Here is a 144179-nt window from a genome sequence, read left to right as displayed (position 1 = left end):
GGGAGAGCAGCAGTCCCTACAGGATGTGTTGTGGTGATCAGTAAATCGACGAGAGAGCCCCAGGTAGACAGAATACGAGAGGGGTCTGAGACATGTATTTCAGAAGGAACTGTGTCTGTGAAAGAGGGAGACACACCAGTTCCAGTGCGGATCTGGAGAGACACGGGAGCTGAACTGTCATTGATTTGCAGTAAGGTACTAGATTTTGGCCCTCAGACTGGAGAGGTAGCTTTGAGAGGCATAGGAAAAGGGATAGAAGCGGTGCCCTTGCATAGGATCGTTATAAATTGTGAGCTGGTATCTGGACCAGTTGAAATAGGGGTGCGATCAGAATTCCGGAGAACTGATGTAGACCTCCTTCTGGGTAACGATTTAGCTGGTGGTGACGTTTGGTCGGCCATGGAGCTGACGAGCCAGCCTGTAAGTGTTGAGGACCCGCCCCTAGATTCAAAGATCTATCCCGCATGCACGATCACTCGCAGCATGTCAAGAAAGGCAGCTGAGAACGAGATCAGTTTAAATCAGGCCAGTATCGATTTGGCCGAGACGTTTTTACCGACCCTGTAAAAACGGTTAGAGGGGTTAGAGGGTGGTAAAACGGAGAAAAGGAAAGTGAAAGAGAGTAAGGGAGAGGAGGTAGGTCTGCCCTTAGCCAGGAGGAAATTTACAGAGGCACGAAGTAAAGATGAGAAACAGATAAGGCTGTTAAAAGGTCCAGGGTTGGACATGGATGATCTGTCTGGTTTGGCAGAACTGTTTGAAGAAGTTGAAAATTTTAAAGGTGTTCCCGATAATGAAATGAGGGCAGTCCTAGATGAAAAGGATGCCATTACCTTGAAGACGTCTGCTGGGTTGGCAGATGAGGTTGTTTCAGCCCGCGGGGTTGAGTTTACTCCGGAAAGGAGTTGCCCAGAGAGTAACTGGGAGGATCAGGGGAATTTAGAATTTGAAAAGGGTATGGGGATTGAAAGCCTGGAAGAGGCAGATGTCCCGTTTGAGTGTGGTACTGAACCTAGTAATGGAGCTCAGAAAAAGTCTGAGGTATTTGATTCAGTTGAAAAGGAATGCAGTCCTTGTGGGTCAGATGGACTTGGTTCAGTGAAGAAAGGGTTAACCTTGGTAATAGTGGGAAGTGAGAATTCCCAGTTGTTTGTGCTCGAAGGTGTGTTAAAAGTTAGTGAGGAGATAAAAGGTGGTGAGGTGAATATTATTATTGAAGGAAAAGGGAAAAGTGTAGTTCCAAAATTGAATGAAGAAAATTTAAAGTCTGGATTGATGTCAGAAGCAGCAACCAGGTGACAGAGACAATGGCTTGGTAACGCGGTGCCTGCGAATCAATTACAGGTTGAGTTGGAATGTAAAGGTGCCCCACACGCTATTGTTATTCAAGAGTGTGCTGTGAAGAGGCAGAATTTGAAATGCTGTTTGGACCAAGAGTTTAAACTGAAAACTAATAGCATGAAGGGTCCTGAAGAGAAAACTAGCAACTTGCTTAAAATTAAAGAATTGTGTGGAAATTTGGAAAACGGTCTAAGTTTGGAACACATTGTTGATAAAATAACTCCTATGAAAGGAGCATGCAAAAGCTTATTCCACACTAGTAAACAAGTTAACCACGTGGGAGTTAACTGGAAACAGGGCGAGGGTTGACCGGATGCCATTTTAAATAACAGGATCCGGTTTTAAGGGATTTCGACAAAGCATGTGAATAATAATGACAACCCCCATGGAAGATTGACTGTTAAGTTTGAAAGTAACATAAAGATTAGTATTTGCATGAACTTTTGTAGTATACACATAAGCTAAGATCACAACTCTTTAGTTTTTGTTTGCTGAAGGAAAGGAATAAAAATAGGTGGTTATCAAATTGGAGCCTGATGCTACAAGAATTTATTAAGGAACAAGATGTTAAGTTATTAAAGGAAGTGACAATGTAATCGCTAACTGTTTAGATGCTGAATTGAATGCATAACTGTATTACTCTAGTGAAAAAAAAAACTCTTTTGTATTGTGTTAGATTCTAAAATCCTGTGAGACTCTGTATTAATTCATTTTTACCGATAGTAAAAATCTTTGAAGGAAGGGGATGTTACGAATGTGCCACAACTCTGAGGGGCCGAAGGTTACAAAGTCGCCCCCTCCTTTTTGAGAATCGCAAGATCGCTATTAATTCGGGTCTGGGACCCAGGAAATGAGAGAGAATCCACAAGGTTTGGAATGTGTCCTGGCCTCAGCGAAACAAAACCACTGATAACGGCTACTGTCTCTGGGAGACGGAATTGTGTATTGAGTACTGTACTATTCATTGAAGCCCCTCAGAGGACGACCAGAGTGGGCTGGTTGAGGGAATTGCATCATCCCAACCTGACTGACATCTGAGACCCCGTGAGTAAGGATAAAAGAGGGTCTGGGGAACAACCCCTTTAGACGCACCAGGAGAAACGCTAGAAATCCCGTGACAGCGTTTAATAGCGACAGCCGGTGGGGGCTCGTGTGCATCCTTCCCTTGCCTGGGATTGGCGGCCTCACCACGGAAGAACGGCTTTAGCTAAAGGAGAGGCCACAAGTGAACGGCCACACCAACGGAACTCCTGACGGATCGAAATCATAAAGGTTGGAAAACCCGCAGGGTAACTGTTCCCATTCTATTCCTATCTCTCTCTCTCTCCAACAAAGTGCAACACAGCGACAACCAAAAGATGGCAGCTTGTGGAACTGCAGTGAACTGTACGTTTCCATCAGACAATTCATTATCCTCTAGACAACGATAGAGCTTATTTCTTATTGATTATTATTATACCCGCACTTTTAGATTTAGTATTGATGACGTATATTATCTGTATGTTTGCATTGATATTATTTTTGTGTATTTTTACTAATAAATACTGTTAAAAATAGTACCATCAGACTTCAACGGACCTCTCTATCTTTGCTGGTAAGTGACCCAGTTACGGGGTTCGTAACATAAGAAAGCCACAAAAAGGTTTGCCTGCCGCAACTGTTGCTGTTACCTCTCGCTTGTTCTCTCTCTCTCTGTCCAACGATTTCAACACAACAACCATAACTACTTCAGCATTTATGAACTGAACTCTATACTTTTCTATGACAATTCATTTACCCCTAGACATCGACAGAGCTTGTTTATTATTGATTATTATTATTCCTACACTTTTAGGTTTATTACTGCTAACTTGTTTTTTATGTATATTTGCATTGTTGATATTGTATAGTGTAATTTACTCATAAACACCTTTAGTTTGGTACCACCAGACTCTAACGGATTCTTCTATCTCTGCTGGTCAGACACCCAGTTACGGGGTACGTAACAAATTGGGGGCTCATCCGGAATTTAATTACCAAATTGGGGGCCCAATGAATCAGGATAAAAGTCCCTTATCTGATCTGGTTGTGTGGATAACCAGATGGGAAACCAGTAGAGATGGAAATTGACAAATTTTTAAAAGACCCGACTTTGGGGGCATTAGAGGATGCCAAGAAGGAGGAATTGGTGAGCGTTGCAAAACTTCTGCCAGCATCTCCTTCCAATTTACTTTGGCCATCTCCTCTCTCATACCCCTGTAATTTCATATACTTTACTGACATGCTGCAACATTAGACTTTACTTTACTTTACTTTCTCCCTATCAAACTTAAGGTTGTGATCACTGCCTCCTAAGGGTTCCTTTACCTTAATCTCCCTAATCTCCTCTAGTTCATTATATAACACCCAATCCAGTATAGCTGATTCCCTAGTAGGCTCAACAACAAACTGCTCTAAAAAAACCATCTCAGAGTCACTCAGCAAATTTGCTCTTTTGCGATCCATTACCAACCTGATTTTCCCAATCTACCTACACGTTAAAATCCCCCATGACATCATAACTTTGCCCTTATGACATGTATAGATACAGTTAATGTAAGCAGGCTTTTTCCACTGAATTTTTCATTGAACTCCCGGGATTTACATGCACACTAGTCTCTAGAGTTTACAGAGAATGGTGTGAACAGCAAAAAAAAAAAATAAATCCAGTAAGTGGCAGTTCTGTTAGCAAAAACACCTTGTTAATGAGAGGTCAGCGGCAGACAGTTTTTGCACTACAGTTCTTGAGATGTTGGAGGAGGTAGAGTTTAAAAGAACAACACACACACAATGCTGGTAGAACACAGCAGGCTAGGCAGCATCTATAGGAAGAAGCAATGTTGACGTTTCGGGACGAAACCCTTCGTCAGGACTTTAAAAGAAGCAAGTTGGCTCATTTTGCTTCCTATTGTTCCAGAGGAGATGTTGGATTGTGTTGATACGGTTCCCTATGCAAGTCTTATTCATAAAGTAAGGAGGCATGGGCTCCAAGGAGACCTTGCTTTGTGGATCCAGAATTGGCTTGCCCACAGAAGGCAAAGAGTGATTGTAGATGGGTCATATTCTGCATGGAGGTCAGCGACCAGTGGTGTTCCATGGGGATCTGTTCTGGGATGAAGAAGTAGTAGGGTAGGTTAGTAAGTCTGCTGGTGACACAAAGGTTGGAGGTGTTGTGGATTGTTTGGAAGGTTGTCAGAGGTTACAGCGGATGTCAATAGGATGCAGAACTGGGCTGAGAAGTGGCAGATGGGCATCAACCCGGATAAGTGTGAAGTGGTTCAATTTGGTAGGTCAAGTTTGAAGACAAAATTAATGGAAGACTCTTAGCAGTGTGGGGGATCAGAGAGATCTTGGGATCCATGTCCATAGGACACTCAAAGCTGCTGCGCAGGTTGACAGTGTTGTAAAGAAGGCATATGGTGTGTTGGCCATATGGCTTTGTGAAGGGAAGATCGTGCCTCACGAGCCTGATTGAGTTTTTTGAAGAGGTAACAAAAGAAATTGATGAGGGTAGGGTAGTGGACATGGTCTACATGGACTTTAGCAAAGCATTTGACAAGGTCCCTCACGAGAGGCTCATCCAGAAAGTCATGAGGCATGGGATAAGTGGAACCTTGGCTGTTTGGATAAAAAATTGGCTTAAAGGAAGAAAGCAGAGGGTAGTTGTGGAAGGAAAGTATTCTGCCTGGAGGTCGGTGACTAGTGGAGTGCCGCAGGGATCTGTCCTGGGACCCCTGCTATTTATGATTTGTATAAATGACCTCGACGTAGAGGTGGAAGGATGGGTGAGTAAGTTTGTGGATGACACGAAGATTGGAAGAGTTGTGGATGGAGCTGTAGGTTGTCGAAGGTTACAAGAGGATATAGACAGGCTGCAGAATTGGGCAGAAGGATGGCAGATGGGGTTCAATCCGGACAAGTGTGAGGTGATGCATTTTGGAAGGACAAACCAGAAGACTGAGTACAGGATTAATGATCAGTTACTTAAGAGTGTGGATGAACAAAGGGACCTTGGGGTTCAAATCCATACATCCCTCTAGGTCGCTGCACAGGTTATAGGGTAGTTAAGAAGGCCTCTGGGATGGTAGGTTTCATTAACGGGGGATTGAGTTCAAGAGTAGAGAGATCATGTTGCAACTCTACAAATCTCTGGTGAGACCGCACTTAAGAGTATTGTGTTCAATTCTGGTCACCTCATTATAGACAGAACGTGGACGCTATGGAGAGGGTGCAGAGGAGATTTACCAGGATGTTGCCTGGATTGGAGAACAAGTCATATGAAGCAAGGTTAGCAGAGCTGGGACTTTTCTCTTTGGAGCATAGAAGAGTAGTCTATCATAGACTTGATAGAGGTCTACAAGATTATGAGAGGCATAGATAGGGTGGATAGTCAGTACCTGTTTCCCAGGGCACCAATAGCAAACACCAGAGGGCATATATACAAAATTAAGGGAGGGGAGTTTAGGAGAGACATCAGGGGTAAGTTTTTTTACACAGAGGGTTGTGAGTGCCTGAAATGACTTACCAGGGATGGTGGTGGAGGCTAAAACATTAGGAGTATTTAAGAGCCTCTTGGACAGGCACATGGATGAAATAAAAATGGAGGGTTATGGGGTAGTGTGGGTTTAATACATTTTTAAAGGATTATATGGGTCAGCACAACATGGAGGGCTGAAGGGCCTGTACTGGGCTGTAGTGTTCTATGGTCCTATGGTTCTATGGCCTTCATTAACCATGGGATTGAGTTCAAGAGCCGTTGAGGTAATGTTACAGCTATATAAAACCTTGGTCAGACCCCACTTGGAGTACTGTGCTCAGTTCTGGTCACTTCACTAAAGGAAGGATGTGGAAGGTATAGAGAGTGTACTGAGGAGATTTACAAGGATGTTGCCTGGATTGGGAAGCATGCCTTATGAGAATAGATAAAGTGTACTTGGAGTGACAGAGGATGAGAGGTGATTTGATAGAGGTGTACAAGATGATGAGAGGCATTGATCGTGTGGATAGTCAGAGGCTTTTTTCCAGGGCTGAAATGGCTAACGCGAGAGGGCATAGTTGTAAGGTGCTTGGAAGTACGTACAGAGGGGATGTCTGGGGTAAGTTTTTCAGACAGAGAGTGGTGTGTGCATGTAATGCACTGCCGGAGATGGTGGTGGAGCTGGATACAATAGGGTCTTTTAAGAGACTCTAAGAGAACATGGAGCTTAAAAAATAGAAGGCAAGGAATTTCTAGGCAGTGTCTGGAGTAGGTTATATGGTTGGCACAACATTGTGGGCTCTGTAATGTGCTACAGATTTCTATTCTATACATAGAGGGCATGAGAGTTTAAAAGAAGTGAGCAGGGGCATTCAGCACATTTTGTGTGCCACAGTTCCAGAGGACATATTGCATTGTGCATAATTATGCTCTTGGCAATGTCCAATAAAAAGAAATGAGGTTTAAGCAGTGCAGTCATTACCTGAGGTGGCCAGTGTAAGACCATAAGACTGGGGAGATGAAGAGGCAAGCTGTAGTGGTTCAGGGAAAAGAAAGGAGTTGCTTTGAAGAAGAATGAGATTCCCAGATGATGCATTGCCTCCAGGGTGTAAGACCAGGGACATTTCAGATCGAGTCGACAGGTTTCTTAAGTGGGATGGTGAACAGCCAGAGATCGTGGTCCACCTTGATGACATGGGTAGGAGGGGTCCTTCAAAGTGATTTCAGGTGCAAATTTAAAGGATAGGGCCTCCAGGGCTTGATCTCAGCATTGCTATCCATGCCAAGTGCCAGTGAGGCCAGAAACATGAAGATCAGACTATTTAACATGCGGAGATGGTGCAGGAGAGAGCGCTGTGGATAATTGGATTATCGGGCTCTCTTCCAAGGACAGTGGGACCTGCACAGAACAGTCAGTTTTGCATCTCAGCTAATGCTGCACGGTGAGGTGGGGGTTGGGGGTTAAACTAGAGTTGCAGGGCAGTGAGAACCAGACACCAGAGTAGATAATGGTGTCATTGTGGAGAACATCATTGAATTTTGATGGTAGCAGTTTGTATGAGGCAAGGTTGAGGGATCCTCGGTCTTTTGAGAGATACTGAGGTCCTGGGTAAGAAAAAGGAGGTACATCCAGGTATGAGCAGGCAGGAACAAACGACTATAAGAAATGCAAGAGAACTCTTAAGGAGGAAATAAGGAAGGCTGAAATAAGGCACGATTTTGCTCTAACAGGCAAAGTGAAGGAGCAAAAGGATAGCAAGGGACAAAATTGTGTACAGTTCTGGTCACCGAATTATAGGAAAGATATCAATAAATTAGAGAGAGTGCAGAGACGATTTACTAGGATGTTACCTGGGTTTCAGCACTTAAGTTACAGAGAAAGGTTGAACAAGTTAGGTCTCTATTCATTGGAGCGTAAAAGGTTGAGGGGGGATTTGATCGAGGTATTTAAAATGTTGAGAGGGATAGATAGAGTTGACGTGAATAGGCTGTTTCCATTGAGAGTAGGGGAGATTCAAACGAGAGGGCATGATTTGAGAGTTAGGGGGCAAAAGTTTAAGGGAATCACGAGGGGGTATTTCTTTACTCAGAGAGTGATAGCTGTGTGGAATGAGCTTCCTGTAGAAGTAGTAGAGGCCAGTTCAGTTGTGTCATTTAAGGTAAAATTGGATAGGTATATGGACAGGAAAGGAGTGGAGGGTTATGGGCTGAGTGCGGGTAGGTGGGACTAGGTGAGATTAAGAGTTCGGCACAGACTAGGAGGGCCGAGATGGCCTGCTTCCATGCTGTGATTGTTATATGCTTAAAATTGGTCCTCTGGAAGATCGGAGTGGGAATCTATATGTGGAGTTGAAAGAGACGGAGGAGATCATACATGGATATTTTTGTATCTGTATTTATTTGATAAACAGTCTACAGAGGTGAGTCAAAGTAGCGGTGAGGTCATGAACTCTGTACAGGTTACAGAGAAGGAGGTGTTTACTCTCTTGAAGCATTCGCTCAGACCCTATGGGAGGCTTTTGGGGAAATTGCCCCAGCAGAAATATTTGAATCATCCTTAGCCATGGGTAAGGTGCCGTAGGATCGGAGGATAGCTAATGTTGTTTTGTTGTTTAAGAAAAGCTCTAAAATTAAACCAGGAAGTTATAGGAGGGTGGCCTGACATCAATAGTTAGAAATAAGAAAATCTGCAGATGCTGGAAATCCAAGCAACACACACAAAATACTGGAGGAACTCAGCAGGCCAGGCAGAGTCTATGGACAGAGTAACACACACAAAATACTGGAGGAACTCAGCAGGCCAGGCAGAGTCTATGGACAGAGTAACACACACAAAATGCTGGAGGAACTCAGCAGGCCAGGCAGCATCTGCGGAAAAATACACAGTCGATGTTTCAGGTTGAAACCCTTCAGCAGGAAAGGAAGAAGAAAAAAAAGATGAGTAGATTTAAAAGGTGGGGGAGAGGAGAGAGAATTACCAGGAGTTCCATGCTCTATCTCTCTGTGATCTCTTGGTTCCCAGCTATAGATACTGTGATTCAGAAGCGAGATGAGGACTGCGGTAGTGATAGGGGATTCCATAGTTGAAGGAGTAGACACGAGATTCTGTGGACATGATCGAGGCATTCGGGTGGTATGTTGCCCTTCAGGTGTGTGGGTCAGGGATGTCTCATACTGGGCCCACGGCATTCTGAAGGGGGAAGGTGGGCAGCTAGAAATCTTGGTATATATTGACACCAATGACATAGGTAGGAAAAGGGAGAATTCCATGAAGAGAGAATTTAGGGAGCTAGGTAGAAAGCTGAAAAAAGAGGCCCTTCAATGTTTAAATCTCTGGATAGCTGCCTGTGCCCAGTGCCTGTGAGTGTAAGAATAGAATGATTTGAAGATGAATGTGTGGCTAAAGAACTGTTGCTGGAAGCAGGGCTTCTAGGTTATTGGGAATTTCTGGAACTTCTGGGGAAGTTATGACCTGTACAAAAAGGATGAGCTACACCTGAGCTCGAGGGGGACCAATATCCTTGCAGGTGGGTTTGCTAGAACTGTTGGGGTGGGTTTAACCGAATTTGGCAGGGAGGGTAGGAAACAGTGATAGGGTTGAGAATGGGTCGGTTGGTTTACAAACGAAGGCAGAGACTGAAAAAGGGACAAGTAGACAATAGGGCAAAACTTCAGTGAGTGGGATGAGTTGCAGTATGATAGGGACACAATTGAAAAGAGTGATGAATATTGGACTAAAGGTGTTATATTTGCCCTGTATTTATGGAGAGGGAAAGGGAGTTTGGAGACGCTAAGGGACTGTAAACAGCTGGAAAAGGAGAATATATTCGATGTCTTGGTGGGCTGAGCATTCAGTAAATCCCAGTGACTGATGAGATGCACACTCAGTTTATGAGGTACACCTCCTCGTAAGTATTTATTTATTGAGGTACAGAGGAGAATAGACCGCTTTGCTCCTTTGAGCCCAGTGTCATGGGAAAACCTAGTTTGAAACGGGGTCCAGAATTGACCCTATGAACTGTGTTGCTATTAAGAGAGAGAGGGGGAGGCATCCAGCGCAATGAGAGAGAGAGAGAGAGCGAGAGAGAGAGAGAGAGAGAGAGAGAGAGAGAGAGAGAGAGAGAGAGAGAGAGAGAGAGAGAGAGAGAGAGAGAGAGAGAGAGAGAGAGAGAGAGAGAGAGAAACTGCTAGAAAGATTGATGTTATGGTTTCTCTACCAGTTTGTTCACCTTTCCCCAAGGTCACTTGCCTGCTTGCAAAAGTTCCTGCAGAGAGAGCAGGGCGGAGCAGGTTGATGGACAGCTGGTGTCCAACATGTGGAGATAAAAACCAGATCCACCGTTACACAGATAGACACACCACGAGACACTGAACGAGCTTTGTTGCACCCACACGAAGGTGGGGTTTTTTGGAGGATCGATTCGGGGAAATCGATCCATGGCTCACAGTGTGAAAAGGTGCGACCGATGGGGAATTATTTGTGTGTCCATCCTTACCTGGGTGATAATTCCACCGCTGAAGAACGGTCGTACGTATCACGGTCATAGTCGGTGACCACAACAGGACTTCGGAAGACAACGGGAAGATCGACGGCATCACTTCTCACATCTCTCTCTCTCTCTCTCCAACGTTACTCAACTAACTACCTCGAACTCAACTGAACTCTCTGCATCATCGTACGACTGTACCCATTTACCCCTAGGTTTGAAAGAGCCTAGTTTCGTTCCTATTTCCACACACACACACACACACACACACACACACACACACACACACACACACACACACACACACACACACACACACACACACACACACACACATATATATATATAATTGCTAACCTGTACAATATATTTGCATTTATATTACTGTATTGCGGTTACTAATAAACACTATTAGTTCATAGAAATACCAGTCTCCAACGTGTTTTCCATTCCTGCTGGTTCTTTAACCTGGTCACGGGGTACGTGACACCAGCAATCCCCTGATTTAATTTTAGACTAATCACGGGACTATTTACAACGACCAATTAACCTACCAACTGGTACGTCTTTGGACTGGGAAGAAACCAGAGCACCCGGAGGAAACCAACACGGTCACCAGGACAAACTCCTAGCGTTCAGCAGTGGGAATTGAACCCGGGGTGCCTGCCTGTGCTAACCACTACGCTACCACGCCACCACAATATCTAATCAGCCAATCATGTGGCAGCAGCTCGATGCATAAACGTGGTTGAGAGTTTCAGTTGTTGTTCAGACCAATCATCAGTATGGGGGAAGAAATGTGATCTGTGTGACCTTAACCTTCGAATGATTTTTGTGCCACTCCGGGTGATGAGTCTCTCAGAAACTGCTGATCTCCTGGGATTTTCACACACAACAGTCTCTAGAGATTACAGAGCAAAAAAAAAACAAAGAAAAAGAAGTCCAACGCGAGGCAGTTCTGTGGGCAAACCGCCTTAGAACATAGACCAGTACAGCCCACAATGTTGTGCCGAACCAGTACATCAAAAGCCCTCGAACACTATTCCCTCCTACCTCAACATCCATTTCCTATGCCCATCCAATCGTTCCTTTCAAGTTTCTAATGTCTTCGTGTCTATCACCGTACCTGGCGGTGCGATCCAGACTCCCACCATTTCTGACTTACTCCTCACATCCCCTTTGAATATACCCCTCTCATCTTCAATGTATGCCCTCTGGTATTAGACATTCCTACCCTCGGAGAACGCTATCTATGCCTCTCATAAACCTCTATCAGATCTCCCCTCAGCCACCGCAGCTCCAGAGAAAACAACCCGAGTTTACCCGGCCTCTCATGACAGCACACGCCCTCGAAGCCAGCCAGTATCCTAGTAAACACGAGGAAATCTGCAGATGCTGGAAATTCAAGCTACACACACACACACACACACAAAATGCTGGTGGAACACAGCAGGCCAGGCAGTTTCGGGTCGAGACGTTGACGGCGCTTCTCCCTTATAGATGCTGCCTGGCCTGCTGTGTCCCACCAGCATTTTGTGAGCTCCCTAGTAAACCTCTTCTGCACCGTCTCCGAAGCTCTAAGGTCCTTCTGGGGCGACCAGAACTATATGCAATACTCCAGATGTGGCCCAACTAGAGTTCTATAAAGTTGCAATATCTCGACTTTTGAACTCAATGCTTCGACTAATAAAAGCAAGCATTCCATCTGCCTATCGACCTACGCAGCCACTTTCAGGAGCTGCGAACTTGGACCCCAAGATCTCTCTACCATTTGCCCTCAATAGCGTACTGTCCCCTTGCATTTGCCCGACCAAATCCTGCTCATTATGGTTAGCGTATGGCGAGGATCTGACGCCAGGTTCAGCACTTCCCAACCCAATACTTCTCCGACACTAATGATGTAGAATTTCGCAATACGGCAGTGTGTGGTATTCCAGCGAAATTTATTTTCCAAATCAGCAATTTTCCGCGTGTGAATCTGCGAAAAGATTATCGGTTCGAATATAACATGTATCGTTGGAGCCAATAGTTAAGCTCTCCTAACCCGAGCAATTACTAACTGACCAATCGAGATAACTGGATATTTTATTGCGTTCTTAAGCTGCTCGCGGAATTTTGATTGGGTCGCTGCATAAATGAAGTTGTTTGTGCAGCAGCTTAACGTCAGCATCATATATGCGACCTGCATATAACGTCATATAACGTCAGCATCATATATGCGACCTGCTGAAAGATGAACGTCGACTCGGTGTCGTTATCGGGGTCGACGCGCGTCACGTAGTAGTGGAAGAAGTTGATGACGTAGGGCAACCACAGAAGGACGAAGTTTCCGGTCACTGCAAAGAGCAAAATGACAGACTTCCTTCTGCTCTCCATCTCCGGGTCGCCCCGGTTTTTCTCTGCCCGCTGGCCCCTCAATCTCTTACGGATCCGACTGGCCACTAGGATGTGCCTGACGGTCAACGCATTGAGCAGGAGGACTAGCGCGAATGGGAACAGCGGCTTCGAAACCTTATCAAACCAGTCAAACGCCACCCATCCGGTCTCGGAGTAATACTCTTGCCTTCTTGGACATCCCCACGGGATATTGTCGATCAGCTCTTCGGGTTCAAGCGTAAAGTAGATAGGTATATTTTTAATGCTGCACACTGCGCCGACAGTGACTAGGACCGCAGTGGCCATGCTAACGGTACAATACTTTGCTCTCAATTTATCGCAACAAATCGCGATAAAACGATCGAACGAGAAAGCGACAGTGAACCAGACTGAAAGGTCTGTGATGGCTCCAAAGCCCCCAGCGATCGTGCTGCACACGGGGGTTACCTCTATGAATGATCCGGGGAAATGATGAAACACCAGCCGCCACAAGATCACCGCGACGATCAGAACGAGCTGGTCCACCGCTGCCATAGCCACCAGGTATCGAGAGGTGCAGGCGGAGAGGCCGCATTTCCCCCGGGACAGGATTACAATCCCCAGGAGGTTAACTGTAAACAAAAGGGCAAATAAATATGACAGTCGCGGTCTCTCTAGTTTGCCCATCGCTCACGGTGCCTATTCTCTTTACTAAACCACGGGAGGCCAGTAAAGTGATGGCAATTTTATTTGACTTTTCCATCATGTTTCTGGGCGCAGAGAGAGAAACAGAAAATCTCCCGATTTCCCACAGAATCCCGCGCTGACTGACGCCTGAGTTTCAGGGCAAAACGAGAATCCCCTCGTCCACGCCACGATTCTGAGGCCGTGCCGTCTGCTCCTGAAAGAGAGCGGTATTACCTCCCCTTCCGATTTACGCCCCATTAACATCTCATCTATCATTCTCAGGGCGTATCATCGGATCCTGGCCTTTCGTTGGTCCACTGTCCTCACTCTTCCTATGTTGCAGTTTGGATTATAGGAAATCTATAGGAATTTCTATAGATTCCTATAGAAATTATAGGAATTTCTATAATTTCTATATAGAAAATTATAGAAATTTTCTATAATTTCTAGAATTATAGAAATATAATTTCTATAAATTATATAGAAAATTAATTTATAGGAATTAATAAATTCCTATAAATTTATTAATAGGAATAAATTAATTCCTATTTAATTTATATAATTAAATATATAAATATTTAATATTATATAGGAATATTAAATTCCTATAATATTGAGAGAGAGAGAGAGAGAGAGAGAGAGAGAGAGAGAGAGACTGCTGGAAAGATTGATGTTGTGGTTTCTTTCCAAGTCCTTTTCCTTTCCGAAGACACTCGCCCGCTTGCAGAGAGAGGGGGGCGGAGTAGGTTGATGGAGATAAAAAGCAGGTCCGCTGTTACACGGGCAGACACACAGTTTCGGACACTGAATGAGCTTTGTTGCACCCACAGGAAGGTGGGGGTTTTTGGAGGATCGATTCGGGGAAATCGATCAGTGGCTTTAGCAGTGTGAAAAGGTGTGACCGGTGGGGAATTATTTGTGTGTCCACCCTCGCCTGGGTGATAATCCCATCACTGAAGAACGGTCACATGTTATTATAGTCACAGTCGGTGACTTCTACAGGACTTCGGAGAATAACGGGGATTTCGGAAGACAACGGGAAGATCGACGGCATCACCTCTCACCTCTCACCTCTCTCTCTCCAACGCTACTCAGATAACTACCTCGAACTGAACTGCACTCCCTTCATCATCGTAAGACTCTACCCATTCACCCCGAGGCTTGAAAGAGCCTGGTTTTGTTCCTATTTCCACACTTATATATGTATATCTATCACTGCTAATCTGTTCAAATAGATCTGTTTTATAGTACTGTACTGCGTAGTTACTAATAAACACTTAGTCTACAACAATACCAGACTCCAATGTGCTTTCCATTTCTGCTGGTTCTTTAACCCGTCACGGGGTGCGTGACACCTGAGATACACATGTTCCACAGGGCAATGAGGTATCCCACATCAGGAAAGTGACCATTTCTACTCCTGAGGGATATTGCAAATATTACGTTTATTTCGGAGTAATGATTTCGAGAAACGATTTCACGCCTTTATATCGAATGGACTAGACTTCTGCAATGCGTATTACAGAAAAACTTCACTCGACTACCCCGGAGTCTTTTACTGGCAAGCTTCCCACAATATTAAGACCTAAACCGACCGTAATTCTTGCAGTTCTGCGCAAATACTTGCTTTGTTGTGAAAGTGGGCCATGAAATGTCACCAGTTACACCGCCGGTGGTCGGTGTTTCTCCGTAGTGAACGGGGGCCCACTTACTGACCGAGCCCCTGCTAAGTCTCTTACCATCGCAGATAATCACAAATTAAAAGTATCACTTCAATGTTTGATACTCACTTACCAGGGATACCAAAGATTGCGAGGAAAATGTAATACGTGTTCTCAATCTCCGGAAATGTTCCCGCCATTTTCTTTGGAAAAGGATTCTGTCGGCTCTGTATTTAACCTCTCTCTGAATGATTATTTCAGGCGATGCCTCACTGCCTGTAATTTATGCAGTACAAATATCCCCGGGGGAAACTGGGATGGAATGTGCTCTGAACTGCTTCAAAGCGCAGAGATTACGACATCAGAGATAATGCGCTGTATATTTAGAAATGATTTAGGGGCGCATACTAACATGCGGCATCGCTGCCTGAAACGGTAGCGTTCAGGAAGGCTCGACAACACATCACCCACACCTGCTGAGCCGCCATGCAGAGCATACTGAAAGGTGCCGGAAAAGGGCCAGTGAAGGATCCCACCCTTCCCGGTCAAGGGCTGACTGTCGCACTCGGGGAGGAGGCTACACACAGTACTGTGCAAAAGTCTTAGTCACCCGTAGCTACAGAAGCAGTATATACCTCTTGCACAGTACGGTACGTTCATTTAAGAAATACTGTAGATGTTTTGAAAGTTCAAAGTAAATTTATTTTATCAAAGTACGTATATGCCATCATATACTGCCCACCATATACTGCCCATCATATACCACCCATCATATACCGCCCACCACATACCGCCCACCGTATACCGCCCATCGTATACCGCCCACCATATACAGCCCATCATATACCGCCCATCATATACTGCCCATCATATACCGCCCACCGTATACCGCCCATCGTATACCGCCCATCATATACTGCCCATCATATACCGCCCATCATATACTGCCCATCATATACCGCCCATCATATACCGCCCACCATATACCGCCCATCATATACCGCCCACCACATACCGCCCACCGTATACCGCCCATCGTATACCGCCCACCGTATACCGCCCATCATATACTGCCCATCATATACCGCCCACCATATATCGCCCACCATATACCGCCCACCGTATACCGCCCATCGTATACCGCCCACCGTATACTGCCCATCATATACCGCCTACCATATACCGCCCACCATATACCGCCCACCGTATACCGCCCATCGTATACCGCCCACCATATACCGCCCATCATATACCGCCCATCATATACCGCCCATCATATACCGCCCACCGTATACTGCCCATCGTATACTGCCCACCGTATACCACCCATCATATACTGCTCATCATATACCGCCCACCGTATACCGCTCATCATATACCGCCCATCATATACCACCTATCATATACTGCCCAACATATACCGCCCACCACATACCGCCCACCGTATACCGCCCATCGTATACCGCCCACCGTATACCGCCCATCATATACTGCCCATCATATACCGCCCACCATATATCGCCCACCATATATCGCCCACCGTATACCGCCCATCGTATACCGCCCACCGTATACTGCCCATCATATACCGCCTACCATATACCGCCCACCATATACCGCCCACCGTATACCGCCCATCATATACCGCCCATCATATACTGCCCATCATATACCGCCCACCGTATACCGCCCATCGTATACCGCCCATCATATACTGCCCATCATATACCGCCCATCATATACCGCCCATCATATACCGCCCACCATATACCGCCCACCATATACCGCCCATCATATACCGCCCACCACATACCGCCCACCGTATACCGCCCATCGTATACCGCCCATCGTATACCGCCCATCATATACCGCCCACCATATACCGCCCACCATATATCGCCCATCGTATACCGCCCACCGTATACTGCCCATCATATACCGCCTACCATATACCGCCCACCATATACCGCCCACCGTATACCGCCCATCGTATACCGCCCACCATATACCGCCCATCATATACCGCCCATCATATACCGCCCATCATATACCGCCCACCGTATACCGCCCATCGTATACCGCCCACCGTATACCGCCCATCATATACCACCCATCATATACCGCCCATCATATACTGCCCACCATATACCGCCCACCACATACCGCCCACCGTTTACTGCCCATCGTATACCGCCCACCGTATACCGCCCATCGTATACCGCCCACCGTATACCGCCCATCATATACCGCCCACCATATACCGCCCACCACATACCGTCCACCGTATACTGCCCATCGTATACCGCCCACCGTATACCGCCCATCATATACTGCCCATCATATACCGCTCATCATATACTGCCCATCATATACCGCCCATCATATACTGCCCACCGTATACCGCCAATCATATACCGCCCATCAAATACCATCCATCATATACTGCCCATCATATACCGCCCATCATATACTGCGCATTTACCTGTGGGCGTTCACAGTAGAACAAAGAAATACAAATGAATTGGTGAAAAACTGCACACAAACTGCCGAACAGCGTACAAAAGAAGACAAAATGTGCAAATACACGACTTCTATTAATAACACATAAACCAATAGATATATTAGGTAGATAGATGGAGCAAATTCGTAATCAAATGGCTAACTGAACTAATGTCTTCTTACTGCATCATGTCCATATCCTTCCATTTTCGTCACATTCTTGAACCTATCTAAACTATGGCTGGCAACGTCTACAGCTCTCTCTGTAATATTGATGCAAAGCACAGCTCTCAGTGTGAAACTCGGATACGTCTCTACCCTCACTGTGATACTCAGATACGTCTCGCCCCTCAGTGTGATACTCAGACACATCTCACCCCTCAGTGTGATACTCAGATACGTCTCGTCCCTCAGTGTGATACTCAGATACGTCTTGCCCCTCACTGTGATACTCGGATACGTCTCGCCCCTCAGTGTGATACTCAGATTCGTCTCCACCCTCACTGTGATACTCAGATAGGTCTCTACCCTCACTGTGATACTCAGTTACGTCTCTACCCTCAGTGTGATACACGGATACGTCTCGCCCATCAGTGTGATACTCAGATACATCTCGCCCCTGACTGATACTGAGAAACTTCTCGTCCCTCACTGTGATACTCAGATACGTCTCGCCCATCACTGTGATACTCAGATACGTCATGCCCCTCAGTGTGATACTCAGATACGTCTCTACCCTCAGTATGATACTCAGATACGACTCACAAATCACTGTGATACTCGAATAAGTCTCGCTCCTCAGTGTGATACTCAAATTCGTCTCGCCCCTCAATGTGATACACAGATACGTCTCACCACATAGTGTGTTACTCAGATACGTCCCGCCCCTCACTGTGATACTCAGATACGTCTCACCCCTCAGTGTGATTCTCAGATACATCTCTACCCTCAGTGTGATACTCAGAAACGTCTCTACCCTCAGTGTGATACTCAGATACGTCTCGCCCCTGACTGTGATACTCAGTTACGTCTCTATCCTAACTGTGATACTCAGATACGACTCTACCCTCACTGTGAAACTCAGATACGTCTCGCTCCTCAGTGTGATACTCAGTTACGTCTCGCCCCTCAGTGTGATACTCAGATACGTCTCTACCCTCAGTGTGATACACAGATACGTCTCGCCCCTCACTGTGTTACTCAGATACGTCTCGCCCCTTACTGTGATACTCAGATACATCTCTACCCTCAGTGTGATACTCAGAAACGTCTCTACCCTCAGTGTGATACTCAGATACGTCTCGCCCCTGACTGTGATACTCAGTTACGTCTCTATCCTAACTGTGATACTCAGATACGACTCTACCCTCACTGTGAAACTCGGATACGTCTCGCTCCTCAGTGTGATACTCAGTTACGTCTCGCCCCTCAGTGTGATACTCAGATACGTCTCTACCCTCAGTGTGATACTCAGATACGTCTCACCCCTCAGTGTGATACACAGATACGTCTCGCCCCTCACTGTGTTACTCAGATACGTCTCGCCCCTTACTGTGATACTCAGTTACATCTCTATCCTCACTGTGATACTCAGATACGTATCGCCCCTCACTGTGTTACTCAGATACGTCTCGCCCCTGACTGTGATACTCGGATACATCTCGCCCCTCAGTGTGATACTCAGATACATCTCGCCCCTGACTGTGATAAAGAGATACGTCACGCCCCTCAGTGTGATACTCAGATACGTCTCGCCCCTCAGTGTGATACTCAGTTACGTCTCTACCCTCACTGTGATACACGGATACGTCTCGCCCCTCAGTGTGATACTCAGATACGTCTCTCCCCTGACTGTGATACTGAGATACGTCTCGTCCCTCACTGTGATACTCAGATACGTCTCGCCCATCACTGTGATGCTCAGATACGTCTCGCCCCTCACTGTGATACTCAGATACGTCTCGCCCCTGACTGTGATACTCGGATACATCTCGCCCCTCAGTGTGATACTCAGATACATCTCGCCCCTGACTGTGATAAAGAGATACGTCACGCCCCTCAGTGTGATACTCAGATACGTCTCGCCCCTCAGTGTGATACTCAGATACGTCTCTACCCTCAGTGTGATACTCAGACAAGTCTCGCCCCTCAGTGTGATACTCAGATACGTCTCGCCCCTCAGTGTGATACTCAGAAGCGTCTCTACCCTCACTGTGATATCAGATAGGTCTCGCCCCTCACTGTGATACTCAGTTACATCTCTATCCTCACTGTGATACTCAGATACGTATCGCCCCTCACTGTGTTACTCAGATACGTCTCGCCCCTGACTGTGATACTCGGATACATCTCGCCCCTCAGTGTGATACTCAGATACATCTCGCCCCTGACTGTGATAAAGAGATACGTCACGCCCCTCAGTGTGATACTCAGATACGTCTCGCCCCTCAGTGTGATACTCAGTTACGTCTCTACCCTCACTGTGATACACGGATACGTCTCGCCCCTCAGTGTGATACTCAGATACGTCTCTCCCCTGACTGTGATACTGAGATACGTCTCGTCCCTCACTGTGATACTCAGATACGTCTCGCCCATCACTGTGATGCTCAGATACGTCTCGCCCCTCACTGTGATACTCAGATACGTCTCGCCCCTGACTGTGATACTCGGATACATCTCGCCCCTCAGTGTGATACTCAGATACATCTCGCCCCTGACTGTGATAAAGAGATACGTCACGCCCCTCAGTGTGATACTCAGATACGTCTCGCCCCTCAGTGTGATACTCAGATACGTCTCTACCCTCAGTGTGATACTCAGACAAGTCTCGCCCCTCAGTGTGATACTCAGATACGTCTCGCCCCTCAGTGTGATACTCAGAAGCGTCTCTACCCTCACTGTGATATCAGATAGGTCTCGCCCCTCACTGTGATACTCAGTTACGTCTCTACCCTCAGTGTGATACACGGATACGTCTCGCCCCTCAGTGTGATACTCAGATACGTCTCTCCCCTGACTGTGATACTGAGATACGTCTCGTCCCTCACTGTGATACTCAGATACGTCTCGCCCATCACTGTGATGCTCAGATACGTCTCGCCCCTCACTGTGATACTCAGATACGTCTCGCCCCTGACTGTGATACTCAGATACGACTCACAAATCACTGTGATACTCGAATAAGTCTCGCTCCTCAGTGTGATACTCAAATACGTCTCGCCCCTCAATGTGATACACAGATACATCTCACCACATAGTGTGATACTCAGCTACGTCTCGCCCCTCACTGTGTTACTCAGATACGTCCCGCTCCTCAGTGTGATACTCAGATTCGTCTCCACGCTCACTGTGATACTCAGATAGGTCTCTACCCTCAGTGTGATACACAGGTACGTCTCGCCCATCAGTGTGATACTCAGATACTTCTCGCCCCTGACTGTGATAAAGAGATACATCTCGCCCCTCAGTGTGATACTCAGATACGTCTCTACCCTCAGTGTGATACACAGATATGTCTCGCCCATCAGTGTGATACACAGATACGTCTCGCCCCTGACTGTGATACTGAGATACGTCTCGACTGCGATACTCAGATACGACTCACAAATCACTGTGATACTCGAATAAGTCTCGCTCCTCAGTGTGATACTCAAATACGTCTCGTCCCTCAATGTGATACACAGATACGTCTCACCACATAGTGTGATACTCAGATACGTCTCGCCCCTCACTGTGTTACTCAGTTACGTCTCTATCCTCACTGTGATACTCGGATATGTCTCGCCCCTGACTGTGATACTCGGATATGTCTCGCCCCTCAGTGTGATTCTCAGATATGTCTCGCCCCTCAGTGTGATACTCAAATACGTATCGCCCCTCAGTGTGATACTCAGATACATCTCTACCCTCAGTGTGATACTCAGATACGTCTCTACCCTCAGTGTGATACACAGGTACGTCTCGCCCATCAGTGTGATACTCAGATACTTCTCGCCCCTGACTGTGATACTCAGTTACGTCTCTATCTTAACTGTGATACTCAGATACGACTCTACCCTCACTGTGAAACTCGGATATGTCTCGCCCCTCAGTGTGATACACGGATACGTCTCGCCCCTGACTGTGATTCTCAGATATGTCTCGCCCCTCAGTGTGATACTCAGATACGACTCTACCCTCACTGTGAAACTCGGATACGTCTCGCCCCTCAGTGTGATACTCAGTTACGTCTCGCCCCTCAGTGTGATACTCAGATACGTCTCTACCCTCAGTGTGATACTCAGATACGTCTCGCCCCTTAGTGTGATACTGAGAAACTTCTCGCCCCTCACTGTGATACTCAGATACGTCTCGCCCATCACTGTGATACTCAGATACGTCTCGCCCCTCAGTGTGATACTCAAATACGTCTCGCCCTTCAGTGTGATACTCAGATACATCTCTACCCTCAGTGTGATACAGAGATACATTTCTACCCTCAGTGTGATACTCAGATACGTCTCGCCCCTTACTGTGCTACTCAGTTACGTCTCTATCCTCACTGTGATACTCAGATATGTCTCACCCCTCAGTGTGATACTCATGTACTGTGTTTGTTAATCAAAATGGCTTCCTTGTTTTGTTAAGAGTAGGAATGCTTCTTTGTATGATAAGTTCTTTCCCTCATAGTTGTTTAGCTTTATACTTGCTGATATGGGGATTGTATTGTTGGCCAGAAAGAATGACGATCTTCAAATCAGTGAATTCAAATGAATCAAGGACAGTGGAAGCAGTCTTTGTTCTTGCCGTGTGCTTGGGGGATGGAGGCTGCCATTTTGTGAAGACACTCGATTCTCCATTTTGTGAGCTTGACATGCTGGACTTGATTAGTGTTTTAAAGAAGATACAAAGACTTCAGGTAATCTGCTGGACTGGAGCTCATTTCCAAAGAAGGAGCTGTTTGTGAGGTGTCCTTTGGTTGGATATAACATGCAGGATTGTGAAAGCCTGAGGTGATTCGAGCTCATTGCTGACTGAGAACAAAGAGCCATGAGTCAGCAACTGTCCCTTGATGGGAAGAGGCCAATAGATGGATGCTGCTTTGGACCAGAGCCAATGACCAGGTGTTAAAGGCCAGACACATGACCTGCGGCCAATGACACGGGAATGCGATATTTGAATTGATAAGACATGGATATAAAAGTGGATGCTTTGTGGGTGCCGGTGGCGGTAACTTTGAAGAATAACCATCGCAGATACAAGCGAGAAGAGCCCTGCGTGAGGCACGTGGAGAGTGAGTCGGGACCACGAGGAACAAGGAGTGCCCGGCCAGCGTAAATTCCTTCGCCCGGGTAATACCTTTGCTATTCTTTGACTATCCAGGAGAGTCTAGGGTACTTAGCAGGTGTGCGCACAAGGTGTTTAGTGTATGAGTCCATGTATTAGTTAGTTTGAACAATAAAGGTAATTGTCAGTAAACACAGATCACTCTGTGCCTCAATCAGAATTGTTGGAAGAGGTAGAATCTTTTTCCAACAGTATTCATTTGTTGACCAATGGGGAATGTTATTTTGTCTTGTGGGTCTGGGAGCTGGGAGGTTTCGCCGTCTTTTCAGGGGAGGTGGGAAGGAGACGCCGAGGAAGGTGGACGTGTGCTGCACTGCTCGGTCGACCACCCGGGTGGTCCCAGGTGCGAGGACGTGGAGGTCGGAGGAAAGTGACGAGGGGTCGAATGGTTCGCTGGTTGAGCACCAATGATGTGCACTAAACTGACTGAACTTTGATAAGTTGGCGCCTTTTACTTTATTTTCTTTTCCTTCATATATACTGTATTGCATAGTACTCATTTAGTTTTAGTAAAATCTTTAAAGTGTATTCCATAACGGTATCTGGTGTGAGTTTGATATTGTGTGTGTACACGCGGCATAAACTTGATTCCCACAGCACCTGCGTGTACGGGAGGTGGGGTTGGTGAGTGGCTGGATCCCCTTTTCCATTAGAGATATACCAGCCTTGTGGGTAAGTGTTACATTTGTGGGGGCTCATCCGGGATTGGATTATCAGGGGCTGTGGAATCGCGCAGGCAGCAGAGCGGAGATGGACAGAGATAAGATTGTTAGCTGGAGCGGGTTGGAAGATTTACCAGTGCAGTATGCCTGTGCAGTGAGCGGAGTGGATTTTCGAGTTTCGGGAGACGCGTTAGTGCGGGGGTTAAGTTTGGTAAAAGGTTACACTCAGATACTCGGATACGTCTCGCCCATCAGGGTGATACTCAGATACGTCTCGCCCCTCAGTGGGATACTCAGATACGTCTCGCCCCTCACTGTGATACTCGGATACGTCTCACCCCTCTGTGATACTCAGATACATCTCGCCCCTCAGTGTGATACTCGGATCCGTCTCTACCCTCAGTGTGATACTCAGATATGTCTCGCCCCCCACTGTGATACTTGGATACGTCTCGCCCCTCAGTGTGAAACTCAGATACATCTCGCCCCTCAGTGTGACACTCAGATACGTCTCACCCCTCAGTGTGATACTCAGATACGTCTCGCCCCCCACTGTGATACTCGGATACGTCTCTACCCTCACTGTGATACTCAGATACATCTCTCCCCTCACTGTGATACTCAGATACGTCTCGCCCCTCAGTGTGATACTCGGATGCGTCTCGTCCTTCAGTGAACTATCACAGAGAACTATCGACCTGTCAGCCTGACATCGGTGGTGGGAAAGATGCTAGAGTCCATTATTAAGGATGAAATAGTAACATATCTAGATAGCAGTGATAGGATTGGGCTGAGCCAGCATGGATTTACCAAGGGTAAATCATGCTTGACTAATCTGTTGGAGTTTTTCGAGGATGTAACCAGGAAGTTAGACGGGGGAGATCCAGTGGATGTAGTGTACCTCGATTTTCAGAAGGCATTTGATAAGGTCCCACATAGGAGATTGGTGGGTAAAATCAAAGCTCAGGGCATCGGGGGGAAGGCATTGACATGGATAGAAAACTGGTTGGCAGAGAGAAAACAAAGGGTAGCGGTGAATGGGTGTTTCTCGGAATGGCAGGTGGTGACTAGTGGGGTGCCACAGGGCTCGGTATTGGGACCACAGCTGTTTACCATTTACGTTAACGATTTGGATGAAGGCATAGAAAATAACATCAGCAAATTTACTGATGATACTAAGCTGGGTGGCAGTGTGACATGTGATGAGGATGTTAGGAGAATTCAGGGTGACTTGGATAGGCTGGGTGAGTGGGCAGATACTTGGCAGATGGCGTTTAATGTGAATAAGTGTGAGGTTATCCACTTTGGGAGTAAGAACAGAAAGGCAGATTATTATCTGAACGGTATAGAGTTGGGTAAGGGAGTAATACAAAGAGATCTCGGAGTCCTTGTTCATCAATCACTGAAGGTGAATGAGCAAGTGCAGCAGGCAGTGAAGAAGGCTAATGGAATGTTGGCCTTTATTACAAAGGGGATTGAGTACAAGAGCAAGGAAATCCTCTTGCATTTGTACAGGGCCCTGGTGAGAACACACCTGGAGTATTGTGTACAGTTTTGGTCTCCAGGGTTAAGGAAGAGCATCCTGGCTGTAGAGGAAGTGCAGCGTAGATTCACGAGGTTAATTCCTCGGATGTCTGGACTGTCTTACGCAGAGAGGTTAGAGAGACTGGGCTTGTACACGCTGGAATTAAGGAGATTGAGAGGGGTTCTGATTGAAACATATAAGATTATTAAGAGATTGGACAAGATAGAGGCAGAAAATATGTTCCAGATGCTGGGAGAATCCAGTACCAGAGGGCATGGTTTGAGAATAAGGGGAAGGTCATTTAGGACAGAGTTAAGGAAAAACTTCTTATCCCAGAGAGTTGTGGGGGACTGGAATGCACTGCCTCGGAAGGTAGTGGAGGCCAATTCTCTGGATGCTTTCAAGAAGGAGCTAGATAGGTATCTTATGGAAAGGGGAATCAAGGGATATGGGGACAAGGCAGGAACCGGGTATTGATAGGAATTGATCAGCCATGATCTCAGATGGCGGTGCAGGCTCGAAGGGCCGAATGGTCTACTTCTGCACCTATTGCCTATTGTCTATTGTAATACATCTCGTCCCTCACTGTGATACTCAGATACGTCTCGCCCCTCAGTGTGATACTCAGATACGTCTCTACCCTCAGTGTGATACTCAGACACATCTCGCCCCTCAGTGTGATACTCAGATACGTCTCGTCCCTCAGTGTGATACTCAGATACATCTTGCCCCTCACTGTGATACTCGGATACGTCTCGCCCCTCAGTGTGATACTCAGATTCGTCTCCACCCTCACTGTGATACTCAGATAGGTCTCTACCCTCACTGCGATACTCAGTTACGTCTCTACCCTCAATGTGATACACAGATACCTCTCACCACATAGTGTGATACTCAGATACGTCTCGCCCCTCACTGTGTTACTCAGATACGTCCCGCCCCTCACTGTGATACTCAGATTTGTCTCCACCCTCACTGTGATACTCAGATAGGTCTATACCCTCACTGTGATACTCAGTTACGTCTCTACCCTCAGTGTAATACACGGATACGTCTCGCCCATCAGTGTGATACTCAGATACATCTCGCCCCGGACTGTGATACTGAGAAACTTCTCGTCCCTCACTCTGATACTCAGATACGTCTCGCCCATCACTGTGATACTCAGATACGTCTCTACCCTCAGTGTGATACTCAGATACGACTCACAAATCACTGTGATACTCGAATAAGTCTCGCTCCTCAGTGTGATACTCAAATACGTCTCGCCCCTCAATGTGATACACAGATACGTCTCACCACATAGTGTGTTACTCAGATACGTCTCGCCCCTCACTGTGATACTCAGATACGTCTCACCCCTCAGTGTGATTCTCAAATACGTCCCGCCCCTCACTGTGATACTCGGATATATCTCGCCCCTCAGTGTGATACTCAAATACGTCTCGCCCCTCAGTGTGATACTCAGATACATCTCTACCCTCAGTGTGATACTCAGAAACGTCTCTACCCTCAGTGTGATACTCAGATACGTCTCGCCCCTGACTGTGATACTCAGTTACGTCTCTATCCTAACTGTGATACTCAGATACGACTCTACCCTCACTGTGAAACTCAGATACGTCTCGCTCCTCAGTGTGATACTCAGTTACGTCTCGCCCCTCAGTGTGATACTCAGATACGTCTCGCCCCTGACTGTGATACTCAGATACGACTCACAAATCACTGTGATACACAGATACGTCTCGCCCCTCACTGTGTTACTCAGATACGTCTCGCCCCTTACTGTGATACTCAGTTACGTCTCTATCCTCACTGTGATACTCAGATACGTCTAACCCTCAGTGTGATACACAGATACGTCTCGCCCCTCACTGTGTTACTCAGATACATCTCGCCCCTTACTGTGATACTCAGTTACGTCTCTATCCTCACTGTGTTACTCAGATACGTCTTGCCCCTGACTGTGATACTCGGATACATCTCGCCCCTCAGTGTGATACTCAGATACATCTCGCCCCTGACTGTGATAAAGAGATACGTCACGCCCCTCAGTGTGATACTCAGATACGTCTCTCCCCTCAGTGTGATACTCAGATACGTCTCTACCCTCAGTGTGATACTCAGACAAGTCTCGCCCCTCAGTGTGATACTCAGTTACATCTCTATCCTCACTGTGATTCTCAGATACGTATCGCCCCTCACTGTGTTACTCAGATACGTCTCGCCCCTGACTGTGATACTCGGATACATCTCGCCCCTCAGCGTGATACTCAGATACATCTTGCCCCTGACTGTGATAAAGAGATACGTCACGCCCCTCAGTGTGATACTCAGATACATCTCGCCCCTCAGTGTGATACTCAGATACGTCTCTACCCTCAGTGTGATACTCAGACAAGTCTCGCCCCTCAGTGTGATACTCAGATATGTCTCGTCCCTCAGTGTGATACTCAGATACGTCTCGCCCCTCACTGTGATACTCGGATACGTCTCGCCCCTCAGTGTGATACTCAGATACGTCTCGCCCCTCAGTGTGATACTCAGAAGCGTCTCTACCTTCACTGTGATATCAGATAGGTCTCGCCCCTCACTGTGATACTCAGATAGGTCTCTACCCTCACTGTGATATTCAGATGTGTCTCGCCCCTGACTGTGATACTCAGATACGACTCACAAATCACTGTGATACTCGAATAAGTCTCGCTCCTCAGTGTGATACTCAAATACGTCTCGCCCCTCAATGTGATACACAGATACATCTCACCACATAGTGTGATACTCAGCTACGTCTCGCCCCTCACTGTGTTACTCAGATACGTCCCGCTCCTCAGTGTGATACTCAGATTCGTCTCCACGCTCACTGTGATACTCAGATAGGTCTCTACCCTCAGTGTGATACACGGATACGTCTCGCCCATCAGTGTGATACTCAGATTCGTCTCCACGCTCACTGTGATACTCAGATAGGTCTCTACCCTCACTGTGATACTCAGTTACGTCTCTACCCTCAGTGTGATACTCAGATACAACTCGCCCCTTAGTGTGATACTGAGAAACTTCTTGCCCCTCACTGTGATACTCAGATACGTCTCGCCCATCACTGTGATACTCAGATACGTCTCGCCCCTCAGTGTGATACTCAAATACGTCTCGCCCTTCAGTGTGATACTCAGATACATCTCTACCCTCAGTGTGATACAGAGATACATTTCTACCCTCAGTGTGATACACAGATATGTCTCGCCCATCAGTGTGATACTCAGATACGTCTCGCCCCTTACTGTGATACTCAGTTACGTCTCTATCCTAACTGTGATACTCAGATACGACTCTACCCTCACTGTGAAACTCGGATACGTCTCTAACCTCGGTGTGATACTCATACACATCTCGCCCCTCACTGTGTTACTCAGATACGTCTCACCCCTGACTGTGTTACTCAGATACGTCTCTATCCTCACTGTGATACACAGATACGTCTCACCCCTCAGTGTGATACTCATGTACTGTGTTTGTTAATCAAAATGGCTTCCTTGTTTTGTTAAGAGTAGGAATGCTTCTTTGTATGATAAGTTCTTTCTCTCATAGTTGTTTAGCTTTATACTTGCTGATATGGGGATTGTATTGTTGGCCAGAAAGAATGACGATCTTCAAATCAGTGAATTCAAATGAATCAAGGACAGTGGAAGCAGTCTTTGTTCTTGCCGTGTGCTTGGGGGATGGAGGCTGCCATTTTGTGAAGACACTCGATTCTCCATTTTGTGAGCTTGACATGCTGGACTTGATTAGTGTTTTAAAGAAGATACAAAGACTTCAGGTAATCTGCTGGACTGGAGGTCATTTCCAAAGAAGGAGTTGTTTGTGAGGTGTCCTTTGGTTGGATATAACATGCAGGATTGTGAAAGCCTGAGGTGATTCAAGCTCATTGCTGACTGAGAACAAAGAGCCATGAGTCAGCAACTGTCCCTTGATGGGAAGAGGACAATAGATGGATGCTGCTTTGGACCAGAGCCAATGACCAGGTGTTAAAGGCCAGACACATGACCTGCGGCCAATGACACGGGAATGCGATATTTGAATTGATAAGACATGGATATAAAAGTGGATGCTTTGTGTGTGCCGGTGGCGGTAACTTTGAAGAATAACCATCGCAGACACAAGCGAGAAGAACCCTGCGTGAAGCACGTGGAGAGTGAGTCGCGACCACGAGGAACAAGGAGCACCCGGCCAGCGTAAATTCCTCCGCCCGGGTAATACCTTTGCTATTCTTTGACTATCCAGGAGAGTCTGGGGTACTTAGCAGGTGTGTGCACAAGGTATTTAGTGTATGAATCCATGTATTAGTTAGTTTAAACAATAAAGGTAATTGTCAGTAAACACAGATCACTCTGTGCCTCACTCAGAATCGTTGGAAGAGGTAGAATCTTTTTCCAACAGTATTCATTTGTTGACCAATGGGGAATGTTATTTTGTCTTGTGGGTCTGGGAGCTGGGGGGTTTCGCGGTCTTTTCAGGGGAGGCGGGAAGGAGACGCCGAGGAAGGTGGACGTGTGCTGCACTGCTCGGTCGACCACCCGGGTGGTCCCAGGTGCGAGGACGTGGAGGTCGGAGGAAAGTGACGAGGGGTCGAATGGTTCGATGGTTGAGCTCCAACGATGTGCACTAAACTGACTGAACTTTGATAAGTTGGTGCCTTTTACTTTATTTTCTTTTCCTTCATATATACTGTATTGCATAGTACTCTTTTAGTTTTAGTAAAATCTTTAAAGTGTATTCCATAACGGTATCTGGTGTGAGTTTGATATTGTGTGTGTACACGCGGCATAAACTTGATTCCCACAGCACCTGCATGTACGGGAGGTGGGGTTGGTGAGTGGCTGGCTCTCCTTTTCCATTAGAGATATACCAGCCTTGTGGGTAAGTGTTACATTTGTGGGGGCTCATCCGGGATTGGATTGTCAGGGGCTGTGGAATCGCGTAGGCAGCAGAGCGGAGATGGACAGAGATAAGATTGTTAGCTGGTGCGGGTTGGAAGATTTACCAGTGCAGTATGCCTGTGTAGTGAGCGGAGTGGATTTTCGAGTTTCGGGAGACGCGTTAGTGCGGGGGTTAAGTTTGGTAAAAGGTTACACTCAGATACTCGGATACGTCTCGCCCATCAGGGTGATACTAAGATACGTCTCGCCCCTCAGTGTGATACTCAGATATGTCTTGCCCCTCACTGTGATACTCGGATACGTCTCGCCCCTCAGTGTGATACTCAGATACGTCTCGCCGCTCACTGTGATACTCGGATACGTCTCGCCCCTGACTGTGATACACAGATACGTGTTTACCATCACTGTGATACTCAGTTACGTCTCGATCCTCACTGTGATACTTGGATACGTCTCGCCCCTCAGTGTGATAGTCAGATACGTCTCAACCCTTAGAGTGATACTCAGATACGTCTCGCCCCTGACTGTGATAGAGATACGTCTCGCCCCTCAATGTGATACTCAGATACATCTCGCCCCTCAGTCTGATACTCGGATATGTCTCGCCCCTCAGTGTGATACTTGGATACGTCTCTCCCCTCAGTGTGATACTCAGATACGTCTCGCCCCTCAGTGTGATACTCAGATACGTCTCGCCCATCACTGTGATACTCGGATACGTCTCTCCCCTCAGTGTGATACTCAGATACGTCTCGCCCCTCAGTGTGATACTCAGATACGTCTCGCCCATCACTGTGATACTCGGATACGTCTCTACCCTCACTGTGATACTCAGATACGTCTCGTCCCTCACTGTGATACTCGGATACATCTCTCCCCTCAGTGTGATACACAGATACGTGTTTACCCTCACTGTGATACTCAGTTACGTCTCGCCCCTCAATGTGATACTCAGATACATCTCGCCCCTCAGTCTGATACTCGGATATGTCTCGCCCCTCAGTGTGATACTTGGATACGTCTCGCCCCTCAGTGTGATACTCAGATATGTCTCTACCCTCAATGTGATACTCAGATACGTCTCGCCCCTCAGTGTGATACTCAGATACGTCTCGTCCCTCACTGTGATACTCGGATACATCTCTCCACTCAGTGTGATACTCAGATACGTCTCGCCCCTCAGTGTGATACTCAGATACATCTCGCCCATCACTGTGATACTCGGATGCGTCTCTACCCTCACTGTGATACTCAGATACGTCTCGTCCCTCACTGTGATACTCGGATACATCTCTCCCCTCAGTGTGATACTCAGATACGTCTCGCCCCTCAGTGTGATACTCAGATACGTCTCGCCCATCACTGTGATACTCGGATACGTCTCTACCCTCACTGTGATACTCAGATACGTCTCACCCCTCAGTGTGATACTCAGATAAGTCTCGCCCCTCAGTGTGATACTCTGGTACATCTCACCCCTCACTGTGATACTCAGATACGACTCACCCCTCACTGTGATACTCAGATACGTCTCGCCCATCTCTGTGATACTCGGATACATGTCTACCCTCAGTGTGATACACAGATATGTCTCGCCCCTCAGTGTGATACTCTGGTACATCTCACCCCTCACTGTGATACTCAGATACGACTCACTCCTCACTGTGATACTCAGATACGTCTCGCCCATCTCTGTGATACTCGGATACGTGTCTACCCTCAGTGTGATACACAGATACGTCTCGCCGATCAGTGTGATACACAGATACGTCTCTACCCTCACTGTGATACTCAGATACGTCTCGCCCCTCTGTGATACTCAGATACGTCTCTACCCTCACTGTGATACACAGATACGTCTCTACCCTCACTGTGATACACAGATACATCTCGCCCATCAGTGTGATATTCAGATACGTCTCGCCCCTCAGTGGGATACTCAGATACGTCTTGCCCCTCACTGTGTTACTCAGATACGTCTCTACCCTCTGTGTGATTCTCAGATACGTCTCTACCCTCAGTGTGATACTCACGTACTGTGTTTGTTAATCAAAATGGCTTCCTTGTTTTTTTAAGAGTAGGAATGCTTCTTTGTATGATAAGTTCTTTCTCTCATAGTTGTTTAGCTTTATACTTGCTGATATGGGGATTTTATTGTTGGCCAGAAAGAATGACGATCTTCAAATCAGTGAATTCAAATGAATCAAGGACAGTGGAAACAGTCTTTGTTCTTGCCGTGTGCTTGGGGGATGGAGGCTGCCATTTTGTGAAGACACTCGATTCTCCATTTTGTGAGCTTGACATGCTGGACTTGATTAGTGTTTTAAAGAAGATACAAAGACTTCAGGTAATCTGCTGGACTGGAGGTCATTTCCAAAGAAGGAGTTGTTTGTGAGGTGTCCTTTGGTTGGATATAACATGCAGGATTGTGAATGCCTGAGGCGATTCAAGCTCATTGCTGACTGAGAACAAAGAGCCATGAGTCAGCAACTGTCCCTTGATGGGAAGAGGATAATAGATGGATGCTGGCTTGGACCAGAGCCAATGACCAGGTGTTAAAGGCCAGACACATGACCTGCGGCCAATGACACGGGAATGCGATATTTGAATTGATAAGACATGGATATAAAAGTGGATGCTTTGTGGGTGCCGGTGGCGGTAACTTTGAAGAATAACCATCGCAGATACAAGCGAGAAGAGCCCTGCGTGAGGCACGTGGAGAGTGAGTCGGGACCACGAGGAACAAGGAGTGCCCGGCCAGCGTAAATTCCTTCGCCCGGGTAATACCTTTGCTATTCTTTGACTATCCAGGAGAGTCTAGGGTACTTAGCAGGTGTGCGCACAAGGTGTTTAGTGTATGAGTCCATGTATTAGTTAGTTTGAACAATAAAGGTAATTGTCAGTAAACACAGATCACTCTGTGCCTCAATCAGAATTGTTGGAAGAGGTAGAATCTTTTTCCAACAGTACTCATTTGTTGACCAATGGGGAATGTTATTTTGTCTTGTGGGTCTGGGAGCTGGGAGGTTTCGCCGTCTTTTCAGGGGAGGTGGGAAGGAGACGCCGAGGAAGGTGAACGTGTGCTGCACTGCTCGGTCGACCACCCGGGTGGTCCCAGGTGCGAGGACGTGGAGGTCGGAGGAAAGTGACGAGGGGTCGAATGGTTCGCTGGTTGAGCTCCAATGATGTGCACTAAACTGACTGAACTTTGATAAGTTGGCGCCTTTTACTTTATTTTCTTTTCCTTCATATATACTGTAATGCATAGTACTCATTTAGTTTTAGTAAAATCTTTAAAGTGTATTCCATAACGGTATCTGGTGTGAGTTTGATATTGTGTGTGTACACACGGCATAAACTTGATTCCCACAGCACCTGCGTGTACGGGAGGTGGGGTTGGTGAGTGGCTGGATCTCCTTTTCCATTAGAGATATACCAGCCTTGTGGGTAAGTGTTACATTTGTGGGGGCTCATCCGGGATTGGATTATCAGGGGCTGTGGAATCGCGCAGGCAGCAGAGCGGAGATGGACAGAGATAAGATTGTTAGCTGGAGCGGGTTGGAAGATTTACCAGTGCAGTATGCCTGTGCAGTGAGCGGAGTGGATTTTCGAGTTTCGGGAGACGCGTTAGTGCGGGGGTTAAGTTTGGTAAAAGGTTACACTCAGATACTCGGATACGTCTCGCCCATCAGGGTGATACTCAGATACGTCTCGCCCCTCAGTGGGATACTCAGATACGTCTCGCCCCTCACTGTGATACTCGGATACGTCTCACCCCTCTGTGATACTCAGATACATCTCGCCCCTCAGTGTGACACTCAGATACGTCTCGCCCCTCAGTGTGAAACTCAGATACTTCTTGCCCCTCTGTGTGACACTCAGATACATCTCACCCCTCAGTGTGATACTCAGATACGTCTCGCCCCCCACTGTGATACTCGGATACGTCTCTACCCTCACTGTGATACTCAGATACATCTCTCCCCTCACTGTGATACTCAGATACGTCTCGCCCCTCAGTGTGATACTCGGATGCGTCTCGTCCTTCAGTGAACTATCACAGAGAACTATCGACCTGTCAGCCTGACATCGGTGGTGGGAAAGATGCTAGAGTCCATTATTAAGGATGAAATAGTAACATATCTAGATAGCAGTGATAGGATTGGGCTGAGCCAGCATGGATTTACCAAGGGTAAATCATGCTTGACTAATCTGTTGGAGTTTTTCGAGGATGTAACCAGGAAGTTAGACGGGGGAGATCCAGTGGATGTAGTGTACCTCGATTTTCAGAAGGCATTTGATAAGGTCCCACATAGGAGATTGGTGGGTAAAATCAAAGCTCAGGGCATCGGGGGGAAGGCATTGACATGGATAGAAAACTGGTTGGCAGAGAGAAAACAAAGGGTAGCGGTGAATGGGTGTTTCTCGGAATGGCAGGTGGTGACTAGTGGGGTGCCACAGGGCTCGGTATTGGGACCACAGCTGTTTACCATTTACGTTAACGATTTGGATGAAGGCATAGAAAATAACATCAGCAAATTTACTGATGATACTAAGCTGGGTGGCAGTGTGACATGTGATGAGGATGTTAGGAGAATTCAGGGTGACTTGGATAGGCTGGGTGAGTGGGCAGATACTTGGCAGATGGCGTTTAATGTGAATAAGTGTGAGGTTATCCACTTTGGGAGTAAGAACAGAAAGGCAGATTATTATCTGAACGGTATAGAGTTGGGTAAGGGAGTAATACAAAGAGATCTCGGAGTCCTTGTTCATCAATCACTGAAGGTGAATGAGCAAGTGCAGCAGGCAGTGAAGAAGGCTAATGGAATGTTGGCCTTTATTACAAAGGGGATTGAGTACAAGAGCAAGGAAATCCTCTTGCATTTGTACAGGGCCCTGGTGAGAACACACCTGGAGTATTGTGTACAGTTTTGGTCTCCAGGGTTAAGGAAGAGCATCCTGGCTGTAGAGGAAGTGCAGCGTAGATTCACGAGGTTAATTCCTCGGATGTCTGGACTGTCTTACGCAGAGAGGTTAGAGAGACTGGGCTTGTACACGCTGGAATTAAGGAGATTGAGAGGGGATCTGATTGAAACATATAAGATTATTAAGGGATTGGACAAGATAGAGGCAGGAAATATGTTCCAGATGCTGGGAGAATCCAGTACCAGAGGGCATGGTTTGAGAATAAGGGGAAGGTCATTTAGGACAGAGTTAAGGAAAAACTTCTTATCCCAGAGAGTTGTGGGGGACTGGAATGCACTGCCTCGGAAGGTAGTGGAGGCCAATTCTCTGGATGCTTTCAAGAAGGAGCTAGATAGGTATCTTATGGAAAGGGGAATCAAGGGATATGGGGACAAGGCAGGAACCGGGTATTGATAGGAATTGATCAGCCATGATCTCAGATGGCGGTGCAGGCTCGAAGGGCCGAATGGTCTACTTCTGCACCTATTGTCTATTGTCTATTGTAATACATCTCGTCCCTCACTGTGATACTCAAATACATCTCGCCCCTCACTGTGATACTCGGATGCGTCTCGCCCCTCACTCTGATACTTAGATACAATTCGTCCCTCACTGTGATGCTCGGATACGTCTCGCCTCTCACTGCGATACTCAGATACATCTCGCCCCTCACTGTGATACTCGGATATGTCTCGCCCCTCACTGTGATATCGGATACGTCTCGCCCCTCAGTGTGATACTCGGATACGTCTCGCCCCTCAGTGTGATAATCGGATGCATCTCGCCCCTCAGAGTGATACTCAGATACGTCTCACCCCTCACTATGATACTCAGATACGTCTCGCCCCTCAGTGTGATACTCGGATACGTCTCTACCCTCAGTGTGATACTCGGATACGTCTCACCCTTCACTGTGATACTCAGATATGTCTCGCCCCTCAGTGTGATACTCAGATACGTCTCGCCCCTCACTGTGTTACTCGGATACGTCTCGCCCCTCCGGGTGATACTCAGTTACGTCTCTACCCTCAGTGTGATACTCAGATACATCTCGCCCATCAGGTTGATACTCAGATACGTCTCTCCCCTGACTGTGATACTGAGATACATCTCGTCCCTCAGTGTGATACTCAGACACATCTCGCCCATCACTGTGATACTGAGATACGTCTCGCCCCTCAGTTTGATACTCGGATACGTTTCGCCCCTCAGTGTGATACTCACAAACGTCTCACACCTGACTGTGATACTAAGATACGTCTTGCCCCTCAGTGTGATACTCAGATACGTCTTGCCCCTCACTGTGATACTCGGATACGTCTCGCCCCTCAGTGTGATACTCAGATACGTCTCGCCGCTCACTGTGATACTCGGATACGTCTCGCCCCTGACTGTGATACACAGATACGTGTTTACCCTCACTGTGATACTCAGTTACGTCTCGATCCTCACTGTGATACTTGGATACGTCTCGCCCCTCAGTGTGATACTCAGATACGTCTCAACCCTCAGAGTGATACTCAGAAACGTCTCGCCCCTGACTGTGATAGAGATACGTCTCGCCCCTCAAAGTGATACTCAGATACATCTCGCCCCTCAGTCTGATACTCGGATATGTCTCGCCCCTCAGTGTGATACTTGGATACGTCTCGCCCCTCAGTGTGATACTTGGATACAACTCGTCCCTGACTGTGATACTCAGATACGATTCACCCCGACTGTGATACTCAGATACGATTCACCCCGACTGTGATACTCAGATACGTCTCGCCCTCAGTGTGATACTCAGATATGTCTCTACCCTCAATGTGATACTCAGATACGTCTCGCCCCTCAGTGTGATACTCAGATACGTCTCGTCCCTCACTGTGATACTCGGATACATCTCGCCCATCACTGTGATACTCAGATACGTCTCACCCCTCAGTGTGATACACAGATAAGTCTCGCCCCTCAGTGTGATACTCAGATACGTCTCGCCCATCTCTGTGATACTCGGATACGTCTCGCCCCTCTGTGATACTCAGATACGTCTCTACCCTCACTGTGATACACAGATACGTCTCGCCCCTCACTTTGATACTCGGATTCGTCTCACCCCTCTGTGATACTCAGATACATCTCGCCCCTCACTGTGTTACTCAGATACGTCTCTACCCTCTGTGTGATTCTCAGATACGTCTCTACCCTCAGTGTGATACTCATGTACTGTGTTTGTTAATCAAAATGGCTTCCTTGTTTTTTTAAGAGTAGGAATGCTTCTTTGTATGATAAGTTCTTTCTCTCATAGTTGTTTAGCTTTATACTTGCTGATATGTGGATTTTATTGTTGGCCAGAAAGAATGACGATCTTCAAATCAGTGAACTCAAATGAATCAAGGGCAGTGGAAGCAGTCTTTGTTCTTGCCGTGTGCTTGGGGGATGGAGGCTGCCATTTTGCGAAGACACTCGATTCTCCATTTTGTGAGCTTGACATGCTGGACTTGATTAGTGTTTTAAAGAAGATACAAAGACTTCAGGTAATCTGCTGGACTGGAGGTCATTTCCAAAGAAGGAGTTGTTTGTGAGGTGTCCTTTGGTTGGGTATAACATGCAGGATTGTGAATGCCTGAGGTGATTCGAGCTCATTGGTGACTGAGAACAAAGAGCCATGAGTCAGCAACTGTCCCTTGATGGGGAGAGGACAATAGATGGATGCTGCTTTGGACCAGAGCCAATGACCAGGTGTTAAAGGCCAGACACATGACCTGCGGCCAATGACACGGGAATGCGATATTTGAATTGATAAGACATGGATATAAAAGTGGATGCTTTGTGGGTGCCGGTGGCGGTAACTTTGAAGAATAACCATCGCAGATACAAGCGAGAAGAGCCCTGCGTGAGGCACGTGGAGAGTGAGTCGGGACCACGAGGAACAAGGAGCGCCCGGCCAGCGTAAATTCCTTTGCCCGGGTAATACCTTTGCTATTCTTTGACTATCCAGGAGAGTCTAGGGTACTTAGCAGGTGTGCGCACAAGGTATTTAGTGTATGAATTCACGTATTTGTTAGTTTGAACAATAAAGGTAATTGTCAGTAAACACAGATCACTCTGTGCCTCACTCAGAATCGTTGGAAGAGGTAGAATCTTTTTCCAACAGTATTTATTTGTTGACCAATGGGGAATGTTATTTTGTCTTATGGGTCTGGGAGCGGAGGTTTCGCTGTCTTTTCAGGGGAGGTGGGAAGGAGACGCCGAGGAATGTGGACGTGTGCTGCACTGCTCGGTCGACCACCCGGGTGGTCCCAGGTGCGAGGACGTGGAGGTCGGAGGAAAGTGACGAGGGGTCGAATGGTTCGCTGGTTGAGCTCCAACGATGTGCACTAAACTGACTGAACTTTGATAAGTTGGCGCCTTTTACTTTATTTTCTTTTCCTTCATATATACTGTATTGCATAGTACTCTTTTAGTTTTAGTAAAATCTTTAAAGTGTATTCCATAACGGTATCTGGTGTGAGTTTGATATTGTGTGTGTACATGCGGCATAAACTTGATTCTCACAGCACCCGCATGTACGGGAGGTGGAGTTGGTGAGTGGCTGGATCTCCTTTTCCATTAGAGATATACCAGCCTTGTGGGTAAGTGTTACATTTGTGGGGGCTCATCCGGGATTGGATTATCAGGGGCTGTGGAATCGCGCAGGCAGCAGAGCGGAGATGGACAGAGATAAGATTGTTAGCTGGAGCGGGTTGGAAGATTTACCGGTACAGTATGCCTGTGTAGTGAGCGGAGTGGATTTTCGAGTTTCGGGAGACGCATTAGTGCGGGGGTTAAATTTGGTAAAAGGTATGGGGCAGGTAGAATTGGTAAAGAGATAGAGTCTAGTTGGGTGTTGGTTCGTATGAGTGTTGATGTCTTGACGTTGGAACTGCCAGCGATGGTCAGTGTTCTGGGGAAGGCGGGGCCGTGGGGGCTTCACACCCTCTCCGAGGATGAGGATGATGAGACACCGGGGGTGGGAGTCGTGACTAGGCCCCGCCCCCCAGGGACGGTGGAGGCCTCGGAGCTGGTAGCTGCACTTAACTCCCTGGTGGGAGTGGCCGAGAGGCCCAGGCTGAAACTGGGGGTGTTCTCAGGAGCCAAGCCTACTCCGGACGGGGAGGTGGACTATGAGACTTGGATCGAGCATACATCCTGGATGTTAGAGGAGTGGCCAGGCTCGGAGGAGGAGAAGAGGCGGCGATTGGTGGGAAGTTTGAGGGGTTCGGTAGCCAAAACAGTCCGGGAGTTGAAAGCTGAAAAGTCTCGGGCCTCAGTGGAGGAATGTATAGAAGTTTTGGAGGGAGCATTTGGGTTGTCAGGGGAACCCTGGCTGCTTTTAACAGAGTTCCAACGCCTGGAACAATGGAGAGGGGAAAAGCTCTCCGAGTACATATTTAGAATGGAGGGGATGCTCTCGGGGCTGCGGTGCCGGGGGTAGTGAAGGCGCCGGACGTGGCTAGCATGAGGATGAGTCAGTTATTCAGTGGCTCTCTGGAGGAGGACAAGGTGGTGTGGACTATTCGGCAGGCTTATAGGAAAGGCCCCCCTCCATCATTCGGGCAACTGATTAGAGAGGTGCGGGAGGAAGAGAGAGCATTGGGGCGGAAAAGGTGCTCGGGCCACCGGGAGCGATCCTCAGCGATACAGGAAGTGGTGGCTGGGTGGAGAAATGACAACCCGCCGAGGGGTAGAGAATCCCCTCTGGAGGGGAGGGACAGGGGAGGTCCCCACTCTCAGGGGCGACCAGTGCCGTGGGTTGCGAGCGGGGGCCGTCCTGGGAGAGGAGGGGCGGCAGGCAGCGTGTGCTTTAACTGTGGGAAAGAGGGGCATTTCAGGCGGGACTGTGGGCGGCCGAGGGTGTGCTATAGCTGTGGAGAGGAGGGACACTTTAGGTGGGATTGTGAGAGACAAGGAGTTCCGCGGAGGACAAGCCCCCCTGCATCTAAGAAGGGGGAGGTGTCGGGAAACTTAGGAGAGGCTCAGTGAGGGAACGGACTGGAGCCTCTGGAGAAACACGTTCCCAGAGATCAGCCAGGGGACCACCGGGTGCCCACGCCTCTATTCCGGATGGGCTGGTAGGACCCCGTGCCAGTGTGGGTCTACGGATAGAGGGAGTTTACGCAAAAGCCGTTCTGGATACGGGATCGCAGGTGACCTTATTGTACCGGTTTTTCTACAACCAATATCTAAAGCATTTGCCCATAACCCCATTTGACGCCCTGCAGATTTGGGGTGTGAGCGAGGGTGACTACCCGTACGATGGGTACCTATCGGTGAGATTGGAGTTCTCGGAGGGGGATGTGGGAGTGTCCGAAGCTATTGAGACGTTGGTGTTGGTGTGTCCGGACCCGGTGGAAACCGGTGGTGCTGCCCTCCTGGTGGGGACTAATTCCCCCGTTGTGCGACGGCTCCTGGGAGCTTGTAAGGAGAAAGGGGGGGGAGACCCTCTGGAGACCCTCTCGGTGCATCCAGTGTTTCGAGTGGTGTTCGAAGAAGGGGTTGCCCCCCAAGGGCTGGACCCGGAGTGTAAACGAGGGACGGTGTGGTGTACGCAGGCGAGGGCCAAGGTGATCCGACCCGGGGAGATAGCACTAGTGATGGGGACCCCCAGATTCCCGGGAGTGCCGACGGGCAAAGCCCTGTTAGTAGACGCCCCGGACGATCTTGAAGGGGAGACACGATTTCCGGCGGGGGTGCTGGTGAGGCCCGAAGTGCAGAGACCAGGGGTGGTACATGCGAGGCGTATAGCTATAAGTGTCAGGAACACCACGGCAAGAGAAATCACCTTTAAGAGGGGAATGCCACTGGCACATCTGTTCCCAGTGACGGTAATGTCTAGCAGAGGGATCGGAGCATCGAAGGGAGCTGACCGCTGAAGTCTTTAACTTCGGGGATTCCCCTGTGTCGCCGGAGTGGAAACACAGGCTAGTGGGGAAGAAGCTGAAGATGGAAGCTGTTTTTTCTCGGGGCGAGTTTGATGTTGGCTGCTCCAAAAGCACTCGCCACACCACTCGGGTGATGGAGGACACCCCGTTCCGAGAGAGATCCCGGCGGCTGCCTCCGGCAGATGTTGAGGACGTGCGGCAGCACTTGTGCAAGTTGAAGGAGGCCGGAATCATAGCTGAGTCCCGAAGTCCTTATGCATCCCCAATAGTGGTGGCACAGAAGAAGAATGGGAGGGTGCGCATGTGTGTTGACTACAGGACATTGAATCAGCGAACTGTCCCTGATCAATATACTGTCCCAAGAGTCGAGGACGCGTTGGCCTGCCTGAGCGGAGCGAAGTGGTTCAGTGTGCTGGACTTAAGAAGTGGGTATTATCAGATCCCGTTGAGTGCGGGAGATAAAGAGAAGACAGCCTTTATCTGCCCGCTGGGGTTCTTTCAGTTCGAACGAATGCCCCAAGGCATATCAGGAGCCCCAGCCACCTTCCAGAGGCTCATGGAGAGAACTGTGGGGGATATGAATCTGTTAGAGGTGCTGGTGTACCTGGACGATTTGATAGTGTTTGGATCGACTTTGGAGGAACATGAGGAGAGGCTGTTGAAGGTGTTGGGCCGGCTTAAGGAGGAAGGGCTGAAACTTTCCCTGGACAAATGCCAGTTCTGCAAGTCGTCGGTTAGCTACGTTGGCCATATCACTTCACGAGACGGAGTGGCTACTGATCCAACTAAGATAGAGGCCGTGACCACCTGGCCGAGACCCCAGAAAGTGGGCGCTCTGCGCTCATTTTTGGGGTTCTGTGGGTATTACCGGCGATTTGTGAAAGGATACGCCAAAGTGTGTCACCCGTTGACTCAGCTGTTGTGTGGCTATCCCCCGGTGGGAAAGAAAAGGAAGGGGGACCGGAGGCAGGACGCTGGAGGATACTGGAACCCGGCGGAACCTTTTGGCTCGAGATGGGATGATCAATGTGAAGAGGCGTTCCGATCTTTGAAAAGGGCACTGACCCAGGCCCCGGTGTTGGCTTTTGCCGATCCCCAGAAGCCATATGTGCTGCACACGGATGCCAGCCGAGAGGGTCTAGGGGCTGTACTGTACCAGGAGCATGGCAAAGCATTGAGACCGGTAGCCTTTGTCAGCCGAAGCTTGTCGCCCTCGGAGAGAAACTATCCCTCTCACAAGTTGGAGTTCCTGGCGCTGAAGTGGATGGTGGTGGACAAGTTGAGCGATTACCTGTACGGAGCCAAGTTTGAGGTGCGAACGGATAACAATCCTCTCACTTATATTTTGACTTCGGCGAAGCTGGATGCCACAGGACATCGGTGGCTGGCGGCCTTGTCGGTATATGATTTCAGCCTGAGGTACCGGCCCAGAAGCAAGAATGTCGATGCGGATGCTTTGTCTCGTCGGGAGCCGGGGGAACAGGAGAGGGATGAGGAGTGGGAGAGTGTCCCTGCCCCTGGAGTGAAGGCGATGTGTCAGTTTGCTATCACCGTGAAGGCCGAGGGAAGAGGGAGGCTGGAACGAGCCGTGGACCATTTGGGGGGTTTTGACGATGCCATACCCCTAGCTTACTGTGACCTGACCGCACTGCGGACTAAACAGTTGCCGGAACTGAGTCCGGGGGAAGTGGCAGCTGCTCAGCAAAATGACCCGTGCATTGGCACAGTGTGGAGAGCGGTAGAGAAGGGGGATGGGGCGTTGGCTGAGAAGGCGAAACACCCATTTGTGCCTCTGTTATTGAAGGAGTGGCCTCGGTTAAAATTAAAGAACCAAGTCTTGTACCGGGTAACGGCGCCTCCGGACCAACCCCACTGTTGGCAACTGGTCCTGCCGGAGGAGTATCGGCAGGCTGTACTCCAGGCCCTACATGATGATTCTGGACACTTGGGGGTGGAAAAGACCTATGGAATACTCAAAGACCGGTTCTACTGGCCCCGGATGAGGGGGGAAGTCGAAGCATACTGTAGGGGCTGCAGTCGTTGCATCCGGAGGAAGACCCTGCCAGCGTCGGCGGCTCCACTGTCGCACTTGCAGAGTGTGGGACCTCTGGACCTGGTATGTATGGATTTCCTGTCGATTGAACCTGACACCAGCAACACCGCGAATGTCTTAGTCATCACCGATCATTACACTCGCTATGCTCAGGCATTTCCCACTAAGGATCAGAAGGTGACGACAGTGGCGAAGGTGTTATGGGAGAAGTATTTTGTTCATTACGGCCTTCCCAGGTGAATCCATAGCGATCAGGGGCGGGACTTTGAGAGCCGCCTTATCCATGAATTACTGACTATGCTTGGGGTTGAGAAATCCAGGACTACCCCTTATCACCCACAGGGAGATCCGCAGCCAGAGAGGTTCAACCGGACCCTGTTGGATATGCTCGGGACACTGGAGATTGGGCAGAAAAGTAGGTGGAGTCGTCATATTGAACAATTGGTTCACTGTTACAATTGTACTCGCAGTGATGCTACAGGGTACTCGCCCTATTATCTGATGTTCGGGCGGGAAGCGAGGTTGCCCATTGACTTGTGTTTTGGAGCTGAAGTGGGTGAATTACCCGGGAAGTCCCATCTAAAGTATGTGTCCGACATGAAGAGGGAGTTACAGCGGGCGTACGAGTTGGCCGAGGCGGCGGCTACCAAACAAAATCAGAGGAATAAGATGCGGTATGATCGAAAGGTGAAGTTTGTTCAATTATTGCCGGGCGACCGGGTCCTTTTACGGAATTTGGGACTCCCTGGTAAGCACAAGTTGGCAGATCGATGGGCGGCCAGCCCCTATGTAATAGAGAGCCAGATGCCGAACCTACCAGTTTACCGGGTGAAACCTGAGGACGGGAAAGGGCCTATCAAGGTACTCCATCGGAATCACCTGCTTCCCCTGGGCCAAGCGGTGCGGGTGGACAAGGAGCCAGAGTGGGAGGTTGCGCCTAGTACAAGGACTCTGCGAGGGCGCGGAGCGAGGGAAGAGCCCGCTGCTGAAGAGCGGGGACGGGTCCTTAACCCGGGAATGGATACCGATTCGGAAGATGACGACTCAGATGAGTGGCCCCTGCTCCCATTCGCTGGCGCTCCAGTACCAGGAGAGGAGGATCCTGGCCCTTCCCCTACTGAGTTGGGCGAGAGGGGGAAAGGTGTTGAGGGTCAGATGGAGAGGCAGCCAGCGTTGGGGGGGGGGGGGGGAGAGAGAGGGTGGAACCCGAGCGTGAGCCGGAGGGATCTCAGGTGAGGGGGGAACCCCGTGAGGGAGGGAGTGAGGATCTGACAGGTAGACCTGGGGTGTCCGAGGCAGAGGGTTCTCAGGTGAGGGGGGAACCTCGTGGGGGAGGTGGTGAGGGTCTGACAGGTAGACCTGGGGTGTCCGAGGTAGAGGGTTCACAGGTGAAGAGGGAGCACAGTGAGGGGGAGGATGAGGGTCCAACAGGAGTGTCCCCCGCGGGGTCTGAGGCGGAAGCGTCGGCAGAAGGGGTACGGAGATCTCAGAGGATTAGGCGCCCCCCAGACCGGTTGACATATGTGGTGCCAGGAGAACCGAGTGTGATTTCTACTGCTCTGGTTAGTTATGTCGCTGCTTTCTGCACCTGGGTTGGGTTTTGTGTGTTGCAAGAAGCCTTGGGGAACTCTGGTAATGTCATGAGGGCATGACATTTGCTGGTGGGGGGAGAATGTACAATGTACTGTGTATGTAATCAAAATGGCTTCTTTGGTTTGCTAGAATAGGAATGCTTTTATGTTTGATAATGTTTTCTCTCGCAGTTGTTTAGCTTTGGACTTGCTGATATGGGGATTGTATTCATTTGTTGACCAATGGGGAATGTTATTTTGTCTTGTGGGTCTGGGAGCTTGGGGGTTTCGCGGTCTTTTCAGGGGAGTCGGGAAGAAGACGCCGAGGAAGGTGGACGTGTGCGGCACTGCTCGGTCGACCACCCGGGTGGTCCCAGGTGCGAGGACGTGGAGGTCGGAGGAAAGTGACGAGGGGTCGAATGGTTCGATGGTTGAGCTCCACCGATGTGCACTAAACTGACTGAACTTTGATAAGTTGGCGCCTTTTGCTTTATTTTCTTTTCCTTCATATATACTGTATTGCATAGTACTCTTTTAGTTTTAGTAAAATCTTTAAAGTGTATTCCATAACGGTATCTGGTGTGAGTTTGATATTGTGTGTGTACACGCGGCATAAACTTGATTCCCACAGCAACTGCATGTACGGGAGGTGGGGTTGGTGAGTGGGTGGATCTCCTTTTCCATTAGAGATATACCAGCCTGGTGGGTAAGTGTTACATTTGTGGGGGCTCGTCCGGGATTGGATTATCAGGGGCTGTGGAATCGCGCAGGCAGCAGAGCGGAGATGGACAGAGATAAGATTGTTAGCTGGTGCGGGATGGAAGATTTACCAGTGCAGTATGCCTGTGTAGTGAGCGGAGTGGATTTTCGAGTTTCAGGAGACGCGTTAGTGCGGGGGTTAAGTTTGGTAAAAGGTTACACTCAGATACTCGGATACGTCTCGCCCCTCACTGTGATACTCAGATACGTCTCGCCCCTCACTGTGATACTCGGATACGTCTCTACCCTCACTGTGATACCCGGAAACGTCCCGCCCCTCGCTGTGATACTCGGATACGTCTCACCCTCACTGTGATACTCGGATACGTCTCGCCTCTCACTGTGATACTCGGATACGTCTCTACCCACACTGTGATACCCGGAAACGTCCCGCCCCTCGCTGTGATACTCGGATACGTCTCACCCTCACTGTGATACTCGGATACGTCTCGCCTCTCACTGTGATAATCGGATACGTCTCTACCCTCACTGTGATACTCGGATACGTCTCGCCCCTCAGTGTGATACTCGGATATATCTCGGCCCTCAGTGTGATAATCGGATACGTCTCTACCCTCACTGTGATACTTGGATACGTCTCGCCCCTCACTGTGATACTCGGCTATGTCTCACCCCTCACTGTGATAATCGGATACGTCTCTACCCTCACTGTGATACTTGGATACGTCTCGCCCCTCACTGTGATACTCGGCTATGTCTCACCCTTCACTGTGATACTCAGATACGTCTCGCCCCACAGTGTGATACTCAGATATGTCTCGCCCCTCAGTGTGATACTCGGATACATCTCGCCCCTCAGTGTGATACTCAGATATGTCTCGCCCCCCACTGTGATACTCGGATACGTCTCTCCCCTCACTGCGATACTCAGATATGTCTCTCCCCTCACTGTGATACTCAGATACGCCTCGCCCCTCAGTGTGATACTCGGATGTGTCTCGTCCTTCAGTGAACTATCACAGAGAACTATCGACCTGTCACCCTGACATCGGTGGTGGGAAAGATGCTAGAGTCCATTATTAAGGATGAAATAGTAACATATCTAGACAGCAGTGATAGGATTGGGCCGAGCCAGCATGGATTTACCAAGGGTAAATCATGCTTGACTAATCTGTTGGAGTTTTTCGAGGATGTAACCAGGAAGTTAGACAAGGGAGATCCAGTGGATGTAGTGTACCTCGATTTTCAGAAGGCATTTGATAAGGTCCCACATAGGAGATTGGTGGGTAAAATCAAAGCTCAGGGCATCGGGGGGAAGGCATTGACATGGATAGAAAACTGGTTGGCAGAGAGAAAACAAAGGGTAGCGGTGAATGGGTGTTTCTCGGAATGGCAGGTGGTGACTAGTGGGGTGCCACAGGGCTCGGTATTGGGACCACAGCTGTTTACCATTTACGTTAACGATTTGGATGAAGGCATAGAAAATAACATCAGCAAATTTGCTGATGATACTAAGCTGGGTGGCAGTGTGACATGTGATGAGGATGTTAGGAGAATTCAGGGTGACTTGGATAGGCTGGGTGAGTGGGCAGATACTTGGCAGATGGCGTTTAATGTGAATAAGTGTGAGGTTATCCACTTTGGGAGTAAGAACAGAAAGGCAGATTATTCTCTGAACGGTATAGAGATGGGTAAGGGAGAAATACAAAGAGATCTCGGAGTCCTTGTTCATCAGTCACTGAAGGTGAATGAGCAAGTGCAGCAGGCAGTGAAGAAGGCTAATGGAATGTTGGCTTTTATTACAAAGGGAATTGAGTTCAAGAGCAAGGAAATCCTCTTGCATTTGTACAGAGCCCTGGTGAGACCACACCTGGAGTATTGTGTACAGTTTTGGTCTCCAGGGTTAAGGAAGAGCATCCTGGCTGTAGAGGAACTGCAGTGTAGATTCACGAGTTTAATTCCTGGGATGTCTGGACTGTCTTACGCAGAGAGGTTAGAGAGACTGGGCTTGTACACGCTGGAATTAAGGAGATTGAGAGGGGATCTGATTGAAACATATAAGATTATTAAGGGATTGAACAAGATAGAGGCAGGAAATATGTTCCAGATGCTGGGAGAGTCCAGTACCAGAGGGCATGGTTTGAGAATAAGCGGAACGTCATTTAGGACAGAGTTAAGGAAAAACTTCTTCTGCCAGAGAGTTGTGGGGGTCTGGAATGCACACTGCCTCGGAAGGTAGTGGAGGCCAATTCTCTGGATGCTTTCAAGAAGGAGCTAGATAGGTATCTTATGGAAAGGGGAATCAAGGGAAATGGGGACAAGGCAGGAACCTGGTATTGATAGGAATTGATCAGCCATGATCTCAGATGGCGGTGCAGGCTCGAAGGGCCGAATGGTCTACTTCTGCACCTATTGTCTATTGTCTATTGTAATACGTCTTGTCCCTCACTGTGATACTCAAATACATCTTGCCCCTCACTGTGATACTCAGAAGCGTCTCGCCCCTCACTGTGATACTCAGATACGTCTCGCCCCTCACTCTGATAAATAGATACAATTCGTCCCTCACTGTGATGCTCGGATAAGTCTCGCCCCCCAGTGTGATACTCGGATAAGTCTCACCCCTCACTGTGATACTCGGATACGTCTCGGCCCTCAGTGTGATACTCAGATACGTCTCTACCCTCACTGTGATACTCGGATACGTCTCGCCCTTCAGTGTGATACTCAGATACATCTCTACCCTCACTGTGATACTCGGATATGTCTCGCCCTTCAGTGTGATACTCAGATACGTCTCTACCCTCACTGTGATACTCGGATACGTCTCGCCCTTCAGTGTGATACTCAGATACGTCTCACCCCTCACTGTGACACTCGGATACGTCTCGGCCCTCAGTGTGACACTCGGATACGTCTCGCCCCTCAGTGTGACACTCGGATACGTCTCGCCCCTCACTGTGATACTCAGATACGTCTCGCCCCTCACTGTGATACTCGGATACATATCAATCCTCACTGTGATACTCGGATACGTCTCGCCCCTCACTGTGATACTCGGTTACGTCTCGCCACTCACTGTGATACTCGGTTACGTCTCGCCCCTTACTGTGAAACTCAGACACATCTCGCCCCTCAGTGTGATACTCGGATACGTCTCGACCCTCAGTGTGAAACTCAGACACGTCTCGCCCCTCAGTGTGATACTCAGACACGTCTCGCCCCTCCGTGTGATACACAGATACGTCTCGGCCCTCACTGTGATACTCGGATACGTCTCGGCCCTCACTGTGATACTCGGATACGTCTCGGCCCTCAGTGTGATACTCGGATACGTCTCGCCCTTCAGTGTGTTACACAGATACGTCTCGCCCCTCACTGATACTCGGATACGTCTCGCCCCTCACTGTGATACTCGGATACGTCTCGCCCCTCAGTGTGATACTCGGATACGTCTCGCCCCACAGTGTGATACTCGGATACGTCTCGGCCCTCACTGTGATACTCGGATACGTCTCGGCCCTCACTGTGATACTCGGATACGTCTCGCCCTTCAGTGTGTTACACGGATACGTCTCGCCCCTCACTGATACTCGGATACGTCTCGCCCCTCACTGTGATACTCGGATACGTCTCGTCCCTCACTGTGATACTCGGATACGTCTCGCCCCACAGTGTGATACTCGGATACGTCTCGTCCCTCAGTGTGATACTCGGATACGTCTCGTCCCTCAGTGTGATACTCGGATACGTCTCGCCCCTCAGTGTGATACTCGGATACGTCTCTACCCTCAGTGTGATACTCGGATACGTCTCGCCGCTCAGTGTGATACTCGGATACGTCTCGCCCCTCAGTGTGATACTCGGATACATCTCTACCCTCAGTGTGATACTCGGATACGTCTCGCCCCTCAGTGTGATACTCGGATACGTCTCTACCCTCAGTGTGATACTCAGATACGTCTCGCCCCTCAGTGTGATACTCAGATACGTCTCGCCCCTCAGTGTGATACTCGGATACGTCTCGCCCTTCAGTGTGATACTCAGATACGTCTCGGCCCTCAGTGTGACACTCGGATACGTCTCAGCCCTCAGTGTGACACTCAGATACGTCTCGGCCCTCAGTGTGATACTCGGATACGTCTCGGCCCTCAGTGTGATACTCGGATATGTCTCGCCCCTCACTGTGATACTCGGATACATATCAATCCTCACTGTGATACTCGGATACGTCTCACCCCTCAGTGTGATACTCCGATAATTCTCGCCCCTCACTGTGATACTCGGATACGTATCAATCCTCACTGTGATACTCGGATACGTCTCGCCCCTCACTTTGATACTCGGATACGTCTCACCCCTCAGTGTGATACTCAGATACGTCTCGCCCATCACTGTGATACTCGGATACGTCTCGGCCCTCACTGTGATACTCGGATACGTCTCGCCCCTTACTGTGAAACTCAGACACGTCTCGCCGCTCAGTGTGAAACTCAGACACGTCTCGCCACTCAGTGTGATACTCAGACACGTCTCGCCCCTCCGTGTGAGACACAGATACGTCTCGGCCCTCACTGTGATACATAGATACGTCTCGCCCCTCAGTGTGAGACACAGATAATTCTCGGCCCTCACTGATACTCGGATACGTCTCGCCCCTCACTGATACTCGGATACGTCTCGCCCCTCAGTGTGATACTCGGATACGTCTCGTCCCTCACTGTGATACTCAGATACGTCTCACCCCTCAGTGTGATACTCGGACACGTCTCGCCCCTCAGTGTGAAACTCAGACACGTCTCGCCCCTCAGTGTGATACTCTGATTCGTCTCGTCCCTCAGTGTGATACTCGGATACGTCTCACCCCTCAGTGTGATACTCGGATACGTCTCGCCCCTCAGTGTGAAACTCAGACACGTCTCGCCCCTCCGTGTGATACTCAGACACGTCTCGCCCCTCAGTGTGAGACACAGATACGTCTCGCCCCTCAGTGTGAGACACAGATACGTCTCGGCCCTCAGTGTGAGACACAGATACGTCTCGGCCCTCACTGTGATACACAGATACGTCTCGTCCCTCAGTGTGATACTCGGATACGTCACCCCTCAGTGTGATACTCGGATACGTCTCGCCCCTCAGTGTGAAACTCAGCCACGTCTCGCCCCTCAGTGTGATACTCAGACACGTCTCGCCCCTCCGTGTGATACACAGATACGTCTCGCCCCTCAGTGTGAGACACAGATACGTCTCGGCCCTCACTGTGATACACAGATACGTCTCGCCCCTCAGTGTGAGACACAGATACGTCTCGGCCCTCACTGTGATACTCGGATACGTCTCGCCCCTCGGTGTGATACTCGGATACGTCTCGGCCCTCACTGTGATACTCAGATACGTCTCGGCCCTCACTGATACTCGGATACGTCTCGCCCCTCACTGATACTCGGATACGTCTCGCCCCTCACTGTGATACTCGGATACGTCTCGTCCCTCACTGTGATACTCAGATACGTCTCACCCCTCAGTGTGATACTCAGATACGTCTCGCCCCTCAGTGTGATACACAGATACGTCTCGCCCCTCACTGTGATAGTCGGATACGTCTCGCCCCTCACTGTGATACACAGATACGTCTCGCCCCTCAGTGTGATACTCAGATACGTCTCGCCCCTCACTGTGATACACAGATACGTCTCGCCCCTTACTGTGATACTCAGTTACGTCTCTATCCTCACTGTGATACTCAGATACGTCTCGCCCTCAGTGTGATACTCGGATACGTCTCGCCCCTCAGTGTGATACTCGGATACGTCTCGCCCCTCACTGTGATACTCGGATACGTCTCGCCCCTCAGTGTGATGCTCTGATAAGCCCCCCTCCGAAGTGTAATGCTGAGATCCACCCCGACCGCGTAGTATTAGCCTGCGATATGTCACATCCCTCAGTGCAATTCTCGGATACCATATAAGATATAGGTATGGAAGGGAATGGAATGTAAATGGAATGATATAGATATTATATAGTAAGAAGAGATTAGCTGAGCTAGCCAATAAGATATAGGAGCAGAATTAGAGGCCATTTGGCCCATCGAGTCTTCTCAGCCATTTTATCATGGCTGATCCAATTTTCCTTTCTGCCCCAATCTCCTGCCTTCTCCCCGTATCCCTTCGTGCCCTGACCAATCAGGAATCTATCGATCTTTGCCTTACAGACTAGGCCTCCAAAATTGCCTGCGGGGGAACGGATTCCATGGACCCACCGGTCTCTGGCGAACGAAATCCCTCCTCATCTCCGTCCCTTTATTTTAAGGTTATGTCTTCTGGACTGAGACTCTCCCACCAAGGAAACATCTGCACAGCCGCTCCAAGGCCTTTCACCGTTCGATAGGTTTAAAATAGGTTACCGCTCATTCTTCTGAATACAGGCCCTGGGCCATCAGACAAACCATTCAAACCTGCTCAAGTATGCCTGTCCCTCGGTTCAAGTTTCGGGCGTACCCCGCCCTTCGCAGCGTAAGCCTGCGATGTGCCCCGCACCCACAGTGCAAGGACCGGATTCGCCCCACCCGTCTCAAATCTAAGGCTCGGCAATGCTCCATGCTGTAACATTTTCATTCGCGAAACCGCACTTCCTCTCACAAACAAAAGGAAGTCTGCAGACGTTGGAAATCGCAGTAACACACACAAAATGCTGGAGGAACTCAGCAGGTCAGACGGTCTCTATGGACAGAGTAACACACACAAAATGCTGGAGGAACTCAGCAGGTCAGACAGTGTCCACGGTCAGAGTAACACACACAAAATGCCGGAGGAACTCAGCAGGTCAGACGGTGTCTACGGACAGAGTAACACACACAAAATACTAGAGGAACTCAGCAGGTCAGACGGTGTCCACATACAGAGTAACACACACAAAATGCTGGAGGAATTCAGCAGGTCAGACGGTATCTATGGACAGAGTAACACAGACAAAATGCTGGAGGAACTCAGCAGGTCAGACAGTGTCTATGGACAGAGTAACACACACAAAATGCTGGAGGATCTCAGCAGGTCAGACGGTGTCTACGGACAGAGTAACACACACAAAATGCTGGAGGAACTCAGCGGGTCAGACGGTGTCTACGGACAGAGTAACACACACAAAATGCAGGAGGATCTCAGCAGGTCAGACGGTGTCTACAGATAGAGTAACACACACAAAATGCTGGAGGAACTCAGCAGGTCAGACAGTGTCTATGGACAGAGTAACACACACAAAATGCTGGAGGATCTCAGCAGGTCAGACGGTGTCTACGGACAGAGTAACACACACAAAATGCTGGAGGAACTCAGCAGGTCAGACGGTGTCTACGGACAGAGTAACACACACACAAAATGCTGGAGGAACTCAGCAGGTCAGACAGTGTCTATGGACAGAGTAACACACACAAAATGCTGGAGGATCTCAGCAGGTCAGACGGTGTCTATGGACAGAGTAACACACACAAAATGCTGGAGGAACTCAGCGGGTCAGACAGCTTTTCGCAGAGAGTACAGTCGACGTTCCGGGCCGACTTTTCCAGCTGAGCTCCTCCGGCATCTTGTGTGTGCTGAACAAAATCCCTCTCTGTCCTGTCAACTACTTCCTCGCTGTGTGTTTCATCTCCCAGCGACTGGAACCTGTTTCTAACCCGCCCCTTCTGCTTTCACTCCGCCTCCCTGCGGCTTCCTGCTTTACTACAGGTGACCGACCATCTTGCCAAGTTGCAGAGTCCCGGAGCAACCGACAGCTCCTGCCTCTGACCCCGAGTTTCCTGTGTCAGAGCGACAGTCCCCCGCTTCAGGGCGAGCTAGGATTTCCTCTGCCCGCCATGGGCGATGAGCCGGAGCCGGAGCCGTGCCCCCCTGTCCGGAAGGGGGAAGAGGCGGCGAACGTCCCTCCGGACTCCGCGGCGGAGGAGGACCCAGGGTCAGCGGCGGCCACGACCCCCGCACCGCCTACCGACTTCTCCCACCTGTACCCGCCACTTCCGCGCGGGGAGTTCTCCCCCTCCGTCCTCCCCCCGGCCGTAAGCCTCGGCGTCCGCGACGAGTTCTTCGCCTTACGGGTGAGTCTGCATCGCGCGTTGTTGCGAGGTAGGTCTGAAGTTCTGCGGTGCCCCTGGGCCTCACCGATGTAGTGTGATGGTGCGGATTGACTCTGTGTCTGCGCAACTTTTCTAGGCCCTGTGCTCTGTGCTGTGAATTTGGGAGTAGAAATCCTTCTCAGAGGCTCCTGTGGGAGACGATCTGAGACCTTGCTGCACATGAGGAATATTGCTCTCCCCCTGGTCCTCACCTATCACCCTACCAGCCTACAGATCCCCCCTGGTCCTCACCTATCACCCTACCAGCCTACAGATCCCCCTGGTCCTCACCTATCACCCTACCAGCCTACAGATCCCCCCTGGTCCTCACCTATCACCCTACCAGCCTACAGATCCCCCCTGGTCCTCACCTATCACCCTACCAGCCTACAGATCCCCCCTGGTCCTCACCTATCACCCTACCAGCCTACAGATCCCCCTGGTCCTCACCTATCACCCTACCAGCCTACAGACCCCCCCTGGTCCTCACCTATCACCCTACCAGCCTACAGATCCCCCTGGTCCTCACCTATCACCCTACCAGCCATATTGCTCTCCCCCTGGTCCTCACCTATCACCCTACCAGCCATATTGCTCTCCCCCTGGTCCTCACCTATCACCCTACCAGCCTACAGATCCCCCCCTGGTCCTCACCTATCACCCTACCAGCCTACAGATCCCCCCTGGTCCTCACCTATCACCCTACCAGCCTACAGATCCCCCCTGGTCCTCACCTATCACCCTACCAGCCTACAGATCCCCCCTGGTCCTCACCTATCACCCTACCAGCCTACAGATTCCTCCTGGTCCTCACCTATCACCCTACCAGCCTACAGATCCCCCCTGGTCCTCACCTATCACCCTACCAGCCTACAGATCCCCCCTGGTCCTCACCTATCACCCTACCAGCCTACAGATCCCCCCTGGTCCTCACCCATCACCCTACCAGCCTACAGATCCCCCCTGGTCCTCACCTATCACCCTACCAGCCTACAGATCCCCCTGGTCCTCACCTATCACCCTACCAGCCTACAGATCCCCCTGGTCCTCACCTATCACCCTACCAGCCTACAGATCCCCCCTGGTCCTCACCTATCACCCTACCAGCCTACAGATCCCCCTGGTCCTCACCTATCACCCTACCAGCCTACAGATCCCCCCTGGTCCTCACCTATCACCCTACCAGCCTACAGATCCCCCCTGGTCCTCACCTATCACCCTACCAGCCTACAGATCCCCCTGGTCCTCACCTATCACCCTACCAGCCTACAGATCCCCCCTGGTCCTCACCTATCACCCTACCAGCCTACAGATCCCCCCTGGTCCTCACCTATCACCCTACCAGCCTACAGATCCCCCCTGGTCCTCACCTATCACCCTACCAGCCTACAGATCCCCCTGGTCCTCACCTATCACCCTACCAGCCTACAGATCCCCCCTGGTCCTCACCTATCACCCTACCAGCCTACAGATCCCCCCTGGTCCTCACCTATCACCCTACCAGCCTACAGATCCCCCCTGGTCCTCACCTATCACCCTACCAGCCTACAGATCCCCCTGGTCCTCACCTATCACCCTACCAGCCTACAGATCCCCCCTGGTCCTCACCTATCACCCTACCAGCCTACAGATCCCCCTGGTCCTCACCTATCACCCTACCAGCCTACAGATCCCCCTGGTCCTCACCTATCACCCTACCAGCCTACAGATCCCCCCTGGTCCTCACCTATCACCCTACCAGCCTACAGATCCCCCTGGTCCTCACCTATCACCCTACCAGCCTACAGATCCCCCCTGGTCCTCACCTATCACCCTACCAGCCTACAGATCCCCCTGGTCCTCACCTATCACCCTACCAGCCTACAGATCCCCCTGGTCCTCACCTATCACCCTACCAGCCTACAGATCCCCCCTGGTCCTCACCTATCACCCTACCAGCCTACAGATCCCCCTGGTCCTCACCTATCACCCTACCAGCCTACAGATCCCCCCTGGTCCTCACCTATCACCCTACCAGCCTACAGATCCCCCCTGGTCCTCACCTATCACCCTACCAGCCTACAGATCCCCCCTGGTCCTCACCTATCACCCTACCAGCCTACAGATCCCCCTGGTCCTCACCTATCACCCTACTAGCCTACAGATCCCCCCTGGTCCTCACCTATCACCCTACCAGCCTACAGATCCAACGTACAATCCTCCGTAACTTCCACCACCTCCTACGTGATCCCACCACCAGCTACATCTTCCCCTCCCCCCCACTCTCGGCTTTCCGCAGGGATCGCTCCCTACGCGACTCCCCTGTCCATTCATCCCCCCCATCCCTCCCCACCGACCTCCCTCCGGGCACTCGTCCCTGCAAATGGAAGAAGTGCTACACCTGCCCCCACACTTCTTCCCTCACCACCATCCCAGGCCCCAGACAGTCCTTTCAGGTGAGGCACCACTTCACCTGTGAGTCAGCTGGGGTGATATACTGTATCCGGAGCTCCCGATGTGGCCATTTATACATTGGGGAGACCCGCCGCAGACTGGGAGACCGTTTCGCCGCACACCGGCGCTCGGTCCTCCAGCAGTGGTGGTATCTCCCTGTGGCCACACACTTCAATTCCACAGACCACTCCCACTCCGACATGTCTGTCCATGGCCTCCTCTACCGTCAAGATGAGGCCACACGCAGGTCGATGGAGCAATACCTTATCTCCCGTCCAGGTAGCTTCCTACCTGCCAGCATGAACATCCAACTCACAGACCTCCGTTGATACCCCTGCACCCCCCTTACCCCCATCCCTATCTATTATTTCAGTCTGGTTCTCTCTTTTTCCCCCCTCACTATAATCTCTTCCCCCAGCCCTACCTTTCTTTCTCTTTTATTTCCCATAATTCTCCACCTTCCCCCAGCCCATTTCCCTCCAGCCTATCACTTCCCAGTTCTCTACTTTATCCCTTCCCCCACTTCTTATCCTGCCTCGACCATCCCATGTTACTTCACTCCTGATGAGGGGTTTCGGCCCGAAACGTCGTCACTACCTCTTCCCATAGATGCTGTCTGGGCTGCTGAGTTCTGCCAGCATTTTGTGTTTTTATTTCCAGCATCTGCAGATTCACTTGTGTTGAATATTGCTGCAGAGTTGTGTTGGAAAGGAGAGGAGAGAGAGATACCGCCTCTACCTCTTCCAACAATTCTGAGTGAGGCACAGAGAGATCTGTGTTTACTGACAATTACCTTTATTGTTCAAAACTATCAAATACGTGATTTCATACATTACATACCTTGTGCGCACAACTACTAAGTACCCCTGACTCTCCTGGATAGTCAAAGAATAGCAAAGGTATTACCCGGGCGGAGGAATTTACGCTGGCCGGGCGCTCCTTGTTCCTCGTGGTCCCGACTCACTCTCCACGTGCTTCACGCAGGGCTCTTCTCGCTTGTATCTGCGATGGTTATTCTTCGAAGTTACCGCCACCAGCACCCACAAAGCATCCACTTTTATATCCATGTCTTATCAATTCAAATATCGCATTCCCGTGTCATTGGCCGCAGGTCATGTGTCTGGCCTTTAACACCTGGTCATTGGCTCTGGTCCAAAGCAGCCTCCATCTATTCTCCTCTTCCCATCAAGGGACAGTTGCTGACTCATGGCTCTTTGTTCTCAGTCAGCAATGAGCTTGAATACCTCAGGCATTCACAATCCTGCATGTTATATCCAACCAAAGGACACCTCACAAACAACTCCTTCTTTGGAAATGACCTCCAGTCCAGCAGATTACCTGAAGAGTCTTTGTGCCTTCTTTAAAACACTAATCAAGTCCAACATGTCAAGCTCACAAAATGGAGAATCGAGTGTCTTCACAAAATGGCAGCCTCCATCCCCCAAGCACACGGCAAGAACAAAGACTGCTTCCACTGTCCTTGATTCATTTGAATTCACTGATTCGAAGATTCTTTCTGGCCAACAGTTGGCTCTGGGATCTTCTGAATTGGAATATTACAATGAGACAGTGATGGAATCTTGCTGTGTATCTGGGTAATATTTCAGGGTGTCCTGCTGTGCCCGGGTTTCTGTGTGGCATGTTCTCTCTACCCCTGTCCTAGAGAGGGGCATATCTCTGAGTCCTGACTGAATGGTTATGGTCTCTGCCTCTTCCTCAGCCAGGGACATTGCAAACAGCGATCAGCGAGACAGCGAGAAAACTGACGGATGAAGACGGAAAAGTGGAGAGCGCCTGGCTTCTGGTAGAGTGAGTGGAGCCCAGATCTCAGTGGAGCAGAGGGGGGAGGATGCGTTTGGTTTTGATTGAGGGAGACAAATCTGGGTATAGGTGGAGAGTGGGCGTGTGAGGAGAGGGGCTGGGAGATGAGGTGGGGAATGAAGGAAAGGGTAGAATGGAGAGGAGCTGGAGGGAAGAGAGTGGAGAGAGAGAATGAGGTAGATAAACAGTGGGGACCTGGGGAGTGTTATGGATGGTGGAACTTCTGGGCCATGTCCAATAATCCACAAAGCAGGCAAAAGATGAATTAGTTGGTGAAGGGGTTAAATGGTATACCAACCTTCATATGCCATGGACATAGGACTGGATTTAGGCCATTCACCCAGTTGAGTCTGCTCCACTAATGCCATCGAACGCTCAGCATATGTAACACATTCGTTCTCGGGCTTGTTCTTGTAAACCACCCCAGACACTCTCATTTCTTACTTTCGTCCTTGGGCACGCAGCTCCCAGTGGAGCTGGGCTATCGGAGACCTCCTGTGTCCACCATCTTTAATGGCATGTTTAGAGTTCATCAACGCTTCTACAATCCATTGCATCCACTGTACAGGCGGATACTTACAGATCCCAAAACCGCTCACTGTGGTCTGACCGATGCCAGATAAAGCTTCAGCACTACATCCTTGTGTAACACTTACCCAACAGGCTGGTATATGTCTAGGGGAAAAAGAGATCCAGCCACACACCAACCCCGCCTCCCGTTCACACAGGTGCTGTGAGAATCGCGTTTATGCCTCGCGCCCCCGCCGGCAGTATCAAACCCACAACAAATACCGTTATGAAATACACTTTAAAGAGTTTACTAAAATTAAAAGAGTATTAGGCAATACTATATATATATATATATACAAGAAAACAAAAGGCGCCAACTTATCAAAGTTCAGTCAGTTTAGTGCACATCGGTGGAGCTCATCCAGCGAACCATTCGACTCCTCGGTGGTCGTCCTCCCGAAACTCCCACTTCGGACTCCCCGGTGGTCGTCCGAGCGCACGTCCTGCTTCCTCGGCGTCTCCCTCCGGACTCCCCAAGCCCACGCAACCCCTCCCCCAAGTTCCCAGCCTCACGAAACACAATAATATTCCCCATTGATTAACAAATGAATACAATTACCATATCAGCCATTCTAAAGCGAAACAACGGCAAGAGAAACTTTTAACAGACAAAGAAGCATTCCTATTCGTAACAAACCAAAGAAGCCCTTTTTAGTAACATACACAGGACATTGTACACTTGTTTTTACACCCTAGTGCTCTGGAAATGAACGGTAACACTGCATTTCCCTTCCTTACTATTGACTCAACCTGCAAGTTAACGTTCAGGGAATCCTACCCCGGGTACCTTTGCATTTCTGATTTCTGAATTTGCTGCCTGTTTAGAAAATAGTCTTTGCTGTAATTCCTTTTACCAAAATGAATGGCTATATGCCACCCTACATTCTACAACGTTGAGTTTGCATTTGCTTTTGTTACATTAGAAGTCCAGCCGTGGAGTCAGTGCTGGAAGTAAGTGGAAGTCCAAAGTAAGTTTATTAGCAAGGTACATACATGTCACCGTATACAACCCTGAGATTCACCCTTGTGGGCACCGCAGTCAATACGAAGTATAGAACCGATGAAAAGCCACCCACAACAACATGGACAAAGAGCCAATGTGTAAAGATAAAAAACTATACAAGCGCCAAAGAAAAATAAAACAAAGCATTAATAATAATAAGTAATTAAGCAATAAATACCATGAACGTGAGATGAAAAGTCCTAGAAAGGAAATCCATAGTTTGTGGGAACAGTTCAGTATGTGGGTGGGTGAAATTACCTCTGGTTCAGTCAGGCAGGAGTCGGGAATGGGCGAGGATATGCAGCTCAGCGTTCAGTGGGTGTTTCGGCTGTGTCTGGAGGTTGTATGCAGTGGCAGACAGTTTTGCCCCACTGCAAAGCTCCATCTTCAGGGTGCAACAGTGACCGAGGCCTTTGTATCTTTTTGCCCCCATCCAGAGTGGACCACTGGAACCGGGAGATCGAGCGACTGGTGCTGCTGACGCCTCGGGTCTTGCTGCTGTGTCACTATGACTTTGTGGGCCTGTACTGTCACCTGATGCTCCGGATCCCCCTTCACTACATTGACAGCATCACAGTTGGACCGTTCCAGTTCCCGGCAAAATCCTTCAGCAGGTGAGGAAAAGTGAAGGGTATGGGAAAATCAAATGTCTGGACAGTGATCAGGGGCTGAGGCACTCCATTGATCGTGGGTGTTGCATCCCACCTGTCCACATTGATAAAGCAAGGCTGGGTAGTACTATATGGATAGGAGGTTCTTGCCCACACAGCAGGCTCCCGGTCTCCACGTGGCTATGAATTCAAAGGAATTCCAGAGACCCATAAGGTTGGCACAAGCTGTCCACGTAAGACTACCTTAGCCATTCCAGCTCTGGATTTTTCCCTCGGGGGTTTATTTCCATTAGTGGGTATAGCCACTAGGCCGTGGAAGTTTGAGATCAGAGCTGTCCTTCCAGATCAGCTGCCGAGCACGGCTGATGAGCCACCTCTACATGGTGCGACTGTTTTTAACCCACTTTGCCCCTCCAGCAGTCAGCAGAAACAGTTCTGTTGGGCTCAGCAGCTGAGGCACACGTGAATGCCAGGGGCTGGACTCGGTTGTCAGAGGCTATCGGAGACATATGCAACTGAGAGCATTTAATACTTAGTAGGAGCTTATCTGCACTACACCCTCGTCCCCCTCGTCCCCAGCACCCTGGCTGTAACAAGTCAAGTTCATTGTCATTTCGACCACAAACTGCTGGTACAGTTCCCAGTAAAAACAAAACAACATTCCTCCAGGACCCTGGTGCTACATGAAACAACACAAAACTACACTAGACTATGTGAGACAGCACAAGGCTACACTAGACTACGTAAAACAACATAAAAACTGCACTGGACTGCAGACCTGCACAGGACTGCATAAAGTGCACAAAACAGTGCAGGGCAGTACAATAATAAATAAATGACAATAGGTGCAGTAGAGGACAAATTTCAATATAATAATAAATGATGTAGATGTCAGTCTAGACTCTGAGTATTGAGGAGTCTGATGGCTTGGGGGAAGAAACTGTTACGCAGTCTGGTCGTGAGAGCCCGAATGCTTCGGTGCCTTTTCCCAGACGGCAGGAGGGAGAAGAGATTGTGTGAGGGGTGCATGGGGTCCTTCACAATACTGTTAACAACCTTAGGGAACCAAACGTTTGGTCACATTTCTGGATTCGTGAGGAAGAACCTTGTTTACACAATTTCCACCCTAAGACAGCAGGCGAGGAGAGATTCAGCCCCTCTTCCACTAAACCAGAGGTCAGAAGACATGTACCAGGAGCAAAGCAGACTGATTTAACACCCACCCCTACCACACTTCCCGCTTCCTGAACCCGAGATCCATGGACAGGGAATAGATTGTGGAACACAGATGTATCGGAATATTGAAAGGCAGTTTGAATATTGAAAGGAATTTTGAATATTGGAAAATAGTGGAGAGGATGTTTCAAATTCTGCATGAGTCTAGGTCCAGAAGGACCAGCCTCAGAATAGAACGTAGATGAGGAGGAATTTCTTCAGGCGGAGGGTGACAAATGTGTGGAATTTGTTGCCACAGAATGCTGTGGAGGCCAAGTTATTGAGTATTTTTTAAGTGGAGGTGATAGAGCATCAATGTGGCAGGGAGAGGGCAGGAGAATGGGGTTGAGAGTGATAACGAATGTTGTTGTGATGGGAGATGTTAGCTTTCCCAATATTGACTGACATCTCCTTAGCTCAAGGGGTTTGGATGTGATGGAATTTGTTAGGTGTGTTCAGGAAGATTTCCTGATGCAATATGTTGGTAATCAACTAGAGGAGAGGTTGTACATGATCTGGCGTTGGGAAATGAACCTGGTCAGGTGTCAGATCTCTCGGTGAGAGAGCATTTTAGAGGTAGTGACCACAACTCTATCTCCTTCACCATAACGTTGATGAGGGATAGGAGAAGACAGTTTGGGAAAATATTTAATTGGGGTAGGGGGAAATATGATGCTTTTAGGCAGGATCTTGGGAGCAGAGGTTCCACTGCAGAAATGTTCAGGGAACATTTGCATGGAGTTCTGCATAGGTACGTTCCATTGAGTCAGGGGGAAGATGGTAGAGTTAAAGAACCATGGTGTACAAAGTATGTAGAAAATATAATTAAGAAGAAAAGAAAAGCTTACGAAAAGTTAAGAAAATAGGTACTGCTAGAGCTCTAGAAAATTACAAGATTACTAGGAAGGAGTTTAAGAATGGAATTAGGAGAGCCAGGAGGGGCCATGTGCAGGCCTTGGTGAACAGGATTAAGGAAAACCCCAAGGCATTCTACAAGTATGTGAAGAGCAAGAGGATGAGACGTGAGAGAATAGGACCAATCAGGTGTGACAGTGGAAACTTGTGCATGGAGTCGAAGGAGATAGCAGAGGTACTTATTGAATAATTTGCTTCAGTATTCACCAGGGAAAAGGGCCTTGGCAATTGTGGGGATGACTTACAGTGGATTGAAATGCTTGAGCATGTAGACATTAGGAAGGAGGATGTGCTGGAGCTTTTGAAAAGCATTAAGTTAGATAAGTCACCGGGGCCAGATGAGATGTACCCCAGGCTACTGTGGGAAGTGAGGGAGGAGATTGCTAAGCCTCTTGCAATGATCTTTCTGTCATCGATAGGGACGGGAGAAGTACCGGAGGATTGGAGGGTTGCAAATGTTGTTTCCTTGTTCAAGAAAGTGAGTAGAGATAACCCAGGAAATTATAGACCAGGGAGAGGCAGGATTTGGAGAGACATAATCTGATTAGGGATAGTCAGCATGGCTTTGTCAAGGGCAGGTCGTGCCTTACGAGCCTGATTGAATTCTTTGAGGATGTGACTAAACACATTGATGGAGGTAGAGCAGTGGATGTAGTGTATATGGATTTCAGTAAGGCATTTGATAAGGTTCCCCATGCAAGTCTCATTCAGAAAGTAAGGAGGCATGGGATCAAAGGAGACCTTACTTTGTAGATCCAGAATTGGCTTGCCCACAGAAGGCAAAGGGTGGTTGTAAATGGTTTGTATTCTGCACGGAGGTGGGCTTCTGCAGGGATCTGTTCTGAGACCCCTTCTCTTTGTGATTTAAATAAATGATCTGGATGAAGAACTAGAAGGGTGGGTTAGTAAGTTTGCTGATGACACAAAGGTTGGGGGTGTTGTGGATAGTCTGGAGGGTTGTCAGAGGTTACAGTGGGACATCGATAGGATGCAGAACTGGGCTGAGAAGTGGCAGATGGACTTCAACCCAGATAAGTGTGAAGTGGTTCATTTTGGTATGTCCAATTTGAAGACAGAATATAACATAAATGGTTAGAGGATCTGAGAGATCTTGGGGTCCACGTCCATAGGTTGACAGTGTTGTTCAGAAGTCATATGGTGTGTTGGTCTTCATTAATTGTGGGATTGAGTTCAAGAGTTGTGAGGTAATGTTAAAGACCCTGGTCAGACCCCACTTGGAGTACTGTGTTTAATTCTGGTCGCCTCACTACAGGAAGAATGTGGATACTACTGAGAGAGTGCAGAGAAGATTTACAATATTGCCTGGATTGGAGCGCGTACCTTATGAGAATAGGTTGAGTGAACTTGGCCTTTTCTCCTTGCAGTGACAGAGGATGCGAGGTGACCTGATAGAGGGGTATAAGATGATGAGGAGCATTGATCATGGGGATAGTCAGAGGCTTTTTCCCAGGGCTGAAATGGCTAACACAAGAGGGCACAGTTTTAAGGTGCTTGGAAGTAGGTACCGAGGGGATGTCGGGGTAAGTTTTTCACACAGAGAGTGGTGAGTGTGTGGAATACACTGCTGGCGACGGTGGGGGAAGCGGATACAACAGGGTCTTTTAAGAGCCTCTTGGATAGGTATATGGAGCTTAGGAAAGTAGAGGGCTATGGGCTAGGGAAATTCTAGGCCGTCTCTAGAGTAGGTTACAACATTGTGGGCCGAAGGGCCTGTAATGTGCTGTAAATTTCTATGTTTTATGAATCAGCCTTGGTGGAACAGAGCAAGTGGGCTGAATGGCCTAATTCTGCTCCTTATGGATTCAGGCCTCCGTGCCGGGAATTGCTGCTGATTCACCTCCTCATGAATCCCGGCATCAGCTTGTCAGGATGATTAACCCCTTCACTTCCAAACTCAAGTGTTCTGGGATGGGAACACAGGCTGACTTCATCACTAACCATAACATGTTGGACAGAGATTAGAAGGAGGATTCCAGGCTGAAACCTGTGCAGACCTTTCCCAACACACAGGTCAGGAGACAGGAATTCTTACTGATCCACCTTCCTCCCTACCTACCTCAGGAGCCAGGAGCAGGAAATGAGCTGATCCCCTTCCCCATCTGTCAAAACCTGGCTGTCTATGTAGCAGACTTCCCACGTGAACTCTGGCCATGGATTGAGCGCTGGTTGGCCTCCTCTCTCATTGGGTAGGGATTGTGGGAGGGGAGGGGAGAGGTTTCGTGCTTCACCAGTTCACCTTCTCCGAGGATCATGGGAGAGTGGGTTGTGATCCCGAGAGTGATGCCATCTTGAGGTCAGGGGGAGTTTCTAGACAAAGAGTGATTCAACCATAGAAGTGAAAGAGTGAAAGATGAGGACACATGAAGGTGGAGAAAGGCTACAGCTGTAGTCCCCGGTCAGCGTGCAGGTCACGTCACTGGACCCTGACCCTCGCCACAAACGCTGTGTGTGGTAGCTGTCCACGTAGCAGACGGCCCACGTCGCGCACAGGAGCACTCCATTAAAGGGTTAACATTGTGAGAATGTAACCTTCGACTCGAGTGATGGCACTCCTGTGTGCGTGAGAGAGAGGAGACGGGCAGGCACAGGCAACGTGGGAGGTGTTGAATGTCAGCTCATCGTGCTGCCCTTCGACCCCAGGCGTTCCGGTCTCGGCTTGCGGATCCAATGGGACAAACTGCGGGAGCCATCTTTCAGTTCCTGGTGGAATCCATGGTCGCGGGATCTGCCGTTTGTTACCCTAACAGAACATCCCGGGGCGGAGCGGAACCACGAGCTGTCCTCCTTCTGCGAGGTGAGGTAGGGCGTGGGTGGGGGAAATTTCGCAAAAGAGGAGGGAGGCAGAAGTGGCATTGAATGGGGGAAGAGGAAGAGGAAGGTAGGAGTGAGGAAAGAGGATGGAGGGAGGGATGATGGATAGGAAAGTGAACGGTGTAATGGTGCAGAGAGGACAGGTGGAGAGAAGGAAGAGAGGAGTAGGTGGAGATGAGAGGGGAATGCACCAGAGTGACAGAGGGAGATGGAGGCAGGGGGGCTGCGGAGTGAGTGAGGGGGTGGACGGGGTCTCGGGAGGAGAGAGGAAGGAGGGCTGGAAGTTGTGGATGTGGCAGAGGGAGAATGGTAGGAGCAGATGGAGAATTATCCAGAGGAGAGAGGGTACACGGACTGTGTAGGGGGCATGCAGAAGCAGAGTTGAGAGGGAGAGAGCACAGTGGGAAGGATTTGGAAGGCTGAGAGAAGGAAGTTGCCCAGAAGGTGAGCAGAGAGGAGAATCCTCGCCTCAGTCCTGACCTACCTCTGACTCATGAACCACTTTAAACTGCATTAAGCTTTGTATCCAGTCAGTGGCCACTTTATTCGTTATCTTCTGTACCTATCGAAGTGGCACGGAGTGTACGTTTGTGGTCATCTCCAGCTGTACGTTTGTGGTCATCTCCAGCTGTATGTTTGTGGTCATCTCCAGCTGTATGTTTGTGGTCATCTCCAGCTGTATGTTTGTGGTCATCTCCAGCTGTACGTTTGTGGTCATCTCCAGCTGTACGTTTGTGGTCATCTCCAGCTGTACGTTTGTGGTCATCTCCAGCTGTATGTTTGTGGTCATCTCCAGCTGTACGTTTGTGGTCATCTCCAGCTGTATGTTTGTGGTCATCTCCAGCTGTATGTTTGTGGTCATCTCCAGCTGTACGTTTGTGGTCATCTCCAGCTGTAGGTTTGTGGTCATCTCCAGCTGTACGTTTGTGGTCATCTCCAGCTGTACGTTTGTGGTCATCTCCAGCTGTACGTTTGTGGTCATCTCCAGCTGTACGTTTGTGGTCATCTCCAGCTGTACGTTTGTGGTCATCTCCAGCTGTACGTTTGTGGTCATCTCCAGCTGTACGTTTGTGGTCATCTCCAGCTGTACGTTTGTGGTCATCTCCAGCTGTACGTTTGTGGTCATCTCCAGCTGTAGTCCAACCCCTTCGAGCTTCTTCTGCACAGCACTGTTGTAATACAGCAGACCCTCTCATACCTGCCACACCGAGGCCTCACTCCATACCACACCGAGGCCTCACTCCATACCACACTGAGGCCTCACTCCATACCACACCGAGGCCTCACTCCATACCACACCGAGGTCTCACTCCATACCACACTGAGGCCTCACTCCATACCACACCGAGGCCTCACTCCATACCACACCGAGGCCTCACTCCATACCACACTGAGGCCTCACTCCATACCACACCGAGGCCTCACTCCATACCACACCGAGGCCTCACTCAGTACCACACTGCCTCACTCCATACCACACCGAGGCCTCACTCCATACCACACTGAGGCCTCATTCCATACCACACCGAGGCCTCACTCCATGCCACACTGAGGCCTCATTCCATACCACACCGAGGCCTCATTCCATACCACACTGAGGCCTCACTCCATACCACACCGAGGCCTCACTCCATACCACACTGAGGCCTCACTCCATACCACACCGAGGCCTCACTCCATACCACACCGAGGCCTCACTCCATACCACACTGAGGCCTCACTCCATACCACACTGAGGCCTCACTCCATACCACACCGAGGCCTCACTCCATACCACACTGAGGCCTCACTCCATACCACACCGAGGCCTCACTCCATACCACACTGAGGCCTCACTCCATACCACACCGAGGCCTCACTCCATACCACACCGAGGCCTCACTCCATACCACACTGAGGCCTCACTCCATACCACACTGAGGCCTCACTCCATACCACACCGAGGTCTCACTCCATACCACACTGAGGCCTCACTCCATACCACACTGAGGCCTCACTCCATACCACACCGAGGCCTCACTCCATACCACACTGAGGCCTCACTCCATACCACACCGAGGCCTCACTCCATACCACACTGAGGCCTCACTCCATACCACACCGAGGCCTCACTCCATACCACACTGAGGCCTCACTCCATACCACACCGAGGCCTCACTCCATACCACACCGAGGCCTCACTCCATACCACACTGAGGCCTCACTCCATACCACACCGAGGCCTCACTCCATACCACACTGAGGCCTCACTCCATACCACACCGAGGCCTCACTCCATACCACACCGAGGCCTCACTCCATACCACACTGAGGCCTCATTCCATACCACACCCGAGGCCTCACTCCATACCACACCGAGGCCTCATTCCATACCACACTGAGGCCTCACTCCATACCACACTGAGGCCTCATTCCATACCACACTGCCTCACTCCATACCACACCGAGGCCTCACTCCATACCACACCGAGGCCTCATTCCATACCACACTGAGGCCTCACTCCATACCACACTGAGGCCTCACTCCATACCACACTGAGGCCTCACTCCATACCACACTGAGGCCTCACTCCATACCACACCGAGGCCTCATTCCATACCACACCGAGGCCTCACTCCATACCACACTGAGGCCTCACTCCATACCACACCGAGGCCTCATTCCATACCACACTGAGGCCTCACTCCATACCACACCGAGGCCTCACTCCATACCACACCGAGGCCTCATTCCATACCACACCGAGGCCTCACTCCATACCACACTGAGGCCTCACTCCATACCACACTGAGGCCTCACTCCATACCACACCGAGGCCTCATTCCATACCACACCGAGGCCTCACTCCATACCACACTGAGGCCTCACTCCATACCACACTGAGGCCTCACTCCATACCACACCGAGGCCTCATTCCATACCACACTGAGGCCTCACTCCATACCACACTGAGGCCTCACTCCATACCACACCGAGGTCTCACTCCATACCACACTGAGGCCTCACTCCATACCACACTGAGGCCTCACTCCATACCACACTGAGGCCTCACTCCATACCACACCGAGGCCTCACTCCATACCACACTGAGGCCTCACTCCATACCACACCGAGGCCTCACTCCATACCACACTGAGGCCTCACTCCATACCACACCGAGGCCTCACTCCATACCACACTGAGGCCTCACTCCATACCACACTGAGGCCTCACTCCATACCACACCGAGGCCTCACTCCATACCACACTGAGGCCTCACTCCATACCACACCGAGGCCTCACTCCATACCACACTGAGGCCTCACTCCATACCACACTGCCTCACTCCATACCACACTGAGGCCTCACTCCATACCACACTGAGGCCTCACTCCATACCACACTGCCTCACTCCATACCACACCGAGGCCTCACTCCATACCACACCGAGGCCTCACTCCATACCACACCGAGGCCTCACTCCATACCACACTGAGGCCTCACTCCATACCACACTGAGGCCTCACTCCATACCACACCGAGGCCTCACTCCATACCACACCGAGGCCTCATTCCATACCACACTGAGGCCTCACTCCATACCACACTGAGGCCTCATTCCATACCACACTGCCTCACTCCATACCACACCGAGGCCTCACTCCATACCACACCGAGGCCTCATTCCATACCACACTGAGGCCTCACTCCATACCACACTGAGGCCTCACTCCATACCACACTGAGGCCTCACTCCATACCACACCGAGGCCTCATTCCATACCACACCGAGGCCTCACTCCATACCACACCGAGGCCTCACTCCATACCACACCGAGGCCTCATTCCATACCACACTGAGGCCTCACTCCATACCACACTGAGGCCTCACTCCATACCACACTGAGGCCTCACTCCATACCACACCGAGGCCTCATTCCATACCACACCGAGGCCTCATTCCATACCACACCGAGGCCTCATTCCATACCACACCGAGGCCTCACTCCATACCACACTGAGGCCTCACTCCATACCACACTGAGGCCTCACTCCATACCACACCGAGGCCTCATTCCATACCACACCGAGGCCTCACTCCATACCACACTGAGGCCTCACTCCATACCACACTGAGGCCTCACTCCATACCACACCGAGGCCTCATTCCATACCACACTGAGGCCTCACTCCATACCACACTGCCTCACTCCATACCACACTGAGGCCTCACTCCATACCACACCGAGGCCTCATTCCATACCACACCGAGGCCTCACTCCATACCACACTGAGGCCTCACTCCATACCACTCTGAGGCCTCACTCCATACCACACCGAGGCCTCATTCCATACCACACTGAGGCCTCACTCCATACCACACTGAGGCCTCACTCCATACCACTCTGAGGCCTCACTCCATACCACACCGAGGCCTCATTCCATACCACACCGAGGCCTCACTCCATACCACACCGAGGCCTCACTCCATACCACACTGAGGCCTCACTCCATACCACACCGAGGCCTCACTCCATACCACACTGAGGCCTCATTCCATACCACACTGAGGCCTCACTCCATACCACACCGAGGCCTCACTCCATACCACTGAGGCCTCACTCCATACCACACTGAGGCCTCACTCCATACCACACCGAGGCCTCACTCCATACCACACTGAGGCCTCACTCCATACCACACCGAGGCCTCACTCCATACCACACTGAGGCCTCACTCCATACCACACTGAGGCCTCATTCCATACCACACCGAGGCCTCACTCCATACCACACCGAGGCCTCATTCCATACCACACCGAGGCCTCATTCCATACCACACCGAGGCCTCACTCCATACCACACTGAGGCCTCACTCCATACCACACCGAGGCCTCATTCCATACCACACCGAGGCCTCACTCCATACCACACTGAGGCCTCACTCCATACCACACCGAGGCCTCACTCCATACCACACCGAGGCCTCATTCCATACCACACTGAGGCCTCACTCCATACCACACTGAGGCCTCACTCCATACCACACTGAGGCCTCACTCCATACCACACCGAGGCCTCATTCCATACCACACCGAGGCCTCACTCCATACCACACTGAGGCCTCACTCCATACCACTCTGAGGCCTCACTCCATACCACACCGAGGCCTCATTCCATACCACACTGAGGCCTCACTCCATACCACACTGAGGCCTCACTCCATACCACTCTGAGGCCTCACACCATACCACACCGAGGCCTCACTCCATACCACACTGAGGCCTCACTCCATACCACACCGAGGCCTCACTCCATACCACACTGAGGCCTCACTCCATACCACACTGAGGCCTCACTCCAAACCACACCGAGGCCTCACTCCATACCACACTGAGGCCTCATTCCATACCACACTGAGGCCTCACTCCATACCACACCGAGGCCTCACTCCATACCACTGAGGCCTCACTCCATACCACACTGAGGCCTCACTCCATACCACACCGAGGCCTCACTCCATACCACACCGAGGCCTCACTCCATACCACACTGAGGCCTCACTCCATACCACACCGAGGCCTCACTCCATACCACACCGAGGCCTCACTCCATACCACACCGAGGCCTCATTCCATACCACACTGCCTCACTCCATACCACACCGAGGCCTCACTCCATACCACTCTGAGGCCTCACTCCATACCACACCGAGGCCTCACTCCATACCACACTGAGGCCTCACTCCATACCACACCGAGGCCTCATTCCATACCACACCCGAGGCCTCATTCCATACCACACTGAGGCCTCACTCCATACCACACTGAGGCCTCACTCCATACCACACTGAGGCCTCACTCCATACCACACCGAGGCCTCATTCCATACCACACCGAGGCCCCACTCCATACCACACTGAGGCCTCACTCCATACCACACTGAGGCCTCACTCCATACCACACCGAGGCCTCATTCCATACCACACCGAGGCCTCACTCCATACCACACTGAGGCCTCACTCCATACCACACCGAGGCCTCACTCCATACCACACCGAGGCCTCATTCCATACCACACTGAGGCCTCACTCCATACCACACTGAGGCCTCACTCCATACCACACTGAGGCCTCACTCCATACCACACCGAGGCCTCATTCCATACCACACCGAGGCCTCACTCCATACCACACTGAGGCCTCACTCCATACCACTCTGAGGCCTCACTCCATACCACACCGAGGCCTCATTCCATACCACACTGAGGCCTCACTCCATACCACACTGAGGCCTCACTCCATACCACTCTGAGGCCTCACACCATACCACACCGAGGCCTCACTCCATACCACACTGAGGCCTCACTCCATACCACACCGAGGCCTCACTCCATACCACACTGAGGCCTCACTCCATACCACACTGAGGCCTCACTCCAAACCACACCGAGGCCTCACTCCATACCACACTGAGGCCTCATTCCATACCACACTGAGGCCTCACTCCATACCACACCGAGGCCTCACTCCATACCACTGAGGCCTCACTCCATACCACACTGAGGCCTCACTCCATACCACACCGAGGCCTCACTCCATACCACACCGAGGCCTCACTCCATACCACACTGAGGCCTCACTCCATACCACACCGAGGCCTCACTCCATACCACACCGAGGCCTCACTCCATACCACACCGAGGCCTCATTGCATACCACACCGAGGCCTCACTCCATACCACACCGAGGCCTCATTCCATACCACACCGAGGCCTCATTCCATACCACACCGAGGCCTCACTCCATACCACACTGAGGCCTCACTCCATACCACACTGAGGCCTGATTCCATACCACACTGAGGCCTCACTCCATACCACACTGAGGCCTCACTCCATACCACACTGAGGCCTGATTCCATACCACACTGAGGCCTCACTCCATACCACACTGAGGCCTCACTCCATACCACACTGAGGCCTCACTCCATACCACACCGAGCCCTCACTCCATACCACACTGAGGCCTCACTCCATACCACACCGCCTCACTCCATACCACACTGAGGCCTCACTCCATACCACACTGAGGCCTCACTCCATACCACACCGAGGCCTCACTCCATAGCACACCGAGGCCTCACTCCATACCACACTGAGGCCTCACTCCATACCACACCGAGGCCTCACTCCATACCACACTGAGGCCTCACTCCATACCACACTGCCTCACTCCATACCACACCGAGGCCTCACTCCATACCACACTGAGGCCTCACTCCATACCACACTGAGGCCTCACTCCATACCACACCGAGGCCTCACTCCATACCACACCGAGGCCTCACTCCATACCACACTGAGGCCTCACTCCATACCACACTGCCTCACTCCATACAACACTGAGGCCTCACTCCATACCACACTGCCTCACTCCATACCACACCGAGGCCTCACTCCATACCACACCGAGACCTCACTCCATACCACACCGAGGCCTCACTCCATACCACACCGAGACCTCACTCCATACCACACCGAGGCCTCACTCCATACCACACTGAGGCCTCACTCCATACCACACTGAGGCCTCACTCCATACCACACTGAGGCCTGATTCCATACCACACCGAGGCCTCACTCCATACCACACCGAGGCCTCACTCCATACCACACTGAGGCCTCACTCCATACCACACCGAGTCCTCACTCCATACCACACCGAGGCCTCACTCCATACCACATCGAGGCCTCACTCCATACCACACCGAGGCCTCACCTCCATACCACACTGAGGCCTCACTCCATACCACACCGAGGCCTCACTCCATACCACACTGAGGCCTCACTCCATACCACACCGAGGCCTCACTCCATACCACACCGAGGCCTCACTCCATACCACACTGAGGCCTGATTCCATACCACACTGAGGCCTCACTCCATACCACACTGAGGCCTCACTCCATACCACACCGAGGCCTCACTCCATACCACACCGAGGCCTCACTCCATACCACACTGAGGCCTCACTCCATACCACACTGAGGCCTGATTCCATACCACACTGAGGCCTCACTCCATACCACACTGAGGCCTCACTCCATACCACACTGAGGTCTCACTCCATACCACACCGACGCCTCACTCCATACCACACCGAGGCCTCACTCCAGACCACACCGAGGCCTCACTCCATACCACACCGAGGCCTCACTCCATACCGACACTGAGGTCTCACTCCATACCACACTGAGGCCTGATTCCATACCACACTGAGGCCTCACTCCATACCACACTGAGGCCTCACTCCTTCCACACTGAGGCCTCACTCCATTCCACACCGAGGCCTCACTCCATACCACACCGAGGCCTCACTCCATACCACACCGAGGCCTCACTCCATACCACACTGAGGCCTGATTCCATACCACACTGAGGCCTCATTCCATACCACACTGAGGCCTCACTCCATACCACACTGAGGGCCTCACTCCATACCACACTGCCTCACTCCATACAACACTGAGGCCTCACTCCATACCACACTGCCTCACTCCATACCAACACCGAGGCCTCACTCCATACCACACCGAGACCTCACTCCATACCACACCGAGGCCTCACTCCATACCACACCGAGACCTCACTACATACCACACCGAGGCCTCACTCCATACCACACTGAGGCCTCATTCCATACCACACTGAGGCCTCACTCCATACCACACCGAGGCCTCACTCCATACCACACCGAGGCCTCACTCCATACCACACCGAGGCCTCACTCCATACCACACTGAGGCCTCACTCCATACCACACCGAGGCCTCACTCCATACCACACCGAGGGCCTCACTCCATACCACACTGAGGCCTCACTCCATACCACACCGAGGCCTCACTCCATACCACACCGAGGCCTCACTCCATACCACACTGAGGCCTGATTCCATACCACACTGAGGCCTCACTCCATACCACACTGAGGCCTCACTCCATACCACACCGAGGGCCTCACTCCATACCACACCGAGGACTCACTCCATACCACACCGAGGACTCACTCCATACCACACTGAGGCCTGATTCCATACCACACTGAGGCCTCACTCCATACCACACTGAGGCCTCACTCCATACCACACTGAGGCCTGATTCCATACCACACTGAGGCCTCACTCCATACCACACTGAGGCCTCACTCCATACCACACTGAGGCCTCACTCCATACCACACCGAGGCCTCACTCCATACCACACCGAGGCCTCACTCCATACCACACTGAGGCCTCACTCCATACCACACCGAGGCCTCACTCCATACCACACCGAGGCCTCACTCCATACCACACTGAGGCCTGATTCCATACCACACTGAGGCCTCACTCCATACCACACTGAGGCCTCACTCCATACCACACTGAGGCCTGATTCCATACCACACTGAGGCCTCACTCCATACCACACTGAGACCTCACTCCATACCACACTGAGGTCTCACTCCATACCCACACCGAGGCCTCACTCCATACCACACTGAGGCCTCACTCCATACCACACCGAGGCCTCACTCCATACCACACTGAGGCCTCACTCCATACCACACCGAGGCCTCACTCCATACCACACCGAGGCCTCACTCCATACCACACCGAGGCCTCACTCCCATACCACACCGAGGCCTCACTCCATACCACACTGAGGCCTCACTCCATACCACACTGCCTCACTCCATACCACACCGAGGCCTCACTCCATACCACACTGAGGCCTCACTCCATACCACACCGAGGCCTCACTCCATACCACACCGAGGCCTCACTCCATAACACACCGAGGCCCTCACTCCATACCACACTGAGGCCTCACTCCATACCACACTGAGGCCTGATTCCATACCACACTGAGGCCTCACTCCATACCACACTGAGGCCTCACTCCATACCACACTGAGGCCTCACTCCATACCACACCGAGGCCTCATTCCATACCACACCGAGGCCTCACTCCATACCACACTGAGCCCTCACTCCATACCACTCTGAGGCCTCACTCCATACCACACTGAGGCCTCACTCCATACCACACTGAGGCCTCACTCCATACCACTCTGAGGCCTCACACCATACCACACCGAGGCCTCACTCATACCACACTGAGGCCTCACTCCATACCACACTGCCTCACTCCTTACCACACCGAGGGCCTCACTCCATACCACACTGAGGCCTCACTCCATACCACACCGAGGCCTCACTCCATACCACACCGAGGCCTCACTCCATACCACACCGAGGGCCTCACTCCATACCACACCGAGGCCTCACTCCATAACACACCGAGGCCTCACTCCATACCACACTGAGGCCTCACTCCATACCACACTGAGGCCTGATTCCATACCACACTGAGGCCTCACTCCATACCACACTGAGGCCTCACTCCATACCACACTGAGGCCTCACTCCATACCACACCGAGGCCTCATTCCATACCACACCGAGGCCTCACTCCATACCACACTGAGGCCTCACTCCCGTACCACACTGAGGCCTCACTCCATACCACACTGAGGCCTCACTCCATACCACACCGAGGGCCTCACACCATACCACACTGAGGCCTCGCTCCATACCACACTGAGGCCTCGCTCCATACCACACTGAGGCCTCGCTCCATACCACACTGAGGCCTCACTCCATACCCACACCGAGGCCTCATTCCATACCACACCGAGGCCTCATTCCATACCACACCGAGGCCTCATTCCATACCACACCGAGGCCTCACTCCATACCACAACCGAGGCCTCACTCCATACCACTGAGGCCTCACTCCATACCACACTGAGGCCTCACTCCATACCACACCGAGGCCTCACTCCATACCACACCGAGGCCTCACTCCATACCACACTGAGGCCTCACTCCATACCACACCGAGGCCTCACTCCATACCACACCGAGGCCTCACTCCATACCACACCGAGGCCTCACTCCATACCACACCGAGGCCTCACTCCATACTACCCGAGGCCTCACTCCATACCACACCGAGGCCTCACTCCATACCACGCCGAGGCCTCACTCCATACCACACTGAGGCCTGATTCCATACCACACTGAGGCCTCACTCCATACCACACTGAGGCCTGATTCCATACCATACTGAGGCCTCACTCCATACCACACTGAGGCCTCACTCCATACCACACTGAGGCCTCACTCCATACCACACCGAGGCCTCACTCCATACCACACTGAGGCCTCACTCCATACCACACCGAGGCCTCACTCCATACCACACTGAGGCCTCACTCCATACCACACCGAGGCCTCACTCCATACCACACCGAGGCCTCACTCCATACCACACTGAGGCCTCACTCCATACCACACCGAGGCCTCACTCCAAACCACACTGAGGCCTCACTCCATACCACACTGCCTCACTCCATACCACACCGAGGCCTCACTCCATACCACACTGAGGCCTCACTCCATACCACACCGAGGCCTCACTCCATACCACACCGAGGCCGCACTCCATACCACACTGAGGCCTCACTCCATACCACACTGCCTCACTCCATACAACACTGAGGCCTCACTCCATACCCACACTGCCTCACTCCATACCACACCGAGGCCTCACTCCATACCACACCGAGACCTCACTCCATACCACACCGAGGCCTCACTCCATACCACACCGAGACCTCACTCCATACCACACTGAGGCCTCACTCCATTCCACACCGAGGCCTCACTCCATACCAAACCGAGGCCTCACTCCATACCACACTGAGTCCTCACTCCATACCACACCGAGGCCTCACTCCATACCACACTGAGGCCTCACTCCATACCACACTGCCTCACTCCATACCACACTGAGGCCTCACTCCATACCACACTGCCTCACTCCATACCACACCGAGGCCTCACTCCATACCACACTGAGGCCTCACTCCATACCACACCGAGGCCTCACTCCATACCACACTGAGGCCTCACTCCATACCACACCGAGGCCTCACTCCATACCACACCGAGGCCTCACTCCATACCACACTGAGGCCTCACTCCATACCACACTGAGGCCTCACTCCATACCACTCTGAGGCCTCACACCATACCACACCGAGGCCCTCACTCCATACCACACTGAGGCCTCACTGCATACCACACCGAGGCCTCACTCCATACCACACCTGAGGCCTCACTCCATACCACACTGAGGCCTCACTCCATACCACACCGAGGCCTCACTCCATACCACACTTGAGGCCTCAAATCATACCACACTGAGGCCTCACTCCATACCACACCGAGGCCTCACTCCATACCACTGAGGCCTCACTCCATACCACACTGAGGCCTCACTCCATACCACACCGAGGCCTCACTCCATACCACACCGAGGCCTCACTCCATACCACACCGCCTCACTCCATACCACACCGAGGCCTCACTCCATACCACACCGAGGCCTCATTCCATACCACACCGAGGCCTCACTCCATACCACACCGAGGCCTCATTCCATACCACACCGAGGCCTCATTCCATACCACACCGAGGCCTCACTCCATACCACACCGAGGCCTCACTCCATTCCACACTGAGGCCTCACTCCATACCACACTGAGGCCTGATTCCATACCACACTGAGGCCTCACTCCATACCACACTGAGGCCTGATTCCATACCACACCGAGGCCTCACTCCATACCACACTGAGGCCTCACTCCATACCACACCGAGGCCTCACTCCATACCACACTGAGGCCTCACTCCATACCACACCGAGGCCTCACTCCATACCACACCGGAGGCCTCACTCCATACCACACTGAGGCCTCACTCCATACCACACTGCCTCACTCCATACCACACCGAGGCCTCACTCCATACCACACTGAGGCCTCACTCCATACCACACTGAGGCCTCACTCCATACCACACCGAGGCCTCACTCCATACCACACTGAGGCCTCACTCCATACCACACTGAGGCCTCACTCCATACCACACTGAGGCCTCACTCCATACCACACCCTCACTCCATACCACACTGAGGCCTCACTCCATACCACACTGCCTCACTCCATACCACACTGCCTCACTCCATACCACACCGAGGCCTCACTCCATACCACACCGAGGCCTCACTCCATACCACACTGAGGCCTCACTCCATACCACACCGAGGCCTCACTCCATACCACACTGAGGCCTCACTCCATACCACACTGCCTCACTCCATACCACACTGAGGCCTCACTCCATACCACACTGCCTCACTCCATACCACACCGAGGCCTCACTCCATACCACACTGAGGCCTCACTACATACCACACCGAGGCCTTACTCAATACCACACTGAGGCCTCACTCCATACCACACCGAGGCCTCACTCCATACCACACCGAGGCCTCACTCCATACCACACTGAGGCCTCACTCCATACCACACTGAGGCCTCACTCCATACCACTCTGAGGCCTCACACCATACCAAACCGAGGCCTCACTCCATACCACACTGAGGCCTCACTCCATACCACACCGAGGCCTCACTCCATACCACACTGAGGTCTCACTCCATACCACACTGAGGCCTCACTCCATTCCACACTGAGGCCTCATTCCATACCACACTGAGGCCTCACTCCATACCACACCGAGGCCTCACTCCATACCACTGAGGCCTCACTCCATACCACACTGAGGCCTCACTCCATACCACACTGAGCCTCACTCCATACCACACCGAGGCCTCACTCCATACCACACCGAGGCCTCACTCCATACCACACCGAGGCCTCACTCCATACCACACCGAGGCCTCATTCCATACCACAACCGAGGCCTCACTCCATACCACACCCGAGGCCTCATTCCATACCACACCGAGGCCTCATTCCATACCACACTGAGGCCTCACTCCATACCACACCGAGGCCTCACTCCATACCACACTGAGGCCTCACTCCATACCACACTGAGCCTGATTCCATACCACACTGAGGCCTCACTCCATACCACACTGAGGCCTGATTCCATACCACACCGAGGCCTCACTCCATACCACACTGAGGCCTCACTCCATACCACACCGAGGCCTCACTCCATACCACACTGAGGCCTCACTCCATACCACACCGAGGCCTCACTCCATACCACACCGAGGCCTCACTCCATACCACACTGAGGCCTCACTCCATACCACACTGCCTCACTCCATACCACACCGAGGCCTCACTCCATACCACACTGAGGCCTCACTCCATACCACACCGAGGCCTCACTCCATACCACACTGAGCCTCACTCCATACCACACTGAGGCCTCATTCCATACCACACCGAGGCCTCACTCCATACCACACTGAGGCCTCACTCCATACCACACTGCCCTCACTCCATACCAAACTGCCTCACTCCATACCACACTGAGGCCTCATTCCATACCACACCGAGGCCTCACTCCATACCACACTGAGGCCTCACTCCATACCACACTGCCTCACTCCATACCACACTGAGGCCTCACTCCATACCACACCGAGGCCTCACTCCATACCACACCGAGGCCTCACTCCATACCACACCGAGGCCTCACTCCATACCACACTGAGGCCTCACTCCATACCACACTGCCTCACTCCATACCACACCGAGGCCTCACTCCATACCACACTGAGGCCTCACTCCATACCACACTGAGGCCTCACTCCATACCACACCGAGGCCTCACTCCATACCACACCGAGGCCTCACTCCATACCACACTGAGGCCTCACTCCATACCACACTGCCTCACTCCATACAACACTGAGGCCTCACTCCATACCACACTGCCTCACTCCATACCACACCGAGGCCTCACTCCATACCACACCGAGACCTCACTCCATACCACCCGAGGCCTCACTCCATACCACACCGAGACCTCACTCCATACCACACCGAGGCCTCACTCCATACCACACTGAGGCCCTCACTCCATACCACACTGAGGCCTCACTCCATACCACACTGAGGCCTGATTCCATACCACACCGAGGCCTCACCTCCATACCACACCGAGGCCTCACTCCATACCACACTGAGGCCTCACTCCATACCACACCGAGTCCTCACTCCATACCACACCGAGGCCTCACTCCATACCACATCGAGGCCTCACTCCATACCACACCGAGGCCTCACTCCATACCACACTGAGGCCTCACTCCATACCACACCGAGGCCTCACTCCATACCACACTGAGGCCTCACTCCATACCACACCGAGGCCTCACTCCATACCACACCGAGGCCTCACTCCATACTACCACACTGAGGCCTCACTCCATACCACACCGAGGCCTCACTCCATACCACACCGAGGCCTCACTCCATACCACACCGAGGCCTCACTCCATACCACACTGAGGCCTCACTCCATACCACACTGAGGCCTGATTCCATACCACACTGAGGCCTCACTCCATACCACACTGAGGCCTCACTCCATACCACACTGAGGTCTCACTCCATACCACACTGACGCCTCACTCCATACCACACCGAGGCCTCACTCCATACCACACCGAGGCCTCACTCCATACCACACCGAGGCCTCACTCCATACCACACTGAGGTCTCACTCCATACCACACTGAGGCCTGATTCCATACCACACTGAGGCCTCTCTCCATACCACACTGAGGCCTCACTCCATTCCACACTGAGGCCTCACTCCATACCACACCGAGGCCTCACTCCATACCACACCGAGGCCTCACTCCATACCACACCGAGGCCTCACTCCATACCACACTGAGGCCTGATTCCATACCACACTGAGGCCTCATTCCATACCACACTGAGGCCTCACTCCATACCACACTGAGGCCTCACTCCATACCACACTGCCTCACTCCATACAACACTGAGGCCTCACTCCATACCACATTGCCTCACTCCATACCACACCGAGGCCCTCACTCCATACCACACCGAGACCTCACTCCATACCACACCGAGGCCTCACTCCATACCACACCGAGACCTCACTACATACCACACCGAGGCCTCACTCCATACCACACTGAGGCCTCATTCCATACCACACCGAGGCCTCACTCCATACCACACCGAGGCCTCACTCCATACCACACCGAGGCCTCACTCCATACCACACTGAGGCCTCACTCCATACCACACTGAGGCCTCACTCCATACCACACCGAGGCCTCACTCCATACCACACCGAGGCCTCACTCCATACCACACTGAGGCCTCACTCCATACCACACCGAGGCCTCACTCCATACCACACCGAGGCCTCACTCCATACCACACTGAGGCCTGATTCCATACCACACTGAGGCCTCACTCCATACCACACTGAGGCCTCACTCCATACCACACCGAGGCCTCACTCCATACCACACCGAGGACTCACTCCATACCACACCGAGGCCTCACTCCATACCACACTGAGGCCTGATTCCATACCACACTGAGGCCTCACTCCATACCACACTGAGGCCTCACTCCATACCACACTGAGGCCTGATTCCATACCACACTGAGGCCTCACTCCATACCACACTGAGGCCTCACTCCATACCACACTGAGGCCTCACTCCATACCACACTGAGGCCTCACTCCATACCACACCGAGGCCTCACTCCATACCACACCGAGGCCTCACTCCATACCACACTGAGGCCTCACTCCATACCACACCGAGGCCTCACTCCATACCACACCGAGGCCTCACTCCATACCACACTGAGGCCTGATTCCATACCACACTGAGGCCTCACTCCATACCACACTGAGGCCTCACTCCATACCACACTGAGGCCTGATTCCATACCACACTGAGGCCTCACTCCATACCACACTGAGACCTCACTCCATACCACACTGAGGCCTCACTCCATACCACACCGAGGCCTCACTCCATACCACACTGAGGCCTCACTCCATACCACACCGAGGCCTCACTCCATACCACACTGAGGCCTCACTCCATACCACACCGAGGCCTCACTCCATACCACACCGAGGCCTCACTCCATACCACACTGAGGCCTCACTCCATACCACACCGAGGCCTCACTCCATACCACACTGAGGCCTCACTCCATACCACACTGCCTCACTCCATACCACACCGAGGCCTCACTCCATACCACACTGAGGCCTCACTCCATACCACACCGAGGCCTCACTCCATACCACACCGAGGCCTCACTCCATAACACACCGAGGCCTCACTCCATACCACACTGAGGCCTCACTCCATACCACACTGAGGCCTGATTCCATACCACACTGAGGCCTCACTCCATACCACACTGAGGCCTCACTCCATACCACACTGAGGCCTCACTCCATACCACACCGAGGCCTCATTCCATACCACACCGAGGCCTCACTCCATACCACACTGAGGCCTCACTCCATACCACTCTGAGGCCTCACTCCATACCACACTGAGGCCTCACTCCATACCACACTGAGGCCTCACTCCATACCACTCTGAGGCCTCACACCATACCACACCGAGGCCTCACTCCATACCACACCGAGGCCTCACTCCATACCACACTGAGGCCTCACTCCATACCACACCGCCTCACTCCATACCACACCGAGGCCTCACTCCATACCACACTGAGGCCTCACTCCATACCACACCGAGGCCTCACTCCATACCACACCGAGGCCTCACTCCATAACACACCGAGGCCTCACTCCATACCACACTGAGGCCTCACTCCATACCACACTGAGGCCTGATTCCATACCACACTGAGGCCTGATTCCATACCACACTGAGGCCTCACTCCATACCACACTGAGGCCTCACTCCATACCACACCGAGGCCTCATTCCATACCACACCGAGCCCTCACTCCATACCACACTGAGGCCTCACTCCATACCACACTGAGGCCTCACTCCATACCACACCGAGGCCTCACTCCATACCACACTGAGGCCTCGCTCCATACCACACTGAGGCCTCGCTCCATACCACACTGAGGCCTCGCTCCATACCACACTGAGGCCTCACTCCATACCACACCGAGGCCTCACTCCATACCACACTGAGGCCTCATTCCATACCACACTGAGGCCTCACTCCATACCACACCGAGGCCTCACTCCATACCACACCGAGGCCTCACTCCATACCACACTGAGGCCTCACTCCATACCACACCGAGGCCTCACTCCATACCACACCGAGGCCTCACTCCATACCACACTGAGGCCTCGCTCCATACCACACTGAGGCCTCGCTCCATACCACACTGAGGCCTCGCTCCATACCACACTGAGGCCTCGCTCCATACCACACTGAGGCCTCACTCCATACCACACCGAGGCCTCACTCCATACCACACTGAGGCCTCATTCCATACCACACCGAGGCCTCACTCCATACCACACCGAGGCCTCACTCCATACCACTGAGGCCTCACTCCATACCACACTGAGGCCTCACTCCATACCACACTGAGGCCTCACTCCATACCACACCGAGGCCTCACTCCATACCACACCGAGGCCTCACTCCATACCACACTGAGGCCTCACTCCATACCACACCGAGGCCTCACTCCATACCACACCGAGGCATCACTCCATACCACACCGAGGCCTCACTCCATACCACACCGAGGCCTCACTCCATACCACACCGAGGCCTCACTCCATACTACACCGAGGCCTCATTCCATACCACACCGAGGCCTCACTCCATACCACGCCGAGGCCTCACTCCATACCACACTGAGGCCTCACTCCATACCACACTGAGGCCTGATTCCATACCACACTGAGGCCTCACTCCATACCACACTGAGGCCTGATTCCATACCACACTGAGGCCTCACTCCATACCACACTGAGGCCTCACTCCATACCACACCGAGGCCTCACTCCATACCACACCGAGGCCTCACTCCATACCACACTGAGGCCTCACTCCATACCACACCGAGGCCTCACTCCATACCACACTGAGGCCTCACTCCATACCACACCGAGGCCTCACTCCATACCACACTGAGGCCTCACTCCATACCACACCGAGGCCTCACTCCAAACCACACTGAGGCCTCACTCCATACCACACTGCCTCACTCCATACCACACCGAGGCCTCACTCCATACCACACTGAGGCCTCACTCCATACCACACCGAGGCCGCACTCCATACCACACTGAGGCCTCAATCCATACCACACTGCCTCACTCCATACAACACTGAGGCCTCACTCCATACCACACTGCCTCACTCCATACCACACCGAGGCCTCACTCCATACCACACCGAGACCTCACTCCATACCACACCGAGGCCTCACTCCATACCACACCGAGACCTCACTCCATACCACACTGAGGCCTCACTCCATTCCACACCGAGGCCTCACTCCATACCAAACCGAGGCCTCACTCCATACCACACTGAGTCCTCACTCCATACCACACCGAGGCCTCACTCCATACCACACTGAGGCCTCACTCCATACCACACTGCCTCACTCCATACCACACTGAGGCCTCACTCCATACCACACTGCCTCACTCCATACCACACCGAGGCCTCACTCCATACCACACTGAGGCCTCACTCCATACCACACCGAGGCCTCACTCCATACCACACTGAGGCCTCACTCCATACCACACCGAGGCCTCACTCCATACCACACCGAGGCCTCACTCCATACCACACTGAGGCCTCATTCCATACCACACCGAGGCCTCACTCCATACCACACCGAGGCCTCACTCCATACCACTGAGGCCTCACTCCATACCACACTGAGGCCTCACTCCATACCACACTGAGGCCTCACTCCATACCACACCGAGGCCTCACTCCATACCACACCGAGGCCTCACTCCATACCACACTGAGGCCTCACTCCATACCACACCGAGGCCTCACTCCATACCACACCGAGGCATCACTCCATACCACACCGAGGCCTCACTCCATACCACACCGAGGCCTCACTCCATACCACACCGAGGCCTCACTCCATACTACACCGAGGCCTCATTCCATACCACACCGAGGCCTCACTCCATACCACGCCGAGGCCTCACTCCATACCACACTGAGGCCTCACTCCATACCACACTGAGGCCTGATTCCATACCACACTGAGGCCTCACTCCATACCACACTGAGGCCTGATTCCATACCACACTGAGGCCTCACTCCATACCACACTGAGGCCTCACTCCATACCACACCGAGGCCTCACTCCATACCACACCGAGGCCTCACTCCATACCACACTGAGGCCTCACTCCATACCACACCGAGGCCTCACTCCATACCACACTGAGGCCTCACTCCATACCACACCGAGGCCTCACTCCATACCACACTGAGGCCTCACTCCATACCACACCGAGGCCTCACTCCAAACCACACTGAGGCCTCACTCCATACCACACTGCCTCACTCCATACCACACCGAGGCCTCACTCCATACCACACTGAGGCCTCACTCCATACCACACCGAGGCCGCACTCCATACCACACTGAGGCCTCAATCCATACCACACTGCCTCACTCCATACAACACTGAGGCCTCACTCCATACCACACTGCCTCACTCCATACCACACCGAGGCCTCACTCCATACCACACCGAGACCTCACTCCATACCACACCGAGGCCTCACTCCATACCACACCGAGACCTCACTCCATACCACACTGAGGCCTCACTCCATTCCACACCGAGGCCTCACTCCATACCAAACCGAGGCCTCACTCCATACCACACTGAGTCCTCACTCCATACCACACCGAGGCCTCACTCCATACCACACTGAGGCCTCACTCCATACCACACTGCCTCACTCCATACCACACTGAGGCCTCACTCCATACCACACTGCCTCACTCCATACCACACCGAGGCCTCACTCCATACCACACTGAGGCCTCACTCCATACCACACCGAGGCCTCACTCCATACCACACTGAGGCCTCACTCCATACCACACCGAGGCCTCACTCCATACCACACCGAGGCCTCACTCCATACCACACTGAGGCCTCACTCCATTCCACACTGAGGCCTCACTCCATACCACTCTGAGGCCTCACACCATACCACACCGAGGCCTCACTCCATACCACACTGAGGCCTCACTCCATACCACACCGAGGCCTCACTCCATACCACACTGAGGCCTCACTCCATACCACACTGAGGCCTCACTCCATACCACACCGAGGCCTCACTCCATACCACACACACCGCCTCACTCCATACCACACCGAGGCCTCACTCCATACCACACCGAGGCCTCATTCCATACCACACCGAGGCCTCATTCCATACCACACCGAGGCCTCATTCCATACCACACCGAGGCCTCACTCCATACCACACCGAGGCCTCACTCCATTCCACACTGAGGCCTCACTCCATACCACACTGAGGCCTGATTCCATACCACACTGAGGCCTCACTCCATACCACACTGAGGCCTGATTCCATACCACACCGAGGCCTCACTCCATACCACACTGAGGCCTCACTCCATACCACACCGAGGCCTCACTCCATACCACACTGAGGCCTCACTCCATACCACACCGAGGCCTCACTCCATACCACACCGAGGCCTCACTCCATACCACACTGAGGCCTCACTCCATACCACACTGCCTCACTCCATACCACACCGAGGCCTCACTCCATACCACACTGAGGCCTCACTCCATACCACACTGAGGCCTCACTCCATACCACACCGAGGCCTCACTCCATACCACACTGAGGCCTCACTCCATACCACACTGAGGCCTCACTCCATACCACACTGAGGCCTCACTCCATACCACACCCTCACTCCATACCACACTGAGGCCTCACTCCATACCACACTGCCTCACTCCATACCACACTGCCTCACTCCATACCACACCGAGGCCTCACTCCATACCACACCGAGGCCTCACTCCATACCACACTGAGGCCTCACTCCATACCACACCGAGGCCTCACTCCATACCACACTGAGGCCTCACTCCATACCACACTGGCCTCACTCCATACCACACTGAGGCCTCACTCCATACCACACTGCCTCACTCCATACCACACCGAGGCCTCACTCCATACCACACTGAGGCCTCACTCCATACCACACCGAGGCCTCACTCAATACCACACTGAGGCCTCACTCCATACCACACCGAGGCCTCACTCCATACCACACCGAGGCCTCACTCCATACCACACTGAGGCCTCACTCCATACCACACTGAGGCCTCACTCCATACCACTCTGAGGCCTCACACCATACCAAACCGAGGCCTCACTCCATACCACACTGAGGCCTCACTCCATACCACACCGAGGCCTCACTCCATACCACACTGAGGTCTCACTCCATACCACACTGAGGCCTCACTCCATTCCACACTGAGGCCTCATTCCATACCACACTGAGGCCTCACTCCATACCACACCGAGGCCTCACTCCATACCACTGAGGCCTCACTCCATACCACACTGAGGCCTCACTCCATACCACACTGAGGCCTCACTCCATACCACACCGAGGCCTCACTCCATACCACACCGAGGCCTCACTCCATACCACACCGAGGCCTCATTCCATACCACACCGAGGCCTCACTCCATACCACACCGAGGCCTCATTCCATACCACACCGAGGCCTCATTCCATACCACACTGAGGCCTCACTCCATACCACACCGAGGCCTCACTCCATACCACACTGAGGCCTCACTCCATACCACACTGAGGCCTGATTCCATACCACACTGAGGCCTCACTCCATACCACACTGAGGCCTGATTCCATACCACACCGAGGCCTCACTCCATACCACACTGAGGCCTCACTCCATACCACACCGAGGCCTCACTCCATACCACACTGAGGCCTCACTCCATACCACACCGAGGCCTCACTCCATACCACACCGAGGCCTCACTCCATACCACACTGAGGCCTCACTCCATACCACACTGCCTCACTCCATACCACACCGAGGCCTCACTCCATACCACACTGAGGCCTCACTCCATACCACACCGAGGCCTCACTCCATACCACACTGAGGCCTCACTCCATACCACACTGAGGCCTCATTCCATACCACACCGAGGCCTCACTCCATACCACACTGAGGCCTCACTCCATACCACACTGCCTCACTCCATACCACACTGCCTCACTCCATACCACACTGAGGCCTCATTCCATACCACACCGAGGCCTCACTCCATACCACACTGAGGCCTCACTCCATACCACACTGCCTCACTCCATACCACACTGAGGCCTCACTCCATACCACACCGAGGCCTCACTCCATACCACTCTGAGGCCTCACTCCATACCACACTGCCTCACTCCATACCACACCGAGGCCTCACTCCATACCACACTGCCTCACTCCATACCACACTGAGGCCTCACTCCATACCACACTGAGGCCTCACTCCATACCACACCGAGGCCTCACTCCATACCACACCGAGGCCTCACTCCATACCACACTGAGGCCTCACTCCATACCACACTGAGGCCTCACTCCATACCACTCTGAGGCCTCACTCCATACCACACTGAGGCCTCACTCCATACCACACTGAGGTCTCACTCCATACCACACTGAGGCCTCACTCCATACCACACTGAGGCCTCATTCCATACCACACTGAGGCCTCACTCCATACCACACCGAGGCCTCACTCCATACCACTGAGGCCTCACTCCATACCACACTGAGGCCTCACTCCATACCACACTGAGGCCTCACTCCAAACCACACCGAGGCCTCACTCCATACCACACCGAGGCCTCACTCCATACCACACCGAGGCCTCACTCCATACCACACCGAGGCCTCATTCCATACCACACCGAGGCCTCACTCCATACCACACCGAGGCCTCATTCCATACCACACCGAGGCCTCATTCCATACCACACCGAGGCCTCACTCCATACCACACCGAGGCCTCACTCCATACCACACTGAGGCCTCACTCCATACCACACTGAGGCCTGATTCCATACCACACTGAGGCCTCACTCCATACCACACTGAGGCCTGATTCCATACCACACCGAGGCCTCACTCCATACCACACTGAGGCCTCACTCCATACCACACCGAGGCCTCACTCCATACCACACTGAGGCCTCACTCCATACCACACCGAGGCCTCACTCCATACCACACCGAGGCCTCACTCCATACCACACTGAGGCCTCACTCCATACCACACTGCCTCACTCCATACCACACCGAGGCCTCACTCCATGCCACACTGAGGCCTCACTCCATACCACACCGAGGCCTCACTCCATACCACACCGAGGCCTCACTCCATACCACACTGAGGACTCATTCCATACCACACCGAGGCCTCACTCCATACCACACTGAGGCCTCACTCCATACCACACTGCCTCACTCCATACCACACTGCCTCACTCCATACCACACTGAGGCCTCATTCCATACCACACCAAGGCCTCACTCCATACCACACTGAGGCCTCACTCCATACCACACTGCCTCACTCCATACCACACTGAGGCCTCACTCCATACCACACCGAGGCCTCACTCCATACCACTCTGAGGCCTCACTCCATACCACACTGCCTCACTCCATACCACACCGAGGCCTCACTCCATACCACACTGCCTCACTCCATACCACACTGAGGCCTCACTCCATACCACACTGCCTCACTCCATACCACACCGAGGCCTCACTCCATACCACACCGAGGCCTCACTCCATACCACACTGAGGCCTCACTCCATACCACACTGAGGCCTCACTCCATACCACACCGAGGCCTCACTCCATACCACACTGCCTCACTCCATACCACACTGCCTCACTCCATACCACACTGAGGCCTCACTCCATACCACACCGAGGCCTCACTCCATACCACACTGAGGCCTCACTCCATACCACACTGCCTCACTCCATACCACACTGAGGCCTCACTCCATACCACACCGAGGCTTCACTCCATACCACACTGAGGCCTCACTCCATACCACACTGCCTCACTCCATACCACACCGAGGCCTCACTCCATATCACACTGAGGCCTCACTCCACACCACACTGAGGCCTCACTCCATACCACACTGAGGCCTCATTCCATACCACACCGAGGCCTCACTCCATACCACACCGAGGCCTCACTCCATACCACACCGAGGCCTCACTCCATACCACACTGCCTCACTCCATACCACACTGAGGCTTCACTCCATACCACACTGCCTCACTCCATACCACACCGAGGGCTCACTCCATACCACACCGAGGCCTCACTCCATACCACACTGAGGCCTCACTCCATACCACACTGCCTCACTCCATACCACACCGAGGCCTCACTCCATACCACACTGAGGCCTCACTCCATACCACACCGAGGCCTCACTCCATACCACACCGAGGCCTCACTCCATACCACACTGAGGCCTCATTCCATACCACACCGAGGCCTCACTCCATACCACACTGAGGCCTCACTCCATACCACACTGCCTCACTCCATACCACACTGCCTCACTCCATACCACACTGAGGCCTCATTCCATACCACACCGAGGCCTCACTCCATACCACACTGAGGCCTAACTCCATACCACACTGCCTCACTCCATACCACACTGAGGCCTCACTCCATACCACACCGAGGCCTCACTCCATACCACTCTGAGGCCTCACTCCATACCACACTGCCTCACTCCATACCACACCGAGGCCTCACTCCATACCACACTGCCTCACTCCATACCACACTGAGGCCTCACTCCATACCACACTGCCTCACTCCATACCACACCGAGGCCTCACTCCATACCACACCGAGGCCTCACTCCATACCACACTGAGGCCTCACTCCATACCACACTGAGGCCTCACTCCATACCACACCGAGGCCTCACTCCATACCACACTGAGGCCTCACTCCATACCACACTGCCTCACTCCATACCACACTGCCTCACTCCATACCACACTGAGGCCTCACTCCATACCACACCGAGGCCTCACTCCATACCACACTGAGGCCTCACTCCATACCACACTGCCACACTCCATACCACACTGAGGCCTCACTCCATACCACACCGAGGCCTCACTCCATACCACACTGAGGCCTCACTCCATACCACACTGCCTCACTCCATACCACACTGAGGCCTCACTCCATACCACACCGAGGCCTCACTCCATACCACACTGAGGCCTCACTCCATACCACACTGCCTCACTCCATACCACACCGAGGCCTCACTCCATATCACACTGAGGCCTCACTCCACACCACACTGAGGCCTCACTCCATACCACACTGAGGCCTCATTCCATACCACACCGAGGCCTCACTCCATACCACACCGAGGCCTCACTCCATACCACACCGAGGCCTCACTCCATACCACACTGCCTCACTCCATACCACACTGAGACTTCACTCCATACCACACTGCCTCACTCCATACCACACCGAGGCCTCACTCCATACCACACTGCCTCACTCCATACCACACTGCCTCACTCCATACCACACTGAGGCCTCACTCCATACCACACCGAGGCCTCACTCCATACCACACTGAGGCCTCACTCCATACCACACTGCCTCACTCCATACCACACTGAGGCCTCACTCCATACCACACTGCCTCATTCCATACCACACCGAGGCCTCCCTCCATACCACACTGAGGCCTCACTCCATACCACACTGAGGCCTCACTCCATACCACACCGAGGCCTCACTCCATACCACACCGAGGCCTCACTCCATACCACACCGAGGCCTCATTCCATACCACACTGAGGCCTCACTCCATACCGCTCTGCCTCACTCCATACCACACCGAGGCCTCACTCCATACCACACTGAGGCCTCACTCCACTCCACACTGAGGCCTCACTCCATACCACACTGAGGCCTCATTCCATACAACACCGAGGCCTCACTCCATACCACACCGAGGCCTCACTCCATACCACACTGAGGCCTCACTCCATACCACACCGAGGCCTCACTCCATACCACACTGAGGCCTCACTCCATACCACACCGAGGCCTCACTCCATACCACACTGAGGCCTCACCATACCACACCGAGGCCTCACTCCATACCACACCGAGGCCTCATTCCATACCACACTGAGGCCTCACTCCATACCACTCTGCCTCACTCCATACCACACCGAGGCCTCACTCCATACCACACTGAGGCCTCACTCCATACCACACCGAGGCCTCACTCCATACCACACCGAGGCCTCATTCCATACCACACTGAGGCCTCACTCCATACCACACTGAGGCCTCACTCCATACCACACCGAGGCCTCACTCCATACCACACCGAGGCCTCATTCCATACCACACCGAGGCCTCATTCCATACCACACTGAGGCCTCACTCCATACCACACTGAGGCCTCACTCCATACCACACCGAGGCCTCACTCCATACCACACCGAGGCCTCACTCCATACCACACTGAGGCCTCACTCCATACCACACTGCCTCACTCCATACCACACTGCCTCACTCCATACCACACTGAGGCCTCACTCCACACCACACTGAGGCCTCACTCCATACCACACTGAGGCCACATTCCATACCACACCGAGGCCTCACTCCATACCACACCGAGGCCTCACTCCATACCACACCGAGGCCTCACTCCATACCACACTGAGGCTTCACTCCATACCACACTGCCTCACTCCATACCACACCGAGGCCTCACTCCATACCACACCGAGGCCTCACTCCATACCACACCGAGGCCTCACTCCATACCACACCGAGGCCTCACTCCATACCACACTGAGGCCTCACTCCATACCACACTGAGGCCTCACTCCATACCACACCGAGGCCTCACTCCATACCACACTGAGGCCTCACTCCATACCACACCGAGGCCTCACTCCATACCACACCGAGGCCTCACTCCATACCACACTGAGGCCTCACTCCATACCACACTGAGGCCTCACTCCATACCACACCGAGGCCTCACTCCATACCACACCGAGGCCTCACTCCATACCACACTGAGGCCTCACTCCATACCACACCGAGGCCTCACTCCATACCACACCGAGGCCTCACTCCATACCACACTGCCTCACTCCATACCACACTGAGGCCTCACTCCATACCACACCGAGGCCTCACTCCATACCACACTGAGGCCTCACTCCATACCACACCGAGGCCTCACTCCATACCACACAGCCTCACTCCATACCACACTGCCTCACTCCATACCACACTGAGACCTCACTCCATACCACACCGAGGCCTCACTCCATACCACACTGAGGCCTCACTCCATACCACACTGCCTCACTCCATACCACACCGAGGCCTCCCTCCATACCACACTGAGGCCTCACTCCATACCACACCGAGGCCTCACTCCATACCACACCGAGGCCTCACTCCATACCACACCGAGGCCTCATTCCATACCACACTGAGGCCTCACTCCATACCGCTCTGCCTCACTCCATACCACACCGAGGCCTCACTCCATACCACACTGAGGCCTCACTCCACTCCACACTGAGGCCTCACTCCATACCACACCGAGGCCTCATTCCATACCACACCGAGGCCTCACTCCATACCACACCGAGGCCTCACTCCGTACCACACTGAGGCCTCACTCCATACCACACCGAGGCCTCACTCCATACCACACTGAGGCCTCACTCCATACCACACCGAGGCCTCACTCCATACCACACTGAGGCCTCACTCCATACCACACCGAGGCCTCACTCCATACCACACCGAGGCCTCATTCCATACCACACTGAGGCCTCACTCCATACCACTCTTCCTCACTCCATACCACACCGAGGCCTCACTCCATACCACACTGAGGCCTCACTCCATACCACACCGAGGCCTCACTCCATACCACACCGAGGCCTCATTCCATACCACACTGAGGCCTCACTCCATACCACACTGAGGCCTCACTCCATACCACACCGAGGCCTCACTCCATACCACACCGAGGCCTCATTCCATACCACACCGAGGCCTCATTCCATACCACACTGAGGCCTCACTCCATACCACACTGAGGCCTCACTCCATACCACACCGAGGCCTCACTCCATACCACACCGAGGCCTCACTCCATACCACACTGAGGCCTCACTCCATACCACACTGCCTCACTCCATACCACACTGAGGCCTCACTCCACACCACACTGAGGCCTCATTCCATACCACACTGAGGCCTCATTCCATACCACACCGAGGCCTCACTCCATACCACACCGAGGCCACACTCCATACCACACTGAGGCCTCACTCCACACCACACTGAGGCCTCATTCCATACCACACCGAGGCCTCACTCCATACCACACTGAGACCTCACTCCATACCACACTGAGGCCTCACTCCATACCACACTGAGGCCTCACTCCATACCACACCGAGGCCTCACTCCATACCACACTGAGGCCTCACTCCATACCACACTGAGGCCTCACTCCATACCACTCTGAGGCCTCACACCATACCACACTGAGGCCTCACACCATACCACACTGAGGCCTCACTCCATACCACTCTGAGGCCTCACACCATACCACACTGAGGCCTCACACCATACCACACTGAGGCCTCATTCCATACCACACTGAGGCCTCACTCCATACCACACTGACGCCTCATTCCATACCACACTGAGGCCTCATTCCATACCACACCGAGGCCTCACTCCATACCACACTGAGGCCTCACTCCATACCACACTGCCTTACTCCATACCACACTGCCTCACTCCATACCACACTGAGGCCTCACTCCACACCACACTGAGGCCTCACTCCATACCACACCGAGGCCTTACTCCATACCACACTGAGGCCTCATTCCATACCACACTGAGGCCTCACTCCATACCACACAGCCTCACTCCATACCACACTGAGGTCTCACTCCATACCGCACTGAGGCCTCATTCCATACCACACCGAGGCCTCAATCCATACCACACCGAGGCCTCACTCCACACCACACTGAGGCCTCACTCCATACCACACCGAGGCCTCAATCCATACCACACCGAGGCCTCACTCCATACCACACCGAGGCCTCACTCCATACCACACTGAGGCCTCACTCCATACCACAGCGAGGCCTCAATCCATACCACACCGAGGCCTCATTCCATACCACACCGAGGCCTCATTCCATACCACACAGAGGCCTCACTCCATACCACACCGAGGCCTCACTCCATACCATACTGAGGCCTCACTCCATACCACACTGAGGCCTCACTCCATACCACACCGAGGCCTCACTCCATACCACACCGAGGCCTCACTCCATACCACACTGAGGCCTCACTCCATACCACACTGAGGCCTCATTCCATACCACACCGAGGCCTCACTCCATACCACACCGAGGCCTCACTCCATACCACACCGAGGCCTCACTGCATACCACACTGCCTCACTCCATACCACACCGATGCCTCACTCCATACCACACCGAGGCCTCACTCCATACCACACTGAGGCCTCACTCCATACCACACTGAGGCCTCACTCCATACCACACTGCCTCACTCCATACCACACCGAGGCCTCACTCCATATCACACTGAGGCCTCACTCCACACCACACTGAGGCCTCACTCCATACCACACTGAGGCCTCATTCCATACCACACCGAGGCCTCACTCCATACCACACCGAGGCCTCACTCCATACCACACCGAGGCCTCACTCCATACCACACTGCCTCACTCCATACCACACTGAGGCTTCACTCCATACCACACTGCCTCACTCCATACCACACCGAGGCCTCACTCCATACCACACTGCCTCACTCCATACCACACTGCCTCACTCCATACCACACTGAGGCCTCACTCCATACCACACCGAGGCCTCACTCCATACCACACTGAGGCCTCACTCCATACCACACTGCCTCACTCCATACCACACTGAGGCCTCACTCCATACCACACTGCCTCATTCCATACCACACCGAGGCCTCCCTCCATACCACACTGAGGCCTCACTCCATACCACACTGAGGCCTCACTCCATACCACACCGAGGCCTCACTCCATACCACACCGAGGCCTCACTCCATACCACACCGAGGCCTCATTCCATACCACACTGAGGCCTCACTCCATACCGCTCTGCCTCACTCCATACCACACCGAGGCCTCACTCCATACCACACTGAGGCCTCACTCCACTCCACACTGAGGCCTCACTCCATACCACACTGAGGCCTCATTCCATACAACACCGAGGCCTCACTCCATACCACACCGAGGCCTCACTCCATACCACACTGAGGCCTCACTCCATACCACACCGAGGCCTCACTCCATACCACACTGAGGCCTCACTCCATACCACACCGAGGCCTCACTCCATACCACACTGAGGCCTCACCATACCACACCGAGGCCTCACTCCATACCACACCGAGGCCTCATTCCATACCACACTGAGGCCTCACTCCATACCACTCTGCCTCACTCCATACCACACCGAGGCCTCACTCCATACCACACTGAGGCCTCACTCCATACCACACCGAGGCCTCACTCCATACCACACCGAGGCCTCATTCCATACCACACTGAGGCCTCACTCCATACCACACTGAGGCCTCACTCCATACCACACCGAGGCCTCACTCCATACCACACCGAGGCCTCATTCCATACCACACCGAGGCCTCATTCCATACCACACTGAGGCCTCACTCCATACCACACTGAGGCCTCACTCCATACCACACCGAGGCCTCACTCCATACCACACCGAGGCCTCACTCCATACCACACTGAGGCCTCACTCCATACCACACTGCCTCACTCCATACCACACTGCCTCACTCCATACCACACTGAGGCCTCACTCCACACCACACTGAGGCCTCACTCCATACCACACTGAGGCCACATTCCATACCACACCGAGGCCTCACTCCATACCACACCGAGGCCTCACTCCATACCACACCGAGGCCTCACTCCATACCACACTGAGGCTTCACTCCATACCACACTGCCTCACTCCATACCACACCGAGGCCTCACTCCATACCACACCGAGGCCTCACTCCATACCACACCGAGGCCTCACTCCATACCACACTGAGGCCTCACTCCATACCACACCGAGGCCTCACTCCATACCACACTGAGGCCTCACTCCATACCACACTGAGGCCTCACTCCATACCACACCGAGGCCTCACTCCATACCACACTGAGGCCTCACTCCATACCACACCGAGGCCTCACTCCATACCACACCGAGGCCTCACTCCATACCACACTGAGGCCTCACTCCATACCACACTGAGGCCTCACTCCATACCACACCGAGGCCTCACTCCATACCACACCGAGGCCTCACTCCATACCACACTGAGGCCTCACTCCATACCACACTGAGGCCTCACTCCATACCACACCGAGGCCTCACTCCATACCACACCGAGGCCTCACTCCATACCACACTGCCTCACTCCATACCACACTGAGGCCTCACTCCATACCACACCGAGGCCTCACTCCATACCACACTGAGGCCTCACTCCATACCACACCGAGGCCTCACTCCATACCACACAGCCTCACTCCATACCACACTGCCTCACTCCATACCACACTGAGACCTCACTCCATACCACACCGAGGCCTCACTCCATACCACACTGAGGCCTCACTCCATACCACACTGCCTCACTCCATACCACACCGAGGCCTCCCTCCATACCACACTGAGGCCTCACTCCATACCACACCGAGGCCTCACTCCATACCACACCGAGGCCTCACTCCATACCACACCGACGCCTCATTCCATACCACACTGAGGCCTCACTCCATACCGCTCTGCCTCACTCCATACCACACCGAGGCCTCACTCCATACCACACTGAGGCCTCACTCCACTCCACACTGAGGCCTCACTCCATACCACACTGAGGCCTCATTCCATACCACACCGAGGCCTCACTCCATACCACACCGAGGCCTCACTCCGTACCACACTGAGGCCTCACTCCATACCACACCGAGGCCTCACTCCATACCACACTGAGGCCTCACTCCATACCACACCGAGGCCTCACTCCATACCACACTGAGGCCTCACTCCATACCACACCGAGGCCTCACTCCATACCACACCGAGGCCTCATTCCATACCACACTGAGGCCTCACTCCATACCACTCTTCCTCACTCCATACCACACCGAGGCCTCACTCCATACCACACTGAGGCCTCACTCCATACCACACCGAGGCCTCACTCCATACCACACCGAGGCCTCATTCCATACCACACTGAGGCCTCACTCCATACCACACTGAGGCCTCACTCCATACCACACCGAGGCCTCACTCCATACCACACCGAGGCCTCATTCCATACCACACCGAGGCCTCATTCCATACCACACTGAGGCCTCACTCCATACCACACTGAGGCCTCACTCCATACCACACCGAGGCCTCACTCCATACCACACCGAGGCCTCACTCCATACCACACTGAGGCCTCACTCCATACCACACTGCCTCACTCCATACCACACTGAGGCCTCACTCCACACCACACTGAGGCCTCATTCCATACCACACTGAGGCCTCATTCCATACCACACCGAGGCCTCACTCCATACCACACCGAGGCCTCACTCCATACCACACTGAGGCCTCACTCCACACCACACTGAGGCCTCATTCCATACCACACCGAGGCCTCACTCCATACCACACTGAGACCTCACTCCATACCACACTGAGGCCTCACTCCATACCACACTGAGGCCTCACTCCATACCACACCGAGGCCTCACTCCATACCACACTGAGGCCTCACTCCATACCACACTGAGGCCTCACTCCATACCACTCTGAGGCCTCACACCATACCACACTGAGGCCTCACACCATACCACACTGAGGCCTCACTCCATACCACTCTGAGGCCTCACACCATACCACACTGAGGCCTCACACCATACCACACTGAGGCCTCATTCCATACCACACTGAGGCCTCACTCCATACCACACTGACGCCTCATTCCATACCACACTGAGGCCTCATTCCATACCACACCGAGGCCTCACTCCATACCACACTGAGGCCTCACTCCATACCACACTGCCTTACTCCATACCACACTGCCTCACTCCATACCACACTGAGGCCTCACTCCACACCACACTGAGGCCTCACTCCATACCACACCGAGGCCTTACTCCATACCACACTGAGGCCTCATTCCATACCACACTGAGGCCTCACTCCATACCACACTGCCTCACTCCATACCACACTGAGGTCTCACTCCATACCGCACTGAGGCCTCATTCCATACCACACCGAGGCCTCAATCCATACCACACCGAGGCCTCACTCCACACCACACTGAGGCCTCACTCCATACCACACCGAGGCCTCAATCCATACCACACCGAGGCCTCACTCCATACCACACCGAGGCCTCACTCCATACCACACTGAGGCCTCACTCCATACCACAGCGAGGCCTCAATCCATACCACACCGAGGCCTCATTCCATACCACACCGAGGCCTCATTCCATACCACACAGAGGCCTCACTCCATACCACACCGAGGCCTCACTCCATACCATACTGAGGCCTCACTCCATACCACACTGAGGCCTCACTCCATACCACACCGAGGCCTCACTCCATACCACACCGAGGCCTCACTCCATACCACACTGAGGCCTCACTCCATACCACACTGAGGCCTCATTCCATACCACACCGAGGCCTCACTCCATACCACACCGAGGCCTCACTCCATACCACACCGAGGCCTCACTGCATACCACACTGCCTCACTCCATACCACACCGAGGCCTCACTCCATACCACACCGAGGCCTCACTCCATACCACACTGAGGCCTCACTCCATACCACACTGAGGCCTCACTCCATACCACACTGCCTCACTCCATACCACACCGAGGCCTCATTCCATACCACACTGAGGGCTCACTCCATACCACACTGAGGCCTCACTCCATACCACACTGAGGCCTCACTCCATACCACACTGAGGCCTCACTCCATACCACACCCTCTTCCCAGCATTCTCTCACCACAGCCTTCAATCTCTCACCTTCGTTCTCCACACTCTCTCTTTCCATATCCTTCTTTCTTTTGCTCTCTTCCTCTTTCCTCCGACCTCACTCCCTCTCACCTCCGGCCAACCCCCAACTTTCCTCCATGCCATTAAAATCCTGCACCTCCTTATATCTCATGGCCTCTCTGATCTCACTGGGCCTTACCAGCTTGACCGCCCCTTGGCCTAGCCACTCTCCAACACCCTCCCTTCCATCTAACCCTCAGCCGGCCACCCCTCCCTTTTCTCTACCCCCACCTGGGTTTCCCTCCACACCCTTCCACCATCGGCCTGCCTTCCCCTTCTCCCGCCCTCCCACCCAGTCTCCAATCCACCTGGACCACCAGCCCCTTCCATTCCCACAACTCCTACGGCAGCAACTTCCTCTCACTTCCCCCAACTACCCCTCCCTCTCTCCTCACAGCATCCTCCGCCTCCAACTTGCCCCTCTCCATCCCCACACACTCCCCTTTCTCCCTATCCACCTCTTACACTCTACCAATCTCTGCCCCGATCCCCATTCTCTCCCTCACCCTTCCCTCTTTCCATCGCTCTCCATCTCACTCACCTTCTCTCCTGCCCCACAGATGCAGCGTTTCCGCACCGAGCTGACCAGCCTGGCACTGACCGCGCACCGGAACCAGCCCCTCCCCGGCCGAGCCAATGGCCCCCTTCTGCTGGAGAAACCGATCCAGATGGAGACCTTTCTCGGCCTGGTGTCTGCCTTCAGCAACTGGTCACAGCTGGGTTACGCCAAACCCCGGGGGCTCTTTGGCTTCTAGAAGTCACAGCAGTCCACTCTCAACACCAGAGTACAGCCAATGGCCTCTTTATTAGCCGACAAAGTGGACGCTGAGTGTGTGTTCATAGTCTCCTTCTGCTGCAGCGCATCCACCTCGAGGTTAGCCGTGTGTGTGTTTAGAGAAGCTCTTCAGCTCAACATAGTTGTAGCGAGTGTTTATTTGAGTAACTGTTGGCTTCCTGTCAACTTGAACCAGTCTGGCCATTCTCCTCTGACCTCTCTCCTTAAGGTGGCTTTGCCCGTCGAACGGCTGCCCCCTGGATGTTTCGGTTTGTTTGTTTAGCGCATCGTTCTCTGTAACCTTTGTGCATGAAACTCCCAGGGGGTCAGGTTTTCCTCGTACTGTATTTTGTATATTTCTACGTCCATTAATAAATAAAATGAAAAAGAATCTAATTTTTCAATTTTCATTCTAAATATTCATGATATGCATATCACAAAAACCGTTAGAAGTGGCACACCGTTTTCAGGCTCACAGCAATAACTGGTCCGTCCAGCTGTCAATAAAAGTTAGAGTGAACTGATTCCAGACAAGTTATCACTGTTTGGCACATGCAACAATAATAAGCTAATTCCAAATGGAATTCCACGTCCTGCTCCACTGTTCCCCTGGAACTAGTGTTCTCAACGGATGCTCCAATTTCCACCTACATCCCAAGAGTGTGCGGCATAATTGTCCCCGGTACACGATTGAGAGTTATGGAATGCTGATAGGAAGACTAGGACCACAAGACATAGGAGCAGAATTAGACCAATTGGCCCATCGATCATGGCTGATTGATTACCCTCTCAACCCCATTCCCTTGCCTTAGAGTCGTAGTGCGATGGAAAACTTACAGCTCAGAAACAGGCCCCTCACCCGGCCTAGTCCGTGCAGAATCGTTTAAACTGCCTGGTCCTATTGACCCGCACCAGGACCACATCCCTTCACTCTCGTTCCATCCACGTACCCATCCAAACTTTGAAAACAAAATTGCATTCACCACTTACGCTGGCAGCTTTCATTTCACTGCTGTTACGAAGGATGAACAGCTCTGATGGGCAGAAGGGTGCAGGGTTGCCCATGTCCCCCTCCCCTGGGAGAATTACAAACCGTTACTGTTGCCAGGCTGCTAATGAGAGAGAAAGAGATGGAACAAAAACATACTGGGACTGGAACATTTGCTTCAGACAAGGGTGAGAGAACACCGGGGGAGAGAGACCATATTATGACTCCTGTAAGACTCACGGCTCCGGAGAGGGCTGTTTACTTGGTACCATTCTGTTCATTAAAACTCCTCAGTGGACAGCCGGAGTGGGCTGGTTTGATGGGCTAAGCCATTCAAAACTGATTGACACCTGAGACCCCGTGAGTAGGGATAAAAGTGAGGTCTGGGGAGACACCCCTCAGACGCACCAAGAGACACGCTAGTGAGCATCAGAAACCCACGAGAAAGTGTGGGGCATCGGAGACCGAACGAAGGATCGGTCAATTTTAACTCACAGTGTTTATAGCGAGGCCGGTGGGGGCTTGTGTGTGTGTCCACCCTTGCCTGGGTGACGAGTCCACCATAGAAGAACGGTCTAGCTAAAGGACAGAGGGGTCATACCTGAATGGCCACAACAACACATCGACGGATCAAGATCGTAAAGGAAGGTTTGCAAGACAATAGCTGTCACTGTTTGCTCTCTCTCTCTCCAACAATTACAACACATCGACCAACAACTACCTCAGCCTGTATGAACTGAACTGAACTTTATATTCACATATGACAATTCATTGTCCCCTAGACATCGATAGAGCTTGTTTATTATTGATTATTATTATACCCACACTTTTAGGTTTAGCATTGCTAACGTGTATTATCTGTACATTTGCATTGTTGATATTGATTTGTATATTTTACTAATAAACACTGTTTGGAAAATAGTACCAGACTCCAACGGATACTTCTGTTTTTGCTGGTAAGACGCCCAGTTACGGGGTACGTAACAACTACACTCTCACTTCCATCTGAGTGAAGAAGTTACCCTGCATGCTCCCCTCAGTAATGTTCTGTTTCACCTTTAACCCATGAGGTTGGAGGTGTGACTAGTTGTGGTCTCACCTCACCTCAGTGCAAAAGCCTATTCGCATTTACCCAGAATGCCCCCCTCACAGTTCTGTATAGCTCTATCAAAAGTCCCCTTAATCTAACCTGCCTTCCACAGGGTCTGACGGAACACCTCGTCAGGGAATAAAGTTTTAACCTATTCAATAACTCAGGTCCTCAAGTTCCAGCAACATCCTCATAAACTTTCTCTGTACTCTTTCAATCTTTTTCCTAGAGTCTGGAAAGATGGTTTTCTCAGCAGCTGTTCACGAGGGGCTGATGAGCTGCATCTCTAGAGGTGCCTGGTGAAGAGGAGTTTCACCTAATCTGAAGCATTGCGTGCAGTTTTGGTCACCTTTCTACAAGAGCATACGACATAGGAGCAGAATTAAGCCATTCAGCTCATCGAGTCTGCACCGCCATTCCATCATGGCTGATCCTGGATCCCACTCAACCCCATACAGCTGCCTTCTTGCCATATCCCTTGATTCCCTGACCGTTCAGGAAACGATCAACTCCCACCTTAAATATATACACAGAAGCTGACCATTCGCCCTTCGTTAACAGCCACTGGACTCACTGGTGAGAAGACCAGCTTTACAGACTCTGTGTGTCGAGGCTTGGTAATACTTGGCTCCCACCAAAAGAGGGAAGTTGGCATATTTCACCCACTCAAACCCGATCTGCGAGAATACTGTGTAAACACTGCCCCCCATGCAATCAACCGTTGGTAAGAATTAACACTGCATACAATTATGAAGAAAGTATATTTACAAATGTCAGCTTTACTGAACAGGTAGTAGGAAAAAGAAAAGGAGAGAATTGAAAAGGGCCCATTACAGTTAATCCTGTCCAAATGTGCGGAATAGTTAAAGTTGTCATTAACTCGTGCGCTGGGCCCTCGGTCTGCATGAAAGCACAGCCACCTTCCGAAATCCATCTCGAACAAACGGGCTCCCCCATGGGACTGTTGATCCTGTCTCTTGTCATCAGGACTGGAAAGGACCAGGAGAAGGCAAAGAAAGGAAGTGGATGGAGGCAAGGGGGAAGTACGAGGTGGCAGGTGAAACTGGGAGAGAGGGAGGGGTTGAGGTAAAGAGCTGGGAAGTTGAAAGGTGAAAGAGATAAAGGGTTGGAGAAGGGGGAATCTGGCAGGAGAGAACAGAAGACCATGGAAGAAAGGGAAGGAGAGGAGGATCAGAGAGAGGTGACGAGCAGGTAAGGAGATAAGGTGAGAGATGGAAACAGGAATGGGGAATGGTGAAGAAGGGGGGGAAATTACTGGAAGTTCGAGAAATTGATGTTCATGCCATCAGGTTGGAGACAACACAGATGGAATACAAGGTGTTGATCCTCCACCCTGAATGAAGGGCCTTGGTCTGAGATGTTGACTGGCCACTTTTATCCATAGACACTGACTGACCGGCTGAGTTCCTCCGGCATTTTGTGTGTGTTACTCTGTCCGTAGACACTGTCTGACCGGCTGAGATCCTCCGGCATTTTGTGTGTGTTACTCTGTCCATAGACACTGTCTGACCTGCTGAGTTCCTCCAGCATTTTGTGTGTGTTACTCTGTCCATAGACACTGACTGACCGGCTGAGTTCCTCCGGCATTTTGTGTGTGTTACTCTGTCTGTAGGCACCGTCTGACCTGCTGAGTTCCTCCGGCATTTTGTGTGTGTTACTCTGTCCGTAGACACCGACTGACCGGCTGAGTTCCTCCAGCATTTTGTGTCTGTTACTCTGTCCGTAGACACCGACTGACCGGCTGAGTTCCTCCGGCATTTTGTGTGTGTTACTCTGTCCGTAGACACCGTCTGACCTGCTGAGTTCCTCCAGCATTTTGTGTCTGTTACTCTGTCCGTAGACACCGACTGACCGGCTGAGTTCCTCCGGCATTTTGTGTGTGTTACTCTGTCCGTAGACACCGTCTGACCTGCTGAGTTCCTCCAGCATTTTGTGTGTGTTACTCTGTCCGTAGACACCGACTGACCGGCTGAGTTCCTCCAGCATTTTGTGTCTGTTACTCTGTCCGTAGACACCGACTGACCGGCTGAGTTCCTCCGGCATTTTGTGTGTGTTACTCTGTCCGTAGACACCGTCTGACCTGCTGAGTTCCTCCAGCATTTTGTGTGTGTTACTCTGACCATAGACACCGACTGACCGGCTGAGTTCCTCCGGCATTTTGTGTGTGTTACTCTGTCCATAGACACTGTCTGACCTGCTGAGTTCCTCCAGCATTTTGCGTGTGTAACTCTGACCACAGACACCGTCTGACCTGCTGAGTTCCTCCAGCATTTTGTGTGTGTTACTCTGACCATAGACTCCGTCTGAACTGCTGAGTTCCTTCAGCATTTTGTGTGTGTTACTCAGTCCATAGACACCAACTGACCTGCTGAGTACCTCCTGCATTTTGTGTGTGTTACTCTGTCCGTAGACACTGCCTGGCCTGCTGAGTTCCTCCTGCATTTTGTGTGTGTTACTCTGTCCGTAGACACTGTCTGACCTGCTGAGTTCCTCCAGCATTTTGTGTGTGTTACTCTGTCCATAGTCACTGCCTGGCCTGCTGAGTTCCTCCTGAATTTTTTGTGTGTTACTCTGTCCGTAGACACTGTCTGACCTGCTGAGTTCCTCCAGCATTTTGTGTGTGTTACTCTGTCCGTAGACACTGCCTGGCCTGCTGAGTTCCTCCTGCATTTTGTGTGTGTTACTCTGTCCATAGACACCGTCTGACCTGCTGAGTTCCTTCAGAATTTTGTGTGTGTTACTCTGTCCGTAGACACCGTCTGACCTGCTGAGTTCCTCCAGCATTTTGTGTGTGTTACTCTATCCATAGACACTGTCTGACCTGCTGAGTTCCTCCAGCATTTTGTCTGTGTTACTCTGTCCATAGACACTGTCTGACCTACTGAGTTCCTCCAGAATTTTGTGCGTGTTACTCTGTCCATAGACACTGTCTGAACTGCTGAGTTCCTCCAGCATTTTGTGTGTGTTACTCCGACCATAGACACGGTCTGACCTGCTGAATTCCTCCAGCATTTTGTGTGTGTTACTCTGTCCATAGACACGGTCTGACCTGCTGAATTCATCCAGCATTTTGTGTGTGTTACTCTGTCCGTAGACACCGTCTGACCTGCTGAGTTCGTCCAGCATTTTGTGTGTGTTACTCTGTCCGTAGACACCGTCTGACCTGCTGAGTTCCTCCAGCATTTTGTGTGTGTTACTCTCTCTGTAGACACCGTCTGACCTGCTGAGTTCCTCCAGCATTTTGTGTGTGTTACTCTGTCCGTAGACACCGTCTGACCTGCTGAGCTCCCCCAGCATTTTGTGTGTGTTACTCTGTCCGTAGACACTGCCTGGCGTGCTGAATTCCTCCAGCATTTTGTGTGTGTTACTCTGTCCGTAGACACCGTCTGACCTGCTGAGTTCCTCCAGCATTTTGTGTGTGTTACTCTGTCCGTAGACACTGCCTGGCGTGCTGAATTCCTCCAGCATTTTGTGTGTGCTACTCTGTCCGTAGACACCGTCTGACCTGCTGAGTTCGTCCAGCATTTTGTGTGTGTTACTCTGTCCGTAGACACCGTCTGACCTGCTGAGTTCCTCCAGCATTTTGTGTGTGTTACTCTCTCTGTAGACACCGTCTGACCTGCTGAGTTCCTCCAGCATTTTGTGTGTGTTACTCTGTCCGTAGACACCGTCTGACCTGCTGAGTTCCTCCAGCATTTTGTGTGTGTTACTCTGACCATAGACACCGTCTGACCTGCTGAGTTCCTCCAGCATTTTGTGTGTGTTACTCTGTCCGTAGACACCGTCTGACCTGCTGAGTTCCTCCTGCATTTTGTGTGTGTTACTCTGTCCGTAGACACTGTCTGACCTGCTGAGTTCCTCCAGCATTTTGTGTGTGTTACTCTGTCCGTAGACACTGCCTGGCCTGCTGAATTCCTCCAGCATTTTGTGTGTGTTACTCTGTCCGTAGACACCGTCTGACCTGCTGAGTTCGTCCAGCATTTTGTGTGTGTTACTCTGTCCGTAGACACCGTCTGACCTGCTGAGTTCCTCCAGCATTTTGTGTGTGTTACTCTCTCTGTAGACACCGTCTGACCTGCTGAGTTCCTCCAGCATTTTGTGTGTGTTACTCTGTCCGTAGACACCGTCTGACCTGCTGAGTTCCTCCAGCATTTTGTGTGTGTTACTCTGACCATAGACACCGTCTGACCTGCTGAGTTCCTCCAGCATTTTGTGTGTGTTACTCTGTCCGTAGACACCGTCTGACCTGCTGAGTTCCTCCTGCATTTTGTGTGTGTTACTCTGTCCGTAGACACTGTCTGACCTGCTGAGTTCCTCCAGCATTTTGTGTGTGTTACTCTGTCCGTAGACACTGCCTGGCCTGCTGAGTTCCTCCTGCATTTTGTGTGTGTTACTCTGTCCGTAGACACTGTCTGACCTGCTGAGTTCCTCCAGCATTTTGTGTGTGTTACTCTGTCCATAGACACTGCCTGGCCTGCTGAGTTCCTCCTGCATTTTGTGTGTGTTACTCTGTCCGTAGACACCGTCTGACCTGCTGAGTTCCTCCATCATTTTGTGTGTGTTACTCTGTCCGTAGACACTGCCTGGCCTGCTGAGTTCCTCCATCATTTTGTGTGTCTTACTCTGTCCGTAGACACTGCCTGGCCTGCTGAGTTCCTCCTGCATTTTGTGTGTGTTACTCTGTCCATAGACACTGCCTGGCGTGCTGAGTTCCTCCAGCATTTTGTGTGTGTTACTCTGTCCGTAGACACCGTCTGACCTGCTGAGTTCCTCCAGCATTTTGTGTGTGTTACTCTGTCCGTAGATACCGTCTGACCTGCTGAGTTCCTCCGGCATTTTGTCTGTGTTACTCTGTCCGTAGACACTGACAGACCTGCTGAGTTCCTCCAGCATTTTGTGTGTGTTACTCTGACCATAGACACCGTCTGACCTGCTGAGCTCCCCCAGCATTTTGTGTGTGTTACTCTGTCTGTAGACACTGTCTGACCTGCTGAGTTCCTCCAGCATTTTGTGTGTGTTACTCTGTCCATAGACACCGTCTGACCTGTGAGTTCCTCCAGCATTTTGTGTGTTACTCTGTCCATAGACACCGTCTGACCTGTGAGTTCCTCCAGCATTTTGTGTGTGTTACTCTGTCCGTAGACACTGTCTGACCTGCTGAGTTCCTCCAGCATTTTGTGTGTCTTACTCTGTCCGTAGACACTGCCTGGCCTGTGAGTTCCTCCAGCATTTTGTGTGTTACTCTGTCCGTAGATACCGTCTGACCTGCTGTGTTCCTCCGGCATTTTGTCTGTGTTACTCTGACCATAGACACCGTCTGACCTGCTGAGCTCCCCCAGCATTTTGTGTGTGTTACTCTGTCTGTAGACACCGTCTGACCTGCTGAGTTCCTCCAGCATTTTGTGTGTGTTACTCTGTCCATAGACACTGTCTGACCTGCTGAGTTCCTCCAGCATTTTGTCTGTGTTACTCTGTCCATAGACACTGTCTGACCTACTGAGTTCCTCCAGAATTTTGTGTGTGTTACTCTGTCCATAGACACTGTCTGAACTGCTGAGTTCCTCCAGCATTTTGTGTGTGTTACTCCGACCATAGACACGGTCTGACCTGCTGAATTCCTCCAGCATTTTGTGTGTGTTACTCTGTCCATAGACACGGTCTGACCTGCTGAATTCATCCAGCATTTTGTGTGTGTTACTCTGTCCGTAGACACCGTCTGACCTGCTGAGTTCGTCCAGCATTTTGTGTGTGTTACTCTGTCCGTAGACACCGTCTGACCTGCTGAGTTCCTCCAGCATTTTGTGTGTGTTACTCTCTCTGTAGACACCGTCTGACCTGCTGAGTTCCTCCAGCATTTTGTGTGTGTTACTCTGTCCGTAGACACCGTCTGACCTGCTGAGCTCCCCCAGCATTTTGTGTGTGTTACTCTGTCCGTAGACACTGCCTGGCGTGCTGAATTCCTCCAGCATTTTGTGTGTGTTACTCTGTCCGTAGACACCGTCTGACCTGCTGAGTTCCTCCAGCATTTTGTGTGTGTTACTCTGTCCGTAGACACTGCCTGGCGTGCTGAATTCCTCCAGCATTTTGTGTGTGTTACTCTGTCCGTAGACACCGTCTGACCTGCTGAGTTCGTCCAGCATTTTGTGTGTGTTACTCTGTCCGTAGACACCGTCTGACCTGCTGAGTTCCTCCAGCATTTTGTGTGTGTTACTCTCTCTGTAGACACCGTCTGACCTGCTGAGTTCCTCCAGCATTTTGTGTGTGTTACTCTGTCCGTAGACACCGTCTGACCTGCTGAGTTCCTCCAGCATTTTGTGTGTGTTACTCCGACCATAGACACGGTCTGACCTGCTGAATTCCTCCAGCATTTTGTGTGTGTTACTCTGTCCATAGACACGGTCTGACCTGCTGAATTCATCCAGCATTTTGTGTGTGTTACTCTGTCCGTAGACACCGTCTGACCTGCTGAGTTCGTCCAGCATTTTGTGTGTGTTACTCTGTCCGTAGACACCGTCTGACCTGCTGAGTTCCTCCAGCATTTTGTGTGTGTTACTCTCTCTGTAGACACCGTCTGACCTGCTGAGTTCCTCCAGCATTTTGTGTGTGTTACTCTGTCCGTAGACACCGTCTGACCTGCTGAGCTCCCCCAGCATTTTGTGTGTGTTACTCTGTCCGTAGACACTGCCTGGCGTGCTGAATTCCTCCAGCATTTTGTGTGTGTTACTCTGTCCGTAGACACCGTCTGACCTGCTGAGTTCCTCCAGCATTTTGTCTGTGTTACTCTGACCATAGACACCGTCTGACCTGCTGAGCTCCCCCAGCATTTTGTGTGTGTTACTCTGTCTGTAGACACCGTCTGACCTGCTGAGTTCCTCCAGCATTTTGTGTGTGTTACTCTGTCCATAGACACCGTCTGACCTGTGAGTTCCTCCAGCATTTTGTGTGTTACTCTGTCCATAGACACCGTCTGACCTGTGAGTTCCTCCAGCATTTTGTGTGTGTTACTCTGTCCATAGACACTGTCTGACCTGCTGAGTTCCTCCAGCATTTTGTGTGTGTTACTCTGTCCGTAGACACTGCCTGGCCTGTGAGTTCCTCCAGCATTTTGTGTGTTACTCTATCCATAGACACCGTCTGACCTGCTGAGTTCCTTCAGCATTTTGTGTGTGTTACTCTGTCCAGAGACACCGTCTGACCTGCTGAGTTCCTCCAGCATTTTGTGTGTGTTACTCTATCCATAGACACTGCCTGGCCTGCTGAGTTCCTCCTGCATTTTGTGTGTGTTACTCTGTCAGTAGACACTGCCTGGCCTGCTGAGTTCCTCCTGCATTTTGTGTGTGTTACTCTGTCCGTAGACACTGTCTGACCTGCTGAGTTCCTCCTGAATTTTTTGTGTGTTACTCTGTCCGTAGACACTGTCTGACCTGCTGAGTTCCTCCAGCATTTTGTGTGTGTTACTCTGTCCGTAGACACCGTCTGACCTGTGAGTTCCTCCAGCATTTTGTGTGTGTTACTCTGTCCATAGACACCGTCTGACCTGTGAGTTCCTCCAGCATTTTGTGTGTTACTCTGTCCATAGACACCGTCTGACCTGTGAGTTCCTCCAGCATTTTGTGTGTGTTACTCTGTCCGTAGACACTGTCTGACCTGCTGAGTTCCTCCAGCATTTTGTGTGTCTTACTCTGTCCGTAGACACTGCCTGGCCTGTGAGTTCCTCCAGCATTTTGTGTGTTACTCTGTCCGTAGATACCGTCTGACCTGCTGTGTTCCTCCGGCATTTTGTCTGTGTTACTCTGACCATAGACACCGTCTGACCTGCTGAGCTCCCCCAGCATTTTGTGTGTGTTACTCTGTCTGTAGACACCGTCTGACCTGCTGAGTTCCTCCAGCATTTTGTGTGTGTTACTCTGTCCATAGACACCGTCTGACCTGTGAGTTCCTCCAGCATTTTGTGTGTTACTCTGTCCATAGACACCGTCTGACCTGTGAGTTCCTCCAGCATTTTGTGTGTGTTACTCTGTCCATAGACACTGTCTGACCTGCTGAGTTCCTCCAGCATTTTGTGTGTCTTACTCTGTCCGTAGACACTGCCTGGCCTGTGAGTTCCTCCAGCATTTTGTGTGTTACTCTATCCATAGACACCGTCTGACCTGCTGAGTTCCTTCAGCATTTTGTGTGTGTTACTCTGTCCAGAGACACCGTCTGACCTGCTGAGTTCCTCCAGCATTTTGTGTGTGTTACTCTATCCATAGACACTGCCTGGCCTGCTGAGTTCCTCCTGCATTTTGTGTGTGTTACTCTGTCAGTAGACACTGCCTGGCCTGCTGAGTTCCTCCTGCATTTTGTGTGTGTTACTCTGTCCGTAGACACTGTCTGACCTGCTGAGTTCCTCCTGAATTTTTTGTGTGTTACTCTGTCCGTAGACACTGTCTGACCTGCTGAGTTCCTCCAGCATTTTGTGTGTGTTACTCTGTCCGTAGACACCGTCTGTCCTGCTGAGATCCTCCAGCATTTTGTGTGTGTTACTCTATCCATAGACACTGTTTGACCTGCTGAGATCCTCCAGCATTTTGTCTGTGTTACTCTGTCCATAGACACTGTCTGACCTGCTGATATCCTCCAGCATTTTGTGTGTGTTACGCCGACCATAGACACGGTCTGACCTGCTGAATTCCTCCAGCATTTTGTGTGTGTTACTCTGTCCATAGACACGGTCTGACCTGCTGAATTCCTCCAGCATTTTGTGTGTGTTACTCTGTCCGTAGACACTGTCTGACCTGCTGATATCCTCCAGCATTTTGTGTGTGTTACTCCGACCATAGACACGGTCTGACCTGCTGAATTCCTCCAGCATTTTGTGTGTGTTACTCTGTACATAGACACGGTCTGACCTGCTGAATTCCTCCAGCATTTTGTGTGTGTTACTCTGTCCGTAGACACTGTCTGACCTGCTGAGTTCCTCCAGCATTTTGTGTGTGTTACTCTGTCCATAGACACTGCCTGGCCTGCTGAGTTCCTCCTGCATTTTGTGTGTGTTACTCTGTCCGTAGACACCATCTGACCTGCTGAGTTCCTCCATCATTTTGTGTGTGTTACTCTGTCCGTAGACACCGCCTGGCCTGCTGAGTTCCTCCATCATTTTGTGTGTCTTACTCTGTCCGTAGACACTGCCTGGCCTGCTGAGTTCCTCCTGCATTTTGTGTGTGTTACTCTGTCCATAGACACTGCCTGGCGTGCTGAGTTCCTCCAGCATTTTCTGTATGTTACTCTGTCCATAGACACCGTCTGACCTGCTGAGTTCCTTCAGCATTTTGTGTGTGTTACTCTGTCCGTAGACACCGTCTGACCTGCTGAGTTCCTCCAGCATTTTGTGTGTGTTACTCTGTCCGTAGACACCGTCTGACCTGCTGAGTTCCTCCAGCATTTTGTGTGTGTTACTCTGACCATAGACAGCGTCTGACCTGCTGAGCTCCCCCAGCATTTTGTGTGTGTTACTCTGTCTGTAGACACCGTCTGACCTGCTGAGTTCCTCCAGCATTTTGTGTGTGTTACTCTGTCCATAGACACCGTCTGACCTGTGAGTTCCTCCAGCATTTTGTGTGTTACTCTGTCCATAGACACCGTCTGACCTGTGAGTTCCTCCAGCATTTTGTGTGTGTTACTCTGTCCGTAGACACTGTCTGACCTGCTGAGTTCCTCCAGCATTTTGTGTGTCTTACTCTGTCCGTAGACACTGCCTGGCCTGTGAGTTCCTCCAGCATTTTGTGTGTTACTCTGTCCATAGACACCGTCTGACCTGCTGAGTTCCTTCAGCATTTTGTGTGTGTTACTCTGTCCGTAGACACCGTCTGACCTGCTGAGTTCCCCCAGCATTTTGTGTGTGTTACTCTGTCTGTAGACACTGCCTGGCCTGCTGAGTTCCTCCTGCATTTTGTGTGTGTTACTCTGTCCGTAGACACTGCCTGGCCTGCTGAGTTCCTCCTGCATTTTGTGTGTGTTACTCTGTCCGTAGACACTGTCTGACCTGCTGAGTTCCTCCAGCATTTTGTGTGTGTTACTCTGTCCGTAGACACTGCCTGGCCTGCTGAGTTCCTCCTGAATTTTTTGTGTGTTACTCTGTCCGTAGACACTGTCTGACCTGCTGAGTTCCTCCAGAATTTTGTGTGTGTTACTCTGTCCGTAGACACCGTCTGACCTGCTGAGTTCCTCCAGCATTTTGTGTGTGTTACTCTATCCATAGACACTGTCTGACCTGCTGAGTTCCTCCAGCATTTTGTCTGTGTTACTCTGTCCATAGACACTGTCTGACCTGCTGAGTTCCTCCAGCATTTTGTGTGTGTTACTCTGTCCATAGACACTGTCTGACCTGCTGAGTTCCTCCAGCATTTTGTGTGTGTTACTCCGACCATAGACACTGTCTGACCTGCTGAGTTCCTCCAGCATTTTGTGTGTGTTACTCTGTCCATAGACACTGCCTGGCCTGCTGAGTTCCTCCTGCATTTTGTGTGTGTTACTCTGTCCGTAGACACCGTCTGACCTGCTGAGTTCCTCCATCATTTTGTGTGTGTTACTCTGTCCGTAGACACTGCCTGGCCTGCTGAGTTCCTCCATCATTTTGTGTGTGTTACTCTGTCCGTAGACACTGTCTGACCTGCTGAGTTCCTCCAGCATTTTGTGTGTCTTACTCTGTCCGTAGACACTGCCTGGCCTGCTGAGTTCCTCCTGCATTTTGTGTGTGTTACTCTGTCCATAGACACTGCCTGGCGTGCTGAGTTCCTCCAGCATTTTCTGTGTGTTACTCTGTCCATAGACACCGTCTGACCTGCTGAGTTCCTTCAGCATTTTGTGTGTGTTACTCTGTCCGTAGACACCGTCTGACCTGCTGAGTTCCTCCAGCATTTTGTGTGTGTTACTCTGTCCGTAGACACCGTCTGACCTGCTGAGTTCCTCCAGCATTTTGTGTGTGTTACTCTGTCCGTAGATACCATCTGACCTGCTGTGTTCCTCCGGCATTTTGTCTGTGTTACTCTGTCCGTAGACACTGTCTGACCTGCTGAGTTCCTCCAGCATTTTGTGTGTGTTACTCTGACCATAGACACCGTCTGACCTGCTGAGCTCCCCCAGCATTTTGTGTGTGTTACTCTGTCTGTAGACACCGTCTGACCTGCTGAGTACCTCCAGCATTTTGTGTGTGTTACTCTGTCCATAGACACCGTCTGACATGTGAGTTCCTCCAGCATTTTGTGTGTTACTCTGTCCATAGACACCGTCTGACCTGTGAGTTCCTCCAGCATTTTGTGTGTGTTACTCTGTCCGTAGACACTGTCTGACCTGCTGAGTTCCTCCAGCATTTTGTGTGTCTTACTCTGTCCGTAGACACTGCCTGGCCTGTGAGTTCCTCCAGCATTTTGTGTGTTACTCTGTCCATAGACACCGTCTGACCTGCTGAGTTCCTTCAGCATTTTGTGTGTGTTACTCTGTCCGTAGACACCGTCTGACCTGCTGAGTTCCCCCAGCATTTTGTGTGTGTTACTCTGTCCAGAGACACCGTCTGACCTGCTGAGTTCCTCCAGCATTTTGTGTGTGTTACTCTATCCATAGACACTGTCTGACCTGCTGAATTCCTCCAGCATTTTGTGTGTGTTACTCTGTCCGTAGACACTGTCTGACCTGCTGAGTTCCTCCAGCATTTTGTGTGTGTTACTCTGTCCATAGACACTGCCTGGCCTGCTGAGTTCCTCCTGCATTTTGTGTGTGTTACTCTGTCCGTAGACACCATCTGACCTGCTGAGTTCCTCCATCATTTTGTGTGTGTTACTCTGTCCGTAGACACCGCCTGGCCTGCTGAGTTCCTCCATCATTTTGTGTGTCTTACTCTGTCCGTAGACACTGCCTGGCCTGCTGAGTTCCTCCTGCATTTTGTGTGTGTTACTCTGTCCATAGACACTGCCTGGCGTGCTGAGTTCCTCCAGCATTTTCTGTATGTTACTCTGTCCATAGACACCGTCTGACCTGCTGAGTTCCTTCAGCATTTTGTGTGTGTTACTCTGTCCGTAGACACCGTCTGACCTGCTGAGTTCCTCCAGCATTTTGTGTGTGTTACTCTGTCCGTAGACACCGTCTGACCTGCTGAGTTCCTCCAGCATTTTGTGTGTGTTACTCTGACCATAGACAGCGTCTGACCTGCTGAGCTCCCCCAGCATTTTGTGTGTGTTACTCTGTCTGTAGACACCGTCTGACCTGCTGAGTTCCTCCAGCATTTTGTGTGTGTTACTCTGTCCATAGACACCGTCTGACCTGTGAGTTCCTCCAGCATTTTGTGTGTTACTCTGTCCATAGACACCGTCTGACCTGTGAGTTCCTCCAGCATTTTGTGTGTGTTACTCTGTCCGTAGACACTGTCTGACCTGCTGAGTTCCTCCAGCATTTTGTGTGTCTTACTCTGTCCGTAGACACTGCCTGGCCTGTGAGTTCCTCCAGCATTTTGTGTGTTACTCTGTCCATAGACACCGTCTGACCTGCTGAGTTCCTTCAGCATTTTGTGTCTGTTACTCTGTCCGTAGACACCGTCTGACCTGCTGAGTTCCCCCAGCATTTTGTGTGTGTTACTCTGTCCGTAGACACTGCCTGGCCTGCTGAGTTCCTCCTGCATTTTGTGTGTGTTACTCTGTCCGTAGACACTGCCTGGCCTGCTGAGTTCCTCCTGCATTTTGTGTGTGTTACTCTGTCCGTAGACACTGTCTGACCTGCTGAGTTCCTCCAGCATTTTGTGTGTGTTACTCTGTCCGTAGACACTGCCTGGCCTGCTGAGTTCCTCCTGAATTTTTTGTGTGTTACTCTGTCCGTAGACACTGTCTGACCTGCTGAGTTCCTCCAGCATTTTGTGTGTGTTACTCTGTCCGTAGACACTGCCTGGCCTGCTGAGTTCCTCCTGCATTTTGTGTTTGTTACTCTGTCCATAGACACCGTCTGACCTGCTGAGTTCCTCCAGAATTTTGTGTGTGTTACTCTGTCCGTAGACACCGTCTGACCTGCTGAGTTCCTCCAGCATTTTGTGTGTGTTACTCTATCCATAGACACTGTCTGACCTGCTGAGTTCCTCCAGCATTTTGTCTGTGTTACTCTGTCCATAGACACTGTCTGACCTGCTGAGTTCCTCCAGCATTTTGTGTGTGTTACTCTGTCCATAGACACTGTCTGACCTGCTGAGTTCCTCCAGCATTTTGTGTGTGTTACTCCGACCATAGACACTGTCTGACCTGCTGAGTTCCTCCAGCATTTTGTGTGTGTTACTCTGTCCATAGACACTGCCTGGCCTGCTGAGTTCCTCCTGCATTTTGTGTGTGTTACTCTGTCCGTAGACACCGTCTGACCTGCTGAGTTCCTCCATCATTTTGTGTGTGTTACTCTGTCCGTAGACACTGCCTGGCCTGCTGAGTTCCTCCATCATTTTGTGTGTGTTACTCTGTCCGTAGACACTGTCTGACCTGCTGAGTTCCTCCAGCATTTTGTGTGTCTTACTCTGTCCGTAGACACTGCCTGGCCTGCTGAGTTCCTCCTGCATTTTGTGTGTGTTACTCTGTCCATAGACACTGCCTGGCGTGCTGAGTTCCTCCAGCATTTTCTGTGTGTTACTCTGTCCATAGACACCGTCTGACCTGCTGAGTTCCTTCAGCATTTTGTGTGTGTTACTCTGTCCGTAGACACCGTCTGACCTGCTGAGTTCCTCCAGCATTTTGTGTGTGTTACTCTGTCCGTAGACACCGTCTGACCTGCTGAGTTCCTCCAGCATTTTGTGTGTGTTACTCTGTCCGTAGATACCATCTGACCTGCTGTGTTCCTCCGGCATTTTGTCTGTGTTACTCTGTCCGTAGACACTGTCTGACCTGCTGAGTTCCTCCAGCATTTTGTGTGTGTTACTCTGACCATAGACACCGTCTGACCTGCTGAGCTCCCCCAGCATTTTGTGTGTGTTACTCTGTCTGTAGACACCGTCTGACCTGCTGAGTACCTCCAGCATTTTGTGTGTGTTACTCTGTCCATAGACACCGTCTGACATGTGAGTTCCTCCAGCATTTTGTGTGTTACTCTGTCCATAGACACCGTCTGACCTGTGAGTTCCTCCAGCATTTTGTGTGTGTTACTCTGTCCGTAGACACTGTCTGACCTGCTGAGTTCCTCCAGCATTTTGTGTGTCTTACTCTGTCCGTAGACACTGCCTGGCCTGTGAGTTCCTCCAGCATTTTGTGTGTTACTCTGTCCATAGACACCGTCTGACCTGCTGAGTTCCTTCAGCATTTTGTGTGTGTTACTCTGTCCGTAGACACCGTCTGACCTGCTGAGTTCCCCCAGCATTTTGTGTGTGTTACTCTGTCCAGAGACACCGTCTGACCTGCTGAGTTCCTCCAGCATTTTGTGTGTGTTACTCTATCCATAGACACTGTCTGACCTGCTGAGTTCCTCCAGCATTTTGTCTGTGTTACTCTGTCCATAGACACTGTCTGACCTGTGGAGTTCCTCCAGGATTTTGTGTGTGTTACTCAGTCCATAGACACCAACTGACCTGCTGAGTTCCTCCAGCATTTTGTGTGTGTTACTCAGTCCATAGACACCAACTGACCTGCTGAGTTCCTCCTGCATTTTGTGTGTGTTATTCTATCCGTAGACACTGCCTGGCCTGCTGAGTTCCTCCTGCATTTTGTGTGTGTTACTCTGTCCGTAGACACTGTCTGATCTGCTGAGTTCCTCCAGCATTTTGTGTGTGTTACTCTGTCCGTAGACACTGCCTGGCCTGCTGAGTTCCTCCTGGATTTTTTGTGTGTTACTCTGTCCGTAGACACTGTCTGACCTGCTGAGTTCCTCCAGCATTTTGTGTGTGTTACTCTGTCCGTAGACACTGCCTGGCCTGCTGAGTTCCTCCTGCATTTTGTGTGCGTTACTCTGTCCATAGACACCATCTGACCTGCTGAGTTCCTCCAGAATTTTGTGTGTGTTACTCTATCCATAGACACCGTCTGACCTGCTGAGTTCCTCCAGCATTTTGTCTGTGTTACTCTGTCCATAGACACTGTCTGACCTGCTGAGTTCCTCCAGCATTTTGTGTGTGTTACTCTGTCCATAGACACTGTCTGACCTGCTGAGTTCCTCCAGCATTTTGTGTGTGTTTCTCCGACCATAGACACTGTCTGACCTGCTGAATTCCTCCAGCATTTTGTGTGTGTTACTCTGTCCGTAGACACTGCCTGGCGTGCTGAATTCCTCCAGCATTTTGTCTGTGTTACTCTGTCCGTAGACACCGTCTGACCTGCTGAGTTCCTCCAGCATTTTGTGTGTGTTACTCTGTCCGTAGACACCATCTGACCTGCTGAGTTCCTCCAGCATTTTGTGTGTGTTACTCTGTCCGTAGACACTGCCTGGCCTGCTGAGTTCCTCCTGAATTTTTTGTGTGTTACTCTGTCCGTAGACACTGTCTGACCTGCTGAGTTCCTCCAGCATTTTGTGCGTGTTACTCTGTCCGTAGACACTGCCTGGCCTGCTGAGTTCCTCCAGCATTTTGTGTGTGTTACTCTGTCCATAGACACCGTCTGACCTGCTGAGTTCCTCCAGAATTTTGTGTGTGTTACTCTGTCCGTAGACACCGTCTGACCTGCTGAGTTCCTCCAGCATTTTGTGTGTGTTACTCTATCCATAGACACTGTCTGACCTGCTGAGTTCCTCCAGCATTTTGTCTGTCTTACTCTGTCCATAGACACTGTCTGACCCGCTGAGTTCCTCCAGCATTTTGTGTGTGTTACTCTGTCCATAGACACTGTCTGACCTGCTGAGTTCCTCCAGCATTTTGTGTGTGTTACCCCGACCATAGACACGGTCTGACCTGCTGAATTCCTCCAGCATTTTGTGTGTGTTACTCTGTCCATAGACACGGTCTGACCTGCTGAATTCCTCCAGCATTTTGTGTGTGTTACTCTGTCCGTAGACACTGTCTGACCTGCTGAGTTCCTCCAGCATTTTGTGTGTGTTACTCTGTCCATAGACACTGCCTGGCCTGCTGAGTTCCTCCTGCATTTTGTCTGTGTTACTCTGTCCGTAGACACCGTCTGACCTGCTGAGTTCCTCCATCATTTTGTGTGTGTTACTCTGTCCGTAGACACTGCCTGGCCTGCTGAGTTCCTCCATCATTTTGTGTGTCGTACTCTGTCCAGAGACACCGTCTGACCTGCTGAGTTCCTCCAGCATTTTGTGTGTGTTACTCTATCCATAGACACTGTCTGACCTGCTGAATTCCTCCAGCATTTTGTGTGTGTTACTCTGTCCGTAGACACTGTCTGACCTGCTGAGTTCCTCCAGCATTTTGTGTGTGTTACTCTGTCCATAGACACTGCCTGGCCTGCTGAGTTCCTCCTGCATTTTGTGTGTGTTACTCTGTCCGTAGACACCATCTGACCTGCTGAGTTCCTCCATCATTTTGTGTGTGTTACTCTGTCCGTAGACACCGCCTGGCCTGCTGAGTTCCTCCATCATTTTGTGTGTCTTACTCTGTCCGTAGACACTGCCTGGCCTGCTGAGTTCCTCCTGCATTTTGTGTGTGTTACTCTGTCCATAGACACTGCCTGGCGTGCTGAGTTCCTCCAGCATTTTCTGTATGTTACTCTGTCCATAGACACCGTCTGACCTGCTGAGTTCCTTCAGCATTTTGTGTGTGTTACTCTGTCCGTAGACACCGTCTGACCTGCTGAGTTCCTCCAGCATTTTGTGTGTGTTACTCTGTCCGTAGACACCGTCTGACCTGCTGAGTTCCTCCAGCATTTTGTGTGTGTTACTCTGACCATAGACAGCGTCTGACCTGCTGAGCTCCCCCAGCATTTTGTGTGTGTTACTCTGTCTGTAGACACCGTCTGACCTGCTGAGTTCCTCCAGCATTTTGTGTGTGTTACTCTGTCCATAGACACCGTCTGACCTGTGAGTTCCTCCAGCATTTTGTGTGTTACTCTGTCCATAGACACCGTCTGACCTGTGAGTTCCTCCAGCATTTTGTGTGTGTTACTCTGTCCGTAGACACTGTCTGACCTGCTGAGTTCCTCCAGCATTTTGTGTGTCTTACTCTGTCCGTAGACACTGCCTGGCCTGTGAGTTCCTCCAGCATTTTGTGTGTTACTCTGTCCATAGACACCGTCTGACCTGCTGAGTTCCTTCAGCATTTTGTGTCTGTTACTCTGTCCGTAGACACCGTCTGACCTGCTGAGTTCCCCCAGCATTTTGTGTGTGTTACTCTGTCCGTAGACACTGCCTGGCCTGCTGAGTTCCTCCTGCATTTTGTGTGTGTTACTCTGTCCGTAGACACTGCCTGGCCTGCTGAGTTCCTCCTGCATTTTGTGTGTGTTACTCTGTCCGTAGACACTGTCTGACCTGCTGAGTTCCTCCAGCATTTTGTGTGTGTTACTCTGTCCGTAGACACTGCCTGGCCTGCTGAGTTCCTCCTGAATTTTTTGTGTGTTACTCTGTCCGTAGACACTGTCTGACCTGCTGAGTTCCTCCAGCATTTTGTGTGTGTTACTCTGTCCGTAGACACTGCCTGGCCTGCTGAGTTCCTCCTGCATTTTGTGTTTGTTACTCTGTCCATAGACACCGTCTGACCTGCTGAGTTCCTCCATCATTTTGTGTGTGTTACTCTGTCCGTAGACACTGCCTGGCCTGCTGAGTTCCTCCATCATTTTGTGTGTGTTACTCTGTCCGTAGACACTGTCTGACCTGCTGAGTTCCTCCAGCATTTTGTGTGTCTTACTCTGTCCGTAGACACTGCCTGGCCTGCTGAGTTCCTCCTGCATTTTGTGTGTGTTACTCTGTCCATAGACACTGCCTGGCGTGCTGAGTTCCTCCAGCATTTTCTGTGTGTTACTCTGTCCATAGACACCGTCTGACCTGCTGAGTTCCTTCAGCATTTTGTGTGTGTTACTCTGTCCGTAGACACCGTCTGACCTGCTGAGTTCCTCCAGCATTTTGTGTGTGTTACTCTGTCCGTAGACACCGTCTGACCTGCTGAGTTCCTCCAGCATTTTGTGTGTGTTACTCTGTCCGTAGATACCATCTGACCTGCTGTGTTCCTCCGGCATTTTGTCTGTGTTACTCTGTCCGTAGACACTGTCTGACCTGCTGAGTTCCTCCAGCATTTTGTGTGTGTTACTCTGACCATAGACACCGTCTGACCTGCTGAGCTCCCCCAGCATTTTGTGTGTGTTACTCTGTCTGTAGACACCGTCTGACCTGCTGAGTACCTCCAGCATTTTGTGTGTGTTACTCTGTCCATAGACACCGTCTGACATGTGAGTTCCTCCAGCATTTTGTGTGTTACTCTGTCCATAGACACCGTCTGACCTGTGAGTTCCTCCAGCATTTTGTGTGTGTTACTCTGTCCGTAGACACTGTCTGACCTGCTGAGTTCCTCCAGCATTTTGTGTGTCTTACTCTGTCCGTAGACACTGCCTGGCCTGTGAGTTCCTCCAGCATTTTGTGTGTTACTCTGTCCATAGACACCGTCTGACCTGCTGAGTTCCTTCAGCATTTTGTGTGTGTTACTCTGTCCGTAGACACCGTCTGACCTGCTGAGTTCCCCCAGCATTTTGTGTGTGTTACTCTGTCCAGAGACACCGTCTGACCTGCTGAGTTCCTCCAGCATTTTGTGTGTGTTACTCTATCCATAGACACTGTCTGACCTGCTGAGTTCCTCCAGCATTTTGTCTGTGTTACTCTGTCCATAGACACTGTCTGACCTGTGGAGTTCCTCCAGCATTTTGTGTGTGTTACTCAGTCCATAGACACCAACTGACCTGCTGAGTTCCTCCAGCATTTTGTGTGTGTTACTCAGTCCATAGACACCAACTGACCTGCTGAGTTCCTCCTGCATTTTGTGTGTGTTATTCTATCCGTAGACACTGCCTGGCCTGCTGAGTTCCTCCTGCATTTTGTGTGTGTTACTCTGTCCGTAGACACTGTCTGATCTGCTGAGTTCCTCCAGCATTTTGTGTGTGTTACTCTGTCCGTAGACACTGCCTGGCCTGCTGAGTTCCTCCTGGATTTTTTGTGTGTTACTCTGTCCGTAGACACTGTCTGACCTGCTGAGTTCCTCCAGCATTTTGTGTGTGTTACTCTGTCCGTAGACACTGCCTGGCCTGCTGAGTTCCTCCTGCATTTTGTGTGCGTTACTCTGTCCATAGACACCATCTGACCTGCTGAGTTCCTCCAGAATTTTGTGTGTGTTACTCTATCCATAGACACCGTCTGACCTGCTGAGTTCCTCCAGCATTTTGTCTGTGTTACTCTGTCCATAGACACTGTCTGACCTGCTGAGTTCCTCCAGCATTTTGTGTGTGTTACTCTGTCCATAGACACTGTCTGACCTGCTGAGTTCCTCCAGCATTTTGTGTGTGTTTCTCCGACCATAGACACTGTCTGACCTGCTGAATTCCTCCAGCATTTTGTGTGTGTTACTCTGTCCGTAGACACTGCCTGGCGTGCTGAATTCCTCCAGCATTTTGTCTGTGTTACTCTGTCCGTAGACACCGTCTGACCTGCTGAGTTCCTCCAGCATTTTGTGTGTGTTACTCTGTCCGTAGACACCGTCTGACCTGCTGAGTTCCTCCAGCATTTTGTGTGTGTTACTCTGTCCGTAGACACTGCCTGGCCTGCTGAGTTCCTCCTGAATTTTTTGTGTGTTACTCTGTCCGTAGACACTGTCTGACCTGCTGAGTTCCTCCAGCATTTTGTGCGTGTTACTCTGTCCGTAGACACTGCCTGGCCTGCTGAGTTCCTCCAGCATTTTGTGTGTGTTACTCTGTCCATAGACACCGTCTGACCTGCTGAGTTCCTCCAGAATTTTGTGTGTGTTACTCTGACCATAGACACCGTCTGACCTGCTGAGCTCCCCCAGCATTTTGTGTGTGTTATTCTGTCTGTAGACACCGTCTGACCTGCTGAGTTCTTCCAGCATTTTGTGTGTGTTACTCTGTCCATAGACACCGTCTGACCTGTGAGTTCCTCCAGCATTTTGTGTGTTACTCTGTCCATAGACACCGTCTGACCTGTGAGTTCCACCAGCATTTTGTGTGTGTTACTCTGTCCGTAGACACTGTCTGACCTGCTGAGTTCCTCCAGCATTTTGTGTGTGTTACTCTGTCCGTAGACACTGTCTGACCTGCTGAGTTCTTCCAGCATTTTGTGTGTCTTACTCTGTCCGTAGACACTGCCTGGCCTGCTGAGTTCCTCCTGCATTTTGTGTGTGTTACTCTGTCCATAGACACTGCCTGGCGTGCTGAGTTCCTCCAGCATTTTCTGTGTGTTACTCTGTCCATAGACACCGTCTGACCTGCTGAGTTCCTTCAGCATTTTGTGTGTGTTACTCTGTCCGTAGACACCGTCTGACCTGCTGAGTTCCTCCCGCATTTTGTGTGTGTTACTCTGTCCGTAGACACCGTCTGACCTGCTGAGTTCCTCCAGCATTTTGTGTGTGTTACTCTGTCCGTAGATACCATCTGACCTGCTGTGTTCCTCCGGCATTTTGTCTGTGTTATTCTGTCCGTAGACACTGTCTGACCTGCTGAGTTCCTCCAGCATTTTGTGTGTGTTACTCTGACCATAGACACCGTCTGACCTGCTGAGCTCCCCCAGCATTTTGTGTGTGTTACTCTGTCTGTAGACACCGTCTGACCTGCTGAGTACCTCCAGCATTTTGTGTGTGTTACTCTGTCCATAGACACCGTCTGACCTGTGAGTTCCTCCAGCATTTTGTGTGTTACTCTGTCCATAGACACCGTCTGACCTGTGAGTTCCTCCAGCATTTTGTGTGTGTTACTCTGTCCGTAGACACTGCCTGGCCTGCTGAGTTCCTCCTGCATTTTGTGTTTGTTACTCTGTCCATAGACACCGTCTGACCTGCTGAGTTCCTCCAGAATTTTGTGTGTGTTACTCTGTCCGTAGACACCGTCTGACCTGCTGAGTTCCTCCAGCATTTTGTGTGTGTTACTCTATCCATAGACACTGTCTGACCTGCTGAGTTCCTCCAGCATTTTGTCTGTGTTACTCTGTCCATAGACACTGTCTGACCTGCTGAGTTCCTCCAGCATTTTGTGTGTGTTACTCTGTCCATAGACACTGTCTGACCTGCTGAGTTCCTCCAGCATTTTGTGTGTGTTACTCCGACCATAGACACTGTCTGACCTGCTGAGTTCCTCCAGCATTTTGTGTGTGTTACTCTGTCCATAGACACTGCCTGGCCTGCTGAGTTCCTCCTGCATTTTGTGTGTGTTACTCTGTCCGTAGACACCGTCTGACCTGCTGAGTTCCTCCATCATTTTGTGTGTGTTACTCTGTCCGTAGACACTGCCTGGCCTGCTGAGTTCCTCCATCATTTTGTGTGTGTTACTCTGTCCGTAGACACTGTCTGACCTGCTGAGTTCCTCCAGCATTTTGTGTGTCTTACTCTGTCCGTAGACACTGCCTGGCCTGCTGAGTTCCTCCTGCATTTTGTGTGTGTTACTCTGTCCATAGACACTGCCTGGCGTGCTGAGTTCCTCCAGCATTTTCTGTGTGTTACTCTGTCCATAGACACCGTCTGACCTGCTGAGTTCCTTCAGCATTTTGTGTGTGTTACTCTGTCCGTAGACACCGTCTGACCTGCTGAGTTCCTCCAGCATTTTGTGTGTGTTACTCTGTCCGTAGACACCGTCTGACCTGCTGAGTTCCTCCAGCATTTTGTGTGTGTTACTCTGTCCGTAGATACCATCTGACCTGCTGTGTTCCTCCGGCATTTTGTCTGTGTTACTCTGTCCGTAGACACTGTCTGACCTGCTGAGTTCCTCCAGCATTTTGTGTGTGTTACTCTGACCATAGACACCGTCTGACCTGCTGAGCTCCCCCAGCATTTTGTGTGTGTTACTCTGTCTGTAGACACCGTCTGACCTGCTGAGTACCTCCAGCATTTTGTGTGTGTTACTCTGTCCATAGACACCGTCTGACATGTGAGTTCCTCCAGCATTTTGTGTGTTACTCTGTCCATAGACACCGTCTGACCTGTGAGTTCCTCCAGCATTTTGTGTGTGTTACTCTGTCCGTAGACACTGTCTGACCTGCTGAGTTCCTCCAGCATTTTGTGTGTCTTACTCTGTCCGTAGACACTGCCTGGCCTGTGAGTTCCTCCAGCATTTTGTGTGTTACTCTGTCCATAGACACCGTCTGACCTGCTGAGTTCCTTCAGCATTTTGTGTGTGTTACTCTGTCCGTAGACACCGTCTGACCTGCTGAGTTCCCCCAGCATTTTGTGTGTGTTACTCTGTCCAGAGACACCGTCTGACCTGCTGAGTTCCTCCAGCATTTTGTGTGTGTTACTCTATCCATAGACACTGTCTGACCTGCTGAGTTCCTCCAGCATTTTGTCTGTGTTACTCTGTCCATAGACACTGTCTGACCTGTGGAGTTCCTCCAGCATTTTGTGTGTGTTACTCAGTCCATAGACACCAACTGACCTGCTGAGTTCCTCCAGCATTTTGTGTGTGTTACTCAGTCCATAGACACCAACTGACCTGCTGAGTTCCTCCTGCATTTTGTGTGTGTTATTCTATCCGTAGACACTGCCTGGCCTGCTGAGTTCCTCCTGCATTTTGTGTGTGTTACTCTGTCCGTAGACACTGTCTGATCTGCTGAGTTCCTCCAGCATTTTGTGTGTGTTACTCTGTCCGTAGACACTGCCTGGCCTGCTGAGTTCCTCCTGGATTTTTTGTGTGTTACTCTGTCCGTAGACACTGTCTGACCTGCTGAGTTCCTCCAGCATTTTGTGTGTGTTACTCTGTCCGTAGACACTGCCTGGCCTGCTGAGTTCCTCCTGCATTTTGTGTGCGTTACTCTGTCCATAGACACCATCTGACCTGCTGAGTTCCTCCAGAATTTTGTGTGTGTTACTCTATCCATAGACACCGTCTGACCTGCTGAGTTCCTCCAGCATTTTGTCTGTGTTACTCTGTCCATAGACACTGTCTGACCTGCTGAGTTCCTCCAGCATTTTGTGTGTGTTACTCTGTCCATAGACACAGTCTGACCTGCTGAGTTCCTCCAGCATTTTGTGTGTGTTTCTCCGACCATAGACACTGTCTGACCTGCTGAATTCCTCCAGCATTTTGTGTGTGTTACTCTGTCCGTAGACACTGCCTGGCGTGCTGAATTCCTCCAGCATTTTGTCTGTGTTACTCTGTCCGTAGACACCGTCTGACCTGCTGAGTTCCTCCAGCATTTTGTGTGTGTTACTCTGTCCGTAGACACCGTCTGACCTGCTGAGTTCCTCCAGCATTTTGTGTGTGTTACTCTGTCCGTAGACACTGCCTGGCCTGCTGAGTTCCTCCTGAATTTTTTGTGTGTTACTCTGTCCGTAGACACTGTCTGACCTGCTGAGTTCCTCCAGCATTTTGTGCGTGTTACTCTGTCCGTAGACACTGCCTGGCCTGCTGAGTTCCTCCAGCATTTTGTGTGTGTTACTCTGTCCATAGACACCGTCTGACCTGCTGAGTTCCTCCAGAATTTTGTGTGTGTTACTCTGTCCGTAGACACCGTCTGACCTGCTGAGTTCCTCCAGCATTTTGTGTGTGTTACTCTATCCATAGACACTGTCTGACCTGCTGAGTTCCTCCAGCATTTTGTCTGTCTTACTCTGTCCATAGACACTGTCTGACCCGCTGAGTTCCTCCAGCATTTTGTGTGTGTTACTCTGTCCATAGACACTGTCTGACCTGCTGAGTTCCTCCAGCATTTTGTGTGTGTTACTCCGACCATAGACACGGTCTGACCTGCTGAATTCATCCAGCATTTTGTGTGTGTTACTCTGTCCATAGACACGGTCTGACCTGCTGAATTCCTCCAGCATTTTGTGTGTGTTACTCTGTCCGTAGACACTGTCTGACCTGCTGAGTTCCTCCAGCATTTTGTGTGTGTTACTCTGTCCATAGACACTGCCTGGCCTGCTGAGTTCCTCCTGCATTTTGTCTGTGTTACTCTGTCCGTAGACACCGTCTGACCTGCTGAGTTCCTCCATCATTTTGTGTGTGTTACTCTGTCCGTAGACACTGCCTGGCCTGCTGAGTTCCTCCATCATTTTGTGTGTCGTACTCTGTCCGTAGACTCTGCCTGGCCTGCTGAGTTCCTCCTGCATTTTGTGTGTGTTACTCTGTCCATAGACACTGCCTGGCGTGCTGAGTTCCTCCAGCATTTTCTGTGTGTTACTCTCTCCATAGACACCGTCTGACCTGCTGAGTTCCTTCAGCATTTTGTGTGTGTTACTCTGACCATAGACACCGTCTGACCTGCTGAGCTCCCCCAGCATTTTGTGTGTGTTATTCTGTCTGTAGACACCGTCTGACCTGCTGAGTTCTTCCAGCATTTTGTGTGTGTTACTCTGTCCATAGACACCGTCTGACCTGTGAGTTCCTCCAGCATTTTGTGTGTTACTCTGTCCATAGACACCGTCTGACCTGTGAGTTCCACCAGCATTTTGTGTGTGTTACTCTGTCCGTAGACACTGTCTGACCTGCTGAGTTCCTCCAGCATTTTGTGTGTGTTACTCTGTCCGTAGACACTGTCTGACCTGCTGAGTTCTTCCAGCATTTTGTGTGTCTTACTCTGTCCGTAGACACTGCCTGGCCTGCTGAGTTCCTCCTGCATTTTGTGTGTGTTACTCTGTCCATAGACACTGCCTGGCGTGCTGAGTTCCTCCAGCATTTTCTGTGTGTTACTCTGTCCATAGACACCGTCTGACCTGCTGAGTTCCTTCAGCATTTTGTGTGTGTTACTCTGTCCGTAGACACCGTCTGACCTGCTGAGTTCCTCCAGCATTTTGTGTGTGTTACTCTGTCCGTAGACACCGTCTGACCTGCTGAGTTCCTCCAGCATTTTGTGTGTGTTACTCTGTCCGTAGATACCATCTGACCTGCTGTGTTCCTCCGGCATTTTGTCTGTGTTATTCTGTCCGTAGACACTGTCTGACCTGCTGAGTTCCTCCAGCATTTTGTGTGTGTTACTCTGACCATAGACACCGTCTGACCTGCTGAGCTCCCCCAGCATTTTGTGTGTGTTACTCTGTCTGTAGACACCGTCTGACCTGCTGAGTACCTCCAGCATTTTGTGTGTGTTACTCTGTCCATAGACACCGTCTGACCTGTGAGTTCCTCCAGCATTTTGTGTGTTACTCTGTCCATAGACACCGTCTGACCTGTGAGTTCCTCCAGCATTTTGTGTGTGTTACTCTGTCCGTAGACACTGTCTGACCTGCTGAGTTCCTCCAGCATTTTGTGTGTCTTACTCTGTCCGTAGACACTGCCTGGCCTGTGAGTTCCTCCAGCATTTTGTGTGTTACTCTGTCCATAGACACCGTCTGACCTGCTGAGTTCCTTCAGCATTTTGTGTGTGTTACTCTGTCCGTAGACACCGTCTGACCTGCTGAGTTCCCCCAGCATTTTGTGTGTGTTACTCTGTCCAGAGACACCGTCTGACCTGCTGAGTTCCTCCAGCATTTTGTCTGTGTTACTCTGTCCTTAGACACTGTCTGACCTGCGGAGTTCCTCCAGCATTTTGTGTGTGTTACTCAGTCCATAGACACCAGCTGACCTGCTGAGTTCCTCCAGAATTTTGTCTGTGTTACTCAGTCCATAGACACCGTCTGACCTGCTGAGTTCCTCCAGCATTTTGTGTGTGTTACTCTGTCCGTAGATACCATCTGACCTGCTGTGTTCCTCCGGCATTTTGTCTGTGTTACTCTGTCCGTAGACACTGTCTGACCTGCTGAGTTCCTCCAGCATTTTGTGTGTGTTACTCTGACCATAGACACCGTCTGACCTGCTGAGCTCCCCCAGCATTTTGTGTGTGTTACTCTGTCTGTAGACACCGTCTGACCTGCTGAGTACCTCCAGCATTTTGTGTGTGTTACTCTGTCCATAGACACCGTCTGACATGTGAGTTCCTCCAGCATTTTGTGTGTTACTCTGTCCATAGACACCGTCTGACCTGTGAGTTCCTCCAGCATTTTGTGTGTGTTACTCTGTCCGTAGACACTGCCTGGCGTGCTGAATTCCTCCAGCATTTTGTGTGTGTTACTCTGTCCGTAGACACCGTCTGACCTGCTGAGTTCCTCCAGCATTTTGTGTGTGTTACTCTGTCCGTAGACACTGCCTGGCGTGCTGAATTCCTCCAGCATTTTGTGTGTGTTACTCTGTCCGTAGACACCGTCTGACCTGCTGAGTTCGTCCAGCATTTTGTGTGTGTTACTCTGTCCGTAGACACCGTCTGACCTGCTGAGTTCCTCCAGCATTTTGTGTGTGTTACTCTCTCTGTAGACACCGTCTGACCTGCTGAGTTCCTCCAGCATTTTGTGTGTGTTACTCTGTCCGTAGACACCGTCTGACCTGCTGAGTTCCTCCAGCATTTTGTGTGTGTTACTCCGACCATAGACACTGTCTGACCTGCTGAATTCCTCCAGCATTTTGTGTGTGTTACTCTGTCCATAGACACGGTCTGACCTGCTGAATTCATCCAGCATTTTGTGTGTGTTACTCTGTCCGTAGACACCGTCTGACCTGCTGAGTTCGTCCAGCATTTTGTGTGTGTTACTCTGTCCGTAGACACCGTCTGACCTGCTGAGTTCCTCCAGCATTTTGTGTGTGTTACTCTCTCTGTAGACACCGTCTGACCTGCTGAGTTCCTCCAGCATTTTGTGTGTGTTACTCTGTCCGTAGACACCGTCTGACCTGCTGAGCTCCCCCAGCATTTTGTGTGTGTTACTCTGTCCGTAGACACTGCCTGGCGTGCTGAATTCCTCCAGCATTTTGTGTGTGTTACTCTGTCCGTAGACACCGTCTGACCTGCTGAGTTCCTCCAGCATTTTGTGTGTGTTACTCTGTCCGTAGACACTGCCTGGCGTGCTGAATTCCTCCAGCATTTTGTGTGTGCTACTCTGTCCGTAGACACCGTCTGACCTGCTGAGTTCGTCCAGCATTTTGTGTGTGTTACTCTGTCCGTAGACACCGTCTGACCTGCTGAGTTCCTCCAGCATTTTGTGTGTGTTACTCTCTCTGTAGACACCGTCTGACCTGCTGAGTTCCTCCAGCATTTTGTGTGTGTTACTCTGTCCGTAGACACCGTCTGACCTGCTGAGTTCCTCCAGCATTTTGTGTGTGTTACTCTGACCATAGACACCGTCTGACCTGCTGAGTTCCTCCAGCATTTTGTGTGTGTTACTCTGTCCGTAGACACCGTCTGACCTGCTGAGTTCCTCCTGCATTTTGTGTGTGTTACTCTGTCCGTAGACACTGTCTGACCTGCTGAGTTCCTCCAGCATTTTGTGTGTGTTACTCTGTCCGTAGACACTGCCTGGCCTGCTGAATTCCTCCAGCATTTTGTGTGTGTTACTCTGTCCGTAGACACCGTCTGACCTGCTGAGTTCGTCCAGCATTTTGTGTGTGTTACTCTGTCCGTAGACACCGTCTGACCTGCTGAGTTCCTCCAGCATTTTGTGTGTGTTACTCTCTCTGTAGACACCGTCTGACCTGCTGAGTTCCTCCAGCATTTTGTGTGTGTTACTCTGTCCGTAGACACCGTCTGACCTGCTGAGTTCCTCCAGCATTTTGTGTGTGTTACTCTGACCATAGACACCGTCTGACCTGCTGAGTGCCTCCAGCATTTTGTGTGTGTTACTCTGTCCGTAGACACCGTCTGACCTGCTGAGTTCCTCCTGCATTTTGTGTGTGTTACTCTGTCCGTAGACACTGTCTGACCTGCTGAGTTCCTCCAGCATTTTGTGTGTGTTACTCTGTCCGTAGACACTGCCTGGCCTGCTGAGTTCCTCCTGCATTTTGTGTGTGTTACTCTGTCCGTAGACACTGTCTGACCTGCTGAGTTCCTCCAGCATTTTGTGTGTGTTACTCTGTCCATAGACACTGCCTGGCCTGCTGAGTTCCTCCTGCATTTTGTGTGTGTTACTCTGTCCGTAGACACCGTCTGACCTGCTGAGTTCCTCCATCATTTTGTGTGTGTTACTCTGTCCGTAGACACTGCCTGGCCTGCTGAGTTCCTCCATCATTTTGTGTGTCTTACTCTGTCCGTAGACACTGCCTGGCCTGCTGAGTTCCTCCTGCATTTTGTGTGTGTTACTCTGTCCATAGACACTGCCTGGCGTGCTGAGTTCCTCCAGCATTTTGTGTGTGTTACTCTGTCCGTAGACACCGTCTGACCTGCTGAGTTCCTCCAGCATTTTGTGTGTGTTACTCTGTCCGTAGATACCGTCTGACCTGCTGAGTTCCTCCGGCATTTTGTCTGTGTTACTCTGTCCGTAGACACTGACAGACCTGCTGAGTTCCTCCAGCATTTTGTGTGTGTTACTCTGACCATAGACACCGTCTGACCTGCTGAGCTCCCCCAGCATTTTGTGTGTGTTACTCTGTCTGTAGACACCGTCTGACCTGCTGAGTTCCTCCAGCATTTTGTGTGTGTTACTCTGTCCATAGACACCGTCTGACCTGTGAGTTCCTCCAGCATTTTGTGTGTTACTCTGTCCATAGACACCGTCTGACCTGTGAGTTCCTCCAGCATTTTGTGTGTGTTACTCTGTCCGTAGACACTGTCTGACCTGCTGAGTTCCTCCAGCATTTTGTGTGTCTTACTCTGTCCGTAGACACTGCCTGGCCTGTGAGTTCCTCCAGCATTTTGTGTGTTACTCTGTCCGTAGATACCGTCTGACCTGCTGTGTTCCTCCGGCATTTTGTCTGTGTTACTCTGACCATAGACACCGTCTGACCTGCTGAGCTCCCCCAGCATTTTGTGTGTGTTACTCTGTCTGTAGACACCGTCTGACCTGCTGAGTTCCTCCAGCATTTTGTGTGTGTTACTCTGTCCATAGACACTGTCTGACCTGCTGAGTTCCTCCAGCATTTTGTCTGTGTTACTCTGTCCATAGACACTGTCTGACCTACTGAGTTCCTCCAGAATTTTGTGTGTGTTACTCTGTCCATAGACACTGTCTGAACTGCTGAGTTCCTCCAGCATTTTGTGTGTGTTACTCCGACCATAGATACGGTCTGACCTGCTGAATTCCTCCAGCATTTTGTGTGTGTTACTCTGTCCATAGACACGGTCTGACCTGCTGAATTCATCCAGCATTTTGTGTGTGTTACTCTGTCCGTAGACACCGTCTGACCTGCTGAGTTCGTCCAGCATTTTGTGTGTGTTACTCTGTCCGTAGACACCGTCTGACCTGCTGAGTTCCTCCAGCATTTTGTGTGTGTTACTCTCTCTGTAGACACCGTCTGACCTGCTGAGTTCCTCCAGCATTTTGTGTGTGTTACTCTGTCCGTAGACACCGTCTGACCTGCTGAGCTCCCCCAGCATTTTGTGTGTGTTACTCTGTCCGTAGACACTGCCTGGCGTGCTGAATTCCTCCAGCATTTTGTGTGTGTTACTCTGTCCGTAGACACCGTCTGACCTGCTGAGTTCCTCCAGCATTTTGTGTGTGTTACTCTGTCCGTAGACACTGCCTGGCGTGCTGAATTCCTCCAGCATTTTGTGTGTGTTACTCTGTCCGTAGACACCGTCTGACCTGCTGAGTTCGTCCAGCATTTTGTGTGTGTTACTCTGTCCGTAGACACCGTCTGACCTGCTGAGTTCCTCCAGCATTTTGTGTGTGTTACTCTCTCTGTAGACACCGTCTGACCTGCTGAGTTCCTCCAGCATTTTGTGTGTGTTACTCTGTCCGTAGACACCGTCTGACCTGCTGAGTTCCTCCAGCATTTTGTGTGTGTTACTCTGACCATAGACACCGTCTGACCTGCTGAGTTCCTCCAGCATTTTGTGTGTGTTACTCTGTCCGTAGACACCGTCTGACCTGCTGAGTTCCTCCTGCATTTTGTGTGTGTTACTCTGTCCGTAGAAACTGTCTGACCTGCTGAGTTCCTCCAGCATTTTGTGTGTGTTACTCTGTCCGTAGACACTGCCTGGCCTGCTGAATTCCTCCAGCATTTTGTGTGTGTTACTCTGTCCGTAGACACCGTCTGACCTGCTGAGTTCGTCCAGCATTTTGTGTGTGTTACTCTGTCCGTAGACACCGTCTGACCTGCTGAGTTCCTCCAGCATTTTATGTGTGTTACTCTCTCTGTAGACACCGTCTGACCTGCTGAGTTCCTCCAGCATTTTGTGTGTGTTACTCTGTCCGTAGACACCGTCTGACCTGCTGAGTTCCTCCAGCATTTTGTGTGTGTTACTCTGACCATAGACACCGTCTGACCTGCTGAGTTCCTCCAGCATTTTGTGTGTGTTACTCTGTCCGTAGACACCGTCTGACCTGCTGAGTTCCTCCTGCATTTTGTGTGTGTTACTCTGTCCGTAGACACTGTCTGACCTGCTGAGTTCCTCCAGCATTTTGTGTGTGTTACTCTGTCCGTAGACACTGCCTGGCCTGCTGAGTTCCTCCTGCATTTTGTGTGTGTTACTCTGTCCGTAGACACTGTCTGACCTGCTGAGTTCCTCCAGCATTTTGTGTGTGTTACTCTGTCCATAGACACTGCCTGGCCTGCTGAGTTCCTCCTGCATTTTGTGTGTGTTACTCTGTCCGTAGACACCGTCTGACCTGCTGAGTTCCTCCATCATTTTGTGTGTGTTACTCTGTCCGTAGACACTGCCTGGCCTGCTGAGTTCCTCCATCATTTTGTGTGTCTTACTCTGTCCGTAGACACTGCCTGGCCTGCTGAGTTCCTCCTGCATTTTGTGTGTGTTACTCTGTCCATAGACACTGCCTGGCGTGCTGAGTTCCTCCAGCATTTTGTGTGTGTTACTCTGTCCGTAGACACCGTCTGACCTGCTGAGTTCCTCCAGCATTTTGTGTGTGTTACTCTGTCCGTAGATACCGTCTGACCTGCTGAGTTCCTCCGGCATTTTGTCTGTGTTACTCTGTCCGTAGACACTGACAGACCTGCTGAGTTCCTCCAGCATTTTGTGTGTGTTACTCTGACCATAGACACCGTCTGACCTGCTGAGCTCCCCCAGCATTTTGTGTGTGTTACTCTGTCTGTAGACACCGTCTGACCTGCTGAGTTCCTCCAGCATTTTGTGTGTGTTACTCTGTCCATAGACACCGTCTGACCTGTGAGTTCCTCCAGCATTTTGTGTGTTACTCTGTCCATAGACACCGTCTGACCTGTGAGTTCCTCCAGCATTTTGTGTGTGTTACTCTGTCCGTAGACACTGTCTGACCTGCTGAGTTCCTCCAGCATTTTGTGTGTCTTACTCTGTCCGTAGACACTGCCTGGCCTGTGAGTTCCTCCAGCATTTTGTGTGTTACTCTGTCCGTAGATACCGTCTGACCTGCTGTGTTCCTCCGGCATTTTGTCTGTGTTACTCTGACCATAGACACCGTCTGACCTGCTGAGCTCCCCCAGCATTTTGTGTGTGTTACTCTGTCTGTAGACACCGTCTGACCTTTTGAGTTCCTCCAGCATTTTGTGTGTGTTACTCTGTCCATAGACACCGTCTGACCTGTGAGTTCCTCCAGCATTTTGTGTGTTACTCTGTCCATAGACACCGTCTGACCTGTGAGTTCCTCCAGCATTTTGTGTGTGTTACTCTGTCCATAGACACTGTCTGACCTGCTGAGTTCCTCCAGCATTTTGTGTGTGTTACTCTGTCCGTAGACACTGCCTGGCCTGTGAGTTCCTCCAGCATTTTGTGTGTTACTCTATCCATAGACACCGTCTGACCTGCTGAGTTCCTTCAGCATTTTGTGTGTGTTACTCTGTCCAGAGACACCGTCTGACCTGCTGAGTTCCTCCAGCATTTTGTGTGTGTTACTCTATCCATAGACACTGCCTGGCCTGCTGAGTTCCTCCTGCATTTTGTGTGTGTTACTCTGTCAGTAGACACTGCCTGGCCTGCTGAGTTCCTCCTGCATTTTGTGTGTGTTACTCTGTCCGTAGACACTGTCTGACCTGCTGAGTTCCTCCTGAATTTTTTGTGTGTTACTCTGTCCGTAGACACTGTCTGACCTGCTGAGTTCCTCCAGCATTTTGTGTGTGTTACTCTGTCCGTAGACACCGTCTGACCTGTGAGTTCCTCCAGCATTTTGTGTGTGTTACTCTGTCCATAGACACCGTCTGACCTGTGAGTTCCTCCAGCATTTTGTGTGTTACTCTGTCCATAGACACCGTCTGACCTGTGAGTTCCTCCAGCATTTTGTGTGTGTTACTCTGTCCGTAGACACTGTCTGACCTGCTGAGTTCCTCCAGCATTTTGTGTGTCTTACTCTGTCCGTAGACACTGCCTGGCCTGTGAGTTCCTCCAGCATTTTGTGTGTTACTCTGTCCGTAGATACCGTCTGACCTGCTGTGTTCCTCCGGCATTTTGTCTGTGTTACTCTGACCATAGACACCGTCTGACCTGCTGAGCTCCCCCAGCATTTTGTGTGTGTTACTCTGTCTGTAGACACCGTCTGACCTGCTGAGTTCCTCCAGCATTTTGTGTGTGTTACTCTGTCCATAGACACCGTCTGACCTGTGAGTTCCTCCAGCATTTTGTGTGTTACTCTGTCCATAGACACCGTCTGACCTGTGAGTTCCTCCAGCATTTTGTGTGTGTTACTCTGTCCATAGACACTGTCTGACCTGCTGAGTTCCTCCAGCATTTTGTGTGTCTTACTCTGTCCGTAGACACTGCCTGGCCTGTGAGTTCCTCCAGCATTTTGTGTGTTACTCTATCCATAGACACCGTCTGACCTGCTGAGTTCCTTCAGCATTTTGTGTGTGTTACTCTGTCCAGAGACACCGTCTGACCTGCTGAGTTCCTCCAGCATTTTGTGTGTGTTACTCTATCCATAGACACTGCCTGGCCTGCTGAGTTCCTCCTGCATTTTGTGTGTGTTACTCTGTCAGTAGACACTGCCTGGCCTGCTGAGTTCCTCCTGCATTTTGTGTGTGTTACTCTGTCCGTAGACACTGTCTGACCTGCTGAGTTCCTCCTGAATTTTTTGTGTGTTACTCTGTCCGTAGACACTGTCTGACCTGCTGAGTTCCTCCAGCATTTTGTGTGTGTTACTCTGTCCGTAGACACCGTCTGTCCTGCTGAGATCCTCCAGCATTTTGTGTGTGTTACTCTATCCATAGACACTGTCTGACCTGCTGAGATCCTCCAGCATTTTGTCTGTGTTACTCTGTCCATAGACACTGTCTGACCTGCTGATATCCTCCAGCATTTTGTGTGTGTTACGCCGACCATAGACACGGTCTGACCTGCTGAATTCCTCCAGCATTTTGTGTGTGTTACTCTGTCCATAGACACGGTCTGACCTGCTGAATTCCTCCAGCATTTTGTGTGTGTTACTCTGTCCGTAGACACTGTCTGACCTGCTGATATCCTCCAGCATTTTGTGTGTGTTACTCCGACCATAGACACGGTCTGACCTGCTGAATTCCTCCAGCATTTTGTGTGTGTTACTCTGTCCATAGACACGGTCTGACCTGCTGAATTCCTCCAGCATTTTGTGTGTGTTACTCTGTCCGTAGACACTGTCTGACCTGCTGAGTTCCTCCAGCATTTTGTGTGTGTTACTCTGTCCATAGACACTGCCTGGCCTGCTGAGTTCCTCCTGCATTTTGTGTGTGTTACTCTGTCCGTAGACACCATCTGACCTGCTGAGTTCCTCCATCATTTTGTGTGTGTTACTCTGTCCGTAGACACCGCCTGGCCTGCTGAGTTCCTCCATCATTTTGTGTGTCTTACTCTGTCCGTAGACACTGCCTGGCCTGCTGAGTTCCTCCTGCATTTTGTGTGTGTTACTCTGTCCATAGACACTGCCTGGCGTGCTGAGTTCCTCCAGCATTTTCTGTATGTTACTCTGTCCATAGACACCGTCTGACCTGCTGAGTTCCTTCAGCATTTTGTGTGTGTTACTCTGTCCGTAGACACCGTCTGACCTGCTGAGTTCCTCCAGCATTTTGTGTGTGTTACTCTGTCCGTAGACACCGTCTGACCTGCTGAGTTCCTCCAGCATTTTGTGTGTGTTACTCTGACCATAGACAGCGTCTGACCTGCTGAGCTCCCCCAGCATTTTGTGTGTGTTACTCTGTCTGTAGACACCGTCTGACCTGCTGAGTTCCTCCAGCATTTTGTGTGTGTTACTCTGTCCATAGACACCGTCTGACCTGTGAGTTCCTCCAGCATTTTGTGTGTTACTCTGTCCATAGACACCGTCTGACATGTGAGTTCCTCCAGCATTTTGTGTGTGTTACTCTGTCCGTAGACACTGTCTGACCTGCTGAGTTCCTCCAGCATTTTGTGTGTCTTACTCTGTCCGTAGACACTGCCTGGCCTGTGAGTTCCTCCAGCATTTTGTGTGTTACTCTGTCCATAGACACCGTCTGACCTGCTGAGTTCCTTCAGCATTTTGTGTGTGTTACTCTGTCCGTAGACACCGTCTGACCTGCTGAGTTCCCCCAGCATTTTGTGTGTGTTACTCTGTCCGTAGACACTGCCTGGCCTGCTGAGTTCCTCCTGCATTTTGTGTGTGTTACTCTGTCCGTAGACACTGCCTGGCCTGCTGAGTTCCTCCTGCATTTTGTGTGTGTTACTCTGTCCGTAGACACTGTCTGACCTGCTGAGTTCCTCCAGCATTTTGTGTGTGTTACTCTGTCCGTAGACACTGCCTGGCCTGCTGAGTTCCTCCTGAATTTTTTGTGTGTTACTCTGTCCGTAGACACTGTCTGACCTGCTGAGTTCCTCCAGAATTTTGTGTGTGTTACTCTGTCCGTAGACACCGTCTGACCTGCTGAGTTCCTCCAGCATTTTGTGTGTGTTACTCTATCCATAGACACTGTCTGACCTGCTGAGTTCCTCCAGCATTTTGTCTGTGTTACTCTGTCCATAGACACTGTCTGACCTGCTGAGTTCCTCCAGCATTTTGTGTGTGTTACTCTGTCCATAGACACTGTCTGACCTGCTGAGTTCCTCCAGCATTTTGTGTGTGTTACTCCGACCATAGACACTGTCTGACCTGCTGAGTTCCTCCAGCATTTTGTGTGTGTTACTCTGTCCATAGACACTGCCTGGCCTGCTGAGTTCCTCCTGCATTTTGTGTGTGTTACTCAGTCCGTAGACACCGTCTGACCTGCTGAGTTCCTCCATCATTTTGTGTGTGTTACTCTGTCCGTAGACACTGCCTGGCCTGCTGAGTTCCTCCATCATTTTGTGTGTGTTACTCTGTCCGTAGACACTGTCTGACCTGCTGAGTTCCTCCAGCATTTTGTGTGTCTTACTCTGTCCGTAGACACTGCCTGGCCTGCTGAGTTCCTCCTGCATTTTGTGTGTGTTACTCTGTCCATAGACACTGCCTGGCGTGCTGAGTTCCTCCAGCATTTTCTGTGTGTTACTCTGTCCATAGACACCGTCTGACCTGCTGAGTTCCTTCAGCATTTTGTGTGTGTTACTCTGTCCGTAGACACCGTCTGACCTGCTGAGTTCCTCCAGCATTTTGTGTGTGTTACTCTGTCCGTAGACACCGTCTGACCTGCTGAGTTCCTCCAGCATTTTGTGTGTGTTACTCTGTCCGTAGATACCATCTGACCTGCTGTGTTCCTCCGGCATTTTGTCTGTGTTACTCTGTCCGTAGACACTGTCTGACCTGCTGAGTTCCTCCAGCATTTTGTGTGTGTTACTCTGACCATAGACACCGTCTGACCTGCTGAGCTCCCCCAGCATTTTGTGTGTGTTACTCTGTCTGTAGACACCGTCTGACCTGCTGAGTACCTCCAGCATTTTGTGTGTGTTACTCTGTCCATAGACACCGTCTGACATGTGAGTTCCTCCAGCATTTTGTGTGTTACTCTGTCCATAGACACCGTCTGACCTGTGAGTTCCTCCAGCATTTTGTGTGTGTTACTCTGTCCGTAGACACTGTCTGACCTGCTGAGTTCCTCCAGCATTTTGTGTGTCTTACTCTGTCCGTAGACACTGCCTGGCCTGTGAGTTCCTCCAGCATTTTGTGTGTTACTCTGTCCATAGACACCGTCTGACCTGCTGAGTTCCTTCAGCATTTTGTGTGTGTTACTCTGTCCGTAGACACCGTCTGACCTGCTGAGTTCCCCCAGCATTTTGTGTGTGTTACTCTGTCCAGAGACACCGTCTGACCTGCTGAGTTCCTCCAGCATTTTGTGTGTGTTACTCTATCCATAGACACTGTCTGACCTGCTGAATTCCTCCAGCATTTTGTGTGTGTTACTCTGTCCGTAGACACTGTCTGACCTGCTGAGTTCCTCCAGCATTTTGTGTGTGTTACTCTGTCCATAGACACTGCCTGGCCTGCTGAGTTCCTCCTGCATTTTGTGTGTGTTACTCTGTCCGTAGACACCATCTGACCTGCTGAGTTCCTCCATCATTTTGTGTGTGTTACTCTGTCCGTAGACACCGCCTGGCCTGCTGAGTTCCTCCATCATTTTGTGTGTCTTACTCTGTCCGTAGACACTGCCTGGCCTGCTGAGTTCCTCCTGCATTTTGTGTGTGTTACTCTGTCCATAGACACTGCCTGGCGTGCTGAGTTCCTCCAGCATTTTCTGTATGTTACTCTGTCCATAGACACCGTCTGACCTGCTGAGTTCCTTCAGCATTTTGTGTGTGTTACTCTGTCCGTAGACACCGTCTGACCTGCTGAGTTCCTCCAGCATTTTGTGTGTGTTACTCTGTCCGTAGACACCGTCTGACCTGCTGAGTTCCTCCAGCATTTTGTGTGTGTTACTCTGACCATAGACAGCGTCTGACCTGCTGAGCTCCCCCAGCATTTTGTGTGTGTTACTCTGTCTGTAGACACCGTCTGACCTGCTGAGTTCCTCCAGCATTTTGTGTGTGTTACTCTGTCCATAGACACCGTCTGACCTGTGAGTTCCTCCAGCATTTTGTGTGTTACTCTGTCCATAGACACCGTCTGACCTGTGAGTTCCTCCAGCATTTTGTGTGTGTTTCTCTGTCCGTAGACACTGTCTGACCTGCTGAGTTCCTCCAGCATTTTGTGTGTCTTACTCTGTCCGTAGACACTGCCTGGCCTGTGAGTTCCTCCAGCATTTTGTGTGTTACTCTGTCCATAGACACCGTCTGACCTGCTGAGTTCCTTCAGCATTTTGTGTGTGTTACTCTGTCCGTAGACACCGTCTGACCTGCTGAGTTCCCCCAGCATTTTGTGTGTGTTACTCTGTCCGTAGACACTGCCTGGCCTGCTGAGTTCCTCCTGCATTTTGTGTGTGTTACTCTGTCCGTAGACACTGCCTGGCCTGCTGAGTTCCTCCTGCATTTTGTGTGTGTTACTCTGTCCGTAGACACTGTCTGACCTGCTGAGTTCCTCCAGCATTTTGTGTGTGTTACTCTGTCCGTAGACACTGCCTGGCCTGCTGAGTTCCTCCTGAATTTTTTGTGTGTTACTCTGTCCGTAGACACTGTCTGACCTGCTGAGTTCCTCCAGCATTTTGTGTGTGTTACTCTGTCCGTAGACACTGCCTGGCCTGCTGAGTTCCTCCTGCATTTTGTGTTTGTTACTCTGTCCATAGACACCGTCTGACCTGCTGAGTTCCTCCAGAATTTTGTGTGTGTTACTCTGTCCGTAGACACCGTCTGACCTGCTGAGTTCCTCCAGCATTTTGTGTGTGTTACTCTATCCATAGACACTGTCTGACCTGCTGAGTTCCTCCAGCATTTTGTCTGTGTTACTCTGTCCATAGACACTGTCTGACCTGCTGAGTTCCTCCAGCATTTTGTGTGTGTTACTCTGTCCATAGACACTGTCTGACCTGCTGAGTTCCTCCAGCATTTTGTGTGTGTTACTCCGACCATAGACACTGTCTGACCTGCTGAGTTCCTCCAGCATTTTGTGTGTGTTACTCTGTCCATAGACACTGCCTGGCCTGCTGAGTTCCTCCTGCATTTTGTGTGTGTTACTCTGTCCGTAGACACCGTCTGACCTGCTGAGTTCCTCCATCATTTTGTGTGTGTTACTCTGTCCGTAGACACTGCCTGGCCTGCTGAGTTCCTCCATCATTTTGTGTGTGTTACTCTGTCCGTAGACACTGTCTGACCTGCTGAGTTCCTCCAGCATTTTGTGTGTCTTACTCTGTCCGTAGACACTGCCTGGCCTGCTGAGTTCCTCCTGCATTTTGTGTGTGTTACTCTGTCCATAGACACTGCCTGGCGTGCTGAGTTCCTCCAGCATTTTCTGTGTGTTACTCTGTCCATAGACACCGTCTGACCTGCTGAGTTCCTTCAGCATTTTGTGTGTGTTACTCTGTCCGTAGACACCGTCTGACCTGCTGAGTTCCTCCAGCATTTTGTGTGTGTTACTCTGTCCGTAGACACCGTCTGACCTGCTGAGTTCCTCCAGCATTTTGTGTGTGTTACTCTGTCCGTAGATACCATCTGACCTGCTGTGTTCCTCCGGCATTTTGTCTGTGTTACTCTGTCCGTAGACACTGTCTGACCTGCTGAGTTCCTCCAGCATTTTGTGTGTGTTACTCTGACCATAGACACCGTCTGACCTGCTGAGCTCCCCCAGCATTTTGTGTGTGTTACTCTGTCTGTAGACACCGTCTGACCTGCTGAGTACCTCCAGCATTTTGTGTGTGTTACTCTGTCCATAGACACCGTCTGACATGTGAGTTCCTCCAGCATTTTGTGTGTTACTCTGTCCATAGACACCGTCTGACCTGTGAGTTCCTCCAGCATTTTGTGTGTGTTACTCTGTCCGTAGACACTGTCTGACCTGCTGAGTTCCTCCAGCATTTTGTGTGTCTTACTCTGTCCGTAGACACTGCCTGGCCTGTGAGTTCCTCCAGCATTTTGTGTGTTACTCTGTCCATAGACACCGTCTGACCTGCTGAGTTCCTTCAGCATTTTGTGTGTGTTACTCTGTCCGTAGACACCGTCTGACCTGCTGAGTTCCCCCAGCATTTTGTGTGTGTTACTCTGTCCAGAGACACCGTCTGACCTGCTGAGTTCCTCCAGCATTTTGTGTGTGTTACTCTATCCATAGACACTGTCTGACCTGCTGAGTTCCTCCAGCATTTTGTCTGTGTTACTCTGTCCATAGACACTGTCTGACCTGCGGAGTTCCTCCAGCATTTTGTGTGTGTTACTCAGTCCATAGACACCAACTGACCTGCTGAGTTCCTCCAGCATTTTGTGTGTGTTACTCAGTCCATAGACACCAACTGACCTGCTGAGTTCCTCCTGCATTTTGTGTGTGTTATTCTATCCGTAGACACTGCCTGGCCTGCTGAGTTCCTCCTGCATTTTGTGTGTGTTACTCTGTCCGTAGACACTGTCTGATCTGCTGAGTTCCTCCAGCATTTTGTGTGTGTTACTCTGTCCGTAGACACTGCCTGGCCTGCTGAGTTCCTCCTGGATTTTTTGTGTGTTACTCTGTCCGTAGACACTGTCTGACCTGCTGAGTTCCTCCAGCATTTTGTGTGTGTTACTCTGTCCGTAGACACTGCCTGGCCTGCTGAGTTCCTCCTGCATTTTGTGTGCGTTACTCTGTCCATAGACACCATCTGACCTGCTGAGTTCCTCCAGAATTTTGTGTGTGTTACTCTATCCATAGACACCGTCTGACCTGCTGAGTTCCTCCAGCATTTTGTCTGTGTTACTCTGTCCATAGACACTGTCTGACCTGCTGAGTTCCTCCAGCATTTTGTGTGTGTTACTCTGTCCATAGACACTGTCTGACCTGCTGAGTTCCTCCAGCATTTTGTGTGTGTTTCTCCGACCATAGACACTGTCTGACCTGCTGAATTCCTCCAGCATTTTGTGTGTGTTACTCTGTCCGTAGACACTGCCTGGCGTGCTGAATTCCTCCAGCATTTTGTCTGTGTTACTCTGTCCGTAGACACCGTCTGACCTGCTGAGTTCCTCCAGCATTTTGTGTGTGTTACTCTGTCCGTAGACACCGTCTGACCTGCTGAGTTCCTCCAGCATTTTGTGTGTGTTACTCTGTCCGTAGACACTGCCTGGCCTGCTGAGTTCCTCCTGAATTTTTTGTGTGTTACTCTGTCCGTAGACACTGTCTGACCTGCTGAGTTCCTCCAGCATTTTGTGCGTGTTACTCTGTCCGTAGACACTGCCTGGCCTGCTGAGTTCCTCCAGCATTTTGTGTGTGTTACTCTGTCCATAGACACCGTCTGACCTGCTGAGTTCCTCCAGAATTTTGTGTGTGTTACTCTGTCCGTAGACACCGTCTGACCTGCTGAGTTCCTCCAGCATTTTGTGTGTGTTACTCTATCCATAGACACTGTCTGACCTGCTGAGTTCCTCCAGCATTTTGTCTGTCTTACTCTGTCCATAGACACTGTCTGACCCGCTGAGTTCCTCCAGCATTTTGTGTGTGTTACTCTGTCCATAGACACTGTCTGACCTGCTGAGTTCCTCCAGCATTTTGTGTGTGTTACTCCGACCATAGACACGGTCTGACCTGCTGAATTCCTCCAGCATTTTGTGTGTGTTACTCTGTCCATAGACACGGTCTGACCTGCTGAATTCCTCCAGCATTTTGTGTGTGTTACTCTGTCCGTAGACACTGTCTGACCTGCTGAGTTCCTCCAGCATTTTGTGTGTGTTACTCTGTCCATAGACACTGCCTGGCCTGCTGAGTTCCTCCTGCATTTTGTCTGTGTTACTCTGTCCGTAGACACCGTCTGACCTGCTGAGTTCCTCCATCATTTTGTGTGTGTTACTCTGTCCGTAGACACTGCCTGGCCTGCTGAGTTCCTCCATCATTTTGTGTGTCGTACTCTGTCCGTAGACTCTGCCTGGCCTGCTGAGTTCCTCCTGCATTTTGTGTGTGTTACTCTGTCCATAGACACTGCCTGGCGTGCTGAGTTCCTCCAGCATTTTCTGTGTGTTACTCTCTCCATAGACACCGTCTGACCTGCTGAGTTCCTTCAGCATTTTGTGTGTGTTACTCTGACCATAGACACCGTCTGACCTGCTGAGCTCCCCCAGCATTTTGTGTGTGTTATTCTGTCTGTAGACACCGTCTGACCTGTGAGTTCCTCCAGCATTTTGTGTGTTACTCTGTCCATAGACACCGTGTGACCTGTGAGTTCCACCAGCATTTTGTGTGTGTTACTCTGTCCGTAGACACTGTCTGACCTGCTGAGTTCCTCCAGCATTTTGTGTGTGTTACTCTGTCCGTAGACACTGTCTGACCTGCTGAGTTCTTCCAGCATTTTGTGTGTCTTACTCTGTCCGTAGACACT

At 51.2% G+C, this 144179-nt stretch overlaps 1 protein-coding gene across 1 annotated transcript; it reads left to right on the top strand.

The window, feature by feature from the left end:
- The first annotated feature begins 52891 nt into the window (after window positions 1-52891).
- Window positions 52892-101185, top strand: LOC140716028 (tumor protein p63-regulated gene 1-like protein). The gene is made up of 5 exons (XM_073028687.1): window positions 52892-53281; window positions 57453-57541; window positions 59564-59740; window positions 64529-64682; window positions 100575-101185. Exons 1-5 carry the CDS (start codon window positions 53045-53047, stop codon window positions 100767-100769), a joined length of 852 nt encoding a protein of 283 aa, XP_072884788.1. The 5' UTR covers window positions 52892-53044; the 3' UTR covers window positions 100770-101185.
- Window positions 101186-144179: the final 42994 nt, after the last annotated feature.

Source organism: Hemitrygon akajei, chromosome 24 (genome assembly GCF_048418815.1).
Source record: "Hemitrygon akajei chromosome 24, sHemAka1.3, whole genome shotgun sequence".
NCBI classification, from domain to species: Eukaryota; Metazoa; Chordata; class Chondrichthyes; order Myliobatiformes; family Dasyatidae; genus Hemitrygon; species Hemitrygon akajei.
The sequence above is the reverse complement of the archived record's forward strand: the minus strand, read 5'-3'. Positions and strand labels throughout refer to the sequence as shown.

Excerpts from the sequence above, each read along its gene's own strand:
- LOC140716028 (XM_073028687.1), top strand. The coding sequence starts at position 53,045 with ATGGGCGATGAGCCGGAGCCGGAGCCGTGCCCCCCTGTCCGGAAGGGG. Across the intron at positions 57,542-59,563 it reads AGCGCCTGGCTTCTGGTAGA|AGTGGACCACTGGAACCGGG; the intron begins GTGAGTGGAGCC and ends GCCCCCATCCAG. Across the intron at positions 59,741-64,528 it reads CCGGCAAAATCCTTCAGCAG|GCGTTCCGGTCTCGGCTTGC; the intron begins GTGAGGAAAAGT and ends CTTCGACCCCAG.